This window comes from Hypanus sabinus, unplaced genomic scaffold (assembly GCF_030144855.1).
Source record: "Hypanus sabinus isolate sHypSab1 unplaced genomic scaffold, sHypSab1.hap1 scaffold_124, whole genome shotgun sequence".
Classification (NCBI taxonomy): Eukaryota; Metazoa; Chordata; class Chondrichthyes; order Myliobatiformes; family Dasyatidae; genus Hypanus; species Hypanus sabinus.
Genome location: NW_026779303.1, coordinates 642,851 through 787,029, shown reverse-complemented (window position 1 = coordinate 787,029; position 144,179 = coordinate 642,851). Strand labels below are relative to the sequence as shown.

General features: G+C 46.7%; 3 protein-coding genes across 12 annotated transcripts in view; 1 reads left to right on the top strand and 2 right to left on the bottom strand.

The window, feature by feature from the left end:
* Positions 1–37,015, bottom strand: part of LOC132386638 (zinc finger protein 208-like) — a 44,122-nt gene extending 7,107 nt beyond the window's left edge. The window contains exons 1-3 of the mRNA XM_059958933.1: positions 36,964–37,015; positions 25,996–27,537; positions 7,106–8,766 (exon numbers count right to left, since the gene is read on the bottom strand). Of these exons, the coding sequence (XP_059814916.1) occupies positions 7,106–8,766; positions 25,996–27,132 (2,798 nt within the window). The 5' untranslated portion in view covers positions 27,133–27,537; positions 36,964–37,015. The remainder of the gene's footprint in view (positions 1–7,105; positions 8,767–25,995; positions 27,538–36,963) is intronic.
* A 6,407-nt stretch (positions 37,016–43,422) lies between these two features.
* Positions 43,423–57,763, bottom strand: LOC132386650 (oocyte zinc finger protein XlCOF6-like). The gene is made up of 2 exons (XM_059958965.1): positions 57,719–57,763; positions 43,423–52,606 (listed from the first exon to the last, which is right to left on the bottom strand). Exon 2 carries the CDS (start codon positions 52,192–52,194, stop codon positions 51,301–51,303), a length of 894 nt encoding a protein of 297 aa, XP_059814948.1. The 5' UTR covers positions 52,195–52,606; positions 57,719–57,763; the 3' UTR covers positions 43,423–51,300.
* An 11,384-nt stretch (positions 57,764–69,147) lies between these two features.
* LOC132386658 (NACHT, LRR and PYD domains-containing protein 3-like) lies at positions 69,148–135,882 on the top strand. Of its 10 annotated transcripts, none has more exons than XM_059958986.1 (13): positions 69,172–69,278; positions 71,438–71,580; positions 71,731–71,899; positions 92,934–93,026; positions 99,455–99,621; positions 100,530–100,701; positions 100,800–100,865; positions 105,065–105,228; positions 106,136–106,307; positions 106,407–106,472; positions 123,522–125,259; positions 131,791–131,877; positions 134,951–135,254. In XM_059958986.1, exons 4-13 carry the CDS (start codon positions 92,966–92,968, stop codon positions 135,123–135,125), a joined length of 2,868 nt encoding a protein of 955 aa, XP_059814969.1. In that variant the 5' UTR covers positions 69,172–69,278; positions 71,438–71,580; positions 71,731–71,899; positions 92,934–92,965; the 3' UTR covers positions 135,126–135,254. The 10 variants fall into 10 exon arrangements, with proteins under 10 accessions (XP_059814967.1, XP_059814970.1, XP_059814969.1 ...); XM_059958985.1 differs by having other exon boundaries at positions 71,438–71,644; XM_059958984.1 differs by lacking the exon at positions 71,438–71,580 and having other exon boundaries at positions 69,148–69,278.
* Positions 135,883–144,179: the final 8,297 nt, after the last annotated feature.

Here is a 144,179-nt window from a genome sequence, read left to right as displayed (position 1 = left end):
TCCACCAACTGTAGTTGATTGAAAAGAGGCTTTTTTTCTCTTTGTGTTGATAGGAAAAAAGAGTAACTTAGTGAGACAATGAACGAGATGAAATGCATTTCCAAACCTCCCAAATGGTTGCTCTCCTCCCATTAACATTTGTCACTTCCGAAATACAATATTTTCTATTCGTTTAGTTGCGATAATAATTTATGTAAAGATTCAAGCTTCTTTAACTTTTTATATATTTAAACACTAAACTGGATGGATGAAGGTCGAACCATGTAACACCAGACGTGTGAGGATATTTTGAGTATCGACACTCACAGGTACACTTCAATATATTGAGAAAGGGATGGAGCAGTGGACCCAGAGTGAAGTGATAAGCAGGTGAGAGGACGTACAAAGACAGAGGGGATGAGAGGGAGTGGGACGGAGGGGTATGAGGTAAATTTGTTCACCGGAAGGGGAAATCGATATTCATGCCATCAGGGTGGGTGGGGGCACCCAGACGGAATACAAGTTGCTGATCCCGCACCGTGAGGGTAGCCTCATCTTGGCAAGGGATGGGATGACACGTCGGAACGGGAATGGGAATCGGAATTGAAATGTCTGGACACCGGGAAGTCCCGCTCGGAGTGGATGGTTCAAAGATTAATTTATTATCAAAGCAGGAATTCATAAATAACGCTGAGTTTTTTTTCCTTCTCCAGAGAACCATGAAACAAAGAAATCGTGAAAGTCGTTCAGAGAGAGAAAAAACTGAAACTCCCTCCCCACCCCCCGCATCAGAAAGGACGGCATCCCGATCATCAACCCCCAAAACCCACCCCTCCCCCCCGCACAAAAGGGAAGAAAAATATCGACACCCGTTAAAAAAAACACCCCTACCCCGCACAACTGCGGAGGAGCCGGTGTCACCAGTGTGGGGGCGGCCGCATCGGGAGCAGCGGACACAACGGGCGACCCCGGAAAATTCACAGGTGAAGTGTCGCCTCACCTGGAAGGATGTTTGGACAACGGAGAGAGTTCGGCCGTCCGGGCCTGTCACTGTGACACCCCGAACTCCACATCAAATCCGTCCAAACGAATCTGGGCGAACTTTAATGACCAATAAATATAATTCCTCTCAGCGATCAGCTGTCTGAGTGATTCCCTGACTCTGAGAGGAAGGGGTATCTATGGTCCACACTGTCAGGGTGTTGAGTTTACCAGGAGACAAAGACTGCAGGGACGAGAGGTTTTCTGTTGACTAATACACTGTGTGTGGATCCCGCTGGCAATTCTGGTGTTGTGACCCGAATCGAGACAAACACCACGCTGCCCACTCCACCAACAACACGGCACAGCCGTACACATAACAGGGGACTTTACGTCCCACAACACTGGATTCAGTGATGAAACCCCTGATTAATGTTGTCGTCTCACCGAAAAATCCATTAACCCTAACCCTGCAATATGGTGTAAAATCCCGCTCCCCATATTAACACGGGTTATACAGACCAAAGAGCAAACTGCCGGAGGAACTCAGTGGGTCGGACAGCATCTGTGGAGGGAGATGGACCGTAAACATTTCGGGCCGAGACCCTCCCTCTGGACTGAGAGTGGAGGGGAAATAGTCAGAGAAAAGAGGTGAGGGGTAGGGATGGGGCATGAGCTGGGGAGTGAGAGGTGGATTCAGGTGAGGGGGGAGGTGGAAGGTGAAAATAGTGACAGGGGTGGGAGCTCAATGGTTGGGGCAACACGGAGCTGCAGAAGATGGAAATTAATTCCATAAACAATGAGGTTAGAGAGTATTTGTTATAGAGAGTGCAATGAAGATTCACTTGACTGATCCCTGGAGAGGTGGGGTCATAACCTGAAGAAAGATCAAATGTGGTAACTCTAAATGTCATTTAGAGAATCGAGGACTGAGAAGTGAACACATTGAAATGCAGAACATCATTACCGGTTGAACCAGTGATCCCAGTCTCTGAAAAAGGGGATGGGAATCGAGCCCGTGACTCTGTGACCTGGGGGTGGAGGGAAAGGGATCGCGGTAGATATGGTGTGGAAAAGTAGACATGTATCTGGTGTAAATATGGAATAATGTGGGGAATGCGGCGGATGGGTCGGGCAGCATGTTAGGGCCGAGGAGCAGAGTCACCAGTTCAGGAGGGAGACCCTCCACCCGTCACCTGATCCCGTTTCCTGTTCACGTTTTTCTGCAGATCTGCAGTATTTGCGGGTCACTGCTCGACGTGTACGTGTAGCTTCACCTTTGTCCCTTTCAGAGAACGCAGTGAGATCCGGATCAAATAGCTCCACACAATTAAATTAGATTATTACATTTACACAATTAGAATAGCTTATTACATTTTTTTAATATTTTTGTACTATATATATATATATATACTTACTTTAAGTCACAATTGTTAAGATCCTTTGTTAATTAGGTTCTACTGCTACCGCAGAGACAACGAATTTCATGGCATATGCTGGTGCTATTAAACTTGATTCTGATATTGATATGGGAGACCCACCGCCAGTCACCTGATCCCAGTTACCGCAGATCGTAATGTGAGATTGAAGCATTTTCCATATATTTGCTTTCCACAGAAATGACAACTGGTCAGTTTCCTTCTGTGGTTCCGGAGCAGAAGCTCAGTCTGTCTAATATTTCCACACAATTAAAGTGGTGTATTTGTTTATTATCATCACGTACTGAGCTACAGTGAAAATCTTGCCTGATGTAACATCCACACAGATCGATACATTACAACAGTACATTGAGCTCATAGACAACAAAAAAATAACTGTAAAAAAGTATTATGGCTGCAGAGAAAGTGCGGTGCAGATAGACATATGGTGCAGGGTCACGTCGAGTTACATTGTGAGGCCGAGTCCATTTTATCATTCATTTGGCTTATAACTGCAGACAGGAAGCCGTTCTTCAGCCTGGTGTTACGCACTTTAAGGCTTTTGTATCTCTCAGCCAATGTGGGAGCGGGTTTGCAGCAAGAATGTCCGGGTTATGAGGTTCTTTGTGTACATGGCCTGCTTTTCCGAGGGAGGGGAAGTGTAGGGAGAGTCCATGGAGTGGAGGCTTGTTTCTCTGATGTTCTCTGCTCTCCAAAGTTCTCTGCAGTTTCTTGCAGTCATGGGCAGAGCAGAAGCCATACAAAGGCATGAAGTATCGACAAGGAGCTCAGAGACCTCGGCCTTCACCCTGCCTTGTGTAGCTGGATCCCGGACTTCCTGTCAGATCACCAGCAGGTGGTAAGAGTGGGCTCCATCTCCTCTGTCTCTCTGACCCTCAGCACACATACCCCACAGGGTTGTCACTTTGGCCCTCTCCTTTACTCTCTGTGCACCCATGACTTGTGTTGCCACCCACAGCTCCAATCTGCTAATTAAATTTGCTGAGAATACTACATTGATCGGCCTAATCTCAAATAATATCTTTCAATCGATCAAATGCCTCCTGACAAGGTTCAGTCCAAACAAACTTTTCACCCATCTTCAGGAGATTAGTCAGAGGAAGAGCGAGAGCAGCAAAGTTCTTACAGAACTTACGATAATATCCATCCATTCCCAGAAACCTTCTGAGCCTTCTTACCAATCAGAGATATGCTCTTCCCAAGTGTCACTCCCTGTGACTAAGTCATCAATATAGGCATCTGTGTGTTCTAACCCTCGAATTTCAAAATTAATCATTCTCTGGGATGTTCCTGGAGCATTTTTCTTTCCAAAAGGCAAAACATTGTATTCATACAACCGAGATGGTGTCGCAAAGGCAGAAATTTCTCTATGTCTGTCCGTCAATAGAACACACCAATACCCTGTCAACAGATCAATCTTTGTAAGAAATTAGCTATTCCAACTTTATCGATGCAATCATCTATCCTAGCGACAGGATAGGCATCTGTTTTTGTTACTTCATTTACCTTCCCATAATCTGTGCCCCTGAGACCTACTGAATCTGTTTCCACGCTTACAACAATTGCTCAGCCAATTTACATTCTCTACGTTCATGCGATATGGGTGTTGTTTAATCGGTTTGGCTTGACCAATATCTGCATCATGTAATGAGACCGTGGTTTGCTTGCGAACATCGGGAAAGAAATCTTTAAACTTCAGAATTAATTCCTTCAGCTGTTGTTGTTGCTTTGGCTGCAGATGAGCCGACTTGTTATCAATGTTTTCTGGAACAACGGAGTTCATTAGCCGAACTGGGACCACGTTTGGCTTGTAAAAAGTCTCAGACGAGTCAATTGTTTCAAGCTCAGGGTTGCCAGATTCATATGTTTTGACAACAACACACACAGATGGTGCCTGATTGTCAAAACAAGGCTTTATCATATTTATGTGTGCCAGGTGTGTTAGTTTACGTAGGTTGTGTGTTGTAATAACATAATTCACATCATTAAATTGAGAGACTATTTCATACGGTCTATTGAATTTCACCTGAAGTGGATTCGTCAACATAAGGCAAGCACCTTATCTCACACCTGGTATTTTCTTTCACAACCCTGCTTATCAAACCAACACTTCATTTTGTTTTGAGAAATCTTTAAGTTTTGTCTCGCTAGACCACAGAATTGGTGTAGTTTATTTTTGAAATTTAAAACATAGTCTAACAAGTTAACATGTAAATCCCTACCAATCCACCGCTCCTTTTACAAGGTCAAAGGTCACCTCACTCTGCGTCCAAATACGAGTTCAAATGGAGTAAAGCCCAATGATTCCTGAACCGACTCTCTTACTGCGAACAAAAGCAAATGTATTCCTTCATCCTAGTTGTTTCCATTTTCAACACAGTATGTCTTAATCATTGTTTTGGGGGTATAGTGAAATCTTTCTAAAGCCCCTTGTGATTCTGGATGGTATGTAGACGATGTAATTTGTTTTGCTCCCAGTACATAAACTACCTGCTGGAATAACCCAGATGTAAAATTACTTCCTTGATCAGACTGGATTTCTTGAGGCAAATCGAATAAAGTAAAAAAAAACTCAGTAAGAGCCTTCGCCACAGTTTTAGCTTTAATATTTCTGAGAGGCATTGCCTCTGGGAATCTGGACGCAGTACACATAATAGTTAGCAGATACTGATGGCCAGCTTTAGGCTTTGGCAATGGGCCAACATAATTCTCTATATCTTTAGAAAAGGGTTCACAGAATGCAGGTATAGGTCGGAGTGGGGCCACTGGGGTGACCTGATGAGGTTTAGCCAAAACTTGACAACTGTGACAAATCCCAGCATTAATTTCTGGTTTACCCTGGTTATCCCTGCTACTCTTTTCGAAACTCTTATTCAGGGTAACCATAACCTTATGAGTTAAAGCAAACTGATCTGCTAATCTAGCAGACTCCTGCATAGTGGCAGCATCATTTCCATCTAAATACATCTTTATGTCATCAGGGACACACTTTTTGGATTCTTCAGTTAAAACCAACTCGTTCAAGCTGTTAAAATCATTATTTATATTTTTTATATGTGCACCAGCGGGCAATACACACAAATTACTCATAAGCAAATTCCATATAAGTCTGTTTCACAGGTTTCTTCAAATTTCTAAACTTTTGCCTTTATGCTTCTGGGACCAACTCATAAGTTTTGAGCACAGCCTGCTTCACTAGGTCATAATGTGTGGTGCGTGGCCAGCTGGTTACGGTGTTGAACTAGTGATCTGAAGGTCATGTTTTCGAGCCTCAGCCGAGGCAGTGTGAGTGTTTTTGAGCAAAGCACTGAACCACACACTGCTCTTGCACGTTTATAGCCCACGTTTATCATCTGCAGCTTACTGTGAAAAAGACTAAGGAGCTGGTGGTGGACCTGAGGAGGGTTAAGGCACTGGTGACCCCTGTTTCCACCCAAGGGGTCAGTGTGGACATGGTGGAAGATTACAAATACCTGGGGATACGAATTGACAATAAACAGGACTGCTCAAAGAACACACAGGCTGTTTACAAGAAGGGTCAGAGCCGACTCTATTTCCTGAGGTGACTGAGGTCCTTTGACATCTACCAGACGATGGTGAGTATGTTCTACGAGGCTGTGGTGACCAGTGTTATCATGTTTGCTGTTGTGTGCTGGGGAAGAAGGTTGAGGGTAGCAGACACCAACAGAATCAACAAACTCATTCGTAATGCCAGTGATGTTGCGGGGGTTGAACTGCACTCTCTGACGGTGGTGTCGTAAAAGAGAATGATGTCCAAGTTGCATGCCATCTTAGACAATGACTCCAATCTGCTCCATAATATACTGGTTAGGCACAGGAGTACATTCAGCCGGAGACTCATTCCACCGAGATGTAACACTGAGCGTCACAGGAAGTCATTCCTGCCTGTGGCCATCAAACTTTTCTAACCTTCCCTCGTAGTGCCAGACATCCTGAGCCAATAGGCTGGTCCTGGAATTATTTCCACTTGCAAAGATTAACTTATTATTATTTAATTATTGATGGTTTTATATTGCTATATTTCTACACTATTCTTGGTTGGTGCGGCTGAAATGAAACTCAATTTCCCTCAGGATCAATAAAGTACGTCTGTCTGTCTGTCTGTCTGTTCTACAGGTTCCACAGTGGTAAAATGAGAGACCAGTTGCTGTAGATTTTATCAGTCATCTTTACAAATCTACATACAAATTATCACCGAAAGTGACTTGTCATGAGGGGTATCATCTTCAAATGAATGACCACGTCACACCCAGGCAAGGGTTAACACATAAGTGGACTTCACAGGATACCTCAAATCAGATACACGTCTATGGATCAAACAAGGTGACAACCACACATTCGATGTACAGTGAATGGATAATTAACCCACCCTTGTGGGCACAGGAAAGTTCTAAACAGTGACCTTTGGCCACTAGTTCCCTGGTTTCAATCCTTCCATTTTTCATCCGTCTCCATCTGAATCTGAGAGTCTGTGTCCTCGGTTAAAACAAAACAAGCTGCGAGTGATGTAAACAAGCTGCAAGTCAGACTGATTCACCTTCTAAATCTCTCTTAAAATGACAGTCCATATCAAACGAAACCTAGGGATTCATAACAATGGCCACTCCCCACTATGAACTGACTTGTGTTCCAGTAGTTGGGATAACTGAGTGAATCTCTTCCCACAGACTGAGCAGGTGAACGGCTTCTCCCCAGTGTGAACTTGCTGATGTCTCTGTAGGTTGGATGACTGAGTGAATCCCTTCCCACAGTCTGAGCAGGTGAACAGCCTCTCCCCAGTGTGAACTGACTGGTGCGCCAGTAGGTGGGATGACTGAGTGAATGCCTTCCCACATTCTGAGCAAGTGAACGGCTTCTCCCCAGTGTGAACTCGCTGATGTCTCTGAAGGGTGGAAGAGTGTGTGAATCTCTTCCCACATTCTGAGCAGGTGAACGGCTTCTCCCCAGTGTGAACTCGCTGATGACTATGTAGGTTGGATGAGTGAGCGAATCTCTTCCCACATTCTGCGCAGGTGAACGGCTTCTCCCCAGTGTGAACTAACTTGTGTTCCAGTAGGTGGGATGACTGAGTGAATCCCTTCCCACATTCTGAGCAGGTGAATGGCTTCTCCCCAGTGTGAACTCGCTGATGTCTCTGTAGGGTGGAAGAGTCAGTGAATCCCTTCCCACAGTCTGAGCAGATGAACGACTTCTCCCCGGTGTGAAATCGCTGGTGACTCTGTAGTGTGGATGACCAAGTGAATTTCTTCCCACATTCTGTGCAGGTGAACGGCTTCTCTCCAGTGTGAACTTGTTGATGACTCTGTAGGTAGGATGACCGAGTGAATCCCTTCCCACATTCTGAGCAGGTGAATGGCTTCTCCCCAGTGTGAACTCGCTGATGACTCAGTAGTGTGGATGGATCAGTGAATCTCTTCCCACAGACTGAGCAGGTGAACGGCTTCTCCCCAGTGTGAACTCGATGATGTCTCTGTAGATTGGATAATTGAGTGAATCTCTTCCCACATTCTGAGCAGGTGAACGGCTTCTCCCCAGTATGAACTCGCTGATGCTTCTGTAGGGTGGATGAATCAGTGAATCTCTTCCCACATTCTGAGCAGGTGAACGGCTTCTCCCCAGTATGAACTCGCTGATGCTTCTGTAGGGCAGATGAATCAGTGACTCTCTTCCCACATTCTGAGCAAGTGAACGGCCTCTCCCCAGTGTGAACTCGTTGATGACTCTGTAGGGTGGAAGACTGAGTGAATCTCTTACCACAGTCTGAGCAGGTGAACGGCCTCTCCCCGGTGTGAACTCGCTGGTGACTCTGTAGGTGGGATGACTGAGTGAATCTCTTCCCACACACTGAGCAGCTGAACGGCTTCTCCCCTGTGTGAACTCGCTGATGACTCTGCAGGTAAGATGACTGAATGAATCTCTTCCCACACACTGAGCAGCTGAATGGCTTCTCCCCTGTGTGAACTCGCTGATGTACCAGTAAGCTGGATGACTTAGTGAATCCTTTCCCACATTCTGAGCAGGTGAAAGGCCACTCCCCAGTGTGAACTTGCTGGTGTGCCAGTAGTTGGGATGACCGAGTGAATCCCTTCCCACACTCTGAGCAGGTGAATGGCCTCTCTCCAGTGTGAACTCGCTGATGACTCTGTAGTGTGGATGACTGAGTGAATCCCTTCCCACAGACTGAGCAGGTGAATGGCTTCTCCCCAGTGTGAACTCGTTTGTGACTGTGCAGGTGGGATGACTGAGTGAATCCCTTCCCACATTGTGAGCAGGTGAACGGCCTCAGCCCAGTGTGAACACGCTGGTGTGCCATTAGGTCAGATGACTGAGTGAATCCTTTCCCAGATATTCAGCAGATCACCAGCCTTTGCCCAGAGTGATCTGACTGGTGTGTCCACAGGTGGGAAGACTGACTGAATCCTTTCTCACACACAGTACAGGTGAATGGCCTTGCCCAGTGTGAATGTGCTGATGTACCTTCAATTGTGATGACCGAGTGAATACATTCCCACTGTCTGAGCAGGTGAACGGCCTCTCTCCTGTGTAAAATGACGGGCGTGCCAGTTGGTCAGATGACGGAGTGAATCCCTCCCCACAGTCTGAGCAGGAAGGATGATCGAGTGAATCCCTCCCCACAGTCTGAGCAGGAAGGATGGTCGATTGAATCCCTCACCCCACTTCTTAAATATCTGGACAGAGACAACAAAACTGGTGTGCCATGTTTGAGCTTCCTGGAGATAAATTCCTTCTCATTTTTAACCTGTAAAAGATTTACAAAATCCATCAATGGGTTTAGGACAACATTTCAGATGTGATTACTTGAGTTGCTAAGGTTTGATCTGGAATCACACTGATACAGTGAGGTTAAACCCAGGTTGGACAGATAAATCATCTCCTGACTGGGCACAGTCTGGAATGACCATCAATTCCCTAATGCTGTTCCTGTTTCTATAAGAATGGGGCATTTCTGCCATCTCCAATTTGTACCTTGGCTGAGTTGGACTCTCTCCATTGGTATTATTCTCTGTTCCTGGTAAGCTGCATGGGTGCCTGGCCCCACAGTAACTGAAACAGTCTCACACAAATAGTCTTTCTTGATGTGCATCTGGGATTTTTTTTTATGTATTATTAACTTTAAGTGCCACAGTTTTAACGCTATATAAAAAATTCCTGTTGAGGTGAATGGTTGGTCTCCACAGCTGTTAAAAAGACAGAGTGAATTTTTGTAATATTTCAGATTCTTGTAGAAAATTACAACACAGAAACAGGCCCTTTGGGCCATCTGGTTTGTGCTGAACTATTTAATCTGCCCACTCCCATACCCCTACCATCCAGGTACCTACATGAACCTCTGAAATGTTGAAATTGAGCTTGCATGCACTTCTTGCGCTGTCTGCTCATTCCACACCCGGAAGACTGACCGTATGAAGAAGTTTCCCCTCATGTTACCCTTAACATTTCACCTTTCATCCTGAACCCAGGGCCTCTGGTTGTAATCCCACCCCATCTCAGTGGTAAAAGCCAGCTTGCATTTACACTATCTATGCCCCTCTATCACAATCAAATCTCTCCTCAATCTGCTACATTCCAAGGAATAAAGTCCTGACCTGTTCAATCTTTCCTTATAACACAAGTCCTCCAGACATGGCAACATCCTTGTGAATTTTCTCTGAACTCTTTCAAAGTCCTTACATCTTTCCTGTAGGTTGTGAACAAAACTGCACTCAGTACTCCAAATTAGGCTTCAGCAATGTCTTCTGCAAGTCAACATAACATCCATCTTTTGTTGTCAGTATTTTTGTTCATGAAGGCCATTGGGCTAAAATCTTCCCTTCCGTCTCTATCTAACTATGATACCACTTTCAGTGAATTAAGGACTTTCTTCTTCAAGAGGTCCCTTTCTGCTATAACACTCCCCTGTGCCCGATCAGTCACTGTGAAAGACCTCCCTTGGTAGGTCAGACCAAAGTGCCACAACTCACACTGGTCTGCATTAAATTCCATTTTCCATTTCTCAAACCATTTTCCCACCTGGTCCAGATCACACTGAAAGCCCTGATAGTCCTCCTCACTGTCCACTACACCACCAGTCTTGTTGTCATCCACAAATTTGCTATCCAGATTACTGATATAGATGAAAAACAACAACAGATCCAGCACTGATCCTTTTTGCAACCACTAGTCACAGGCCTCCAGTCAGAGAGGCAACCATCTGCTACCACACTCTGGCTTCTCCCAAAGACAGTGTCTCATTCAATTTACTGTCTCATCTTGAATGCTGAGTGACTGAACCTTCTTGACCAAACTCCCATATGAGACTTTGTCAAGTGCCTTGCTAAAGTCCATGTAGACAACATCCACTTGCCTTGTCTTCATCCACTTTCCTGATATCTTCCTCGAGTAGCTCCATTAGATTGGTTAGACATGACCTATCATGCACAAAGCCATGCTGTCTATCCTTAATCAGTCCACATCTATCCAAATACTTATATATCCGGTTCCTACACATATGTCCCAATGACTTTCTCACTACTGCTGTGAAATTCACCAACATATCACTTCCTAGCTTAATTTTAGAGCTTTTCTTGAACAGTGGAACAACATTGTCTGTCCTCCAATCCTCCAGTACCTCACCTGTCACTAAGGATGATTTAAATATCTGTGCTTGGATCCCAACAATTCCTGCACTTGCCTTCCACAGGGTGCCAGGGATCTACATTTCAAGCCCTGGGAATTTATCCACACTAATTTGCCTTGAGACAGCAAATACCTCCACCTCTGTAATCTGTCCAGGGTCTCTGAAGTTGATGCTGCTTTGCCTCACCTCTATCGACTCTGTGTCCATCTCCTGAGTCAATACGGATGCAAAACTGCTATTTAAAACCTCCCCCATCTATTTTGTCTCCCGTACAGATTACCATTCTGATCGTCCAGAGTGGGCATGTTTCTGTTCTGACCTTCTCCACGTTTCTGTGACAGAGAAGCAGGCCAAACCTGACTGGAAGGGGAATCTGGTAGGAATGACGATGGAGCATCAATGGCTGGAGTTTCTGGGAGCAACTCGGGAGCTGAGTGATAGACACATCCCAAAGAAGTGGAAGCATTGGAAAGGCAGGAGGACACAACCGTGGCTGAAATGAGAAGCCAAAGCCAACATAAAAGCCAAAGAGATGGCAAACAAAAGAGCAGAAACTATTGGGAAGCTTTTAAAAACCAAGAGAAGACAACTGAAAAAATTGTCGGATGAGCTCACGGTGTGGAATTACGATATTGCAGTCATTACTGAGTCTTGGTAGCACCCAACTGTCTAAAGTATTTAGAGGAACAAAATATCCGGGGCCTCAATATTTCTTGAAAACCAAGGTTCCCTGCACCAGTTACCTTTCTACTTTTAGTTTTGCAGGCACGTACAAACTCTACACCTGCAAAATTTCACTTCTGAAGAACTCCCACTCACCAAGTGCACATTTGCCAGAAAACAGCCTGTCCCAATCCACACTTGTCAGATCCTTTCTGATGCCATCAAAATTGACCTTTCTCCAATTTAGAATCTCAACCCGTGGTCCAGACCTCTCTTTTTCCATAATTACTTGGAATCTCATGGCATTATGAGCACTATTCTGTGTCACCAGCCCTAGATCATTTCCTAACAGCCTATTGCACATTTCTACATTGGGAATTCTACATTCCGATTATGGGCACATTTGACAAACTCTACCCCAACTAACCCTTTTACGGTATAGGAGTCTCAGTCAATATATGGAAAACTAAAATCACTTAACATATCAAGCTTTGTTTCTTGGCATAGTCTGCGATCACTAGAGAAAAATTTGTCGCTCTAAATTCCTCAGACTGTTGGCTGGAGCCAAGTTCCTGTAATGGCTACAATATAATAATATATGTTCCATACACACTGGTTGTCTGGTGACAAATACACAACAGTGCTCTTTCACTTCAGAGCATTGAAAAGTTTGAAATAGGGACCTAAATCCTAAGAACTTTCTACAGGGCTACAATTGAGAGTATTGTAACTGGCTGTGTCACTGCCTGGTATGGGGACTGTACTTCCCTCAATCGCAGGACTCTGCAGAGAGTGGTGCAGACATCCCAAAGCCAGGACCAGCAAGCTCTGGGGCAGCTTCTTCCACTAAGCCATCAGACTGACTAATTCATCCTGATTCATCCTGTATCTCTATGTTATGTTGACTGCCTGTTGTACACACTATTTATTATGACTATAAATTGCACATTGCACATTTAGTCAGAGACGTAATGTAAATGTTTCTTCTCCTCATGTATATGAAGGATATAAGTAATAAAGCCAATTCAATTCAATTAACCCCCTCCATTATTTGTTCTGTCATTCTGGCTCCCTCTCTGCCTGCAACTTTAGTTTGACTCTCCCACTAGCACTTGCAAGCCTTACCACTAGGACGTTAATCCTCTTCTAGTTATGTTCCCCTAACTATCGAATCCCTATCACATCTTTGACTTAGCTCTGCCAGATAATTCCTCCTACAACAGTTTCTAAAGTGTCCCACCCGTTATTGTGGAAAAGCCAGGTGTTACAAATTTCAAAGCCTTATAAATACCGACTCCACAAACCTTGGCCCAACAATCAGCAGCCATGGGCTCCGCTAAGTCCCTGCCTAGCACTCTGAAAATTAAAATACATAATGCCCACAAAGCAAGAGAAGACAGCAAAGAGTTTTCAGTTAGCCATTTCCTTAGTTCGTAATGTACTTAAGAAATGTCAGGTAACAGGAATGGTGGAGGTCATTTTGAGGTCAGAAGACCAAGAAGTCCTTCCGAGAAAACTGCTCGTAGGATTGCTAGAAAGGAAAATCAAAACACCCGTTTGACTGCAAAAGACCTTCAGGAATATTTAGCAGACTCTGAAGTGGTGGTGCACTGTTCTACTGTGCAGCGATACCTGCACAAATATGACCTTCATGGAAGAGTCATCCGAAGAAAAATTTCCTGCATCCTCACCACAAAACTCAGCATCAGAAGTTTGCAAAGGAACATCTAAACAAGCCTTATGCATTTTGGAAACAAATCCTGTGGACTGATGAAGTTACAAAAGAACTTATTGGCCACGATGAGCAATGGTATGTTTGGAGAAAAAAAGGGTGCAGAATTTCATGAACAGAATACCTCTTCAACTGTTAAGCAAGGGGGTGGATTGATCATGCTTTGGGCTTGTGTTACAGCCAGTTGCATGGTAATATTTCACTGGTATAGGGAAATTGAATTCAATTAAATACCAGCATATTCTGGAAGCAAACATCACACCGTCTGTAAAAAAGCTGAAGATGAAAAGAGGATGGCTTCTACAACAGGATAATGATCCTAAACACACCTCAAAATCCACAATGGACTACCTCAGGAGGTTTTGCCATGGCCCTCACAGGCCCCTGACCTAAACATCATCGAAAATCTGTGGATAGACCTCAAAAGAGCAGTGCAGGCAAGACGGCCCAAGAATCTCACAGAACTAGAAGCCTTTTGCAAGGAAGAATGGGCAAAAATCCCCAAACAAGAATTGAAAGACTCTTGGCTGGCGACAGAAAGCATTTAGAAGCTGTGATTCTTGCCAACAGGGTTGTTACTAAGCACTGACTATGGAGGGTGTCCAAACTCAGGCCCTTTTCCTTTTTTATTATTTTGAAACTGTAAATGATGGATGCAAAACAGTAATCTTGCTTAAAATATTAAACAATGTGTCATCTTTAACTTTATGCCTTTTGGAAATCAGGTCATTGTTTTACTCGCTTAGCTGTTCTCAGGAACAGAAATTTTGAGCAGGGGTGCCCAGACTTTTGTATGTCACTGTGTGCAATTTTCTTGCTAAATGATGCTTTAAAAAGTCAGACTTCCAAATATCACTCCCCTTCTTCCCACTTGCAAATTCTCCAGCAAATTTTGCATCACCAAAATGCAAACAGGTACAACCAGTTTCTGTATTTTACATAAATATTTCCGCTGAACCCTCCCTCAAGTGACGGACGGTGATGAACTCGGTTATGGCAATGCCAATGAATATGAAGGGAAGGGCAGCAGTTTGACTCACTAGAGTCTGGCATATTTGTGATTTGAAGGCTACTTGTTGCCCAGGATAAAGGTGTTTGATATCATTATGTACCAAGACAGAACGGGTCAAAACATGTCCTCACGTGTAGAAAAGTCCAGAACAAGAGGAGGTAGAACAAGCAACACACACAAAATGCTGGAGGAACTCAGCAGGCCGGGCTGAATCTATGGAAAAGAGTACTAATGCTGTTCCTGCATTAAAAGAGTTCCAGCTTCTGCAGATTTTCACTTGCTGCGGTTGGAGATAGAACAAAATTGATTTTCTCAACAGCTGATAGAAAGATTTTGTTCTCTTTTTCCGAGTTCCTAATCCTTGCATTCAGATATCTGGAGCTCAGCTCCGTCTGAGAGATCTATCTGCTCCCGTTCCCTGATTAGCCGGAAGCTCCCCGGGGCCCGTGTACGGATCGTGGGGCTGAGAGAGGAGAAAAAATCTGGCCTGTGCTGAGTTTGCGGGCGACAGCCTCCGGTTCTCACAGCAATTGTCACCCAATTAGAGTCAGAAAAACCCTTACCTTTCCGATCCTCCCGACATTTTGTATACTGCGCGCATGCGTATTTATCGGAGAAGGCTGCGATCCTGACGCCTGCGCATTTGATCGGTGCTTCAAACGACAGCGAAATTTTAAACGTGGTGATTTATGGGTAAGTATGGTGCCATTAAAAGATTCTGCAGGGACCGGTTCCACGTCCATATCTCAGTTTTTTATTCTGTGTAGAAAACTCAGCAGCTTTCTTAACGCAGAAAGCGGCTCCCATAAACGATACACTCAATATCAACAGGCATTTCGTGTTCTGAAACAGATCTGAAACAAAAGAGATTCTGCATTTGCTGGAAATACAAAGATGATTACACACAAAATGCTGAAGAGGCTCTGAGGTTCAGGCAGCAACTAAGCAGAGGAGTACACAGTCTAGACATGCTGAAGGGGATCGGCTTAAATGCTGCCCATTTATTCCTCTCCACATTTGCTGCCTGATCTGCTGATAATCTGCAATGTTTTGTAGAAATTAACCATTTTGTTTTTCGATTAACCAGTTTCCAAATGTTTCTCATCTTTCCTTCATAGCCACATCCCGCTGGTCTGGTTCCTCTTCCTCCTCCTGCTCGGAACCTCCAGACCCCATCTCTTTCCAGAGCCCCAAAGCCCTGATTGGTGCTGGTAACTCTTTGTTTTCTGACTCTGCTCCACCGAAGATTCACTCGCCAGTCCGCTGTCAGGGTTTAGAGGCGCGTTGCAACAACCCAGCTGTCTGAGGCACAGTCCTTTGAAATTGGTGAAAATGACACAAAATTTGAAAAGAGCAAGGAAAAAAGGAATTTAACCACCTTAGTCCAGAGCCCTGGGGAAGGTCAAATACTCAGCGAGCTCATCCTGTTAATTAGCCTGGGGGAAATCATGCAGGAAATTCATGCAGGTGTGTAAGATGATGAGAGGCATTGATCGTGTGAAAAGTCAGAGGATTTTTCCCCAGGGCCGAGATGGCGAACACGTGGGGGGGCATAGTTTAAGGTGCTTGGAAGTAGTTCAAGGGAGGTGTCAGAGATATATATTTTTATACAGATAGTGGTGGGTGTGTGGACTGCACTGCCAGCGACGGTGGTATAGACAGGTACAATAGAGTCTTTTAAGATAATCTCAGACAGGTACATGGAGCTTAGGAAAATAGAGGGTTCTGTGGTAGGGTAATTCTAGGCATTTTCTAGAGTAGGGTACACAGTCGGAACAACATTGTGGGCCGAAGGGCCTGTAATTTGCTGCAGATTTCTCTGATTCTAAGAAATCCAAGGGAAATCACTTCTCCCACAGAGTGGTGACACCTTGCAACAGCGAGAGTGAGAGGTAAATTTGAAAATACTGATATGGAACAGAAACCTAGGCAGGGACCAGATGGATCAAGTGGACGCTCTAGTGTAAATTGTGAGTTTGGCAGTGACATTAAGTACCTGCGACATGGGATTTGATACAGAATTGATTTATCTTTCACAGATCCACAATATTAAACACCAGTCTAGTTTAAGGCTAACATCAGCAGAACCGACTCCTCCAATGCTCAGTGACCAGGGTTCAGTCCTGGGTGCGATGAGCAGCCGCAAGAACTGCAGAATCTGACAGTAACAGTCCCTTATGAACCTGCAGCTGCCTTCAGTCGCCATGATGGTTAAACATTTAACACGGAGCTGATTTGAACTTCCTCCCTGATGTGAAGTTGCTGGTGTTGCAGCAGCTGGGATGATTGAATGAAACTCTTTGCTCACTCCGGACAGAAATGTGGCCTCTATTTATTGTGAACTCACCGGAGCATCACAAGGTGGGTTAACTGAATGAGTCTCTTCACACACATGGAGCAGGTGAACGGCCGCTTCCCAGAGCGAAGCTGTTGGTGTATCTGCGATGGCCGACTGAATCCCTTCCAAAATGAGAGCCAGTACTGCTATAACGTCAGGGCGATGTATCCAATCAGACACGGGCATGGACACATGTTCGGGCTCTCCTTGCAGCAAGAGGGAGCGCTGTCTTCTCCGCCATCTCCGCCTCCACATTCAAGGATCGGCGACATTCAAGCGCTGGTGAACTGACAGATACAGCGGAACTATCGTGCTGTTGTGTTTGTGATTCCCATACACAAATCCTTTGTCTTTTCTAAACTGTTAAAAGTTTACAAACCACGTCAGTGGGTGAAGGACAACATTTCCACTCAGATTATTTAGTTTCCATGGTGCCTTCAGAGAAAAACACTGTCACATCTCAAAACAATTTGGGGGGACAAGACTTCATCTTTTAACTGGCCACAGTTCCGGAATCAACCACAACATCAAACTCTCTGCTTCCCCCTCTGTATCAAAATGGATCCTTCCTCCCCTTCATCGGTCTGTGACGTGGCTCAGTTTGTCCGTCTCCTTCGCATTCTGAGCATGCGCCACACACCCACTGAGATCACATTGTATTTACACGGCTGTGACTAGAGACTTTCTGATTATTATGTCCCTCCCGGCATTTGACGGTGGTAAACTCAGAGTCAGCAATGGTATTGAACATCGGGAGTAGGTGATTAGGCTTTTTCGTTGGAGATCGATAAACTGCCGGTAGTGTGTGTCTGGATGAGTGGGACGTTTTCAGACTGGAAAGAGGTACCGTTTGGAGTTCCCCAGAGATCAGTCCCTGACCACAGTTGTTCACAGTTTAATGTCCTGGAGAGGCAACGAGATGTGAGATGTCCCAATCTGCTGGTGAGGCAGAAAGAGTGGAGTTGGGGGAGGGGAGGCTATTCACATGCAATTTCGTAGCTTTGCAATCAGCACATAGTGCACTGTGGGGCTGCAGTGGCGGGATCCAATCTGCTAATTAAATTTGCTGACGGCACTACATTGATCGACCGAATCCGAAATAATAACGAGGCAGCCTACAGAGAAGAAGTCATCACCCGGACACAGGGGTGTCAAGAAAACAACCTCTGCCTCGTTGTGACAAAAACAAAGGAGCTGGTTGTAGATTACAGGAGGAATGCAGACAGGGAGCACATTCAACATTTCCAAGTCTGTTATTGACACAAAATGCACATTTTAATAGTGATCATGACACAATGTATTTTATATATTGTTGATGACAGAAAACATATTTATAGATTGTTACTGACAGAGCATCGTATAACTTGTGTTCCGTGTGTTATCTGAATGTACTTGCCTGTGATGCTGCTACAAGTCAGCGTCTCTCTGTACCTGTACCTTCCCCTACTTGTGCACTTTGCAATAAATTCAACAGGACCTGAGAAATCTCAGTGAGATTTGATTAGTGATGATCATCTTGGCAGCTCGGTAGGTCGAATGTATGAGACAGTACCCTGTTAAATGCAAAACCCTGAACAGTGTTGATGATCAGGGGGATCTTAGACTCCAAGTTCATTGCTCCCTGAAAGAGACTGCACAGATTGATCGGGTGGTTAAGAAGGCAAATGGCATGGTTGTCTTTATTAGTTGAAGCACTGAGTTCAAAAGTCGGGAAGTTGTGTTGCGGCTGTTATGAGCCTGCGGTCGTACTGTGACTGTTTCTTTAAGAGCGCCGGCGTGAGGAGGCGGGACTATGACGTCAGTCACAGGCTGACAGCGCTGACTGAGGACTGAACCATGAGAGAGAGAGAGAGCGATCTGCAGACAGGCAGTCGGGGGGGGGGGGGGGGAGAGAGAGAGAGAGAGAGGAAACGCTGATCGCTTCAGTTAGTCGCAGCTGAGGGTTGAAAGTCTCCTATGCCCACAAGAGTGGGTTGATCATCGCTACACGGAACCACAACGAATGTGTGTGGCTGTCACTTCCTATAATCCATAGGAGTGGGTTATGGAATATCTTGTGTTAACCCTTGCCTGGGTATGTTGTGTGGTAACCCCTGGAAGACGGTATTCCTGTGACAGGTCACTTTCGCTGATAACTCGTATGTGGACGGATTCAACGGATAAGAACATCGACGGCGGTTATTTTGAAGTAACGGCCGTTTCTCTACGTTTCACCCTGGATTACAAATATCTTTCTCCCATAACTTATTCCGTGTATTACTGAACTTTCCTACTTTACCATCTCAAGACTCTGAGCTTTGTTCCCTCAGGCTCGATAGTCTGGGAGTTATACTTGCACATATATACACATTACACTGTTAACTTTCCTTTATTTCGTTAAGTTACTATATTATCAGTCGATACTACTAAAGATAATGGTTTTAACATCAAAACCAGACTCCAGTGTGAACTCTATTGCTACTGGTTTGTTTCTAAAACGCTACAGTTTGTAACACAATTTTATAAAACTAGTTAGCCCACATCTGGAGTGTTTCATACAGTTCTGGTCGCCCCCATTCTCGGAAGGATGTTGGGGCTTTGGACAGGGCGGGGAAGAGGTTTACCAGGACCCTGCCTGGATTAGAGGGCATGAGCTATAACGAGAGGCTGGACAAACTTGTGCTGTTTTCTCCAGAGCGGCGCAGGCTGGGGTGAGACTGGATGGACGTTTATAAGATTACGAGAGGAATAGATCGAGTGGACAGACGATATATTTTTCCTGGGGGTTGAAATGTCTAATCCAGTTAAGGTGAGTGGAGATGTGAGCGGCGTTTGCGTCTTTCCACAGAGTAGTGGGTAAACGGACATCTGTCTGGGGGTGAGAGACCAAAGCGGCCATGTGATCCCGTTTCCTGTTCACGTTTCTCTGCAGATCTGCAGCATCTGCGGGTCACTGCTCTACCTATACGTGGAGCTTCATCTTTCCCCGTTCAGACAAGGCAGTGAGATCCGGATCTGTCACGTCCTCTCGTTGTGGTGGACAATATGGTTTTTTTTTCTGCAATATTTTCAGCATGTTTCATTCCACTGTTTTTACCTGCTGAAGTGCTGCCGATGTTTCTGGGTGTCTGACCCACTTAAGTGAGAATTTAGCTTTTTATAATTATCTGAGCTTCTCATAAATGTGTGCAGTTCAGTTAAGCTTCACTCCACTACTTCCAAAGCAACAACCCAGTCAGTCAAATAGTTCCACACAATTAAAATAGTTTATTACATCTTTTTTTCATTTTGTACTATCTATATAATTTAACAATGTGATAGTTATATTCTTATATTAAATCACAATTGTTAAAATCTATGCTCAAAAATTAGGTTCTACTTCTGAACGAATTTCATGACATATGCCGGTGCTATTAAACTTGATTCTGATATTGATACGGGAGACCCACCACCGGTCACCTGATCCCAGTTACCGCAGATCGTAATGAGAGATTAAAGCCTTTTCTATTTATTTGCGTTCCTCAGAAAGACAACAGTTCAGTTTCCTTCTGTGGTTCCAGAGCAAAAGCTCAGTCTGTCTAATATTTGCACACACTTAAAATGGGGAATTTGTTTATTATCATCATGTACTGAACGACAGTGAAAATCTTCCCTGACTTACCATCCACACAGATCGATACATTACAACGGTACATCGAGCTGATATACGATAAAACAATAACTGTAACAAACATTATGGCTGCAGAGAAAGTGCAGTGCAGATAGACATATGGTGCAGGGTCACGTCGAGTTACATTGTGAGGTCGAGTCCATTTTATCATTCATTTGGCTTATAACTGCAGACAGGAAGCCGTCCTTGAGCCGGGTGGTTCGCTTTAAGGCTTCCTTGAGCCGGGTGGTTCGCGCTTTAAGGCTTTTGTATCTCTTCCCCGATGGGGGAGCGGGTTTGCAGGAAGAATGTCCAGGTTATGAGGTTCTTTGTGTACATGCCCTGCTTTCCTGAGGGAGAGGAAGTGTAGGAAGAGTCCAAGGAGTGGGGGCTTGTTTCTCTGATGTTCACTGCTCTCCAAAGTTCTCTGCAGTTCCTTGCAGTCATGGGCAGAGCAGTAGCCATACAAAGGCGTGAAGTATCGACAAGAAGCTCAGAGACCTCGGCCTTCACCCTGCCTTGTGTAGCTGGATCCTGGACTTCCTGTCAGATAGCCGGCAGATGGTAAGAGTGGGCTCCATCTCCTCTGTCTCTCTGACCCTCAGCACACATAACCCACAGGGTTGTCTCTTTGGCCCTCTCCTTTACTCTCTGTGCACCCATGACTTGTGTTGCCACCCACAGCTCCAACCTGCTAATGAAATTGGCTGACAGCACTACATTGATTGGCCTAACCTCAAATAATAACTTTCAATCGATCAAATGCCTCCCGACAAGGTTCGGTCCAAACATACTTTTCACGCTTCTTCAGGAGATTGGTCAGAGAAAGAGCGATAGCAGCAAAGTTCTTACGAAAATATCCATCCATTCCCAGAAACCTTCTAAGAGCCTTCTTATCAGTCAGAATAGGAACTTGAGAAATTGCCTGGACTTTTGCCCGAACAGGAGCCAACTTGCTTTGACCAACAACATAGCCAAGACAGGTCACAGTGGCATGGCCAAATTCACTCTTAGCTAACTGTAAGGTCGTCCTGAGAAAGCCTGTCAAACGGCTTCTCTACTGCAGAGATATGCTTTTCCCAAGTGTCACTCCCTGTGGCTAAGTCATCAATATAGGCATCTGTGTGTTCTAACCCTGGAATTACAGAATCAATCATTCTCTGGAATGATCCTGGACCATTTTTCCTTCCAAAAGAGAAAACATTGTGTTCATACAACCCAGAAGGTGTCACAAATGCAGAAATTTCTCTACCTCTGTCCGTCAATGGATCACACCAATACCCTTTCAACAGATCAATCTTTGTAAGAAATTTAGCTTTTCCAGACTTATTGATGCAATCATCCTCCCTAGGGATAGGAGAGGATTCTGTTTTTGTTACTGCATTTACCTTCCCATAATCAGTGCAAAATCTAACACCACCATCAGGTTAAGGCACAATAACGCAGGGTGAGCTCCAATCTGATGCCAAAGGACTAATAATACCATTTTCATCATATATTCAATTCCTTGCTCAGCCAATTTACACTTTTCGACGTTCATGCAATATGGGTGTTGTTTAATCGGTTTGGCTTGACCAATATCTACATCATGTACTGCGACTGTGGTTTGCTTGGGAACATCGTGAAATAAATCTTTAAACATCAGGATTACTTCCTTCAGCTGTTGTTGTTGCTTTGGCTGCAGATGAGCCAACTCGTTAGCAATGTTTTCTGGAACAACCGAGTTCATTAGCCTAACTGGGACCATGTTTGGCTTGTGAAAATTCTCAGACGAGTCGATTGTTTCATTCTCAATATGTTTTGACAACAACACTCACAGACGGTGCCTGCTTGTCAAAATATGGCTTTATTATATTTATGTGTACCACCTGTGTTAGTTTACGTTGGTCGGGTGTTTTAATAGCATTATTCAGATCATTAATTTAAGAGACTATTTCAAGCACCTTATCTCCCATCTGGTATTTTCTTTCTCAAGCCCACTTATCAAACCAACACTTCATTTTGTTTTGAGAGATCTTTAAGTTTTGTCTCACTAAACTACAGACTTGGTGTAATTTATTCTTGAACTTCTAAACAGAGTCTAACAAGTTAACATGTACATCCCCATCAATCCACTGTTCCTTTAACAAGGACAAAGTTCCCCTCACTATAAATTTTTAAAAGGGTTCACCGAATGCAGTTATAGGGCAGAGTGGGGCCACTGCGGTGACCTGATTCGGTTTACCCACAACTTGACAAGTGCGACAGCTTCTGCAAAAGGTCACAACATCTTTCCTCAAATTAGGCCAGTAGAATTATTACATAACTGTTTACAGTTTTATTCACTCCAAAATGTCGACCTAATGGCATACTGTGGGCCAAAGTTAAAATTTCAGCCATATAACTTTAGGAACTACAACTTGGTGAACAATTTCCCATTCCTCACTTGCTGGTATAGCAGGTGGCCTCCACTTCCTCATTGACACTTCATCATGAGATAATACCCTACTGGCACATTCTTAATCTCATCATCTGAGAGGGCTGTTTCTTTTAAAGCTTCAATCTCAGGGTCTCGGTTCTGTTCTGCTATAAACTCCTTCCCAGACAGGGATAAATCTTTCTCATCAGACTTACGACTGAATCCTGTTGAAACAATGAAGGCAGAAATTCCCTGACAAGTCATCATAACCTGAATCCCGATTTTGGCTATCATGGGTATCAGAATCATGCTGCACAGATTCGTCTGCGTCGGCATACTTTGAGTTCCTGCGCAGGAAGGATAAATGTTAAAATCCATCTGTGGGTCGTCAGCGGTTGTCTTAGTTGTCAACAGCGCTGCAGGAACAATTTTAGGTCATTCCCTAACAGCAAACTAACATCTTCCAATGGTAAAATGGAGTATAATCCAATTTTAACAGGTCCCAAAAGCAACCCTGACAGTAAATTTACCTTGTACAATGGCACAGAAACCATGCTACCCCCAAAGCCTTTAATAAGATTTACTTCATCAGTGTTCGTCTCATCACCAAACTTTAGAATGCTGTCTAATATAAGTGACTGAGAATCCCCAGTAACTCGAAGAATTTTTGGTAGTTGGGTTGACCCTTCCTTTACTAATACAAACCCATTTGACATAAAATGATCAAAAGCCTTCTTAATTCAGTCAGAGTTCTCAGTCCATAACTGAGCCTCAACAGAATGTTCAGAACCCTGTGGGTTTATAGGTGCGTCAACAAACTGAACACCGGCATTTGGGACTGGCTTCTTTTCATTTTTCTTATTCAGGATAGAATAATTAGCCATCACATGACCAGCTTTCTTACAATAGTAACAAGCAAGACCAGAATATTTCTCTTTCAACTGCTTCCCTTCATCCTTACTCTTGTCACTCGTCCCAGCTGTAATTTCTGGTTTACCCTGGTGATCTCTGGCACTCTTTTGGAAGCTCTTATTTGGGATAATCTTAACCTTATGAGTAAAAGCAAACTCATCTGCTATTCTATCAGACTCCTGCAAAGTGGCAGTATCCTTTTCATCTAAATATGTCTTTATGTCGTCAGGAGCACACCTTTTGAATTCTTCAATTAAAACTAACTCTTTCAAGCTATTAAAATCATCATATACTTATCATCATCATCATATATGTGCACCAGCGATCAAAACACACAGACTTCTCATAAGCAAATTACATATGTCCGGTTCACAGATTTCCACAAATTTCAAAACTTTTGCCTGTATGATTCTGGGACCAACTCGTAAGCTTTGAGCACAGCCTGTTTCACTATGTTACAATCAGCTGCTTCATCAACTGTCAAAGCAGAATAGGCTTGCTAAGCCTCCCCCTTTGTAAGAGAACCAACCCTCTTTTGGCCACTTTAAATTCTAAGCAACCTTCTCAAAATGCTGGAAGTATTTATCAACCTCTTTCTGATCAAATGGAGGTACCAATTTAATTTCCTGACTAGCCTCAAACTTATCACCAGAGTCTAACGCTAGACCCCTTTGCTGAAACCACTGTATCTTTTCCAGCTCGAATAGCCTCTGTCTTTCTGCTTCCTCCTTCTGTTTTTCTGCCTCCTCTCTGATTTTCTGCCTCTCTAGCCTCAAATTGCCTCTGCCTTTCCGGAGCCTCCATCTTTAATTTTTCTAACTTGTCCTGGAGCTCAAGCTCACTAGGTTTACTTCCAGGAAACACGTCCAACTCCTCCACTTTAAACACACCCTCAAATACATAATGTTCAGCTATTACCCTCTGCATCTGTTCCCTCCTCATTGTCAATTTCAACATAGCAAGTTTTAACCTTCTAGCAAGACTCAACAACTCAATCCGTCTGCCATCCTCTAATGCCTCAGAGGTTCCCGCTTCCAAACAATAATCAGCATCCGCTGCTGATTTTCTACACACAAATATATCAAAAGGGACTTCCCCAATGAAATCGATAATTAATGACTACGCCCCCATAGCTGTTCATATCCCAGATGCAGGCCCCAATTTTGTTATGAATCGTAAAGCTTTAGAAACGAATCAGCACCAATAGACTACACCTGGAACAACACACACAAAATACTGGTGGAACACAGCAGGCCAGGCAGCATCTATAAGGAGAAGCATAGTCGACGTTTCAGGCCGAGACCCTTCATCAGGACTGCCTGAGACTGCCTGACAAAGGGTCTCGGCCTGAAACGTTGACAGTGCTTCTCCTTATAGATGCTCCCTGGCCTGCTGTGCTCCACCAGCATTTTGTGTGTGTTTGACTTCCAAGCATCTGCAGATTTCCTCGTGGAGACTACACCAGGAGTCTGTTTTTGATCTTAAAACTATCTTTATTAGAATCGACTTATAATATAGTAACTTAAGCAAGATAAACAAAAGTTAACAGTGTTCTGTGTATATATGTGTGTAAATATAAATCCAAAACTATTGAGCTTGGGGGGAACAAGGCTTGGAGTCTTGAGATGGTAAAGTATGAAAGTTCAGTTCAACCACAGAATAGGTGATGAGAGAGATATATGTAATCCAGGGTAAATGTCGAGAGAAGGCAATTATGTCGAATTCCACAGGTTCCATGGTGGTAAAACAAGAGAACAGTCATCCTTCCAAATCCACATAATAATTATCACCCAAAGTGACTTGTCACAAGGCGTATCGTCTTCAAGTGAATTACCACACCACACCCAGGCAAGGGTTAACACATCGGTGGTCTTCACATGATACCCCAAATCAGATCCACTCCTATGGATCAAACGAGGTGACAACCACACAGACGATGTATGATGAATCGATAATTAACCCATACTTGCGGGCATAGGAAAATTCCAAACAGTGACCCTTGGCACCTATTTCCCTTGTATCGATCTTTCCATTTTTCCTCCTTCATCTCCGTCTGACTCTGAGTGTCTGTGTCCTCAGTTAAAACTAAACAAGCTGTGAGTGATGTAAACAAGCTGCAAGTCAGACTGATTAAACTTCCTAATCTCTCTCTCTTAAAATGACAGTCCACAGCAAACAAAACCTAGGGATTCATAACAACTGACTGGTGTGCCAGTAGTTGGAATGACTGAGTGAATCCTATCCCACATTCTCAGCAGGTAAATGGCTCCTCTCCAGTGTGAACTCGCTGATGTCTCTGTAGTGTGGAAGAGTGAGTGAATCTCTTCCCACATTCTGAGCAGGTGAATGGCCTCTCTCCAGTGTGAACTCGCTGATGTTCCAGCAATCTGGATGAGTTATTGAATCTCTTCCCACAGACTAAGCAGATGAACGGCTTCTCCCCAGTGTGAACTCGCTGATGTACCAGTAATCTGGATGACTCAGTGAATCTCTTCCCACAGACTAAGCAGATGAACGGCTTCTCCCCAGTGTGAACTGACTGGTGTCTCTGCAGGGAGCGTGAGTGACTGAACCTCTTCCCACATTCTGAGCAGGGGAATGGCTTCTCTCCAGTGTGAACTGGCAGATGACTCTGCAGGTGGGATGACTGAGTGAATCTCTTCCCGCATTCTGAACAGGTGAACGGTTTCTGCCCAGTGTGAACTCGCTGATGTCTCAGTTGGCTGGATAAAGCACTGAATCCTTTCCCACATTCTGAGCAGGTGAATGGCTTCTCCCCAGTGTGAACTCGCTGATGTACCAGTAGGTTGGATAACTCACTGAATCCTTTACCACATTCTGAGCAGGTGAATGGCTTCTCCCCAGTGTGAACTCGCTGATGATTCTGTAGTTGGGATGACCGAGTGAATCCCTTCGCACAGACTGAGCAGGTGAATGGCTTCTCCCCAGAGTGAACTCGCTGATGTACCAGTAGGTTGGATAACTCACTGAATCCTTTCCCACATTCTGAGCAGGTGAATGGCTTCTCCCCAGTGTGAACTCGCTGATGTACCAGTAGGTTGGATGACCGAGTGAATCTCTTCCCACAGACTGAACAGGTGAACGGCCTCTCCCCAGTGTGAACTCGCTGATGTCTCCGTAGGTTGGATGCCTGAGTGAATCTCTTCCCACAGACTGAGTAGGTGAAGCGCCTCTCTCCAGTGTGAACTCGCTGGGGACTCCGTAGGTTGGATGACTGAGTGAATCTCTTCTCACATTCTGAACAGGTGAACGGCCTCTCCCCAGTGTGAACTCGCTGGGGACTCCGTAGGTTGGATGACTGAGTGAATCCCTTTCCACAGACTGAACAGGTGAATGGCTTCTCCCCAGTGTGAACTCGCTGGTGAGCCATAAGGTCAAATGACTGAGTGAATCTTTTCCCAGAAATTCAGCAGATCACCAGCCTCTACCAGGTGTGGTGTGAACTGACTGGTGTGTCCTCAGGTCCAACTGAATCCTTTCTCACACACAGAACAGATGAATGGCCTTGCCCAGTGTGAACTTGCTGATGTACCTTCAATTGTGATAATTGAGTGAATCTATTCCCACTGTCTGAGAAGGTGAACAGCCTTTCTCCTGTGTAAGATGACTGGCTTGCTATTTGGTCAAATGATCAATTGAATCCCTCTCCACAGTCTGAGCAGGAAGGATAGTCGATTGAATCCCTCGCTCCACTTCTTAAATATCCAGACAGAGACAGCAAAACTGGCGTTTTCTGTTTGAGATCCCCGGCGACAAATTCCTTCTCGTTTTTAACCTGTGAAAAGATTTACAAAATCCTTCAATGGGTTTAGGACAACATTTCCGATGAGATTACTTGAGTTGCCAAGGTTTGATCTGGTATCACACTGTTACAGTGAGGTTCTACCCAAGTTGGAGAGAGAAATCACCTCCTGACTGGGCAGAGTGCTGGTATCTGGAAGACCATCAAACTCTCCGATGCTCTTCCTGTCTCTATAAGAATGGGGCATTTCTGCCATCTCCAATCTGTGACCTGGCTCAGTTTGACTCTCTCCATTGGTATTATTCCCTGTTCCTGCTGAGCTGTATGGGTGCCTGGCCCCACAGTAACTGAAACAGTCTCACGCAAATTGTCTTTGTGGATGTGCATCTGGGAATTCTTTTATGTATTATTAACTTAAAGTGCTACAGCTTTAACACCATATAAAAAAATTCCTGCTGAGATGACTGGTTGGTCCGCACAGCTGGTAAAAGGGGTTAGAGTGAATTTTTGTAATATTTCAAGTTCTTGTAGAAAAGTACAACACAGAAACAGGTCCTTTGGGCCATCTGGTCTTGTGCTGACCTATTTAAATTGCCCCTCCCACACTCCTACAATCCAGGTACCTACACAAACTTCCTAAATGTTGAAATCGAGCTCGCGTGCACCACTTGTGCTGGCTGCTCATTCCAAACCTAGATGACCATCTGTGTGCAGAAGTTTCCCCTCATGTTCCCCTTAACATTTCACCTTTCACCCTTAACCCCTGGCCACTGGTTGAAGTCCTACCCAATCTCAGTGGAGAAAGCCAGCTTGCATTTACACTATCTATGCCCCTCTACCACAATCAAATCTCACCTCAATCTTCTACATTCCAAAGAATAAAGTCCTGACCTGTTCAATCTTTCCTTATAACCCAAGTCCTCCAAACTTGACAACAGCCTTGTGAATTTTCTCTGAAATCTTTGAATCTCTTTTAAATCTTTCCTGTCAGTAGGTGACCAAAACATCACACAATACTCCAAATTAGGCCTCTTTTACAAGTCAACATAATATCCATCTATTGTCAGGATTTGGTTCACGAAAGCCAATGGGCTAAAATCTTTCTTTCCGTCACTATCTAACTGTGATACCACTTTCAGTGAATTAAGGACTTGTATTCCCAGGTCCCTTTCTTCTACAACACTCCTCCGTGCCCGACCAGTCACTGTGAAAGACCTCCCTTGGTAGGTCAAACCAAAGTGCAACAGCTCACACTGGTCTGAATTAAATTCCATTTTCCATTTCTCAAACCATTTTCCCAGGGGGTCCAGATTGCACTGCAAGCCATGATAGTCTTCCTCGCTGTCCACTACACCACCAGTCTTGGTGGTCATAAATCTGCTAATCCAGTTAACCACACTATCATCCAGATTACTGATATAGATGACAAACCACAACAGATCTAGCACTGATCCCTGTGGCAACCACTAGTCACAGGCCTCCAGTCAGAGAGGCAACCATCTGCTACCACTCTCTGGCTTCTCCCAAAGACAGTGTCTCATCCAATTTACTATCTCATCTAGAATGCTGAGTGACTGAACCTTCTTGACCAACCTCCCATATGAGACTGTGTCAAGTGCCTTGCTAACGTCCATGTAGACAACATCCACTGCCTTGTCTTCAACCACTTTCCTGATAACTTCCTCAAGAGACTCTGTAAGACTGGTTAGACATGACCTACCATGCACAAAGCCATGCTGTCTATCCTTAATCAGTCCACATCTATCCAAATACTTATATTTCCGGTTCTTGCACATACGTTCCAGTAACTTTCCCACTATTCACTACTAGTCACCACTCCGTGGGTTTGGAGATTTCCCTTGAATTTCATAGAATCATAGAAATCTATAGCACATTACAGACCCTTTGGCCCACAGTGCTGTGCCGACTATGTAACTTACTCTAGAAACTGACTGGGGTTTCCCTAGCACATAGTACTCTATTTTTCTGAGCTCCATGTAACTATCTGAGAGAGTGTTAAAAGTCCCTGTTGTATCCGCCTCGACAACCGCTGCTGGCAGTGCATTTGACACATCCAACACTCTCTGTGTAAAAAACCTACCCCTGACATCCCCTCCGCATATATTTCCAAGCACCTTAAAACTATGCCCCATCCTGTTAGCCATCTTAACGCTGGGAAAAAATCCTCTGGCTATCCACACACTCACTGCCCCTCATCATCTTATACACCTAAAAAAGGCTCTGAACATTAGCAAGGAAATTATACATTGCTCTGAGGATTTGTTAGAAGTAAACAAAATTATGAGGGTATAGATAGGGTAAATGCAAGCAGCTTTTTCCACTGAGGTTGGGTGGGACGACAACCAGAGGTCATGGGTAAGTGGGGAAGGTGAAAATTTAACGGGAACATTTGGAAAAGTTCTTTGCTGAAATGGTCGTGAGAGTGCAGAATGAGATGTCAGCACTAGTGGAGAATATGAGCTCGATTTCACCATTAAGAGAAGTTTGACAGGTACCTGGATGGTAGGGGTACGGAGGGTGATGATCCCGGTGCAGGTAGTTGCATTAGAGAGATTAAATGTTTTTGGCATTGACTAGATGGGCCAAATAGCCTGTTTCTGTACTGAACTTCTCCATGTTTCTGTGACAGAGAAGCTGGCCAAACTTGTTTGGAAGGGAAAAGGTAGGAGTGACAATGGAGCAGCAATGGCTGGAGTTTCTGGGAGCAATTCGAGAGCTGAGTGATCGATACATCCCAAAGACGTGGAAGCATTTGAATGGCAGCAGGGCACAACGTGGGTTAAATGAGAAACCAAAACCAACATAAAATCAGAGGAGAGGGCAAACAAAAGAGCAAAAGACCATTAGGAAGCTTTTAGAATCCAAAAGAAGACAACTAAAGGAAAGTCAGATGAGTTCAGGAGTGGAATTATGAAATGGTTGTCATTAATGAGTTTTGGTTGCACCCAACAGTCCGTGGCATTTAGAGGAACGAGATATCCAGGGCCTCAATATCTCTTGAAAACCAAGATTCCCTGCACTAGTTACCATTCAACTTTTATTTTGTCAGACACATACAAACTCTACACCCTTAAAATTTCACTTCTGAAGAACTCGCACTTACCAAGTACTGCTTTGCTAAAAAACATCCTGTCCCAATCCACACTTGTCAAATCCTTGCAAATATCATAAAAATTGGCCTTTCAATTTAGAATCTCAAGAGAGGTCCAGGCCTCTGCTTTTCTGTATTTACTTGGAATCTCATGATCAGTAGATACAAAGTGTTCCCATACACTAATTTCTGTCACTAGCCCTAGATCACTTCCCAATAGCTTATTGCACACTTCTACATCGGGAATTTTATATACTGATTAAGGTAGATTTGATAAGCTCTACCCCATCTAGTCCTTTTACAGCCTAGGATTCCAGTCAATAAACGGAAAGTTAAATTCACTCACTTTATCAACCTTTGTTTCTTGGCATAGTCCGCAATCTCTCTACAGATTTGTTCCTTGAAATCCCTCAGACTGTTGGGCGCAAGCAAGTCCAAGTAATGGCTACAATATCATAATTTCATGTCCTGAGGTCTGAATGACATCTGTTTGCTGTCAAAAAAACAACCTGGCCCTCAATGTCACTGAAACAAAGGAGCTGGCTGCAGACTACAGGAGAAATGGAGACAGGCTGACCCAGGATCTGGGGTTGAGAGGGTGAACAGCTTTAAGTTCCCTGGCGCACACAACACCGAGGATCTCACCTGGTCTGTACATACTGGCTGTGTGGTGAAAAAGGCACAACAGCACCACTTTCACCGCAGGCGGTTCAGGAAGTGTGGGGCGGGGCCCCAAATACGAACAACTTTCCACAGGGGCACAATTGAGAGCATCCTGATGGGCTGCATCACTGCCTGGTATGGGTGCTGTACTTCACTCAGTTGCAGGACTCTGCAGAGAGTGGTGCGGACAGCCCAGCGCATATGTAGATGTGAACTTCTCACTATTCAGGACATTGACAAAAACAGGTGTGTAAAAAGGACCACTGTGTAAAAAGGATCATTGGGGACCAGAGTCACCCCAACCACAAACTGTTCCAGCTGCTACCATCTGGGAAACGGTACCACAGCCTGAAAGCCCGGATCAACAGGCCCAGGGACAGCTTCTTCCACCAGGCCCTCTGATTGATTAATTCATGCTGATACAATTGTACATTTATTTATCCTGACTGTCCTGTTGTACATACTATTTATTATAAACTATTATAAATTTCACATTGCACATTTAGACAGAGACGTAACATAAAGATTTCTACAACTCATGTATGAAGAATGTAAGTAATAAAGTCAATTCGATTCAATTCAACCTCTCCACTATCTGTTCTGTCATTCTGGCTCCAATCCTCCCTGCAACTTTAGTTTAACCACCCACCCCACAGGGGAGCAGCAGCAAGCCTTGCCACTAGGATACTCATCCCTTTCTAGTTCTGTTCCACTAACTAACAAATTCCCTATCACCCCTTTGACTTTCCTCTGCCAGGTAATTCCCCCCAACAGTTTCTAAAGTGTCCACCTGTTGTTGTGTGGGATAGCAACAAGAGTACTCGGCGATGGCTATTTAACCTCATTCCCCTTCCTGACTCTCACCCAGTTTCCTGTGTCCTGCACCTTGGGTGCAACTCACCTCTCTGCACATCATACCTATCACACCCTCTGACGCTTGGATGATGCGGAATTCATCCAGTTCCAGCTCTAACTCCTTAAAGTGCAGCTGGATATACACCTTCTACGTGAGGGCGTCAGGGACACTGGAGGTCTCCCCGCCTTCCCACCAATATCCCCTCTAATTTGTAATGACCAGTGTGTGCAAAAACCTTGTACTGTACAATTTTTACCCAGTGACAACAACATGTGCAAACTGAATTTTATATAGAGAGGTATTCATTTCAACAGCGAGCAAGTCACTGTCAGTAAGAACTTTAATCTCCTCTGGTTGAGTCTTGATTGAGTTCATCTGCACTCTCACACAACCTATGTAACAGGTTAATGAAGGATTTACTCGCCACAGCTTTTGCAAACCACCTATTTGTGATTTTCTTGCTAAATGATGCTTTCAATTTCAGATTTCCAAATATCACTCCACTTCTTCCCACTTGAAAATTCTCCAGCAACTCTTGCATCACCACAATACACAAAGTATTGTACATAAGTATTTCCCCTGAAGTCTCACCCAGGTGACTGAAAGTGGTGAACTCAGTGATGGTAAGGCCAAGGAATACTGCCTTTAAGGGTGGTAGTCTGTCTCCCTGGAGTCTGGCACATTTGTGATGTGAAAGCTACTTGTTGGCCAGGGCAAAGGTGTTTGATATCATTATGTAGCCAGACAGAATTGGTGGAAGCATGTTCTCACTGGTAGAAAAATGCAGACCGAGAGGAGGTAGAACAAGCAACACACACAAAATGCTGGAGGAACTCAGCAGGCCAGGCAGTATCTATGGAAAAGAGTACTAATGCTGAATTCCTCCAGCAATTTGTGTGTGTAGCTCGGATTTCCAGCACCTGCAGATTTTCTCTTTGTGATTGGAGGTAGAACACAGATGATTTTCTCATCTGGTGATGTAAAAGATGTTAGAGCCATAGAATAGAACACTACAGCACAGTACAGGCCCTTCAGCCCTCTATGTTGTGCCAACCCATATAAACCTTAAAAAAAAGAACTAAACCCACACTACCCCGTAACCCTCCATTTTTCTTTCATCCATGTGCCTGTTCAAGAGGATGTTAAATACCCCTAATGTTTTAGCCTCCACCACCATCCCTGGCAAGTCATTCCAGTCACTCACAACCCTCTATGAAAAAAAACTTACCCCTGATGTCTCCCCTAAACTTCCCTCCCTTAATTTTATACATATGCCCTCTGGTGTTTGCTGTCGGTGCCCTGGGAAACGGGTACTGACTATCCACCCTGTCTATGCCTCTCATAATCTTTTAGCCCTCTATCAAGTTCTAGACCAGGCATGGGCAAACTATGGCCCGCGGGCCATATGCGGCCCGTTAAGCTTTTTAATCCGGCCCGCAGAACTTGATGAAATTATATTACTAAACCTTGTTAACGTCTTTTCCCCGCAATTCTGGCGTTTTCCCAATAGATGACGCACTCTACATACATTGACCTTTGTTGAGGTGCAGCGTATTACTCCACATTTGCGCTTTACTCTTTGTTCGGCTCGACCTATTTGTGTGAACAGGCGTTCAGCGTCATGAACATCAACAAAGCCAGCCACAGATCCAAGTTAACTGACCAACCCCTCAGATCCATCCTGAGAATCGCCACAACAAAACTAAATCCAGACTTTGATGCGCTAACTAAAAAGGGAGACCAACAACACTGTTCCCACTGAAATTAAAAATAAGTTTCTTCGTTGTGTTATGTAAAAAATGCATTTGAAAATATTTGTTTCAATAAGCCTTACATGTTACATGTCATTTCTGTTAAGTGATGGACACGAGTAGTACGCAGGTGCACGTACGTTCTCAAAATAAAAAATGCGCTCCAGATCAAATAACGCGCTCCGCATACTGGTGCGCTGTCATTGTTCTGTCTTTGTGCTGGTCGTTGTTGAGTTTTGGCACAGTGGACAATTGAATAAGAAGGAGCAGGACAAGTAGACCTGCATCTCCTACCGGTTTTGAAATAAAGACAGTCAGGAGGAGAGTGATGATGATAATACCTTGAAGGATAACAGAATTTTCAGTGCTTTAAAATAATAACTGTTACTATTAAAAAAAGCTGTATTTTATTCATTTAATTTTCAGTGTTTTAAAAGTCATTTCAATAAATAGCTAAATACCATGGGACTTCAAAGACAGATATTTTGTTGTAATGCATTTGTTCATTTTCAATTGAAATTAAAGCACATGTTTTCTACATATCCCATGATATTTTATTTTCTCTTATGAGGTGTATTACCAAAACACTCCGTCCATCTGCTCCTGGTCTGGCCCCCCTGTCAAATTTTAGAACCCTTTGTGGCCCACAAGTCAAAAAGTTTGCCCACCCTTGTTCTAGACCTTTCATATTATTTCACATTTCATAAAGATTGAAACAGAATAGGCTGAAACACACTGTTCAAAAGTGCTGGTGTTCAATCCACTTGGTGCATTGACTCATTACATTTTTTGGGTTTATGTTTGTCAGAAACACATCCAACAGATTTCCCATCAGAAGTGCAGGAAAATTCTGGACCTGATTTCAAATGAGCCACTGAGCACTCTGAAAAAAAGGTGCGGCAGAGGCCGATTTCTCCCTTGTGCTTTTATTTTCAGTGTGAACTATGTAACATTGATGGTGATTAATGATCATTACTTTCAGGCGACAGCCCTCCAAACATGTGACGAACCACAGTAAAACTTAGTGAACCTGCCATGGTTGGGTCTTGGGTGTCGGACTAGCAGATTTTCTGTATTATTTGATGTTCTCTTATTAATACATCATACCTCACTTCCAAATCACTGTTTTTAGACATCACATTATAGAATGATATGTTCCACATAACCTGCAAGTTTAAAAGAAGCTCAGAAAATAAGGTCAAAGTAAGTTTCAAAGGCATCTGGGAAACAGAAACATGCAAGTTTAAAGGGAGCAGAGATACCTGACTGACCTGCATGAGGTGTTGAGCTACCTAAAATGCATTCTTGAACGTATAATGTAGATTTAAAGCAATTATTGGATTTAAATTATTTTATTAAATTAACATTATCTTGGATCTCTTAATCGTAATTCATAAGTTTAATGTAGGATCAACCTTTCTGCATTTGGATAACTACAATTTTTGTTCTTTTCTTTCGAAAAATGCAGTCACATGATAACACTATTCAAACTTCAGACCAAAAGTCTTTTTTTTCCCCACTTCTATTTTTTCCCAGGAAAAAAATACTATAAACTTTTTGCTATTTAAAATTGGTAACATTTGTCAATTCATGCTGTTGTTTAAAATTAAATTGCTTAACTCCCTGAAGCAAACTTGTAAATTCACTAGCTAATAAAGAATTGAACAAAGAGGATTGTATATTTTACGCACAAAGCAGCATAATGTCAATGCTCCTACATCATAAATTGGGAGACGAATGTACACATCCCAACCTTATTAGGTATTTGTACTCAATTTTTCCCACAGATGGTGAACTGCTAAACTTGGCTGGTTCATCAGGCACAGCATGGAGTAGATCTGAAGGGAGCTGGAGTGGTTTGTGTATTTGCGGCAGTGCTGGGAGGAAAAATCAGCATGAATGATGAATGTCTTTAATGTCCCTTCCTATAAAATGCTCGACAGATGGTTCACACTTATTTGACCTTGAGCTTTTTTTTAAAACCATATTACACTTTAGTCAGGATTACTTAGAATTTCAACATCTCTCTTCCAGTGAAAATAATAAGTGGGAAGGGGTATAATTTAAAGATCCTATATATTGTTTAATCCACCCCGTTCTAATGAAATGTTTATTCAGTTATTTATGCTATTGACAAGGCTCTGAATAAAGCAAATGAGGACCAATAGGTGTGATCCATTCTTACAACCAGTTCGATGGCATAATTTTAAACTCACTTCCCCAAGTTTTCACATTTAGGAGCAGAATCACAAGAAGAGCTGGCAAATGACCAGGGAAAGCTTCACACAGAATCACAGAATAATTATTATAAAATATTGTTGGCATGAAAGGAGATCATCAACCAGAACTATCCTTTCAACTCCAATCCTTTTCTCTTGCCCTGCATCACTGCAAAAATTCACTCTCATTTCCTTTCCAATTCTATTTGAAAGTACTGTCTTAGTCTTCGACAGTACTGTCCTGTGGATATCCAGTAACTGTGCTCTGGAAGTCCAATCCAAAGTAGAATCTTTGCTAATCTACAATACTAGCACTGTACCTCACCATACTTTATCCCTATTTTCTAATCACAGGAAAGACTAAGTACTAATTTAAAACAAAGGCTAAGATTTAAACTTTCATCTTATGGTGATGATCATCTAATGTTATACTGCTATATATAAATAAAAGGGGTGATAGATAAGTTTGTGGCCGAAGGTAGAAGTAGACAACTTTAGAAAATCCAGCACATCTATTTTTCAACATAGTCCACTCCTACATTTACACACTTAGTCCAGCGGTCGTGTAACATACGAATCTTGGACCTCCAGAGAGTGTCCACAGACGGGTTTTGTTCCCTTTCTCCGAGTTCCTAATCCTTGCATTTAGATAGCTGGAGCTCAGCTCTGTCTGAGAGATCCATCGGTTCCCATTCCCTCATCAGCCGGGAGCTCCCCGGGGTCCGTGTACGGATCGTGGGGCTGAGAGAGAGGGAAGAGGGCAGGACTGTCCCGGGGTTGCTGGTCACGGTCTCCGAAATTCAGAGGAATTATCCCGAAGTCGGTGTTTAAGATAAAAACACGGAGAATCGCTCTTACCTGCAACCGACATTTTCAAGGCCTCGTGTGCTGCGCGCATGCGTGATACTCGGGGACGTCATCAGCCTGACGCTTGCGCAGTTCATCAGTGCTTCAGCGCCTGATAAGATTTATTCGCGCAGGGCCTTTTGGGTAATACCGGTGCCATTAAACAGTTCTTGAAGTACCGGTTCAATGTCCATATCTCATTTTTTTTCCGGGATATAGAAAAAGTCTGCAGCTTTTTTAACGCAGGAAGCGGCTCACATGAACAATATACTCAATATCAACGTGTATTTAATGCCAAAGTAAAATGTGGATATAAAACACAAGAGATTCTGCAGTGGCTGGACACACACAAAATGCTGGAGGAGCTCTGCAGTTCAGGTAGCAACTAAGCAGCGGAGTCCACAGTCTAGGCATGCTGAAGAGGCTCGGTCTAAAAGTTGTTTATTTATTCCTTTCCACAATTGCTGCCTGATCTTTTGATTCCCACTAGTATTTTGCAGAAACTAACCATCTTTTTTTTCGGTCAACCAGTTTCCAAATTTTTCTGATCTTCCCTTTGTAGCCATATCCTGCTGGTCTGATTCCTCCTCCTCCTCGTAAACTCCAGACCCCATCTCTGTCTGGAGCCCCAAAGCCTGACTCAGGCTGGCAACTCTTTGGTTTCTGACTCTGCTCCATCGAAGATTCACTCGCTAGTCTGCTGTCAGACTTTAGAGGTGCATTGTGTTACGAGACCGCAGATTCGTTTACTGTGAGTGTCGCTTTAAGTGCCTGAGTGAGGCGGGTCTGTGACGTCACACAGGCGCTGCAGCAGAGACAGAGAGACAGAGGGGGGAGGAGAGGGAGGGGAGAGAGAGAGATAGAGGGAGAGGAAGAGTGAGAGAGACTTCAGCTTGTCACTGCTATGCCCAAAAGATTGGGTTGATCATCGGCACGCAGTGCACAACGGATGTGTGACTGTCACTTCGTATCATCCATATGTGTGGATTTCCCTTACCCGGAATCGGGGTGTTTTGTGGTAACCACCCGAAGACGATATTCTTGTGACTGTCACCTGGTGATATTTCTAAGTGGATTTCGGAACTAATCGACGGATAAGATCTTCGGCGACTGTTATTCGTTCACCCAGCGTGGAATGTGTGTGGAATTCTTCGTAGTTGCCTTCTCTCTACATCTTCGTGTGGATTTACAAATCTCTCCTCTCACTCACTTGTTCCGTAGATTACTGAACTTTCCCACTTTACCATCTTAAGACTTTAAGCATTGTTTCCCAAGTTTGATAGTTTGGAATACGTACAACACCGTTAATTGCTGTTTATTTCGTTCAATCTTTTAGATTTGGAGTAGATACTAATGAAGAGAGTGGTTTTAACATCAAAACCTGACTCCGTTAGTGATCTATTGCTGCTGGTACGTAAAAATTGCAACAACCCAGCTGTCTGAGGCACAGTCCTTTAAAATAGGTGAAAATGACACAAAACATTGAAAAGAGCGGAGAAGGAGTTTAACCAACTTCGTCCGGAGCCCTGAACAACGTCACAACCACAGTGAGCTCATCGTCTTGTTCAGCCCGGAGAAAATCATGCAGGAAATTCATGCAGGTGTCTAAGATGATGAGAGGCATTGGTCGTGTGGATAGCCAGAGGCTTTTTCCCAGGGCAGAAACGGCTAACACGAGGGGGAATAGGTTTAAGCTGCTTGGAAGTAGGTACAGAGGAGATGTCAGAGTTAAGGTTTTAAAGCAAAGAGTGGTGTTTGTGTGGAATGCATTGCCAGCGATGGTGGCAGAAGCGAATACAATAGAGTATTTTAAGAGTCTCTTAGATAGGTACACGGAGCTTAGGAAAATAGGTGGCTATGCGGTAGGGTAATTTTAAAGCAGTTTCTAGTGTAAGTTACATGGTCGGCGCAACATTGTGGGCCAAAGCGTCTGTAATGTGTTGTAGATTTCTATGATTCTCTGAAATTCAAGAGAAATCTCCTATTCCACGGAGCGGTGACTAGTTGTAACCTGTCATCACAGGGAGAGTGAGAGGGGGAACGGCAGGGGTAGATTTTAATATACTGATATGGAACAGAAACATGGGCAGGGACCAGATGGACAGAGTGGCCACTTTAGTGTACATTGTGAGTGTGTTAGAGACGATAAGAACCTGAGACACGGGATTTGATACAGAACTGATTTATCTTTCACAGATCCACAATATTAAACACCAGACTAGTTTAAGTCTAACATCAGCAGAACGGACTCCTCCAATGCTCCGAGACCAGGGTTCAGACCTGGGTTGGATGAGCAGCCGCAAGAACTGCAGAATCTGACAGTAACAGTCCCTCATGAACCTGCAGCTGCCTTCAGTCACCGTGATGGTGAAACATTTAACACGGAGCTGATTTGAACTTCCTCCCTGATGTGAAGTTGCTGGTGTTGCAGCAGCTGGGATGATTGAGTAAAACTCTTTGCTCACTCCGGACAGAAATTTGGCCTCTATTTATTGTGAACTCACCGGAGCATCACAAGGTGGGTTAACTGAATGAGTTTCTTCGCACACACGGAGCAGGTGAACGGCCGCTTCCCAGTGCGAAGCTGTTGGTGAATCTGCAATGGCCGACTGAATCCCTTCCAAAATAAGAGCCAGTGAATGATATCTCACTGCTCTGAACGTCATGGCGATGTATCCAATCAGATCACGGACATCGACACGTGCCCGGGCTCTCCTTATCGCGAGTGGGGCGCTGTCTTCTCCAGCATCTCCGCCTCCACATTCAAGGATCGGCGGCATTCAAGCGCTGGTGAACTGACAGATACAGCGGAACTAACGAGCTGTTGTGTTTGTGAGTCCCAGCATGAAAGTCGTTCAGAGAGAAAAATCAAACTCCCACCCCAACCCCAGCTTAAAAAAAGAACGGCATCCCGATCATCAATCTACAAACCCCACCCCTCTGGACAAAAGGGAACAATAACATCGAGCCCCCCCCCCCCCCAAAGGAAACAACCCTACCCCGCACAACAGCGGAGGAGCCGGTGTCACCAGGGTAGCTGAAATCTGGAACTCACTGCCCGAGGTGGAGGTGGAGGCAGGTCCCTTCACAACATTTACGAAGAGGATGAACATTGAAACTGCCGAGATACAGTCGGCTGTGAACCAAGTGCTGATGAATGGGACCCGTGTGGACAGTGAGTGGATGGTCAGAACAGGTATGGCCGGCCAAAGGCCTGTTCCCGTGTTTTGTGATCCACCACTCCGGACATGCTAAATTAACGATGGTGGCACCGCAAGGCATTGATTTCAAAACTCCACACCCCTCTCCAAACTGAAATAAACCAGACTGCACCCCTTTCTCACCTCTGGGAATATCTGTTTCTGTCAAAGTAGCATAGAGATTGGTCACTTCTGCTAAACAACTGGCAACTGATGAAGTTCCTGTGTCTTCTTGCATTAATGTTGCTTCCTTACAGCAAAACTAACCCTCTCAGTGTGTCAAATCAGACCCCAAACACTGTGCTTTCATCCCTGCACGTTATAACTGGAACCATCTCACTGAGGTCTGATGGAGACATAGGATCACATCTCCTCTGCTTCTGACATTTCAAATACCCTCAGAATAGTTTTCTGATTCAGTCTGAAGGTTATGGTACATTCAGCTCGTCATCAGACCTGAAAAATCATGTCTTCCCGCAGCTGGTTCCACCTGTTGGTGTGTCCTCTTTCGTCCACCTCCAGGGAAGCTGCATCTCCACACAGACTCCTCACTTGAGAATACACACAGTGTTTTCTGTTGACTAATATGTGTGTGGACCCCGCTGGCAATTCTGGTGTTGTGACCCGAATCGAGACAAACACCACGCTGCCCACTCCACCAACAACACGGCACAGCCGGACACATAACAGGGGACTTTACATCCCACAACACTGGATTCAGCGATGAAACCCGTCATTAATGTTGTTGTCCCACTGAAAAGTCCATTAAGGTGCTTTTAAATGCCAGCGCTCGCCCACAGGTGACGTCAGACACAGTTCCCACGCGCCTGACGTCACACATGGGCTCCCCACACCGGGATCTGCCCTCACGTGCGCGGTGTCTTACGTCACCCACGCGCTGCTGTGCTCGAGCTTTATCGGTTTAACGGCTGGGCTAACAATCACGTGACCAGCCCCTCCCCCACCGCTGTCAACAGAGGATTCAGGAGCTGCGCTATCCCATTGGTGCTAAGCGATGTCAATCACTGTTTACAACCAGTCGCGAAGGCGGACGCCGAGTGGGCGTTACCCCGCTGAGTCCGTCACCCGCTCGAGCGCCGACCGCCTCCTCAGAGCGGAGAAAACCTCAAAGTAAATGTCCGCTTTCTGATTTATTTCCATTTCCCTCCGAGGGAAGTTGGGGCGTTTGTGAAGCGTCTCCTGCGGCCGGAGTCTGATGTATCGCTGAGAGGTAGGAGGAGACCGCTCGGCCCGTCGGTTCGATGCCGGTTCCCCGGGGAGGGAGGGATTTTATTGAAAGGATGAAGATGGTGAGAGAGGGGGCGGACAGGATGTTTGTCCCGGTGGGGACAGGAGGGGCTCATCTGGGGAAATGTCTGAGCCCACGGTGGTGTCGAGCAGAGGGATTCACCACATAGGGGGCAAACACCGGCAGACTGTTGCCCTGCAAGCGGGGCCAATGGTCCGGGCAAAGTGACAATTATTTGTGCTTTGTTGAGATTGTACCTGGAATATGGTGTAAAATCCCGCTCCCCAAACTAACACGGGTTATACAGACCGAAGAACAAACTGCCGGAGGAACTCAGTGGGTCGGGCAGCATCTGTGGAGGGAAATGGACCGTCAACATTTCGGGCCGAGACCCTCCCTCTGGACTGAGAGTGGACGGGAAATAGTCAGAGAAAAGAGGTGGGGATGGGGATGGGGCAAGAGCTGGGGAGTGAGAGGTGGATCCAGGTGAGGGGGGAGGTGGGAAGGTGGAAATAGTGACAGGGGTGGGAGGTGAGTGGTCGGGGCAACATGGGTCTGCAGAAGATGGAAATTAATTCTATAGAGGATTAACAAAGAGGTTAGAGAGTATTTATTATAGAGAGTGCAATGAAGATTCACCAGACTGATCCCTGGGGTGGTGGGGTCATCATATGAAGAAAAATGAAATGTAATAACCCTTTCAATTGGAGAATCGAGGACTGAGAGGTGAACACTGAAATGCACAACATCATTACCAGTTGAACCAGGGATCCCAGTCTCTGAAACAGGGGTGGACTACCCGGGACTGAGATGAGGGGAAATGTCTCCACTCCGAGGATGGTGAATGTCTGTAAATCCCCACCACAGAGGGCGGTGAAGACTCAGTGATCGTCCCCATGTAAAACAGAGGCCGGCAGTTGTGTGGAGACCGAAGGGGTGGAGGAAATGAGGATTGGGCAGGAACGTGTGGCTGAGATGGAAGAGCAGCCGCCACCTTGCTGATGGTTAGAGGGGCTGAATGGCCTCTTCCTGCTGTTTCTCACTTGATGTTTCAGAGTTCCTGTCCAGCAAGGCTCTGGAGGAATGTAAATAGAAATTAGAGTTTATAAACATAGAACTGATTTAAATGAAACGTGAACATTTCCTGTTTGGGTCTGAATTATGTTTTGGACCTGGATGGGAATTGAGCCGGTGACTCTGTGACCTGGAGGTGGAGGGAAAAGGATCGGGGAAGATATGGTGTGGAAAAATAATCATGTATCTGGGATAAATATGGAATAATGTGGGGAATGCGGCGGATGGGTCGGACAGCGTGTGAGGGGCGAGGAGCAGAGTCACCGGTTCAGGAGGGAGACCCTCCACCCGTCACCTGATCCCGTTTCCTGTTCATGTTTTTCTGCAGATCTGCAGCATCTGCGGGTCACTGTTCTATGTGTACGTGTAGCTTCACCTTTCCCCGTTCAGACAAGGCAGTGAGATCCGGATCTGTCACGTCCTCTCGTTGTGGGTGGACTATGTTTATTTCTCTGCAATACTTTCTGTTGTTTCATTCCACTGTTTTGTGGTGCTGAAGTGCAGCCAATGTTTCTGGGTGTCTGACCCGTTTATGTGAGAATTTCGCCATTTGTATTTATCTGCGCTTCTCATAAATGTGTAAAGTTTAGTTCAGCTTCACTTCAGAATTTCCAAAGCAACACCCAGTCAGTCAAATTGCTCCACACAATTAAAATAGCTTATTGCATTTTTTCCATTTTTGTACTATATATATGTATATTCATATTTTAAATCACATTTGTTAAAATCTATTGTTCTGAATTATTTTCTACTGCTGCCGCAGGGACAACGAATTTCATGACACATGTCGGTGCTATTAAACCGGATTCTGATGGGAGACCCACCACCCTGATCCCAGGTACCACAGATCGTGATGTGAGATTGAAGCATTTTCCATATATTTGCATTCCTCAGAAATGACAACAGTTCAGTTTCCTTCTGAGCTTCCAGAGCAGAAGCTCAGTCTGTTTAATATTTCCACACAATTAAAATGGGAAATTTGTTTATTATCATCATGTACTGAGCTACAGTGAAAATCTTGCCTGACGTACCATCCACACAGATGGATACATTCCAACAGTACATTGAGCTGATATACAACAAAATAATCACTGTAACAAAGCATTATGGCTGCAGAGAAAGTGCAGTGCAGATAGACAAATGGTGCAGGGTCACGTCCAGTTACATTGTGAGGTTGAGTCCATTTTATCATTCATTTGGCTTATAGCTGTAGACAGGAAGCTATACTTCAGCCTGGTGTTACGCACTTTAAGGGTTTTGTATCTCTTCCCCGATGGGGGAGCGGGCTTGCAGCAAGAATGTCCAGGTTATGAGGTTATTTGAGTACATGGCCTGCTTTTCCGAGGGAGTGGAAATGTAGGAAGAGTCCATGGAGTGGAGGCTTGTTTCTCTGATGTTCTCTGCTCTCCAAAGTTCTCTGCCGTTCCTTGCAGTCATGGGCAGAGCAGTAGCCATACGAAGGCGCGAAGTATCGACAAGGAGCTCAGAGACCTTCACCCTGCCTTGTGTAGCTGGATCCTGGACTTCCTGTCAGATCGCCGGCAGGTAGTAAGAGTGGGCTCCATCTCCTTTGTCTCTCTGACCCTCAGCACACATACCCCACAGGGTTGTCACTTTGGACCCCTCCTTTACTCTTTGTGCACCCATGACTTGTGTTGCCACCCACAGCTCCAATCTGCTAATTCAATTTTGCTGACAACAGTACATTGATTGGCCTCATCTCAAATACTGATAACAATCAATCAAATGCCTTCTGACAAGGGTCGGTCCAAACAAACTTTTCACGCTTCTTCAGGAGATTGGTCAGAGGAAGAGCAATCGCAGCAGAGTTCTTACGATAATATCTATCCATTCCCAGAAACCTTCTAAGAGCCTTCTCAGCAGTCAGAATAGGAACTGGAGAAATTGTCTGGACTTTTGCCCGAACAGGAGCCAACTTGCTTTGACCGACAACAAAGCCAAGATAGGTCATACTGGCACGGCCAAATTCACTCTTAGCTCAATTAACTGTAAGGTTGTCCTAGGAAAGCCTGTCAAACAGCTTTTCTACTGCAGAGATATGCTCTTCCCAAGTGCCACTCCCTGTAACTAAGTCATCAATATAGGTATCTGTGTGTTCTCACCCTCGAATTACAAAATCAATCATTCTCTGGGATGTTCCTGGAGCATTTTTCCGTCCAAAAGGCAAAACATTGTATTCATACAACCCAGATGGTGTCACAAACACAGAAATTTCTCTACCTCTGTCCATCAATGGAACACACCAATACCCTTTCAACAGATCAATCATTGTAAGTAATTAGCTTTTCCAGCCTTATCGATGCAATCATCCACTCTAGGGATAGGATAGGCATCTGTTTTTGTTACTGTATTTACCTTTCTATAATCAGTGCAAAATCTAACACTACCATCAGGTATGGGCACAATAATGCAGGGTGACTCCAATCTCATTTTGAAGGCCTAATAATACCATTCTCCAGCATATACTCAATTCCCTGGTCAGCCAATTTACACTTTTCTACGTTCATGCAATTTGGGTGTTGTTCAATCAGTTTAGCTTGACCAACATCTACGTCATGTACTACGACCGTGGTTTGCTTGGGAACAAAGGGAAATAAATCTTTAAACTTCAGAAATAATTCCTTCAGCTGTTAACCATATAAACCATATAACAATCACAGCACGGAAACAGGCCATCTTGGCCCTCCTAGTCCGTGCCGAACCCTTAATCTCACCTAGTCTCACCTACCCGCACTCAGCCCATAACCCTCCACTCCTTTCCTGTCCATATACCTATCCAATTTTACCTTAAATGACACAACTGAACTGGCCTCTACTACTCCTACAGGAAGCTCATTCCACACAGCTATCACTCTTTGAGTAAAGAAATACCCCCTGGTGTTTCCCTTAAACTTCTGCCCCCTAACTCTCAAATCATGTCCTCTAGTTTGAATCTCCCCTACTCTCAATGGAAACAGCCTGTTCACGTCAACTCTATCTATCCCTCTCAAAATTTTAAATACCTCGATCAAATCCCCCCTCAACCTTCTACGCTCCAATGAATAGAGACCTAACTTGTTCAACCTTTCTCTGTAACTTAATTGCTGAAACCCAGGTAACATCCTAGTAAATCGTCTCTGCACTCTCTCTAATTTATTGATATCTTTCCTATAATTCGGTGACCAGAACTGTACACAATATTCCAAATTTGGCCTTAACAATGCCTTGTACAATTTTAACATTACATCCCAACTTCTGTACTCAATGCTTTGATTTATAAAGGCCCGCGTTCCAAAAGCCCTCTTCACCACCCTATCTACATGAGACTCCACTTTCAGGGAACTATGCACAGTTATTCCTAGATCTCCCTGTTCCTCTGCATTCCTCAATGTCCTACCATTTACTCTGTATGTTCTATTTGGATTATTCCTGCCAAAATGTAGAATCTCTCACTTCTCAGCATTAAACTCCATCTGCCAACGTTCAGCCCATTCTTCTAACTGGCATAAATCTCCCTGCAAACTTTGAAAATCCACCTCATTATCCACAACACCTCCTACCTTAGTATCATCGGCATACTTACTAATCCAATTTACCACCCCATCATCCAGATCATTTATGTATATCACAAACAACATTGGGCCCAAAACAGATCCCTGAGGCACCCCGCTAGTCACCGGCCTCCATCCCGATAAACAATTATCCACCACTACTCTCTGGCATCTCCCATCTAGCCACTGTTGAATCCATTTTATTACTCCAGCATTAATACCTAACGACTGAACATTCTTAACTAACCTTCCATGTGGAACTTTGTCAAAGGCTTTGCTGAAGTCCATATAGACTACATCCACTGCCTTACCCTCGTAACTTCTTCAAAAAATTCAATAAGGTTTGTCAAACATGACCTTCCACGCACAAATCCATGCTGGCTACTTCTAATCAGATCCCGTCTATCCAGATAATTATAAATACTATCTCTAAGAATACTTTCCATTAATTTACCTACCACTGATGTCAAACTGACAGGTCTATAATTGCTAGGCTTCCTTCTAGAACCCTTTTTAAACAATGGAACCACATGAGCAATACGCCAATCCTCCGGCACAATCCCCGTTTCTAATGACATATTAAAGATCTCCGTCAGAGCTCCTGCTATTTCTACACAAACTTCCCTCTAGGTCCTGGGGAATATCCTGTCAGGACCCGGAGATCTATCCACTTTTAAATTTCTTAAAAGCGCCGGTACCTCCACCTCTTTAATTGTCATAGGTTCCATAACTTCCTTACTTGTTTCCCACACCTTAGACAATTCAATATCGTTCTCCTTAGTGAATACCGAAGAGAAGAAATCATTCAAAATCTCTCCCATCTCCTTCGGTTCCACACATAGCTGACCACTCTGATTCTCTAAGGGGTCAATTTTATCCCTCACTATCCTCTTGCTTTTAATATAACTGTAGAAACCTTTCAGATTTACTTTCACCTTATTTGCCAAACCAACCTCGTATCTTCTTTTAGCTTTTCTAATCTCTTTCTTAAGATTCCTTTTACATTCTTTATATTCCTCGAGCAATTCCTTTACTCCATGCTGCCTATATCTATTGTAGACATCCTTCTTTTTCTGAACCAAATTTCTAATATCCCTTGAAAACCATGGTGCTCTCAAACCTTTAACCTTTCCTTTCACCCTAACAGGAACATAAAGATTCTGTACCCTCATAATTTCACCCTTAAATGACCTCCATTTCTCTATTACAACCTTCCCATAAAACAACTTGACCCAATCCACTCTCTCTAAATCCCTTCACATCCCCTCAAAGTTAGGCTTTCTCCAATCAAAAATCTCAACTCTAGGTCCAGTTCTGTCCTTCTCCATAATTATATTGAAGCTAATGCTATTGTGATCAATGGACCCGAAGTGCTCCCCAACACATACATCTGTCAGCTGACCTATCGCATTCCCTAACAGGAGATCCAACACTGCCCCATCTCTAGTCGGTACTTCTATGTATTGTTGCAAAAAACTATCCTGCACACATTTCACAAACTCTAAACCATCCAGCCCTTTTACAGAATGAGCTTCCCAGTCTACGTGTGGAAAATTAAAATCTTCCACAATCACCACCTTGTGTTTACTACAAATATCTGCTATCTCCTTACACATTTGCTCTTCCAACTCACGCGCCCCATTAGGTGGCCTATAATACACTCCTATCAGTGTTACTGCACCTTTCCCATTCTTCAATTCCACCCAAATGGCCTCCCTAGAAGAGCTCTCTAATCTATCCTTCCAAAGCACCACCATAAGATTTTCTCGGACAAGCAAGTTGTTGTTGCTTTGGCTGCAGATGAGACAACCTGTTAGCAATGTTTTCTGGAACAACCGAGTTCATTAGCCTAACTGGGACCATGTTTGGCTTGTAAAAAGTCTCAGACAAGTCAATTGTTTCATTCTCAGGGTTGCCAGTTTCATTTGTTTTGACAACAACACACACAGATGGTACCTACTTGTTCAAAAAAGGTTTTATCATATTTATGTGTACCACCTGTGTTAGTTCACCGTCAGTTGGGTGTTTTAATAACATAATTCACATCATTAATTTGGGAGACTATTTCATATGGTCTATTGAATTTCGCCTGAAGTGGATTCGTCAACATAAGGCAAGTACCTTATCTCCCACCTGGTATTTTCTTTCGCGAGCCCTGTTATCAAACCAACACTTCATTTTGTTTTGAGAAATCTTTAAGTTTTGTCTCACTGGATTTCAGGTTTGGTGTAGTTTATTTTTGAACTTCAAAATATAGTCTAACAGTTAACATCAATCCACTGTTTCTTTTAACAAGGTCAAAGGTCACTCTGCGACCAAATACAAGTTCAAATGGAGTAAAGCCCTGTGATTCCTGTACTGATTCTCTTTCTGTGGACAAAAGCAAATGTATTCTTTCATCCCAGTCTTTTCCATTTTCAACACAATATGTCTTAATCATTGTTTTGAGGGTAGAATGAAATCTTTCTAAAGCCCCTTGTGATTCTGTATGGTATGCAGGTGATGCAATTTGTTTTGCTCCCAGTTCTACCTGCTGGAATAATCCAAATGTAAAATTACATCCTTGATCAGACTGGATTTCTTTAGGCAAATCGAATAATGTGAAAATCTTGGTGAGAGCCTTCGCCACAGTTTTAGCTTTAATATGTATGAGAGGTATTGCCTCTGGGAATCTGGATGTGGTACACAAAATAGTTAGCAGATACTGATGGCCAGCTTTGGTCTTTGGCAATGGGCCAACACAATCCACTATAACTTTGGAAAAAGGGTTCACTGAATGCAGGTACAGGCCACTGGGGTGAGCTCATTAGGTTTACCCACAACTTGACAAGTACCTTTTGGAAACTCTTATTCAGGGTAAACATAACTTTATGAGTTAAAGCAAACTGATCTGCTAATCCAGCAGATTCCTCCATAGTGGCAGCATCATTTCCATCTAAATACATCTTTCTGTCATCAGGGACACACCTGCTGAATTCTTCAATTAAAACCAACTCTTTCAAGCTGTTAAAATCATCATTTACATGTTCAGATGTGCACCAGCGGTCAAAACACACAAATTTCTCATAAGCAAATTCCGTATGTCTGGTTCATAGATTTCTTCAAATTTCTAAACTTTTGCCTGTCTGCTTCTGGGACCAACTCGTAAGCTTTGAGCACAGCCTGTTTCACTAGGTCATAATATGTGGTGTGTGACCATGTGGTTAAGGTGTTGAACTAGCGATCTGAAAGTCATGAGTTCGAGCCTCAGCCGAGGCAGCGTGTGTGTCCTTGAGCAAAGCACTGAACCACACACAGCTCCTGCACATTTATAGCCCAGTGGCGATGATTGGGGAAGCATAAATAAATAAATAATAAGCTGCTTCAGCGCTGTCAAAGCAGAATAGGCTTGCTCAGCCTTCCCCTTAATTACACTTAGTAAGAGTATTTTCTTACTGCTTTTCTATCTCTCCAGCCTGAAATTGCCTCTGCCTCCATCTTTAATTTTTCTCACTTGTACTGGAGCTCAAGCTCACTAGGTTTACGTTCAGGAAACACCTCCAACTCCTCCACTTTAAACACCCCCTCAGATACATAATGTTCAGCTATTATCCTCTGCATCTGTGCCCTCCTCATTGTCAATTTCACCTTAGCAAATATTAACACTTTAGCAATACTCAATAACTCAATCCTTCTGGTGTCTTCTAATGCCTGAGAGGTTCACACTTCCAGATATCTATCAACATCCATTGCTGCAGATTTTCCACACACAAATAAATCAAAAGGGATTTATCCAATGAAATCGATATTAAATCAATCCTTAAATTTGTTCATATCCCAGACGCAGGCCCCATTTTGTTACAAACCATAACGCTTTAAAAAAGAACCAGCAGCAACAGACTACTCCCAGTGGCCATACATTTTATTTCCACATCCCATTCCCATTCTGATATGTCTATCCATGGCCTCCTCTACTGTCAAAATTAATCCAAACACAGGTTGGAGGAACAACACCTTATATACCGGCTGGGTAGCCTCCAACCTGATGGGATGAACATTGACTTCTCTAACTTCCGTTAATGCCCCTCTTCCACTTCTTACCCCATCACTGACATATTTAATTGTTTGCCTGTTTTCCATGTCTCTCTGGTGCTTCCCCCGCACCTTACTTTCTCCTGAGGCCTCCTGTCCAATGATTCTTTCCCATCTCCAGCTCTGTATCACGTTCGCCAATCACCTTTCCAGTTCTTAGCTTCATCCCACCAACTCCTGTCTCCTATCATTTCGCATTTCACCCTCCCCCCACTACTTTCAAATCTCTTTGTATCTTTCCTTTCAGTTAATCCTGACGAAGGGTCTCAGCCTGAAACATCGACATTTCTTCTCCTTATAGATACTGCTTCGCTTGCTGGGTTCCACCAGCATTTTGTGTGTGTTGTTTGAATTTCCAGCATCTACAGATTTCCTCATGAGTGTTATGTGTATAAATCTGTAGAAATAAAACTCCCAAACTATTGAGCTCGGGGGAAACAAGGCTTGGAGTCTTGAGATGGTAAAGTATGAAAGTTCAGTTCAACTACAGAATAAGTGATGAGAGAGAGATATTTGTAATCCAGGGTAAATGTTGAGAGAAGGCCATTATGTCATATTCCACAGGTTCCATGGTGGTAAAACGAGACCAACAGTCGCTGTAGATTTTATCTGTCATCCTTCCAAACCCACATACTAATTATCACCCGAAGTGACTTGTCATAAGGGGTATCATCTTCAAGTGAACTACCACACCACAGCCAGGCAAGGGTTAACACATAAGTGGTCTCCACAGGATACCCCAAATCAGATCCTCTGCTATGGATCAAATGAGGTGACAACCACACATTCGATGTATGGTGAATCGATAATTTGTCCACCCTTGTGGGCGAAGGAAGGTTCCAAACAGTGACCCTTGGCCACTAGTTCCCTGGTTTCAATTCTTCCATTTTTCCTCCTTTGTCTCTATCTGTCTCTGAGTGTCTGTGTCCTCGGTTAAAACTAAACAAGCTGCACGCGATGTAAACAAGCTGCAAGTCAGACACATTTGCCTTCTTAATCTCTCTCTCTCTCTCTCTCTCTCTCCACAGCAAACAAAACCTAGAGATTCATAACAATGGCCACTCCCCATTGTGAACTGATGGTGTGCCAGTAGGTGGGATGACTGAGTGAATCCTTTCCCACATTCTCAGCAGGTGAATGGCCTTTCTCTAGTGTGAACTCGTTGATGTCTCTGTAGGGTGAATGTCTGAGTGAATCCCTTCCCTCAGACTGAGCAGGTGAACGGCTTCTCCCCAGTGTGAACTTGCTGATGTACCAGCAGGGTAGATGACTGAGTGAATCCCTTTCCACAAATTGAGCAGGTGAATGGCTTCGCCTCGGAGTGAACTCGCTGGTGACTCCGTAGGTGGGATGACTGAGTGAATCCCTTCCCACATTCGGAGCAGCTGAACGGCCTCTCCCCAGTGTGAACTCGCTGATGAATCAGAAGGGTGGAAGAGTCAGAGAATCCCTTCCCACAGACTGAGCAGGTGAACGGCTTCTCCCCAGTGTGAACTCGCTGGTGTTTCAGTAGGGTAGCTAACTGAGTGAATCCCTTCTCACAGACTGAACAGGTGAACGGCTTCTCCCCAGTGTGAACTCGCTGATGTATCAGTAGGGCAGATGACTGTGTAAATCCTTTCCCACACTCTGAGCAGGTGAACGGCTTCTCCCCAGTGTGAACTCGCTGGTGACTCTGTAGGGTAGCTAACTGAGTGAATCCCTTCTCACAGACTGAGCAGGTGAACAGCTTCTCCCCAGTGTGAACTCGCTGGTGTCTCTGTAGGGTAGCTAACTGAGTGAATCCCTTCTCACAGACTGAGCAGGTGAACGGCTTCTCCCCAGTGTGAACTCGCTGATGACTCTGTAGGTGGGATGACTGAGTAAATCTCTTCCCACATTCTGAACAGGTGAATGGCTTCTCCGCCGGGCGAACTCGCTGGTGTCTCTGTAGGGTAGCTAACTGAGTGAATCCTTTCCCACAGACTGAGCAGGTGAACGGCTTCTCTCCAGTGTGAACTCGCTGATGTACCAGTAGGGTAGATGACTGTGTAAATCCTTTCCCGCACTCTGAGCAGGTGAATGGCTTCTCCCCAGTGTGAACTCGCTGGTGAGCCATCAGGTCAGATGACTGAGTGAATCCTTTTCCCAGAAATTCAGCAGTTGACCAGCCTCTGCCCGGTGTGGTGTGAACTGATTGGTGTGTCCACAGGTGGGAAGACCGACTGAATCCCTTCTCACACACAGAATAGGTGAATGGCCTTGTCCAGTGTGAACTTGCTGATGTACCTTCAGTTGCGATGACCGGGTGAATCCATTCCCACTGTCTGAGCGGGTGAAAGGCCTTTCTCCTGTGTAAATTACAGGCGTGCCAGTTGGTCAAATGACCGAGAGGATCCCTCCCCACAGTCTGAGCAGGAAGGGTGGTCAATTGGATCCCTTGCTCCACTTCTTAAATACCTAGGCAGAGACAACAAAACTGTTGTGCCGTGTTTGAGCTTCCTGAAGACGAATTCCTTCTCATTTTTAACCTGTAAAAAGATTTACAAACTCCATCAATGGGTGTAGGACAACATTTCTGATGAGATTACTTGAGTTGCCAAGGCTTGATCTGGTATCACACTGTTACAGTGAGGTTCTACCCAAGCTGGACAGAGAAATCATCTCCTGACTGGGCAGAGTGCTGGTATCTGGAATGACCATCAATTCTCTGATGCTCTTCCTGTCTCTATCAGAATGGGGCATTTCTGCCGTCTCCAATCTGTGCCCTGGCTCAGTTTGACTATCTCCGTTGGTATTATTCCCTGTTCCCACTGAGCTGCATGGGTTCCTGGCCCCTCAGTAACTGAAACACTCGCACGCAAATAGTTTTTCTTGACTTGCAGCTGGGATCTTCTTTTATGTATTATTAACTTAAAGTGTCACAGTTTTAATGCCACATAAAAATTCCTGCTGAAATGACTGATTGGTTCACACAGCTGTCAAAAGGGGTTAGAGTGAATTTTTGTATTATTTCAGGTTCTTGTCACAATCATCGAAAATTTCAACATGGAAACAGGCCCTTTGGGCCATCTGGTTTGTGCTGAACTATTTAAACAGCCCACTCCCACACCTCTACCATCCAGGTACCAACACAAACCTCTTAAATGTTGAAGTCGAGCTCGCATGCACCACTTGTGCTGGCTGCTCATTCCACAGCCGGATGACCGTCTGTGTGAAGAAGTTTCCCCTCATGTTCCCCTTAACATTTCACCTTTCACCCTGAACCCCTGGCCTCTGGTTGTAGTCCCACCCAATCTCAGTGGAGAAAGCCAGCTTGCATTTACACTATCTGTGCCCCTCTACCACAATCAAATCTCCCCTCAATCATCTGCATTCCAAGGAATAAAGTCCGGATTTGTTCAATATTTTCTTTAACCCAAATCCTCCAGACATGGCAACATCCTTGTGAATTTTCTCTGAAATCTCTGAACTTCTTTTACAACTTTCCTGTAGGTAGGTGACCAAAACTGTACACAATACTCCAAATTAGGCCTCACCAATGTCTTCTAGAAGTCAACCGAACATCCATCTATTGTTATCAGTACTTTGGTTCATGAAGGGCAATGGGCTGAAATCATTCTTTCCATCCCTATCTACCTGTGATACCACTTTCAGTGAATTAAGGACTTGTATTCCCAGGTTCCTTTCTTCTACAACACTCCTCCGTGCCCGACCATTCACTCTGAAAGATCTCCCTTGGTAGTGCAACAACTCACACTGGACTGCATGAAATTCCATTTTCCATTTCTAAAACCATTTTCCCACCTGGTCCAGATCGCACTGCAAGCCATGATAGTCTTCTTGCACTCCGCTGAACCCCCAGTCTTGTTGTCATCCACAAATTTGCTGATTCAGTTAACCACACTATCATCCAGATTACTGATATAGATGACAAACAACAACAGTTCCAGCACTGATCCCTGTGGTAACCACTAGCCACAGGCCTCCAGTCAGAGAGGCAACCATCTGCTACCACACTCTGGCTTCTCCCAAAGACAGTGTCTCATCCAATTTACTGTCTCATCGAGAATGCTGAGTGACTGAACCTTCTTGACCAACCTCCCATATGAGACATTGTCAAGTGCCTTGCTGAAGTCCATGTAGACAACATCCACTGCCTTGCCTTCATCCACTTCCCTGATAACGTCCTCGAGAGACTCTATAAGATTGGCGAGAGCCATGCTGTCTATCCTTTATCAGTCCACACCTATCCAAATACTTACAGTATATACCTGGTTCCTGCACACACATTCCAATAACTTTCCCAGTTCTGATGTCAAGCCCACCAACGTATAATTTCCTAGTTTATTTTTACAGCCTTTCTTGAACATCAGAACAACATTGTCTGTCCTCTAATCCTCCAGTACCTCACCTGTCACTGAGGATGATTTAAATATCTGTGCTAAGGCCCCGATAACTTCTGCACTTGTCTTCCGCAGGGTCCTAGTGAACAACTTGTCAGGCCCTGGGGATTGATCCACACTAATTTGCCTCAAGACAGCAAACCCCTCCACCTCTGTAATCTGTACAGGGTCCATGAAGTTGATGCGGCTTTGCCTCACTTCTATAGACTCGGTGTCCATCTCTTGAGTAAATACGGATGCAAAAAAAATCTCCCCAAGTCTATGTTATCCCTTCATATGGATTACCATTCTGATCTTCCAGAGAATTATTTTTTTCCCTTGCAATCTTTTTGCTCTTAACATATCTGCAGAATCCCTGAGGATTCTCCTTCACCTTGTCTGCTGGGGAAACCTCATGCCTTTATTTCTTCCATAAGTGTTCACTTGAATTTCCTGTATTTCATAAGTACCCCATTTGTTCCTATCTGCCTGTACCTGGTATGCACCTCCTTTTTATTGATCTGGGAGAGGAAAGCCAAAGGGGTGATAGATCTGCATGGTGGGAGGTGGGGGTAAAGAGGGTTAAACTAAAGTTGCAGGGGGAATGGGAGTCTGAATAACAGAACAGATAGTGGTGGGGTTGTGGAGACAGATGTTGTTCAGGCCTCAGACAAAGTCAGGAATGAAAAAGTTGAGCATGGTGCAGTGAATATGCTGAGCCCTGTATATTTCAATACAAGGAGCAGCGTCGGAAAGGTGGATGTGTTCAGGACATGGATCAACACCTGGAATCAACACTAGGATCTGGCAACTGTGGACTGGGACAGGCTGCTTTATGGCAAAGGTGTGCTTGCTAAATGGGAGGCCTTCAGAGCGAAAATTTGAAAGTACAAAGCGGGTATGTCAGAATAAAAGGTAAAGATTGAAACTGTAGGGAAACTCGGATTGCAAGAGATATTCAGACCCTGGTAAAGCGCAAAATGGAATTGCATAACAGGGATAGGCAGTCAGTTTCTTATGGAGTATAAGAAATGCAAGAGGACACATAAGAAATAAATCCGGATGGCTAAAAGATGGCATGAGGTTGCCGTCACAGAAAAGGTGAAGGATAATCCTCAGGGATTCTAGAGATAGATTAAGAGCAAAAGGATTGCAAGGCACAAAGTTGGTCCTCTGGAAGACCGGAATGGCAATCCACGTGTGGAAACAAAGCAGATGGGGGAGATCTTAAATATTTTTCAAACTCAATTTACTCAGGAGATGGACAAAGGGTCTATGGGAGTGTGGAAAAGTGGCATTAACCATTTCAACCCTGGGGGAAAAAACACTCCTCTGGCCACTCACACGCTCAATACCCCTCATCATTTTATACACCAAAAAATGTCTCTAAATATAAACAAGGAAATTATACATTGCACAATCTACTTTCCACGATTCAGTACATTTACATGGCCAGGTGTGTAAAAAGGGCCCAACGAATATCAGGGAGCAACAGGCCCAATTCACCCCAACCACAAACTGCTCCTGCTGCTACCATCCAAGAAACGGTACCACAGCCAAAGGAGCAACAGTCCCCGGGACATCATCTTCCACCAGGCCATCAGACTGATTAATTCACACTGATACATTTGCATTTTAATGTTATATTGACTGTCCAATGCACAATCTAGCTATTATAAATTACTATAAATTACACATTGCACATTTAGATGGAGATATAAGGTAAATATTTCTACTCCTCATGTTTATGAGGTATGTATCTAATAAAGTCAATTCAATTCACCCTCTCCACTATCTGTTCTGTCATTCTGGCTCCCATTCCCCCTACAACTTATTTTAACCACATCACCCCCTCCCCTGCTCACTACCACTAGCAAGCCTTACCACTAGGATATTCGTCCCCTCTTGTTCTGTTCCTATAACTAACGAATCCCCTATCAGCCTTTTGACTTTCCTCTGCCAGGTAATTCCCCCCAACAGCTTCTAAAGTGGTCCACCTGTTGTTGTGGGGGATGGCTACTGCAGTACTCTGCGATGGCTATTTAACCTCATTCCCCTTCCTGACTCTCACCGAGTTTCCTGTGTCCTGCACCTTGGGTATAACTCACCTCTCTTCGTGTCATATCTATCACCTCCTCCAACTGCTGGATGACCTGGAATTCACCCATTTCAAGTTGCAGCTCATTGAAGTGCTGGGTTACAAGCTGCACATCTTGTAGGTGAGGGCATCAGGGACACTGGAGGTCTCCCCTCCTTCCCTCCACTACCCCTCTAATTTGTAATAATCTCCCCTCTCATTTGTAATAACCAGTGTGCAGATATATCTTGCACTGTGCATTTTTTACCCAGTGACAAGATGTGCACAGTGAATTTTATATAGAGAGGTATTCATGTTCACAGCTGGCAAATCACTGTCAATAGGAACTTTGATCTCCTCTGGGTTTGATTGAGATCATCTGCACTCTCACACAACCGATATAGCAGGCCTGTAACAGGAAATGGAGGATTTTCTCACCAAAGCTTTTGCACATTGTCCATATGCGATTTCCTTGCTAAATTACGCTTTAAAAAGTCAGATTTCCAAATATCACTCCACTTCTTCCCATTTGCAAATACTCCAGTAACTTTTCAATCACCAAAATGCAAACAGGCATTACTAGTTTCTGTATTCGACATAAATATTCCCCCTGAATCCGCCCCCAATGACTGACGGTGGTGAACTCAGTGAATGAAATCCCAATGAATATGAAGGGAAGGGCAGTAGTCTGTCTCACTGGAGTCTGGCACATTTGTGATGTGAAAGCTACTTGTTGCCCAGGGCAAAGGTGTTTGATATCATTACGTACCCAGAGAGAATGGGACAAAACATGTTCTCACCGGTAGAATAGTCCAGAGCAAGAGGAGGTAGAGGAAGCAACACATACAAAATACTGGAGGAGTTCAGCAGGCCAAGTAGCATCTGCGGAAAAGTGTCCTAATGCCGATTTTCTCAACTGGTGACGTAAAAGATTTTGTTCCCTTTCTCCCAGTTCCTAATCCTTGCATTTAGATAGCTGGAGCTCAGCTCTGTCTGAGAGATCCATCGGTTCCCATTCCCTCATCAGCCGGAAGCTCCCCGGGGTCCGTGTACGGATCGTGGGGCTGAGAGAGAGGGAAGAGAGCAGGACTGTCCCGGGGTTGCTGGTCACGGTGTCCGAAATTCAGAGGAATTATCCCGAAATCGGTGTTTAAGATAAAAACACGGAGAATCACTCTTACCTGGAACCGACATTTTCAAAGGCTTCGGTGTACTGCGCGCATGCGTGAAACTCAGGGACGGCCTCAGCCTGACGCCTGCGCAGTTCATCGGCGCTTCAGCGCCGCCGAAATTCTTAACGCATGGCCCTATGGGTAATCACGGTGCCATTAAACATTTCTGCAAGCACCAGTTCAATGTCCATATCTCATTTTTTTTTATGGGTATAGAAAAAATCTGCAGCTGTTTTAACGCAGAAAGCGGCTCCCATAAGCAATATACTCAATATCAACGTATATCTAATGCCAAAGTAAAATGCAGATATAAAACACAGGAGATTCTGCAGTTGCTGGAAATACAGAGACGCACACACACAAAACAATTTAGAGAGCAACTAAGCAGCGGAGTACACAGGCCAGGGATGCGGAAGGGGCTCTGCCTAAAAGTTTTCTATTTATTCCTCTCCAAAATTTCTGCCTGATCTGTTGATTTCCACCTGTGTTTTGCAGAAATTAACCACCTTTTTTTTCGACCAACCAGTTTCCAAATACTTCTAATCTTTCACTTTTAACCACATCCTGCTGGTCTTATTCGTCCTCCTCCTCTGGACCCCATTTCTCTCTGGAGCCCCTGAATCAAGCTGGCAACTCTTTTGTTTCTGACTCTGCACCATCGAAGATTCACTCGCTAGTCTGCTGTCAAACTTCAGAGGTGCATTGTGTTACGAGACCGTTTACTGTGAGTGTCACTTTAAGTGCCTGAGTGAGGCGGGGCTGTGACGTCAGACACAAGCTGCGGCAGCCTGAGGGAGCGGGAGAGGGAGAGGGAGAGGGAGACAAGCTGTTGGAACTTCAGCGTGTGACTGCTATAGGCTGCAACTCTTCCATGCCCAAAAGGTACGGTTGATCTGATCATCGGCACGCAGTGCACAATGGATGTGTGACTGTCACTTCGTATCATCAATATGTGTGGATTTGCTGGAGTATCCTGTGGTATCATTTTAGTTGTCCCTTACCCGGAATCGGGGTGTTCTGTGGTAACCACTTGAAGACGATATTCCTGTGACTGTCACCTGGTGATATTTCTAATTTTCGGCGACTGTGATTTCGTTTACCCAGCGTGGAATGTGTGTGGAATTCTTCGTAATGGCCTTCTCTCTACATGTTCGTGTGGATTTACAAATCTCTCCTCTCACTCGCTTATTCCGTGGATTACTGAACTTTTCAACTTTACCATCTGAAGACTTTAAGCATTGTTTCTCAAGCTTGATAGTTTGGGAGCTATATATCCGCATTACACTGTTAACTTCTGTTTATTTCCTTTAATCTTTCATATTTGGAGTAGATACTGTTAGGTACCCCGTGACGGGTCAAAGAACCAGCAGAAATAGAAAACACCGTGGAGTCTGGTATTGCTGTAAACTAATGCTGTTTATTAGTAACTACGCGATACAGCAATATAAATGCAGATATATCAACCAGGTTAGCAATGATTATATGTGTGTGTGTGTGTGTGTGTGTGTGTGTGTGTGTGTGTGTGTGTGTGTGCGTGTGCGTGTGTGTGAGTGTGTGTGTGTGTGTGTGTGTGTGTGTGTGTGTGTGAGTGTGTGTGTGTGTGTGTGTGTGTGTGTGTGTGTGTGTGAGAGAGAGAGTGTGTGTGAGTGTGTGTGTGTGTGTGTGTGAGTGTGTGTGTGTGTGTGTGTGTGAGTGTGTGTGTGTGTGTGTGTGAGAGAGAGTGTGTGTGAGTGTGTGTGTGTGTGTGTGTGTGTGTGTGTGTGTGTGTGTGTGTGTGTGTGTGTGTGTGTGTGTGGAAATAGGAAAGCCAAGCTTCTTCACGCCTCGGGGTGAATGGAGACCGTCTGACGGTGATGAGTGAAGTTCGGTTCAGTTCGTGGGATTGAGTCGGGTAGTGATGGAGAGAGAGAGAAGGAGAGGTTTGTGTCTTCAGGTAAGCTGACGCCGTCGATAGTCCCGTCGTCCTCCGAAATCCTTTGGATGTCACCGACTGTGACACTACAAACGGGACCGTTCTTCAGTGGTGGAGTTATTAACCCAGGCGAGGGATGGACACACGAATAACTCCCCACTGGTCACAGCCTTTTCACACTGCGAGAGCCACTGATCGATGCTCCTGATCGATCCTCCAAAGCCCACCTTTTTCTGTGGACACAACAAAGCTCATTCAGTGTCCAAAACCATGTGTCTGGAGGTCTGTCAGCGGACCTCCTACTTATCTCACCGTGCTGAGCCCCAGCTGTCCATCAAACAGTTCCTCCCTTCTCTCTCTGGAAGAACACAGAAGCTGACAGTGTCCTTGTAAAAGTGTAAAAAAGCTTGCAGATAAACCATAATTCATTCTCTCTCTCTCTCTCTCTCTCTCTCTCTCTCTCTCTCTCTCTCTCTCTCTCTCCAATGATTACAATACAACAACCATAACTACATCAGCACTCATGAACAGAACTGAACTATATACTTTTCTATGACAATTCATTTACCCCTAGACATCGATAGAGCTTCTTTATTATTGCTTGTTATTATTCCTACACTTTTAGGTTTATTACTGCTAACTTGTTTTATATGTATATTCGCATTATTGATATGGTTTTGCTTATTTTTATTAATAAACACCTTTAGTTTGGTACCACCAGACTCCAACAGATTCTTCTTTCTCTGCTGTTTAAATACCCAGTTACGGGGTACGTAACAAATCTCCTATCTCATAGAGTGGTGACCAGTTGCAACCTGTCATGTCAGGGAGAGCAAGAGGGGAACGGCAGGGATATATTTTCATATACCGATATGGAACAGAAACATGGGCAGGGACAAGATGGGCCGAGTGGCCTCTCCAGTGAGACACGGGATTTGATACAAACTGATTTATCTTTCACAGATCCACAATATTAAACACCAGTCTAGTTTAAGGCTAACATCAGCAGAACAGACTCCTCCAATGCTCAGTGACCAGGGTTCAGTCCTGGGTGCGATGAGCAGCCGCAAAAACTGCAGAATCTGACAGTGACAGTCCCTCATGAACCTGCAGCTGCCTTCATTCACCGTGATGGTTAAACATTTAACACGGAGCTGATTTGAACTTCCTCCCTGATGTGAAGTTGCTGGTGTTGCAGCATCTGGGATGATTGAGTAAAACTCTTTGCTCACTCCGGACAGAAATGTGGCCTCTATTTATTGTGAACTCACCGGAGCATCACAAGGTGGAATGAGTCTCTTCGCACACACGGAGCAGGTGAACGGCCACTTCCCAGTGCAAAGCTGTAGATCTCGGTCTTCGGTCTTGACCCGAAACGTTGACTGCTCATTTACACGGATGCTGCCCGACCTGCTGAGTTCCTCCAGCGTCTTGTACGTGTTGCTTTCCCCACAGCATCTGCAGTGTACTTTGTGTCCAAGCGCTGGTGAACTGACAGACAGAGCGGAACTAACGTGCTGTTGTGTTCGAGATTCCCATACACAAATCCTTTTAATTTTCTACACTGTTAAAAGTTTACAAAGCACGTCAGTGGGTGAAGGACAACATTTCAACTGAAATAATTTTAGTCTCCATGGTGCCTTCTGATTAAAACACTGTCACATCTCAAAACAATTTAGAGGAACAAGACTTCATCTTCTAACTGGCCACAGTTCCGGAATCAGGGTCAACATCAAACTCTCTGCTTCCCTCTCTGTGTCAAAATGGATCATTCCTCCCCTTCATCAGTCTGTGACTTGCCTCAGTTTGTCTGTCTCCTTCGCATTCTGAGCATACGCCACACACCTACTGAGATCACATTTTATTCACACGGCTGTGACTAGAGACTTTCTGATTATTATGTCCCTCCCGGCATTTGACGGTGGTGAACTCAGAGTCAGCAATGGTATTGAACATCGGGAGTAGGTGATTAGGCTTTTTCGTTGGAGATGATAAACTGCCGGTAGTGTGTGTCTGGATGAGTGGGTCGTTTTCAGACTGGAAGGAGGTAGCGTTTGGAGTAGCACAGAGATCAGTCCCTGACCACAGTTGTTCACAGTTTAATGTCCCGGCGGAGGCAGCGAGATGTGAGATGTCCCAGTCTGCTGGTGAGGCAGAAAGAGTGGAGTTGGGGGAGGGGAGGCTATTCACATGCAATCTCGTAGCTTTGCAATCAGTACATAGTGCACTGTGGGGCTGCAGTGGCGGGATCCAATCTGCTAATTAGATTTGCTGAAGGCACTACATTGATTGGCCGAATCCCAAATAACAACGAGACAACTTACGAAGAAGAAGTCATCACTCCGGCACGGTGGTGTCAAGAAAACAACCTCTCCCTCATTGTGACAAAAACACAGGAGCTGGTTGTGGATTACAGGAGGAATGGAGACAGGGAGCACATTCAACATTTCCAAGTCTGTTATTGACACAAAATGCACATTTTAATATTGATCATGACACAATGTATTTTATACATTGTTAATGACATAAAACATATTTATAGATTGTTACTGACAGAGAATCGTATAACTTGTGTTCCGTGTGTTATCTGAATGTACTTGCCTGTGATGCTGCCACAAGACAGTGTTTCTCTGTACCTGTACCTTCCCGTATTTGTGCTCTTGGTAATAAATTAAACAGGACCTGAGAAATCTCAGTGAGATTTGATTAGTGATGATCATCTTGGCAGCTCGGTAGGTCGAATGTATGCGACAGTACACTGTTAAATGCAAATCCCTGAACAGTGTTGATGATCAGTGGGATCTTAGACTCCAAGTTCATCGCTCCCTGAAAGAGACTGCACAGATTGATCGGGTGGATAAGAAGGCAAATGGCATGGTTGTCTTTATTAGTTGAAGCACTGAGTTCAAAAGTCGGGAAGTTGTGTTGCAGCTGTTATGAGCCTGCGGTCGTACTGTGACTGTTTCTTTAAGAGCGCCGGCGTGAGGAGGCGGGACTATGACGTCAGTCACAGGCTGACAGCGCTGACTGTGGACTGAACCATAAGAGAGAGAGAGAAAGAGAGAGAGAGAGAGAGAGAGAGAGAGAGAGAGATCTGCAGACAGGCAGTCGGCCAGTCTAAAGAGTGAGAGAGAGACTGGAAAAGCTGATCGCTTCAGTTAGTCGCAGCTGAGGCTTGGAACTCTCCTATGGCACAAGAGTGGGTTGATCATCGGTACACGGAACCACAACGAATGTGTGTGGCTGTCACTTCGTATAATCCATAGGAGTGGTTTTTGGAATGTCTTGTGTTAATCCTTGCCTGGGTATGTTGTGTGGTAACCCCGGGAAGACGGTATTCCTGTGACAGGTCATTTTCGTTAATCGTATGTGGACGGATTCAGCGGATAAGATCTTCGTCAACGGTATTTTGAAGTAACGGCCTTTTCACCCTGTAAGACTCTAAGCTTTGTTCCCTCAGGCTCGATAGTCTGGGAATTATATTTACACATATATTCACATAACACTGCTAACTTTCCTTTATTTCGTTAAGTTACTATATTATAAATAGATACTAATAAAGAGAGTGGTTTTAACATCAAAACCAGACTCCAGTGTGAACTCTATTGCTGCTGGTTCGGTTCTAAAACGTTACAGCTCGTAACACAGTTTTATAAAACTCGATTAGACCACATCTGGAGTGTTTCATACAGTTCTGGTCGCCCCCATTCTCGGAAGGATGTCGGGGCTTTGGAGAGGGCGCAGAAGAGGTTTACCAGGACACTGCCTGGATTAGAGGGCATGAGCGAGAACGAGAGGCTGGACAAACTTGTGTTGTTTTCTCCAGAGCGGCGCAGGCTGGGGTGAGAGTGGATGGACATTTACAAGATTACGAGAGGAATAGATCGAGTGGACAGACGACATATTTTTCCTTGGGGTTGAAATGTCTAATACATTTAAGGTGAGAGGAGATCTGAGCGGCAAGTTTGCCTCTTTCCACAGAGTATTGGGCAGCCGGAGTGTCTGCTTGCGGTGGGAGACCAAAGCGGTCACGTGATCCCGTTTCCTGTTCACGTTTCTCTGCAGATCTGCAGCATCTGCGGGTCACTGCTCTACGTGACGTGCAGCTTCATGTTTCCCCGTTCAGTCACGGCAGTGAGATCCGGATCTGTCACGTCCTCTCGTTGTGGTGGACAATATGCTTTTTTCTGCAATATTTTCAGCATGTTTCATTCCACTGTTTTTACCTGCTGAAGTACAGCCGATGTTTCTGGGTGTCTGACCCACTTATGTGAGAATTTAGCCTTTTCTATTTCTCTGAGCTTCTCATAAATGTGTACAGTTCAGTTAAGCTTCACTCCACTACTTCCAAAGCAACAACCCGGTCAGTCAAAAAGTTCCACACAATTAAAATAGTTTATTACATCGTTTTTTTTTTCATTTTGTACTATTTATATAATTTAACTATGTAATATTTATATTCTTATATTAAATCATAATTGTTAAAATCTATAGTTATGAATTAGGTTCTATTGCTGCCGCAGAGACAACGAATTTCATGACAAATGCCGGTGCTATTAAACCTGATTCTGATATTGATCTGGGAGACCCACCACCGGTCACCTGATCCCAGTTACCGCAGATCGTAATGAGAGATTGAATCCTTTTCCATTTATTTCCTTTCCACAGAAATGACAACAGTTCAGTTTCCTTCTGTGGTTCCAGAGCAGAAGCTCAGTCTGTCTAATATTTCCACACAATTAAAATGGGGAATTCGTTTATTATCATCACGTACTGAGCTACAGTGAAAATCTTGCCTGACGGACCATCCACACAGATCGATACATTACAACAGTTCACTGAGTTGATATACGACAGAACAATAACTGTAACAAAGCATTATGGCTGCAGAGAAAGTGCAGTGCAGACAGACATATGGTGCCGGGTCACGTCGAGTTACATTGTGAGGCCGAGTCCATTTTATCATTCATTTGGCTTTTAAACACAGACAGGAAGCCGCCATCGAGCTTGTCATTCCTAATAACTGCAGGTCTTCTTTTTTTCTCACTTTCTCGTGGCACTAGACAGGGATGTCCATTAACCCCTTTATTATTTAATCTTGTATTGGAGCCTCTAGCTATAACACTACGTGAAGCTAAAAGTATTCTTGGTATCTCTATGAATGGAACCATACATAAGATTTCTCTTTATGTAGATGATCTTTTGGTTTTTATTTCAAATTTTGAGGAATCAATTCCTAATCTGTTGGAAACACTTAAAGATTTCGCTAAATTTTCTGGATTTAAACTTAACTTGAATAAAAGAGTATTTTTCCATTAAATGTCCCTGTTAGTGTATATAATGATATTCCTTTTAGAACTGTTAATACATTTAGATATTTAGGTATTATAGTTACTAAAAAATATAAAGATCTCTATAAAGCGAATATAGTTCCTTTAATGGACTTCATGAAACAATTTTCTAGATGGAATCCACTTACTTTTTCTTTAATAGGTCGTATTCATGCTGTGAAAATGATTTTACCTAGATTTTTATATATTTTTCAAAATATACCTATCTTTTTAGCTAAAAAAATTTCGATCAAATTGAAAACCATATCAGCAAGTTTGCTGACGATACTAAACTGGGTGGCAGTGTGACATGCGAAGAGGACGTTAGGAGAATACAGGGAGACTTGGATAGGCTGAGTGAGTGGGCAGATACTTGGCAGATGTCATTCAATGTGAATAAATGTGAAGTTATCCACTTTGGAAGCTGGAACAAGAGGGCAGAGTATTGTCTGAACGGTGTCAAGTTAGGTAAGGGAGAAATGCAAAGAGACCTAGGAGTCCTAGTTCACCAGTCAATGAAGGTGAATGAGCAAGTGCAACAGGCAGTGAAGAGGGCAAATGGAATGTTGGCCTTTGTTACAAGGGGAATTGAATACAAGAGCAAGGATGTTCTTTTGCATTTATACAGGGCCCTGGTGAGACCACACCTGGAATATTGTGTACAGTTTTGGTCTCCAGGTTTAAGGAAGGACATTCTGGCAATTGAGGAAGTGCAGCGTAGATTCACTAGGTTGATTCCTGGGATGGCAGGGCTGTCTTACGCAGAGAGATTGGAGAGATTGGGCTTGTACACGCTGGAATTGAGGAGATTGAGAGGGGATCTGATTGAAACGTTTAAGATAATTAAAGGATTTGATAGGATTGAGGCAGGAAATATGTTCCAGATGTTGGGAGAGTCCAGTACCAGAGGGCATGGATTGAGACTAAGAGGTCAGTTATTTAAAACAGAGTTGAGGAAGAGCTTCTTCTCCCAGAGAGTTGTGGAGGTGTGGAATGCACTGCCTCGGAAGACGGTGGAGGCCAATTCTCTGGATGCTTTCAAGAAGGAGCTGGATAGATATCTGATGGATAGGGGAATCAAGGGATATGGGGACAAGGCAGGGACTGGGTATTGATAGTGAATGATCAGCCATGATCTCAGAATGGCGGTGCAGACTCGAGGGGCCGAATGGTTTACTTCTGCATCTATTGTCTATTGTCTATTGTCTATCAACCGTCATTTCATATTTATAAAATAATGGAAGGAAGCCATATAGCATAATTCAAATTATGATATTTGGCAAAAGAACCCCATCTTCTCTCAAATTCGAATCGAGGATCAAAGGTTCTACTTCTATTTTTTCCACACTAAGACATAACATTCCTTGAGAAAACGATTCAATTAATGTAGGGGAAGAAATATCTTTCCATTTTAATAAAGTAGCCCTTCTTGTCAGTAGTGTAACAAATGCAATTACATGTTGATCTGAAGATGAAATACCCTGAATATGATGTGGAACTATTCCAAATAGAACAGTCAATCTATTAGGTTGTAAATTTATTTTCTGAGCTGTAGAACTTGTAGAAAATAAAGATTTCCAGAACTATTTTAATGAAGAACATGACCAGAACATATGTGACAAAGTAGCTACTTCAGTTCTACATCTATCTCAGCAATTGTCTATACTAGGAAATATTTTAGATAGTCTCTCCTTTGTTAAATAATAACGATGACTAGTTTTACATTGACTTAAACAATGGTTGGCACATATAAAAGAAGAATTTACGTTTTTCAAAACTCGAAGCCAATCTTCATTAACAAAGGTCATAATAAGTTCTCTCTCCCAATCTTGTTTAATCTTTAATGATAGGTTCTCGTTTTGTAACAAAAATAAATTATAAATTCTGCCAATGGAACCTTTCACGAAGGGATTCACTTTCAAAATTGTATCCAACAAATCAGATTCTTGTAAACATGGAATCTTAGGTAAATATTGTTGTAAAAAAGTCTAAACTGAACATATTGCAAAAAAATGTGTATGAGCGAGAGAAAATTTGTTAATGAACTCTTCAAAGATCATAATGGACCATCACAAAATAAATGGGTAAAAGAATGGATCCCTTTATTTTTCCATAGGAGAAAAATGGGGTCAGTTGTTGAAGGTATAAATGAGAAGTTTCGATGTAAAAAACTAGTCATCTTAAGTTGTTTAAATTTCTTAATGAAACGAAACTGAACCCAAATCCGTAGGGATTGTTTAATAACCGGGTAAAGATTTAAATTTGGAATTTTAGAGAGATGTAAAAGTAATGGAGCTCCTAATATTGAAGTTAAATGAAATTATTTAACTGCTTTTAATTCCAAATCAACCCATAACGGATTTTGGTTCTTATCAAGCCAATATAACCAAAAACAGAATTGTCTAATGTTCACAGCCCAATAATACTCTTAAATTAGGAAGTGCAAGTCCACCATCTTTTTCAGATTTTTGTAAATTATACTTATTAATTCATGGCCTCTTATTGTTCCAAATAAAGGAAGAAATAAGTGAGTCAATTTGATCGAAATTTTTTTAGTTAAAAAGATAGGTATATTTTGAAAAATATATAAAAACTTGTATGTGGACGGATTAGCACACAACAAATAGAGAGATATTTGTAATCCAGAATGAAACGTATAGAAAAGACCGTTACATCAAAATAACCGTCGACGATGTTCTTATTCGTTGAATCCGTCCACATACCAGTTTACAGCGAAAGTGACCTGTCACGGAATACCGTCTTCCAGGGGTTACCACACAACATACCCAGGCAAGGGTTAACACAAGATATTCCAAACGCCACTCCTATGGATTATACGAAGTGACAGCCACACACATTCGTTGTGTTTCCGTATACCGATGATCAACCCACTCTTGCGGGCACAGGAGAGTTCCAAGCCTCAGCTGCGACTAACTGAAGCGATCAGCTTTTCCAGTCTCTCTCTTTCTCTTATGGTTCAGTCCACTAGACTTCCTGACTGGGAGACCTAAGTCAATCCGGATCGGGATCAGCATCTCCAACACCATCACACTGAGCACGGGGGCTCCCCAGGGTTGCGTGCTCAGTCCACTGCTGCTCACTCTGCTGACCCACGACTGTGCTGCAACTCACAGCTCGAACCACATCATCAAGTTCGCCAATGACACAACCGTGGTGTGTCTCATCAGCAAGAACGACGAGTCAGCTTACAGAGAGGAGGTGCAGTGGCTAACGGACTGGTGCAGAGCCAACAACCCGTCTCTGAATTTGAACAAAACAAAAGAGATGGTTGATGACTTCAGGAAGACACGGAGCGACCACTCCCCGCTGAACATCGACGGCTCCTCGCTGGAGATCTTTAAGAGCACCAGATTTCTTGGTGTTCACCTGGCGGAGAATCTCACCTGGTCCCTCAACAGCAGCTCCATAGCAAAGAAAGCCCAGCAGCGTCTTTACTTTCTGCAAAGGCCGTGGAAAGTCCATCCCCCCCCCCCCAATCCTCATCATATTCTATAGTGGTTGTATTGAGAGCATCCTGAGCAGCTGCATCACTGCCTGGTTCGGAAATTGCAACATCTCGGATAGCAAGACCCTGCAACAGATAGTGAGGTCAGCTGAGATGATCATCGGGGCCTCTCTTCCCGCCATCACGGACATTTACCCAACACGCGGCATCCGCAAAGCAAACAGCATCATGAAGGACCCCACGCACCCCACATACAATCACTTCTCCCTCCTTCCCTCTGGGAAAAGGCACTGAAGCATTCGGGCTCTCACAACCAGACTATGTAACTGTTTCCCGCAAGCTATCGGACTCCTCAATATCCAGAGCCTGGACAGTCACCTTACTGCCCTATTGTCTTGTTTATTATTTATTGAAATGCCTGCACTGTTTTGTGCACTTTATGCAGTCCTGGGGAGGTCTGTGGTCTGGTGTAGTTTTTTTTTTCTTTTCTGTGTTATTTTTTATGTGGTTCAGTCCAGTTTTTGTACTCTGTCATGTAACACCATGGTCCTGGAAAAAAAAACACGTTGCCTCATTTTTACTGTGTAGTGTACCAGCAGTTATGGTCGAAATGACAATAAGAGTGACTTGACTTGAATCGGCAGCATCTGCGGATTTGTCTCCGAGGCCCCGCCCACGCTCTGATGACGCAAAAAGCACACTGCGCATGCTCACATCCCCGGGCTGGGCAGTGATTTTTTTTCTTTGTGTTGAAGCGGGTCTGGAGCGGTGGGTTGTCCACGGGATCCGGATCGGGAGAGGGCGAGCCGCGGGGGCCGGTCGGATCATTCTCTGCGGAGCGGGACCGACAAGATCCATGCGGTGAGTATTGAGTTCGGTCCCGACCGATGCTGGGCAGTGAGTCCCAGTAACTTCCCCGAACTCGCGGTCTCACCCCGCTTCCTGAACAAAACCTGCCGGGGTCTGTCCGGGTTGTGAGACCTTCACCTCGAACCTGGGGATATTTTCTACGATGTGTTGATAAAAGTTGGTTCAGGGAGAAGGGTAAATGCCAAAGTTCCTGTTGCTCTATCTTTGTCATTTTAGTACATAGTAGTATGTACTGTTAATGCTGTATCTGTGTATTGCCGGAGGGCCATCAGTGATCGTCCTTGATCCCTGCTCCCACCCGATCCATCTGCTTAATCCCTGCACATCTGGTTCAACCTCTGTCCAGCCTGCAACCCACCACCTCGATGATAAATATCGACAATCTCTCTTCTACCGTTGCCGTCATTGTGAAGTCTTTTCCCTCACGGAGTTATTTCTGAAATCAGTGTTTGTTACCTGGAACTGCCAGAGGATTTATTTAATGCAGAATGAGGAAGGATAAAGACAGTCATCACAATTTTAGTTTCAAAGTTACCAAATGGCCGCTGTGTTAATCTATGTCAGACGGTGACTCTCAGTATTTAAAGTTGAGTCTTATTTCCTATTTTGGTCATGTTTGGAGAGGCAATTCCTCTGTTGCCAGGAACAGCCACAGGATCTGCAGGGAGTGGTGCACAGTTTTATCGCTCTCCGGTCATTTCCTCTCATTGAGAGTTAGTGGCCTCGGGAGCAGATGTAACAGACTGATAGTGGGTGCGGAGGATGTTGTGAGCGTTCACTGTGTCGACTGTATTAACCCTGTGTTAGAATGAAGAGAAAACTAATGAATGTGGGACTTACCTTTGTGCAACTTTGTTCAGGCCGTCACAAACATCTTGTGATCAGTCAATAGTTGTGCATCATTTAAAGTAAAAAGAGAAAACGCTGGAACCGTTCAGCAGATCGGGCAGCATCAGTTCTGATAGTGAGTCTTCCACAGTTTCTCTTTCCACACATCCAATCTGATGTACCGAGTTTCCAGCATTTAATTTCAATTTGAAATGAAAAGCCTGTTATTCCTGTTAGCCCACAGGAAATGCGACGGCCAATTGTACTGGGCAAGATCTCATTTAACAATCGGATAATGATAAAATGCTTTCAGTTTATCTGCTGGAGACAATGTGAAACGTATTCCTGCCTGCTGGTGACCCACGCCCAGGTTTTCCAGCCCGATATCTGGCCCAGTCAGAGGATTATCAGCTTCCCATTCTGACACAGGTTGATGCAGGAGTGTTAGTTTTTGAACTCTGAATGGCCGACACACTGCAGCATTGTACCGGCCGCAAGGGAGTCCTGGGAAATTGGTGCTTGGACTGTAAACCTGGGGTGTAGACTCCGAGTATATGGAACTGTCAGTTTTTGGGATTTGACCAGGTCATTACTTCTGTAGCTGGGGCTGAATGTTCCTCCTCCCTCAATGAATCAGAAGTCTCGGGTTGCTGGACATTGGTTGTGGGGGAATCCCTGATGTGGGGACGATGTGTGAGGATTCTGGGGTCGGTAAGTGACACGTTCAGCTGTGTGACCCGATCACAGATTGTGACCCTGGTGAAATGGATCTGGGGATCAAGCTGCTCGGGCTCATGAGGTGTTGAGAGAGTGTTTCTGGTCTGGTCTCAGTTGTTTCTTTCTGGGGTTCCTTTGGAGGCAGTCACTGCTAATCTGAGTTCCTATACCATCCCTCACAGGGAAAGGAGGCCATTAAATGTTTGCAGCAGTAGAATTGGACCCAGCGGTTCAGTGTTCAAAGTGTATTTGGAAATTTCCCCTCACTGTCATCTGTCTGTTAGTCAATGGTCATGGACCTGTGTTCAACGGAGTTACGAGGGACAGTGGGGGTGGGGTGATGCTTGTTTAAGGAAACCTACAGAATGCTGAAACGCCTGGATACAGTGGACATGGAGATGATGTTTCCATTAGACGGTGAGTCTGGGATCTGAGAACACAGTCCCAGAATAAAGATGCTTCCCTTTAAAATTGAGATGAGGAGAATATCAAGTAAAGGGTGACTGATCTGTGGAAGTTGTTGCCACAGACGGTGGATGAAGCTGTTGTTGGGGTATATTTATGGCAAAGGTTAATATATTTGTGTTTGTTCCTTGTATCTTCAGGGTTACAGGAGGAAGGCAGGATTTTGGTGTTGGAATGAAATCAGCCATGGTTGAATGATGAGGCAGACCAGATGGATCAAATCACATAATTCTGTTCCTGACTGAATGATGGCTCCTTCTTATCCCATATTGTTTTGTGACGTGTGAGGAACAATTACAGATTTGTTCACTCAGATCATTATATTTGTCTTCAATGTTTAAATTTCAGTGAGTTTTATTTTTCGGAACATTGAGCAGTAATGTTTTGTTCTCCTTTGTGTTGTTAACATGCTTTATTATTTTTCATGTTAAAGCTAGATCTGCAGTGAGAGATTTATTGGAAGAAAAGCCCACAACTGGAAGCAAACCACAACTGAAGACGAGGGAACAGCAACAAGTGAACCAGCCCGAGGACTGAGAGCACCGACTGGAGAGAACCCATCTGACTCAGGGTTTCCATTGATTCAGTCAGGAGAAAGTTTGGTGAGTCTCATTTACTCAAACACTGGTCCTTTAGATATTATATACCTGTACAAAGAAAGGTAGGAAATGGTTGGGGTGATACTGAATGTGCCCAGAGGTACCAGTTATGCCTCTATCAGACCCAGTTATGATCAGTCCAGGTCTGGTGATGTGCTGTCAGTATCCAAGCTCTTTAAAGTCACTCACATTCCCTCAGTGTTTGCTCATTTCAAGGTCTTGCATCTTGTGAAGTAGCTTTTGGACACTTCTGAGTGGGGAGACTGAAACAAAGTGGAGAGTTTACACTTAATATCTTTCAAAAAGTAATTCTTTAAACTTACCTGCTGCAAACTTGCTTGGCCTTTTCTCCTTGGGGTGATGGAGAACGAGAGGTGACCTGATAGAAGTGTATAAAATGATGAGGGGTTCTGATCATGTGGATAGCCAGAGGCTTTCTTCCCAGGGCTGACATGAGGGGGCATAGTCTTAAGATGCTTGGCAGAAGGTAGGGGGGGGGGATGTCAGGGGAGTTTTTCCACACAGAGTGGTGGGTCTGGAAGGCATTGCTGGCAACGGTGGTGGAGCAGGATACAATAGGGTATTTTAAGAGACTCTTAGACAGGTACATTGAGCTCAGAAAAATAGTGTTATGCAGTTGGGTAATTCTAGACAGTTTCTAGAGCAGGTTACAAGGTTGGCAGAACATTGTGGGCCGAAGGGCCTGTATGTACAGTAGACTTCTATAGAACTGTACACAATACTCCAAATTTGGCCTTACCAATGCCTTGTACAATTTTAACATTACATCCCAACTCCTATACTTAATGCTCTGATTTGTAAAGGCCAGCATACCAAAAGCTTTCTTCATCACCCTATCCACATGAGGTTCCACCTTTAGGGATCTATGCACCATTATTCCTAGATTACTCTGTTCTACTACATTCTTCAATGCCCTACCATTTACCATGTATGTCCTATTTAGATTATTCCTCCCAAAGTGTAGCACCTCACACTTATCAGCATTAAACTCCATCTGCCATCGTTCAGCCCACTCTTCTAACTGGCCTAAGTCACTCTGCAAGCTTTGAAAACCTACTTCAGTATCCAAAACACCACCAACCATAGTATCATCTGCATACTAACTAATCCAATTTACCATCCCATCATCCAGATCATTAATGTATATGACAAACAACATTGGACCCAATACAGATTCCTACGGCACAACACTAGTCACTGGCCTTCAACCTGACAAACTGTTATCCACCACTACACTCTAGCATCTCCCATCTAGCCACTGTTGAATCCATTTTACTACTTCAATATTAATACCTAACGATTGAACCTTCCTAACCAACCTTCCGTATGGAACCTTGTCAAACCCTTGTCAAACAAGTTTCAACCTCTAGAACATCTGGACAGCGAAGATGCATACATCAGGATGCTGTTCAGTGCAGCTCAGCATTCAATAAGTCATCCTGGAATCAGTAAGTTGCAAGAACCTGGTGTCAGTACATCCTTCTGCAATTGGATCCTCGATTTCTTCAGTTGCAGACGCCAGTCAGTACAGATTTGCAAACAAATTGCCAGATTAGCCATCAGTACGTGTATACCGTAGGGTTTATGTTTATTCCCTCTGATTTTTTTTGTGCTTCTGACTTTGAGGCTATGCACAGCTCCAATGTCACATTTAATTTTGCTGAAAACATCACTGCCATTGGATGAATCAAAGGTGGTCACAAATCAGCATAGAGGAGGGAGACTGAAAATCTGTCGGAGTAGTGCCAACTACTCACTCAATGTCAGCGAGACCATGGAGCTGATTATTGACTTCAGGAAGATGAACCCATGGATCCCAGAACCAGTCCTCATTGGAGGATCACAGGTGCAGAGGGTCATCACATGCTGTTACCATTTCAGAGGATTTGTCCCAGGTCCAGTATGTGAGTGCAATTATGAAGAAATCATGATAGCGCTTCTACTTCCTTAGAATTTTGCGAAGAATCGGCATCTAAAACTTCAACAAACTTCTTCAGAGGTTTTCTGAAGAGCGGATTCATTGGTAGCATTAGGATATGAAAATCCAAATGACTTTGAATGTAAAATCACACAAAAGGATAGGAGACACGGATAATTCCCTCAGGGTAATGCTGTTCAAACCATTGAGCTCATCTACACGGAGTGCTGTCACAGGTGTTAGGAGAGACGCAGGCTTGTACTGTGAGTGTTGAAGCCACACACACACACACACACACACACACACACACACACACACACACACACACACACACACACACATATAAATAACATTGTTAACTTTTGTTTATCTTGTTTAAGTTGCTATATTATAAGTGGATATTAACTAAGATAATGGTTTTAACATTAAAACCCGACTCAGTGTATATGCGGCTAATTCCCTCATGGTAATGCCGTTCACACCGTTGAGCACATCTACACGGAGCGGTGTCACAGGTGTTAGGAGAGTCGCAGGCTTGTATGGTGAGTGTTGAAGCCACACACACACACACACACACACACATAAATAACATTGTTAACTTTTGTTTATCTTGTTTAAGTTGCTATATTATAAGTAGATACTAACTAAGGTAATGGTGTTAACATTAAAACCCGACTCAGTGTATAATCTATTGATGCTGGTACGTTACGAAATCGTAACAAAATTGGGGGCTTGTCCGCGACGTGAAAAAATTTGGAACTTATTGATTTGTTGATGGGCTGCTTCCGTTTGGATCGACTTGTGTGGTGAAACCAGCAGCAATGAATATTGGGGAATTTCGTTGTGTCGTTGAGGTAGATAGTCGGATTTATTTATTACGCAATCTGAACTGCACTTGCTCTATAAATACAACACAACATTGTTTTAGTTTTTCCTGACGCAGCACCTTGATATACCTATGTATTGAATTGCCTGCACCGAATGGCACGCAAGAAAAGCATTTCACTGTGTCTAGATTGACGTCGCAGTAGAAGGTTATCAGTTCTGGAATGAAACTGATAATGAAACTGATCAATTTGTCAAATGGATATTGAAGGGCAGACAAAGATCAATATTAAGGTTTGGGCTGATTACCATATATGGATGAGTAGGGCTGATATATTCACAATGAGTGTCGGGGGTCTCGAGAGAGTTGATGTAGAGGAAGACAAGGTGATGGAATTTCAAACGCCAGTGAATGTATACAAGCAGTTTGATAACGTGGTGTTTAATACGTTCTGAATACCTCCCTTCACTGACGGGAAAGGTCATGATGCAATTATATATAGCATTGGCCTGATTAGAGTATCTTGCTGGTCCTGCTTCCCATAAGAAATGTATGTAATCTCAGTGGAGCCTATACCCAGGGGTTTTCACCAGTCTGTTGCCGAACTTGCGGCTTTTCAGGTTATCTGCGGATAATCTGCCATAGCCTCCTTCAAGTGGAGGAGTGGGAGTTATTTCATTCAAACGTTATTAGGGACATACATGTTTTGGGTAGTGGGAACCTATTCTCCATATCATATGCATCTGTAGCGAAGTGCAAAGGCAAAGTTTGAGTGGAAATTCAGTTTTAGTGTAAGTTAGTGTAAGGTGGTGACTTTCCTCATTTCAGTTTGAAGTAACGGATCTCTGTCAAACTGTAAATCTGCGGCCGTGCCAGATATTGTGAAATCGTATGAACAGATGTCACAAGATTGACAATAAGAAACGGTTTTGGACGTGGAAATGCCTCTTTTCTCAGTTTCACTGAAGAATGGGAAGGGAGGGGGGTGAACATCAGAGGAAGACGATGGGAAGGTGAGAGACGGAAATGGGAGTCGGGCTGGTAAAGGAAAATGGTGGAGGGGTATAATTATCGGAAGTTCTAGAAGGCTCTCTCACTATATCTTCAAACCTGCCCTTCCCTCTGGTGACTCTTCTCCTTCCCTTTCATCCAAGGCCTTCTGTCAGAATCCTATCAGATTCTCCCTTCTCCAGTCCTTTAGCCAACCGACCTCCAGCTCCTTGCTTCACTACCCCCCCCCCTCCACCCCCGAAACATCGCCTATACTCAGGCAGTAGTGATAGGAGACTCTATAGTCAGGGGGTCAAACAGGTAATTCTGTGGACACAGGAAAGAAACTCGGATGGTAGTTTGCCTCCCAGGTGCCGGGGTCTGGGATGTTTCAGATCGCGTCCAAGATATCCTGCAGTGGGAGGGAGAACAGCCAGAGGTCATGGTACATATTGGCACCAATGACATAGGTGGGAAAAGGAAAGATGTCCTGAGAAAAGACTATAGGGAGTTTGGAAGCATATTGAGAAGAAGGACCCCAAAAGGTAGCAATCTCGGTATTACTGCCTGTGCTACGCGACATTGAGAATATGAATAGAATGAGGTGAAGGATAAATGAGGCCCTGAAGCAGGAGGCAGGGATTCAGATTTCTGGATCATTCGGACCTCTATTGGGGCAGGTGTGACCTGTAGAAAAAGGATGGGCGGCACTTGAATCCCAGGGGGACCAATATCCTGGCGGGGAGGTTTGCAAAGGCTGATGGGGAGAGTGTAAACTAGAATTGCTGGGGGTGGGAACGGAACTGAAGAGACTGGGGAAGAGGAGGTTGGCTCACAAATAGACAAAACTTGTAGATAGTGCGAGAGGCAGCTGATAGAGAAGTGAGGTGCTCAGACGGACGCTTTGAGATGTGTCCATTTAACTGCAAGGAGTGTTGTGAACAAAGCGGATGAGCTTAGAGCGTGCATCAGTACTTGGAGATATGATGTGATGGCCATTACAGAGACTTGGTTGGCTCAGACACAGGAACGGTTACTTCAAGTGCCGGGTCTTAGATATTTCAGAAAGGACAAGGAGGGAGGCAAAACAGGTGGGGACATGGCACTGTTGCTCAGAGATAGTGTCACGGCTGCAGAAAAAGTGGAGGCCATGGAGGTGGTGTCTACAGAGTCTCTGCGGATGGAAGTTAGGAACAGCAAGGGGACAATAACTTTACTGGGTGTTTTTATAGTCCGCCCAATAGTAACAGGTATATGGAGGAGCAGATAGGGAAACAGATCTTGGAAAGGTGTAATGATAACAGAAATACGAGGAAATCCGCAAATGCTGGAAATTTAAGCAGGAGAAGGGGGTCATCGTTGGGGGTGGGAGCAGCCTCCAACGACTCCACACAAGCTTCGATTGTGACTCTCGTCTCCCCTTCCACCACCAGCACTCTACAATCCACTGCCCCTCAGATCCCACCGTTAACCGCTGGAAACTCGGAGCCTCCATCTTTCTCTCAGCCCAACCCTCCCCTCTCCAATGACTCAATCAGCCTCCCTCCCCCTCCCTCCTCTGATCCCGGCTCTCATCCGTGCCGGGTCTTTGCCATCCCCTCTGACATTCCACTCTTTGAGGCAGAACGAGCCGTCCTCAGTAAGGGCCTCGCCTTTGTCCCCCTTCGCCCACACCTCAGCGAGTTCCGCCTACGCCATGACGCTGAACTCTTCTTCCGCCGGCTCTGTCTCCGAGCTCACATTTTGGCAAGGTCTCTCCCATCCCCACCGATGACCCTTTCTCCCGTCTTCAACCCCCCTCCTCTTCATAGACACCCCACTCTGGTCTTCTGCCTGATCTGGATCTCTTTATTGCTAACTGGCGACGGAACGTCAACCGTCTCGACTTCACCACTTCACACCTTGTTCCAATTTCAACCTCACTCATTCCGAACAAACTGCTCTCCACTCCCTCCTCACCAATCCCAACCTCACTATAAAACCCGCTGACAAGGGGGGCACTGTTGTAGTCTGGCGTACTGACCTCTACCTGGCCGAGGCACAGCGGCAACTCGCTGATACGTCCTCTTATTTACCCCTCGATCATGACCCCACTAAGGAGCACCAGGCCACTGTCTCCCACACCATTACCAACCTTATCAGCTCTAGGGATCTCCCATCTACTGCCACCAACGTTATACGCCCCGCACTTCCCGTTTCTACCTCCTACCCAAGATCCACAAACCTGTCTATCCAGGTAGTCTCAGTGTCTTAGCTTGCTCCTACCCCACCGAACTCATTTCTGCATACCTTGACACTGTCCTATCCCCCCTTGTTCAATCCCTTCCCACCTATGGTCGTGACACTTCTCATGCTTTGTATTTTTTCAATGATTTTAAGTTCCCTCGCCCCCACTGCCTTATTTCCACCATGGGCGTCCAGTCCCTATATACCTCCATCCCTCACCCGGACAGTCTCGAAGCTCTTCGCTTCTTTTTGGATTCCAGACCTAACCAATTCCCCTCTACCACCACTCTCCTCTGCCCAGCGGAATTAGTCCTAACTCTCAATCATTTATCCTTTGGCTCCTCCCACTTCATCCAAACCAAGGGTGTAGCCAGGGCACCCGTATGGGTCCCAGTTATGCCAGCCTTTTTGTTGGCTTTGTGGAACAGTCCATGTTCCAAGTCTATACGGTTATCCGTCCCCCTCTTTTCCTTTGCTACATCGACGACTGCATTGGCGCTGCCTCCTGCACGCATGCTGAGCTCGTTGACTTCACTAACTTTGCCTCCAACTTTCACCCTGCCCTCAAATTTACCTGGTCCATTTCCGACACCTCCCTCCCCTTTCTTGATCTTTCTGTCTCCATCTCTGGAGACGGCTTATCTACTGATATCTACTATAAGCCTACAGACTCTCAGAGCTACCTGGACTATTCTTCTTCCCACCTTGTCTCTTGCAAAAATGCTATCCCCTTCTCGCAATTCCTCTGTTTCCGCCGCATCTGCTCTCAGGATGAGGCTTTTCATTCCAGGACGAAGGAGACGTCTTCCGTTTATAAGCAAAGGGGATTCCCTTCTTCCACCATCAACTCTGCTCTCAAACGCATCTCTCCCATTTCCCGCACATCTGCCCCCACCCCATCCACCCGCCACTCCACTCGGGATAGGAATCCCCTTCTCCTCACCTACGACCCCACCAGCCTCCAGGTCCAACATAATTTTCCATAACTTCCGCCACCTCCAGCAGGATCCCACTACCAAGCACCTGTTTCCCTAGACCCCTCTTTCTGCTTTCCGCAGGGATCGCTCCCTATGCGACTCCCTTGTCCACTCGTCCCCACCATCTCTTCCCACCGATCTCCCTCCTGGCACTTATCCTTGTAAGCGGAACAAGTGCTAAACCTGCCCTTACACCCTCCCTCACCACCATTCAGGGCCCCAGACAGTCATTCCAGGTGAGGCGACACTTCACCTGTGAGTCGGCTGGTGTGGTATATTGCGTCCGGTGCTCCCGGTGTGGCCTTTTAGATATTGGTGAGAACCGCCGCAGACTGGTCGACTGTTTCGCTGAACACCTACGCTCAGTCCGCCAGAAAAAGCAGGACCTCCCAGTGTCCACACATTTTAATTCCACGTCCCATTCCCAGTCTGATATGTCTATCCATGGGCCCCTCTACTGTCAAAATGAATCCAAACTCAGTTTGGAGGAACAACACCTTATATACCGGCTGGGTAGCCTCCAACCTGATGGCATGAGCATTGACTTCTCTAACTTCCGTTAATGCCCCCCCCCTCCCCTTCTTACCCCATCCCTGACATATTCAGTTGTTTGCCTGTTCTCCATCTCCCTCTGGTGTTCCCCCTGCTCCTTTCTTTCTCCCTCGGCCTCCCAAAACCATGATCCTTTCCATTCTCCAGCTCGGTATCACTTTCAACATTCACCTTTCCAGATCTTAGTTTCATCCCAACCCCTCCGGTCTTCTCCTATCATTTCGCTGTTCCCCCTCCCCTCACTACTTTTAAATCTTCTACTATCTTTCCTTTCACTTAGTCCTGACGAAGGGTCTCGGCCCAGAACGTCGACAATGCTTTTCCTTATAGATGTTGCCTGGCCTGCTGTGTTCCTGCATTTTGGGTGTGCTGTTTGAATTTCCAGCATCTGCAAATTTCCTCGTGTTTCCACAACATAAAAGACAGGACACCAACAGGATCCGGGACAGCTTCTTCCAGCAGGCTATGAGAATGATTAATTCATGCTGACAAAATCGTATTTTATGTTCTATTGTTGAACATACTATTTATTATAAATTACTATAAATTGCACATGCATATTTAGACGGAAACTTAAAGATTTTTACTCATGTATATGAAGGATGTAAGTGTACCTATCTTGGTCAACCATTTTCCAGCCTGTATTCCACCATATCAAAGATATATACACCATCTCGGTTAACATCTGTCCAGCCTGTATCCCATCAACGATTATATATCAACAATCTCTCTTCTACCGTTGTCTTATTTTTGCCTCACAGAGTTGATACTGAAATCGGTGTTTGTACCTGGAACTACCAGAGGGTTTATTGAATACAGCACGTAGTAAGTTAAAGACAGCCATTGCGATTTCATCTTCAAAGTTAAAATGTCTGCTGTATCAATCTTTGTCGGAAGGAGGGTTGAAAGCAGAGAATACAGATTGATAATGGGGTGGGATGGATGTTGTGAGCATTGACTGAATTATCCCTGTATTGAATTGAAGAGAAAACTAATGAACATTGGTATTACATTTGTGCTAATTTGTTCTGACCGTCACAAATATCGTGTAATCAGTTAATAGTTGTGCATCATTTAAAGTAAAAAGAGAAAATGGTGGAAACATTCAACAGATCGGGCAGCGTCTTGGACAGTCCCGGTTCAGATACTGGGTCTTCCACAGTTTCTCTTTCCACTGATCCAATCTGATGTACCGAGCCTGCTGTTACCCCGCGCCCAGGTTTTCTAGCCCGATCTCTGGCTCAGTCAGAGGATCATCAGGTTCCCGTCCTGACACAGGTTGATGTCGGAGTGTTGCTGTTTGAACTCTGAATGGCCGAGACACTGCAGCACATTACTGGCGACAAGGACTCCTGGGCGAGTTGCTGAGTGAGCTGTTACCTGGGAAACACTGGGCCTATATAGCTGTCAGTATCTCTGACCCAGTCAGGTTCCCGTTCTGCCACAGGTTGATGTCGGAGTGTTGCTGTTTGAACTCTGAATGGCCGAGACACTGCAGCACATTACTGGCGACAAGGACTCCTGGGCGAGTTGCTGAGTGAGCTGTTACCTGGGAAACACTGGGCCTATGTAGCTATCAGTATCTCTGACCCAGTCAGGTTCCCGTTCTGCCACAGGTTGATGTCGGAGTGTTGCTGTTTGAACTCTGAATGGCCGGGACACTGCAGCACATTACTGGCGACAAGGACTCCTGGGCGAGTTGCGGATTGAGCTGTTACCTGGGAAACACTGGGCATTTAGACCTATCAGTATCTGGGATTTGGCCCAGGTCAGTACTTCCACAGATGGGGGCTGGATGTTCCTCCTTTCAGAGTGTATCAAAAGCCTCGGGGTGCTGGGCATTGGCTATGGGGAAATTTCTGATTACACCACGCAGTGTGAGATGCGGGGACGATGTGTGAGGATTCGGGGGTCGGTGAGTGGCAGATTCAGCTGTGTGACCCTGTGAGGTTAGGTCCTGAGATATCACAGTTTTAGATCCAAGTACAATGGCCCCGGGGTTCAAGCTGCCCGGGTTTATGAGGTGTTGAGCCAGTATTTCTGTTCTGGGCTCAGATGTTTGTTTCGGGAGTTTCTTTGGAAGAAATGACTGCCATACCGAGGAGAGGATGAGTTAGCACCCCGTCCCTCACAGTGAGAGGCTGTGAGTAAATGGGCTGTACCGTGTTTGCAACAGTAGAAATAGACCCGTGAGTTTGGTGTTCGCCCCTCATTGCCTCCTGTCTGTCAATCGTTGGAAATGAAGCAGATGTGTTCAGTACAACTGTGGCTCTCGTGGTTCACAAGAGTAATCGCAGGAACGAGAGGGTTTCTGTACGGGGGGGGGGAGTGATTGACAAGTCTGTGGCCTGAGGTGGGAGATGAGTTAGATCAAAGAGTTGATCTGAACGTGCATGTAACGAGAGCTGAATAACTCGTCTCCTACCTTTGGCCATGAACCTATCAATCACTCTTACTGTCGGCCAACTCTGGAGGTCCAAGATGTCGAATTCTGCAAAGAAGGGATGCGTTTGCTCCACGACCGCTGGACTAAGCGTGTAAATGTAGGAGGGGACTATGTTGAAAAATAAATGTGCTGGGTTTTCAAAAATTGACTCCATCTACCTTGGGTCACGAACGTATCAATCACCGCTCGTATGGCAAGCATTTGATGACTCTTGGCCTGTACTCTATTGAGTTCAGAAGTATAGAGGGGGACGGAGTCTTATTTAAACCCACAGAATGCTGAACAGCCTGGAGACAGTGGACAGGTGGAGGATGTTTCCATCAGACGGAGAGTCTGGGGTCTGAGAGGACAGCCTCGGAATAAACAAGCTTCCCTTCAAAACTGAGAGAAACTTCTTCAGCCAAAGAGTAATCGATCTGTGGAGTTTGTTGCAACAGATGGTGAATGGGGCTGTCACTGGGTATATTCACGGCAGAGGTTAATATATTATTTATCGCTAACTATTGTCATGTTTTGTTAGCCAGAACTATCAGAGTATTATTGTAAACAGCACGTTAAAAGGCGACTTTACAATTTTAGATTCTTCGGTTCAAAATGGCTGCAGTGTTAAACTTTATCATAATTAAACTCACGATGCTGAGTTTGTTATTTCCCTTTTCGGTTATTTTTGGTGAGCCACTTCCTCTGTTTCCAGCGTAACGGCCCACTAGAGCTGCAAGAAGAGTTGCACATTTTTTTATCACTCTGTGTTCACCGCCTCTCAGTGCAGAGACAGTGGCCTCAGGAGCAAATGCAACAGTATGATAGTGGGAGGAAAGGATACTGTGAGCATTGGCTGTATGGAATAAACTGAGAACATAGAAGTAGAGAAACTTAGAGAACCCACAGCATAATACACTGGCCCTTCGCCCAACAGTGCTCTCCCAAACATGAACCTACTTTAGAAATTTCCTAGGGTTACCCATCAGCCCTCTTCTTTTTATCTCCATGTACTTATCCAAAAGTCTCTTAAAAGGCCCTGTTGTATCCGCCTCCACCACCGTCACCGGCAACCCATTCCACGCACTCACCACTCTGAGTTAAAAACTTACCCCTGACATTGCCTCTGTACCTTCTCCCAAGCATCTTAAAACTGTGCCCTCTCGTGTAAACCATTTCAGCCCTGAGAAAAAGCCTCTGACTATCCACACGATCTATGCCAGTCATCATTCTATTAGGTCTCCAAGAAGAAAAGGCCGAGTTCACTCACCCTATTCCCATAAGACATGCTCCACAATCCAGAGAAATCCTTGTAAATATCCTCTGCACCCTTTCTATGGCTTCCACATCCTTCCCGTAGTGAGGCGACCAGAACTGCACTCCAAGCACAGAACTCCAAGTGGGGTCTGACCAGGGTCCTATATAACAGTAGGATTACCTCTTGGCACTTGAACTCGATCACAAGGTTGATAAAGGCCAATGCACCGTATGCCTTCTGAACCACACAGTCAGGCTGCGCAGCATTTTTGAGTGTCCTATGGACTCAGACCCCAAGATCCCTCTGATTCTCCTCACTGCTAAGAGTCTTATCATTCATACTATATTCTGCCATCATATTTACCTTCTAAAGTGAACCACCTCACACTTATCTGGGTCGAACTCCCATCTTCCACTTCTCAGCCCAGTTTCGCTTCCAATCGGGGTCTCGCTATAACCTCGACAGGCCTCCAAACGATCCATAATACCCCTAACCTTTGTGTCATCAGTAAATGTACTAACCTATCCCTCCACTTCCTCATCCAGGTCCTTTATAAAACTTACGAAGAGAAGTGGTGCCAGAACGTATCCCTGAGGAACAGCACTAGTCAGCGACGTCCATCTACAAACAATTTTGCGTTCTGTGAGCAAGACATTTCTGAATCCACAAAGCAATGTCCGCTTGGATCCCATGCCTCCTTAATTTTTCAATAAGCCTTGCATGGGTTCCTCATCAAGTGCCTTGCTGAAATCCGTATACACTACATCTACTGCTCTACCTCTGTAAATGTGTTTAGTCACATCCTCAGAAAATTCAATCAGGCCGGTAAGGCACAACCTGCCTTTGACAAAGCCAAGCTGTCTATTCGTAATAATTCCTTGCCTCTCCAAATGTTCATAAATTCATGAAAAAGAGCATGTGAAGTTGAATTCCTTATTTCCTATTTTCAGTTAGTTCTGCTGAGCCAGTTCCTCCATCACCAGGGTGACAGCCCACCAAAGCTATGGAGTGTTGAACATATTTATCGCTCTCTGGTCACCGCCCGTCACTGACCTCAGGAACCGGTGTGGGTGCCCGGATGCCTTGAGCATTCACTGTATGGAATATATAACGTTTCTGTTGCAGTAAATGGATAACTAATGAATGTAGGGATTGCATTCATGCAAATCTGTTTAGGATGTCACAAACAGGGTTCAACAGGGATCACTCTCTCCACAATTCCCTTGTTCATTCATCTCCCCTCACTAATCTTCTTCCAGATACTTATCCCTGCATAAGCCTAAGTGCTACAACTGCCGTACCCCTCCTCCCTCACCTCCATTCAGAGACACAAAGCAGTCCTTCCGGGTGAGGCAACACTTCATCTCGAATCTATTGCTGGGGACATTTATTGTGTCCCGTGCTCCCGATGCGGCCTCCTTTACATTGGTGAGACCCACCATCAATTGGGAGACCGTTTCGTCGAACATCTCTGTATGATCTGCCACAAGGGGGACTTTGAGTGGCCGGACATTTTAATTCTGATTCCCATTCCGACGTTTCGATCAACGGCCTCCTCTTGTGTCAAGATGAAACCGCCCTTAGGGTGGAGGAGCAACACCTTAGTGATCGTCTTCACATAAAACAAACACAAAGGCCGGCAGATGTGTGGAGACGGAAGGGATCGAGGGAATGTGGATCGGACAGAAACATGTGGCTGAGATGGGAGAGCAGCCGCCATCTTGTTGTTGGTTTGAGGGGCTGAATGGCCTCTTCCTGCTGTTTTTCACTTGGTGTTTCAGTGTTCCTGTCCAGTGACGCTCCGGAAGAATGTGAATAGAAAAAAGTGTTTATAAACATAGAACTGATTTCAAATAGCCTGCACAATTCCTTTTCAGGTGGGAATTGTAACGGCCCACTATAGCTGCAAGAAGAGTTGCACATTTTTCATCGCGCTGTGGTCACCGCCTCTCAGCGTAGAGTCAGTGGCCTCGGGAGCAAATGTAACAGAATGATAGTGGGAGGAAGGGATGCTGTGAGTATTGGCTGTGTGGGATGTACTACACCAGGGTAGGAATGAATTCAGAACTAACATATTAGTTGGGGTGTGATGTTATTTACAGTTTAGGGAGGCAATCAGTTTACTATCTGTGCATTAAAATGAAGAGGGAGAAAATACCCCAGTTGCAGGAAATTTAAAGTGAAGCGCAGAAAATACTGGAAACGCTCAGCAGATCGGCCACATCTTGGACAGTCTCAGTTCTGGAACTGGGTCTTCCACCATTTCTCCTTTCAGAGATGTAGTCTGATGTACTGAGTTCCCATCATTTTCTACTTTATAACTTTACATTTTGTTCCTGCTACAAGATCCCACACAGCGATGACACAGAGATCAAATGTGCTCGGTTTATCTGCTGGGTTCCGGCTGAAGTGTATCCGCATCCTCTATACAGACCGGGGAACCAGCCTGAGCCCCAGCCCCGGCAGAGGGTCATTAGGTTCCAATTTCATCGTACTTTGTCAATCGGAAATGGCAGGAACACCACGGTAAATCACCGGCACCAAAGCATCTTTGTATGGGTGATGATATTGAGCCGGTGACTCTGAGGATATGGAACTGGCAGTATACGGTCTTCAGTCCAGGTTGGTAATTCTGCAGCTGGGATCGGAATTTTCTGAGTCTGTAGTGAAGCTGAAATCCCGGGCGGTTGGACGTTGGTTATGGGGAAGTCAGCATCTACACTGCCCAATAGGAGATCATATCTGGCAAGTATTTTGGAGGTTATTTAAGAGTTAACTAGGGAATTGGGTGAAGTTGGGTGAAGTTGGTCAGTGATGTTGCATCTGAACTTTGGTTCGGTCACGTGGGAGTCACGGGGAGCTGGTGAGGTGGATTCTCACCGGGCTCGATGACAAGAAGCAGAGGGAGATGATTGAAGATGAATTTAGCGAATGGAGGCCTGTGACAAGTGGGGCGTGCGTGTCAGTGTCGAGACCTCGTTAATGTGTTATTCGTGCCATTGATTTGTATATGAATATATATATATGGCACGATATCAAGTTTGATACTAAATTCGGGAGTCTAGTTGATATTGCAACAGGTTACAATAAATTTCAAAGATTGAGACTAAGAGGTCAGTTATTTAAAACAGAGTTGAGGAAGAGCTTCTTCTCCCAGAGAGTTGTGGAGGTGTGGAATGCACTGCCTCGGAAGACGGTGGAGGCCAATTCTCTGGATGCTTTCAAGAAGGAGCTAGATAGATATCTGATGGATAGGGATATGGGGACAAGGCAGGGACTGGGTATTGATAGTGACTGATCAGCCATGATCTCAGAATGGCGGTGCAGACTCGAGGGGCCGAATGGTCTACTTCTGAACCTATTGTCTATTGTCTATTGTCTATTATCTTGGTTAGTTATGGAGATGGTCTGAGAAATGGCGAATGGTTTTCAACTCGAACAAGAGAGGGTTGGAGCATTTGGACAGTCAGTCCAGGGTGGGGCTGGTATAGTGAATGGGAGGGCACGGAGTTTTGTGGAACAGATTGAGTAACAAAAAAAAATCATTAATATGCAACACAGACTACAGTGCAGATAGAGAACAATACCTGACTCCTACACAGAACTCAGCTCTGATACAGGATCCTCCACCTGAAATAATTCCATCATTTTTGTTTTATTATGTTAAAGATGTTTTGTCAACTTGCTGTTTTGTATGTATGGCGTGTCTATATTGTGTTTAACAAAGGTGCGATGTTACAAGCTGCTAATAGCCGGGTAAATACTCAAGTACACGTACAAACAGGCCGGATGAACTCAGCGGGTCGGGTAGCGTCCGTTGAAAGGAACAGTCAACGTTTCGGGCCGAGAGCCCTCGTCAGGACAGGGACAGGGGCACCATAAAGAAGGTGGGGGGAGGGTGAGAAGGAGAAGGCTGATAGGTGCCAGGTGAAAAACCAATCAGAGGAAAGATCAAGGGGTGGGGGAGGGGAAGCAGGGAGCGGATAGGCAGGAAAGGTGAAGAAGGAATGTAAGGGGAAAGCACTATGGGTAGTAAAAGGCAGGATCATGAGAGAGGTATATGAGGTGTATGGGATCCTGTTGAAGGTGGCGGAAGTCGCGGAGGATAATATGCTGGATCCGGAGGCTGACGGGGTGGTAGGTGAGGACAAGGGAAACACGGTCCCTGTTGTGGCGACGAGAAGATGGGGTGAGGGCCGAAGTGCGGGAAATGGAGGACATGCGTGTGAGGGAATCACCCCACCACTAAGGACATTTTTCCCTCTCTACCCTTCTCTGCTTTTCCCAGGGATCATTCCCTCCGTGACTGCCTTGTCCATACGTCCCTCCCCACAGATCTCTCACCGGGTACTAATCCCTGCAAGCGTAAGTGCTACACCTGTCCCTACACCTCCTCTCTTACCACCATTCTGGGCCCCAAGCAGTCCTTTCAGGTGAGGCAACACTTCACATGTGTGTCTGTTGGGGTAATCTATTGCGGCCTCCTCTACATCAGCGAGACCCGACGCAGATTGGGGGACCGCTTCGTCAAGCACCTCAGCTCGTTCCGCCACAACAGACAGGATCTCCCGGTTGCCACCCACTTCTTCACATTCCCATTCGGATATGTCCATACATGGCCTCCTCTACTGCCATGATGAGGCCAAACTCGGGTTGGAGGAGCAACACCTCAGCCCCTTGTTATGAACATCGGATTCACCTCTCTCATGATTCTGCCTCCTTCTACTACCTATAGCAGTAGTAAAGGGTACCCACACCATTTACATTCCTTCTTCACATCCTGCCTATCCCCTCCCCAGGCCCTTGATCTTTCCTCTGATTGTTTTTTCACTTGCACCTTCAAACTCACCCCCAGCTTCATTATAGGACCCCTGCCCCCTCCTTCCTCAGTCCTGACGAAGGGTCTCGGGCCGAAACGTTGACTGCTCATTTCAACGGATGCTGCTTGACCTGCTGAGTACATCCAGCCTGTTCATACGTGTTGATTTGACCACAGCATCTGCAGTGTATTTGTCTTTAAATACTCAATAACATGTTGACCGGAGTTTAGGAGATAATAATGATCTTAAAATCCTTCCGGAGAAAATGTAGTGTTTCTGGACAAGATGTCACAATGTTATGTGTGACATTGCATTCTTCAGGATGTCAGAGTGATTCTATATAGACTCAAATCATATATTGCCATAGATGTCCATGCAAGGGGATATCAAAATGAAAGAAAGGGTGAGAATCAGGTGTGACTGAGAAACCTGTATAATCCAGTGACGAAAGAAATATAAGTCTCATCGTCAGCAGAAATGTTTCAGCCCACACTGCTGTCACACTTGTCCATTACTCACCACAGCGCCACCAGTGGTAGGAGGACCAAAGCAGTGGGAGCTGTCTGCTCAACCTGGCTTGCCATTCCGGAGACTCATCACTCCCGGTCCAGGACACAAGATTGGTTCCTAAAAGGGAATTGCCTGCAATACAGCGAGTAGATACCCTGGAGAATCCTGGCCCAGTGTACAATGCATGGAGAGATCGGAAATGGACATTGTGTGACTGTGGGTGGATGGGTGCAGGTGGATCCGGCCATGACAAAGCTTCAGTGGATCGGCCCAAGATGTTTGGAAGTGTTTGTCTCCGTTTAGAAACAAAACCGAGTTTTTCAATTAATGTTTGACCCTCCTGTCATTTTTATTAGTTACCGAGCAGCACAAACTGATCACACCTCTCACCAAAATGGGTCAAGGTACAAGCAGTGGAGGAGCTCCAGTGGCGTCAACATCGGGAAAGGACACGGATCTGTTGGCGTATTATTTTAATTTATAAACACACTGGTGATTCTATGTCTGGGTTTAATTCAACATTGGCAATTCACAAAATATTTGGGAAAACACAATCACACGTGGAAGGAGTACAGTTGCCGTCTGCTCCTGCTCTTCGGACAGATTTTGATGCATATTAAAATAGCGAGTTACTCCGGAAGACAAGACATTCTCCGGATGATGACAGTTTTGGGCAACACAAAGACACAAAATATTGGCTGATCTCAGCAGGTCAGGCAGCATCCATGGAGAGGAATAAACGTATGATGTTTTGGATCAGACCACGGGGAACAGAAAGTAATGTAACAATATCTAGAGTTTCTGTTGCCTCATTTCCAGTCCGATGAAGGGCCTTGGCCCGAAACGTTGATTGTTTATTCTCCTCCATAGACGCTGCCTGACCTGCTGAGTACCTCCAGCATTTTGTCAGATATTCCAGAGATTTGCATCAGAAGGGGATTACCAGGCAGGCAGACAGTAGCGCAGAGCAAAGCGGTGGTGATGGTCAGCAGAAGGAGAGTGATGGCGATGGTTACTATATTCCCAGGAATTGCCAGAGTCTTTTGCAAACAGAGAGGTATAATCCCGGGGACTAGAAAGAACAGCCTTCAACAGACGGTTGAACTTTACCGGCTAAGGTAACAATTCCCTGAATCACCCACCCCACCCCACAGTCTGCAGAGGAGTTATACTCTTCCCATTGGTGCGAAGCGATGTCAGTCACTGGTTACACCCAATAACAGAGATGGACCATCCAAGAGGGCATTACCCTCGCTGAGGACATCTCATACTCCCGCCACGAACAAATTTGTAAAAGCGAACAAATCCCAAAGTAAATGCCCCACTTTTTGAATTATTTTAATATCCCTCTGAGGGAAGCTGGGGGTTTTTAAGAAGCTTCTCCTTCGGTCGGTGTCTGATGTATCGTTGAGAGGTATGAGGAGACCACTCGGCCCACTGGATTGCTGCCATCTCCCTGGAGACGGAGGGAACCCAGCAGGAGGAGGAGGGAGGATAAATATGGTGTGGGGGGTTGAGTAGGATGGAGTCTGAGAGGTTGTTTGCCCCGGTGGGGGATCAAGGAGCAGAATGGTGGAAGGAACCCATTGACAGTGGGAAAAAGAAATGAGGGGCTCGACTATGGAAACGTCTGAGCCCACAGAGGTGGCGAGCAGAGATATTCACCTCTTCGGTGGGCAAACAGTGGGAGACGGTATGCTCATATTGTTAGTGACACAGAATTGTATAATTTGTGTTCCGTGCGTTATCTGAATGTACTTGCCTGTGATGCTGCCACAAGTCAGTGTTTCTCTGTACCTGTATCTTCCCGTACTTGTGCACTTGGCAATAAATTCAACAGGACCTGAGAAATCTCAGTGAGATTTGATTAGTAATGATCATCTTGGCAGCTCGGTCGTTAAAACGTAAAGAAGATAGAACATAGAAATCTAAAGCTCGTTACAGGCCTTTCATCCCGCAATACTGTGTCAATCGTGTAACCTACTCTAGAGATTGACTACAATTTCCTTGCAGCATAGACCTTTATTTTTATAAGCACCGTGTACCTGTCTAAGAGTCTTTTATAAGACCGAATCTGATCCACCACTACCACCGTCACTGCCAGTGCATTCCACACACCCATCCCTCTCTGTGTGAAAAACTTACCCCATGACATCCCCCTTGTACCTACTTCCAAACAGCTTAATATTATGCTCCTCTTGTTAGCCATTTCAACCCTGGAGGAAAAAGCCTCTGGCTAACGACACAAGCAAAGCCTCTCATCTTAAACACCTCTGTCAGGTCACCTCTCATCCTCCATCGCTTCAAGGAGAAAAGGCCAAGTTTCCTCAACCTATTCTCATCAGGCATGCTCCCCAATCCAGGCAACATCCTTGTCAATCTCCTTTGCACTGTCTCGATAGCATCCATATTGTTTCCTGTAGTGTGGTGACCAGAATTGAGCACAGTACTCCCAAACAGAGTCTGATCAAGGTCTTAGAACAGATCCCAGTGGAGCACTGTTAGTCACAATCATCCATGGAGAATACGAACCATCTACAACCAACCTTCACCTTCTGTGGGCAAGCCAATTCCGGATTCACAAAGCAATGTCTCCTTGGATCCCGTACCTCGTTATTTTCTGAATGAGCTTTCCCTGGGGAACCTTTGCTACCCTCTTACTGAAATCCATATACAGTGTTTCCACTGCTCTACCTTCATCAATGCGTTTTGTTACATCCTCAAAGAATTCAATCAGGTTCATAAGCATGACCTGCCCTTGCAAAGCCATGCTGACTATCCCTAATCAGACCATGTCTCTCTAAATGTTCATAAACCCTGCCTCTCCGGATCTTGTCCAATACTTGTCCACAACTGAAGTAAGACTAACTGGTCTGTAATTTCCTGAATTATCTCTACTCCATTTCTTGAACAAGAGAGCATCATTTGCAACCTTCCAATCCTCCGGTACTTCTCCCCACCTAATTGTTGATGCAACGATCATCGTCAGAGGCTTAGCAATCTCCTCCCTCGATTCCTACAGTAGCATGGAGTATATCTCGTTCAGTCCCGGTGACTTACCTAACTGAATACCTCGCAAAAGATGCTCTTTCTCATAGTTCATACACTCATGTGTTTCAGTCCGCTGTAAGTCATCCCCACAATTGCCAAAGTCCTTTTCACTGGTGAAAACTGAAGCAAAATACTCAGTATCTCAGAATATTTCAATGATCGGCAGGTTGAGACACATTTTTTGAGAACGTAGCGGTGAAATTTAACCAAGCTAATTTGCCATTGCTAGCGACCCCCCGTGGATTTGTTGTACTTGCATGATGCTCCCTCAACTCCAATAATGATTGTTACAAATGTTGGTGATATGTATTCCATCCTTTATTAGCAATCAGTAAACATACAATCTTGAAGTGATGAAACTGATCTGTACCCAAACATAAATTCATCGTATTTGAGTTAATAGTAACAAAATACATGACATCGGTCAGTCCCCACCTGTGTACTGCATGGAAAAAGCAAACTATGTAACTGATTCCCTTTGCATTTATCACACCCCCACTGATGCGACTTGTTACCATAAAAAAAGCATCATAAATACACAACGCAGAATACAATGCAGATAGAGAACAGATACATGGCTCCTGCACACAGGCTCAGCTCTGATACAGGGTCCTCCACTTGAAATATTAACATACTCTCGTCTTGTTGAACAATTCCATCATTCTGTTTTAATTATATTGACAATTTTTTTCCGAACTGACTGTTTTGGATGTATGGTGTGTCAACATTGTGTTTAACAAGGTGTCATATAACTAACTATCTGATAATAGCCAGGTGATATGCTCAAAGAAATCTTAACCAAGTTTTGGTGCTAATAATAGTTTTAAAGTCCTGCCGGAAAAACTATAGAGGTTCAGGACAGGATGTCATGGTGCTATGTGTGAGATTGCATTGTTCAGGTTGTCAGAGTGTTTCTGTATAGACACAAATCATATATTGCCATTGGTGTCAATGCCAGACGATATTAACCTGAAAGGAGACGGTGGGAATCAGTTGTGACTGAGAAATCTGTATAATCCAGTGACGAGAGGAATAGAAGTCTCATCATCAGCAGAAATGTTTCAGCCCACACTGCTGGAACACTTGTCCATTACTCACCACAGCGCCACCAGTGGTAGGAGGACCAAAGCAGTGGGCGCTGTCTGCTCAGCCTGGCTTGCCATTCCGGAAACTCATCACTCCCGGTCCAGGACACAAGATTGGTTCCTAAAAGGGAATTGCCTGCAATACAGCGAGTAGATACCCTGGAGAATCCTGGTCCAGTGTACAATGCATGGAGAGATCGGAAATGGACATTGTGTGACTGTGGGTGGACAGGTGCAGGTGGATCCGGCCATGGCGCGTGTTCAGTGGATCGACCCAAGATGTTTGGAAGTGTTCACCTCAGTTTAAAAACAAAACACTGTTCTGCTTTAAACCCCAATTAATGTTTGACCCTCCTGTTATTTTTTTTTTTGTTACAGAGCAGCAAAAACTGAAAACTCCTGTCCACAGAATGGATCAAGGTTCGAGCAGTGGAGGAGTTCCAGTGGCGTCAACATCAGGAAAGGACACGGGTATGTTGGCGAAGTATTTTAATTTATAAATACTGTGCGGATTCTCCGTCTGGGTTTAATTAAATAATGGCAATTCTCAAAATATTTGTGAAAACTGAGCAGAGAGATCAGAGAGAGAGTTGACATCTCTGGGGGAAACTCAGTCACACGTGGAAGGAGGACAGTTACCGTCTGCTCCTGCTCCTCTAACAGATTGTGATGCACATTAAAATAGCGAGTTACACCAGAAGACAAGACATTCTGCAGATGCTGAAAGTTTTGGGCAACAAAAAGACACACAAAATATTGGCAGAATTCAGCAGGTCATCCATGGACAGGAATAAACAGTCAACATTTCAGATCAGGACCACAGGGAACAGAAAGTAATGTAAAAATATCTAGAATTTCTGTCTCCTCATTTCCAGTCCGATGAAGGGCCTTGGCCTGAAACATTGATTGTTATTCTCCTCCAGAGATGTTGCCTGACATGTTGAGTACCTCCAGTATTTTGTGAGAATTCCCAGAGATTTGCTGAGGAAGGGGTTGACCAGGCAGGCAGACAGTAACACAGAGCCAAGCGGTGGTGATGTGCAGTACCAGGAGAGTGATGGTGATGGGTTACTATATTCTCAGCAATAAGCAGAGTCCTTTCAAAACAGGGAGGTATATTCCTGGGGACACGAAAGAGCATACTTCAACAGATGGAACTATACCACCTCCTACACCCCCGTCAACCCCTACCCTCCGGCCCAAACCCGTTCTCCCACATATATTTTTCGGTCTGTTTTGTTTTTTTTTTAAATTTTTATTGAGTTTTCAAATGATTACAGAAAGAAAAAAAAAAATCTACCCTTCCCCCCTCCCCTAACATCCCTATAGAAGAAAATAAAAAGAAAAAGAGGAAAAAAGAAAGAAAGAAAGAATGCCTGTATATCGGAAGATCCCCACATGCTCCATGGAATTCATAATAACTTAGTATATATATATATATATTTATTTCTTTCCCCAAATAACCAATTATTTTATCTTCGGAGCACCTATATATTTAATCCTGTCTTTTGTAAACAAGTGCGCCAAATTTTCAAAAATGTTTCATATTTATCTCTTAAATTATAAGTAATTTTTTTCAAGTGGAATACAGCTGGAAATTTCATTCTTCCAACGATTTATACTTAAGTATGAATCTGATCTCCAAGTAACTACAATAGACTTTTTGGCTACTGCCAGTGCAATTTTTATGAATTCTTTCTGATATTTATTCAATTTGGGTTTCGGTTTTATCCCTTCAGTATCGCCGAATAAAAATAATATCGGGTTATGTGGAAGTTGTGTTCCAATAATTTGTTCTCTTAAATTTGTCCAAAAAGGTTGAATTTTAGAACAAGACTAAGTAGAATGTAAAAAAGTACCAATTTCTTGGTTACATCGGAAACACTGATCAGATAAATTTGGTTTTAATTTATTTATTTTTTGTGTTGTAATATATAATTGATGTAAAAATTATATTGCACTAATCTTAACCAGACATTTATTGTATTTGTCATACTATCAAGACATAGTCTTGACCAATTTGTTTCTTCATTTTTAATATTCAAGTCAATTTCCCATTTTTGTCTTGACTTATGGATTCCTTGTTTAATTGCCTGTTTTTGAATCAAACTATACATGCAAGAAATAATTTTTTTAGTTTTTCCTTTTTGAATTAAAGTTTCTATTTCATTAGATTTTGGCAATAACATTGTTTGACCCAATTTTGCTCTTAAATAACCCCTTAATTGGAACTAGCAAAAAAGTGTTGATTGATATTTTATATTTATTCTTTAATTGATCAAATGACGTTAATATACCTCCTTCAAAACAATCTTCTATATATCTAACCCCTTTCTGAAACCAATTATATAAAAGTTGATTATCCATTGTAAAAGGAATAAGTCTATTTTGAATTAAAGATCTCTTTGCTAATAAAGATTTCTTTATCTCATCATCAACATTTATCTTATTCCAGAAATCAATCAAAAGTTTTAATACAGGAGATTCTTTCTTTTCCCGTATCCATTTAGATTCCCATTTATATATAAAATCTTCTGGTGTATTTTCTCCTATTTTATCTGGTTCTATTCTAATCCATGCCTGTCTATCTTTCTCAAAAAAAGATGCAATAAATCTAAGTTGATTTGCTTTATAATAATTCTAAAAATCTGGAAGTTGTAACCCTCCTAGATCAAATTTCCACGTCAATTTTTCCAACGATATTCTTGACATCGTACCTTTCCAAAGGAACTTCCTCACATATTTATTTAACTCTTGAAAAAAACTTCTGGGGTAGTTGTATTGGTAGTGATTGGAATGAGCATTGTAATCTAGTGAATAGATTCATTTTTATGGTATTTACTGTACCTACTAATGTTATTGGTAATATCATCCATTTATCAATATCTTCTTGAATTTTTTTCAATAATGGTAAATAATTTAATTTATATAAGTTCTTTATATCATTATCAACTCTTATACCTAAATATTTTATACCGTTTATCGGCCAACTAAATTGAGTTATTAATCGACATTGACTATAATCTCCTTTAGTAAGAGGTAAAATTTCACTTTTATCCCAATTTAGTTTGTAGCCTGATATTTTCCCATACTCTTCTAATCTAGAGGATAATTGATGCAACGAGTACAATGGGTTTGTTAAATAAAACAGAAAATCATCAGCAAATAAGTTAATCTTGTATTCCTCCTGGTTAACTCTGAAACCCTTCTGGGTCCATTCTAATTAATTCTGCTAATGGTTCTATCACCAACACAAATAAAGCAGGTGATAATGGACAACCTTGCCTAGTTGACCTTGTTAACTGAAATGGTGTTGAAATTTGACCATTTGTCACTACTTTAGATTTGGGATTAGTATTTAAGGTTTTAATCCATTTTATAAAGGATACTCCTAATCCATATCTTTCCAATACCTTAAATAAAAAATCCCATTCCAATCTATCAAATGCTTTTTCTGCATCTAAAGCAACTGCCACACTCATTTCCTCCCTCTTTTGAGCCAAATGAATTATACTAAATAACTGAGTTACGTTATCTGCTGATTGTCTATTTTAAATAAATCCTGTTTGATCCATGTGTATTAATTTTGGTAAGTATTTAGATAATCTGTTAGATAAGATTTTTGCTATTATTTTATAGTCAGTGTTTAACAAAGAAATAGGTCTATATGATGTTGGCTTTAAAAGATCTCTATCTTTTTTTGGCAATACTATTAAAATAGCTGTCGAAAAAGATTCTGGAAGTTTACACATTCTTTCCGCTTGGTGTATTAACTCCATAAAAGGAGGAATTAATAAATCTTTAAACTTTTTATAAAATTCAGGTGGAAAACCATCTTCTCCTGGGGATTTATTACTTTGAAATGATCATAGAGCTTCTTCGACCTCTTTTAATGTAAAAGGCATATCTAATCCCTTCTGTTCTTACAAATTCAATTTTGGAAGAGTTATTGAAAGTTTCATTAATTTCCAAAGGTTTATAAGTAATTTTATTTACTCTTGTTCGAATTGCATTTATCGTTTTAGAAGTCTGGTCTGTTTTTAACTGCCAAGCAAGAACCTTATGTGATCTTTCACCTAGTTCATAATATCTCTGTTTACTTCTCATAATTGCTTTTTCTGTTCGATATATCTGAAGCGTATTATATTGTAACTTCTTATTAACAAGTTGTCTCCGTTTTTCTGTCATATATCTTTGAGATTCTTTTGCTAATTTTGTAATCTCTTTTTCCAATTGATCTATTTCTATCATATATTCCTTCTTAATTTTATTAGTATCTTATTATCTGACCTCTCAAATATGCCTTCATTGCTTCCCACAATATAAATTTATCAACTGAATGTGAATTTGTATCTAAAAAAGACTGAATCTGCTTTTTCATAAAATCACAAAAGTCTTGATGTTTTAGTAATATAGAATTAAATCTCCATCTATAAATTGATTCCTCTTTATCTATCATTATCATTGTCATTATCAATAATCTGACAATATTCTTGCTTTATATTTCATATTTTTCACTGTCTTGAATATTCGTTAATAGGATGTCTATTTGAATAAAATGAATCTCTTACTTTTGTGTTAATTCTTCTCCATATATCAATCTTTCATCAATGATAAAGTTAATTTTGCTACTTTTGATTTTGTGACAACCTTTGTTGATCTATCTAAAACTGGATCTAGACAAAAGTTAAAATCTCCACCTATTAATATTTTGTCATGTGTGTTAACCAAATTCAAACAGACGTCGTATAAATTTTACATCATTTTCATGTGGTGCATAAATATTGATAAGAGTCCATAGTTCTGAAAAAAATTGACAATGTATAATTAAATATCTCCCCGCTGGATCAATTAATACATTTTGTATTTTTATTAACCAAAATTGCAACTCTTCTCCCCTATGAGTTAAATGAAGCTGCAATAACATTTTCAACCCAATCTCTTTTTTAATTTCTGATGTTCTTTCTCTATTAAGTGTGTTTCTTGTAAAAAAGGTATATCTATTTTCATTTTTTTAATGTGTGTTAAGATTCTTTTTCTTTTCACCGGTCCATTAAGCCCATTAACATTAAAACTTTGAAAATTTAGTAACTTAGTCATTATTTTTAATTGGGTTACTCCAATCTATAATAATACCTAATCTTTCAACTTTCGTGAAACCTTGGGGAATCTTTTTAAACATTCTCCATGTTGCTATGTGTGTCCCCACCGATCATCCAGGCAAAAAAAGATAGAAGAAAAATAGATTATAAAGAAAAAAACAAAATACCCCCCTACTAATGTTGTGGATAAAAAAGAACACATTACCTCCCTCTGTTGTATGGGTCATGGCAATCGCCATGATTACACACGTGAATCCCGTAGCAATCGATCCAAAGCTCCTCCAGCTCCCCCGCGACATTGAAAAGTATATATATGAGAAGAAAAAAAAAGAAAAAATGCAACTCGCAATTAATATTTCTCAAATTTTGCCTTTCGCCCCCTGTATCATCCTTAAATGTCCATCAATTCCATTCACTGTCTCTGTCTCCATCTTTAATCCATTACGCTTGGAAATCTCTATGTGTAGTTAGCGAATAACGAGGAGTTTTCGTGCGAATTCCTCCGCTTCTCGATAATTGGTAAAAAAAATCTTCTTCCATCCTCCAAAAAAATTATCAGTGTTGCAGGGTGACGCATTATGAATTTATAACCCTTTTCCCGAAAAGCTTTTTTCACTGGGTTAAATTCCTTCTTTCTCTTCAAAAGGTTATCACTTATTTCAGGATAGAAAAGAACTGCTTTCACTTCTATCACCAATGTCCCTTTACTCTTTCTGGCACATTGGGCAGCCATCTTCAGGATCTTTTCTTTATCTTGATATCTTAAGCATTTTATCAAAATTGATTGTGGATTTTGATCAGTTTGATGTCTTGATCTTAAGGCTCCATGAACCCTTTCAATTTCAATTAGAGTTTCTTCTTCAATTTCCAAGTTTTCAGGAATCCATTTTTCAAAAAAATTATTGGATCTTCTCCTTCTATATCTTCTTTAAGTCTAACAATCTTAATATTGTTTCGTCTGCTAAATTTTTCTAGCTTATCCACTTTTTTCAACAATTGTTTTCTTTCTAATGTCCAGGCAGAGATATTATCTTCCATTTTATTCATTCTTTCAACCATGTCTTCCGTTGTGGCTTCCAAGTCTATAATTCTCTTTCCATTTTTTCCTGTCTTTTTATCATTTTATCAAACATAATCTCCATATTTATCTTTTTTTTATTTCTTTTAATGCGTTTAATTTTTTTCTAATTTACGCATTATTTGCATCAAAGTTTTTTCTATATTTCCAGAAAAACTTTTACCTCCATCTTCGTCTGATTTATCCAGAGAATCTGAATCAGCCGCAGATTCACTTTCACTTCCGGTTTCAATCGTATCTGGGATTTGTAGTTCTGGTTGTTCGCGATTGCGCATGCTCCTTCCTTCGCGTTTGCGCAGTTCTTGTTGGTCTTTTTCTTTGAAATGGTCAATGTTGCCGCAGTTTCCTGTTCTGTATCACCGCAGGTAAAATGTACCTGAGCCGCGGTTCTCTGGCAGCAGCGGGCCTTGATTCTGTTCCAACTTGTGTTGTCTTCACGCTAGTAGTTTTCTTCATCTTCTGTTTGTGAGACACAGTTGAAACAATCCGGAGTAGTTTATAAGTAACTTTTAGAAAGTATTTACTAACTTTTCTTCACGTAAACATTAATTTACTGATTCTTTACGGGAGAGCTGGTTTCCCGCGTCTTGATACTACGTCATCACGTGTCCCGCCTCCCCCGGACTGTGTTTTGTTGTGATCTTCAGGTTCCAGAGAGAAAGTTACCACCCAGTATGGTGTTGAAATTTCTTTAATGCTCCTAATTATTTTCCCCACAGGTCCGGGCTCAGTGATCACCAAGCTCCTGGCAAGTTGTAACGATTCCCAGCTGCTGCAGTTGACGGATATCTACCGGGTCAGGCTGGAGCAGGCGATGGAAGGAGGGGTGTCCGGAGTGAGCCTGGCGTTAATGGCCAAGAATCAGTTCAGTGTACAGGAACATCGGGTGAGTGGGAGAGAGAATGAGTTTGAATTTTTGCAAATCACAGGACTGATGGGTGCCGGAAATCTGACTCATCAGATATTATATTAGATAAAGGAACAACTGGGAAATAAATACTGTACATACAATCCCAGACATGTGAATCTGAACCAGTGATAGAAAGGGGTGAAAAGACCCCGCGGACTGGTGGGTGGCTGCTCAATGTTCAGAGTGAGTTGAGTTGTGTGGGCTTACAGTATTAAATTGAAATATTACAGGAAGTTTTGGTTTGGGAAGAACGTGCAGCGTGATGGCAGGATGACAGTGAGAACTGGGACATCATCTGTGGGTGTCACAAGAGCTTGAATATGTTCTGTTCTGGGTGGAGATGATAGTGTTACAATCTGTAACTGCAAACGGTGTGGATCGGGGAATACGGCCATGTTGTAATGTGTAATCACTGAATAAACCTCCACTGGAAAAGGCAAAGGAAAGGCATCAGGTGTCAGCCGGTAATCCGCTGTCATGTTGGATACTGGCGGACTGAGGAGATGAATCACATCATATTTTCTGAAACTTCTCTGCAACTCGCTCTGTTATTAAAGCCCTCCTGTTTTCTTTCTTCGTCTGTGATCGTTATTTTCTGATTTCTGTTTTACACGGTCAAATCCGGTGAGGAATTATTTCTGGATTTGGAGCCACGTCAATGAAGCGGTGACAGACCAGCCAGGACCTCATTGACTGGTGGACCAGGTTCACGGTGAATGTCCCTCCGTGTGCTCTGCACTCGGAATGTACAGTCCATGTCCAGACAGGATCAGCACCCGTCCGGGTGACTGCTCAGTGTGATCCCGTTACAGAGCACATCATTTACTTCTCATTCTCTGTGTGAATCTGTCAGTCCCCAATATGTTCACTGTTACTCTTCACAGAAAATCTCTGATCTCGCTGATAAGGGAGAGCGGGCGGACAGTTCTAAACTCCTCCTGAGCCTGGTGATGGAGAAAGGCTCCCGCGCCCAGAGGGTGATGTGGGAAACCTTTGTGAAAATGCGGATTGGTGTCCCAGAGTTGGACAAAATACTGAAGGAAATACAGGAATATGGTGAGATAGTATCAGAGATTAATTCAAATTCAGATTGAATTTGGTACATGTTACAATTTGACAAAAATTATTTCCTCAATTTGTTTAAATTCAAACAGGTTGTGATTCTTCCCATCGACCAATTTCCGCTCAACTTTTACTAAAGATTCTCAGTGAGCTGAAAGGTAAGTGAACGTGCATTGAACATTGAAGAGTATAACACAGGAACAGGCCATTAGGCAAATAATATTGTGCCGAAACAGCTGAGAAATAAATCAAACACAGCCAAACTCTAATCTCTCCTTCCTTCACCGTGTCCATCTGCCTCCATCTTCCTTACATCAATGTGCCTGTCCAAACGTCTCTTAGAAGTCTCTAACAATTTGTCTCTACCACCTTACCAGGCAGTGTGTTCCAGGCATCCACGACTCTCTGATTTAAAAAAAAAAGTACCGCTCACATCCCCCTTAATACAACCCCCGCTCACCTTCACTGCACGCCCTCTAGTAACAGATATTTCAAACCCAGGAGACTGATTCTCTCTGCCCACTCTATCTAAGTCTCATAATTTCGGATAGTTCTCAGAGCTCCCTCAATGTCTGATGATCCAGAGAAAACATTCCAATTTCATCCAGCCTCTCATGATAGCACATGCCCTCTGAACCGGCAGCATCCTGGTAAACCTCTTCTGCCCCCTCTCTAAAGCCTCAACATCCCTCCGGTGGTGGGGCAATTGGAACGGTACGCAATGGCCCAGATGAGGCTGAAGCAAATTTCATTAAGTTGAAACTTGACCTCTGTTTCCACCAACAGTTGTAATTTGCGTCGGGCGGTTCAGTTGTTGAGCCAACAGGATCTGACCAGGTAAATGTTGGCACTGTGACAGAGAACACAGTGAGATACAGGGAAACGTGTTTGCTAGAGGGAGAGTTTTCAAAGGACATTTTGAGGAAAGAGGCAGAGAGCTGGCGAGTTTGGGGAAGGTGGTCACACCGCTCTGGGGCCTGCAACTACAGATCCCCACCAGAGTCTGAGTGGAGAAGGGGTGATCTGGAGATGGGGTGAAAAAAAATATATTTCTTCACACCAATAAGTCAAAATCTTCTCTTGCCAGGCACTGCCCCCTCCTGAACAGACTCATCCTGAAGCATTTTCTAAACTCCCCCAGTTCCCGCAGATTATCTTTTCTTAGATTTGGGCGTCCACTGAAGTTCCAGTCACAGAATAGTAATAATAGCATCACTTTAATTAGAAAAGCAGGGAACATCCCAACTGGTCTGTTCAACCACAGAGCAGCAGATGAACCCACTGTGTTCACATCTGCACTCCCTAGTGCAAACACTGCTGCAGTGTTAGAGAGGGTGAGACTGGGGGACATATTCCTCAGCTCAGTCCACAGAAGCTGAAATTCCTGTCTGCCGGTGTTGTGTGATGGACACTGTGGATTGGTGAGACATGGGAATTAGGACAGGGAAACCGAGGGTTCTAGGATCGCGGCAAGGAAGGTGCAGAGGACTGGAAATATCTATAGATAATATTGCAATTAGTTAGATTGTGACCGTCTGGATGGGAAGCTCACCACATCCATAAGCCCATCATGTCCGTGAAAATGGAGCCCGGGCCAGTGCAAGGGCTCGAGATTGTAAGTCATCATCATCACAGACTGAGTTGGATTACTCAACTGCATATTTACAGAGGAGAGAGCGTAGGAAAGACAAACAATCACAAAACTTATTAATATTGCATCAGACCATGTCTTATCTGATTATTCGAAGCTCTCAACAGAAATATAAGGAATCTCGGCCAGAACCTTGGTTTAGGGTCTCTGATTTACAGGAACAAATCCCAAAGATGATAATTTAAACTCGGGACCAGAGATAATAGACAATAGACAATAGACAACAGGTGCAGAAGTAGACCATTCGGCCCCTCGAGTCTGCACCGCCATTCTGTGATCATTACCCAGTCCCTGCCTTGTCCCCATATCCCTTGATTCCCCTATCCATCAGGTATCTATCTAGCTGCTTCTTGAAAGCATCCAGAGAATTGGTCTCCACCGTCTTCCGAGGCAGTGCATTCCACACCTCCACAACTCGCTGGGAGAAGAAGCTCTTCCTCAACTCTGTTTTAAATAACTGACCTGTTATTCTCAATCCATGCCCTCTGGTACTGGACTCTCCCAACATCTGGAACATATTTCCTGCCTCAATCCTATCAAATCCTTTAATTATCTTTAACGTTTCAATCAGATCCCCTCTCAATCTCCTCAATTCCAGTGTGTACAAGCCCAATCTCTCCAATCTCTCTGCGCAAGACAGCCCTGCCATCCCAGGAATCAACCTAGTGAATCTAGGCTGCACTTCCTCAATTGCCAGGATGTCCTTCCTTAAACCTGGAGACCAAAACTGTACACAATATTCCAGGTGTGGTCTCACCAGGGCCCTGTACAAAAGCAAAAGGACATACTTGCTCTTGTACTCAATTCCCCTTGTAATAAAGGCCAATATTCCATTTGCCCTCTTCACTGCCTGTTGCACTTGCTCATTCACCTTCATTGGCTGATGAACTAGGACTCCTAGGTCTCTTTGCATTTCTCCCTTACCTAACTCTACACCGTTCACACAATACTCTGCCCTTTTGTTCCTGCTTCCAAAGTGGATAACTTCACATTTATTCACATTGAATGACATCTGCCAAGTATCTGCCCACTCACCCAGCCTATCCAAGTCTCCCTGTATTCTCCTAACGTCCTCTTCGCATGTCACACTGCCACCCAGTTTAGTATCGTCAGCAAACTTGCTGATATAGTTTTCAATGCCCTCATCTAAATCGTTGACATAAATCGTAAAGACCTGTGGTCCCAATACAGAGCCCTGTGTACCCCACTAGTCACCTCCAGCCAGTCCGAGAAACACCCATTCACTGCTACCCTTTGCTTTCTATCTGCCAACCAGTTTTCTATCCATGTTGAAACCCTGCCCCCAATGCCATGAGCTCTGATTTTACTCACCAATCTCCTACGTGGCACCTTATCGAATGCCTTCTGAAAATCTAGGTACACAACATCCACTGGCTTACCCTCGTCTAACATCCTTGTTACACCCTCAAAAAACTCCAACAGATTAGTCAAGCATGATTTGCCCTTGGTAATCCAATCAGGAAATTTACAGACTACTCATGCCTCTGTCACTTCTGTCAATGCTGTTCCAGTCCACATCTGCTCAATGAAACCCCACACTTTCCCAGCAACATGGATTTGGTAAATCACTACAAACTTGTTCATCACTATTCCTCATGTTGTTTGCCAAGGGAACAGACACAGCAGTGAAATTCTCACACCCTTTTCTGAATATGAAGCAGAAACACTCCCCGATTATTGAAGAACATCATTTCTACCACTATCACAATCTCTAAAGTAAATATGTCCACAATCAATGTTTTCCTACGCTCCCTATCACAACCGAGTACATTGAATGGAGACCCCACACTCACCTCACAGGGTCCTGACACCCTGTGAGACCCCACACACCCCTGACAGGGTCCAGACACACTGTGAGACCCCGCACACACCTGACAGTGTCCTGACACACTGTGAGACTCCACACACCCCTGACAGGGTCCTGACACACTGTGAGACCCCGCACACCCCTGACAGGGTCCTGACTCACTTTGAGACCCCACACTCACCTGACAGGGTCCTGACACCCTGTGAGACCCCACACACCCCTGACAGGGTCCTGACACATTGTGAGACCCCGCACACCCCTGACAGGGTCCTGACACACTGTGAGACCCCACACACCCCTGACAGTGCCCTGACACACTGTGTAACCCCCCACACACCTGACAGGGTCCTGACACACTGTGAGATGAGAAAATCTGTAGAATCGGGAATTCTAAACACCACACACAAAATGCTTGAGGAACTCAGCGACCAGACATCAGCTATGGGAAAGAGTAAAGAGTCGACGTTTTGCGAAGGATCTCGGCCCGTAACATCGACTGTATACACATTTCCATGGTTGCTGCGTGAACTGTTGAATTCTTACAGCAGCTTGTGTATGTCTCTACTCACGTTTGGATTTATAACATCCAATGTATCAAATATTTATTTACACCCCTAACTCCACGTGACACCACTTTCAATCACTTAAAATCCATGGGGTCATATCCATGTTCCTCAGTTCACTACTCACTGCCCTGTCTTTCGCTGTGAAATTCCTTCTCTGATCTGTCCTTCCAAATTGTAACACTTCTGTGTGTCTATTTCTGATTCTGTTTGGCGATGTGCTGCACAGAATCCCCGTCTTTAGGCTCCAGAGATAAATTTGTGGTCCATTAGGTGTTCGATAATGTCTTTAATTTTCCCCATTTTCCTTCACAGATCTGAGAGTGATCACCGAGCTCCTGGCAAGCTGGGACGATTCCCAGCTGCTGCAGTTGACGGACTTCTACCGGGACAGGCTGGAGCAGGCGATGGAAGGAGGGGTGCACGGAGTGAGCCTGGCGTTAACGGCCGAGAATCAGTTCAGCGGAGAGGAACATCGGGTGAGTGGGAGAGAGAATGGGTTTGAATTTTCACACATCACAGGACTGACTGATGGGTGTCATAACTCTCACTCATCGGATCATAAAGCTTAAAACAAATCAGAAATAAAGAAATTCTTAAAAATGTGAATCTCAAGCGATGATTGAAAAAGTTTGTAAATACCCCTGCTGGTGGCTCAATGTTCAGAGCGAGGGGAGTAGGCAACAGTTCTATGATGTTACAATTAACGAGCTTAAATGGAAATACTGCAGGAATCTTTATTTCGGGGAGACTGTACCATGTGACGGCAGGATTCAGTGAGAACCGGGGCATTACGACTGGATGCCACAGGAGCTCGAGTGTGTTCTGTTCTGGGTGGAGATCATTCTGTTACAATCTGTAATTGCAAACAGTGTGAATCGGGGAATACTGCCATGTTGTAATGTGTAATCACCGAACAAACCTCCACTGGAAAAGGCAAAGGAAAGGCATCAGGTGTCAGCTGGTAATCCGCTGTCATGTTGGACACTGGCGGAATGAGGAGATGAATCACATCATCTTTTCTGCAACTTCCCAGGGACTGTTCACGCTGATACAAAAACCCTCCTGACTTCTTTCTTCATCTGTGATCGGTATTTTCTGATTTTGTTTTACACGGTCAAATCCGGTGAGGAAATATTTATGGATTTGGAGCCACGTCAATGAAGCGGGTACAGACCAGCCAGGATCTCATTGACTGGTGGACCAGGTTCACGGTGAATTTCCCTCCGTGTGCTCTGCACGCAGAATGTACAGTCCATGTCCAGACAGGATCAGCACCCGTCCGGGTGACTGCTCAGTGTGATCCCATTACAGAGCGCATCATTTACTTCTCATTCTCTGTGTGAATCTGTCAGTCCCCAATATGTTCACCGTTACTCTTCACAGAAAATCTCTGATCTCGCTGATAAGGGAGAGCGGGCGGACAGTTCTAAACTCCTCCTGAGCCTGGTGATGGAGAAAGGCTCCCGCGCCCGGAGGGTGATGTGGGAAACCTTTGTGAAAATGCGGATTGGTGTCCCAAAGTTGGACAAAATACTGAAGGAAATACAGATATATGGTGAGATAATATCAGAGATTAATTTAAATTTGTATTGAATACAGCACACTTTAAAATGTTACAAAAATGATTTCCCTCAATTTGTTGATATTTAAACAGGTTGTGATCCTTCCCATCGACCAATTTCCGCTCAACTTTTACTAAAGTTTCTCAGTGAGCTGAAAGGTAAGTGAACGTGCATTGAACATTGAAGAGTATAACGCAGGAACAGGCCATTAGGCAAATAATATTGTGCCGAAACAGCCAAGAAATAAATCAAACAAACCTGAAGACTAATCTCTCCTTCCTTCACTGTGTCCACATGCTTCCATCTTCCTTACACCCATGTGACTGTCCAAAAGTCCTTTAAAAGCTTCTAATAATTTGCCTCGACCACCTTACCAGGCAGTGTGTTCCAGGCAGCCACGATTGTCTAATTTAAAAAATAAGCTGACCTTCACATCCCCCTTCATTCTACACCCTCTCACCTTCAATATATTCCCTCTGGTAATGGACATTTCAACCGCGGGAAACGGATTCTCTCTGTCCACTCTATCCAAGCCTCTCGTAATCTTGTGAACCTGTGTCAGAGCTCCTCCCAGCCTCCGATGAACCAGAGCAAACAAGCTAATTTCATCCAGCCTCTCATGATAGCATTAGCCCTCTAAACCAGGCAGGATCCCGGTAAATCTCTTCTGCTCCCTCTCTAAAGCCTCAACATCCCTCCGGTAGTGGGGTGATCGGAACGGTACGCAACGACCCAGATGAGGCTGAAGCAAATTTCATTAAGTTGAAACTTGACCTCTGTTTCCACCAACGGTTGTAATTTGCGTCGGGCGGTTCAGTTGTTGAGCCAACAGGATCTGACCAGGTAAATGTTGACACTGTGACAGAGAACACAGTGAGACACAGGGAAACGTGTTTGCTAGAGGGAGAGTTTTCAAAGGACATTTTGAGGAAAGAGGCAGAGAGCTGGCGAGTTTGAGGAAAGTGGTCACACCGCTCTGGGGCCTGCAACTACAGATCCCCACCGGAGTCTGAGTGGAGAAGGGGCGATCTGGAGAATGGAAAAATAATCTTATATTTCTTCACACCAATAAGTCAAAACCTTCTCTTGCCAGGCACTGCCCCTCCCTGAACAGCCTCATCCTTAACCATTTTCTAAACTCCCCCAGTTCCCGCAGATTATCTTTTCTCAGAGCTGGGCGTCCACTGAAGTTCCAGTCACAGAATAGTAATAATAGCATCTCTTTAATCAGAAAAGCAGGTAACATCCCAACTGGTCTGTTCAACCACAAAGCAGCTCTTACCAGAAATACAAGGAATCTTGGCCAGAACCCTGGTTCAGTCTCTATCATTTACAATAACAAATCCCAAAGATGATCATTTAAATATGGGAGCAGAGATAGACGAATCAGGAAGTTTACAAACTACTCACGTTTCTGGGACCTCTGTAAATATTGCTCCAGACCACACCAGGTCAATGAAACCCCTCAGTGCCCCTGAACACGGGTTTAGTAAATCGCTACAAGCTTGATCATCATTGTCCTTCATCCTGTTTGCAGAGGGAACAGACAAGACAGAGAAATTCCCAAACCCATTTCTGAATATGAAACTGATACACTCCCTGATTATTGAAGAACATCATTTCTGCCACTGTCACATTCTCGAAAGTGAATATCCAGGATCAGTGTTTTCCTACACTCCCTATCACAGCCCAACACATTGAATAGTCACCCCCCACACTCCTGACAGGGTCCTGTCGCACAGTGAGACCCCAGACACCCCTGGCAGTGTGCTGACACACCATGAGACCACACACAACTCTGAGAGGCTCCTGAAACACTTTGAAACACCACACACACCTGACAGGGTCCTGACACACAGTGAGACACCACACACCCCTGACAGGGTCCTGACACACTGTGAGACACCACACACCCCTGACAGGGTCCTGGCACACTGTGAGACCCCACACACCCCTGACAGGGTCCTGACACACTTAGAAATGCCACACACCCGTGGCAGGTTTACGATACACTGTAAGACGCCACAGTCCCCTAACAGGGTCCTGACACACAGTGAGACGCCACACACCCCTGACAGGGTCCTGACACACTGTGAGACCCCACACATCCCTGTCCAGGTCCCAACACACTGTGAGACAACACATAACTCTGAAGGGTCCGGATACACTGTGAGACCCCACTCACCCCTGACAGGGTCTGACACACTGTGAGACCCCACACACCCCTGACAGGGTCCTGACACACTGTGAGACCCCACACACCCCTGACAGGGTCCTGACACACAGTGAGACACCACACACCCCTGACAGGGTCCTGACACACTGTGAGACACCACACACCCCTGACAGGGTCCTGACACACAGTGAGACCCCACACACCCCTGACAGGGTCCTGACACACTGTGAGACACCACACACCCCTGACAGGGTCCTGACACACAGTGAGACACCACACACCCCTGACAGGGTCCTGACACACAGTGAGACACCACACACCCCTGACAGGGTCCTAAAGCACTGTGAGACCCCACACAACCCTGACAGGGTCCTGACACACTTAGAAATGCCACACACCCGTGGCAGGTTTACGATACACTGTAAGACGCCACAGTCCCCTAACAGGGTCCTGACACACAGTGAGACGCCACACACCCCTGACAGGGTCCTGACACACTGTGAGACCCCACACATCCCTGTCCAGGTCCCAACACACTGTGAGACAACACATAACTCTGAAGGGTCCGGATACACTGTGAGACCCCACTCACCCCTGACAGGGTCTGACACACTGTGAGACCCCACACACCCCTGACAGGGTCCTGACACACTGTGAGACCCCACACATCCCTGTCCAGGTCCCGACACACTTTGAGACCCCACACACCCCTGACAGGATCTGACACACTGTGAGAGCCCACACACCCCTGACAGGGTCCTGACACACTGTGAGACCCCACACATCCCTGTCCAGGTCCCGACACACTGTGAGACAGCACATAACTCTGAAGGGTCCGGATAAACTGTGAAACCCAACTCACACCTCCAAAGATACAGTTACATTGTGAGATCCCACACCCCTGACAGGGTCCTGACACACTTTGAGACCCCACACACCCCTGACAGGGTCCCGACACACTGTGACACCCCACACACCCCTGTCCAGGTCCCGACACACTGTGAGACACCACATAACACTGAAGGGTCCTGACACACTGTGAGATCCCACACACGCCTGACAGGGTCTGACACACTGTGACACCCCACACACCCCTGTCCAGGTCCCGACACACTTTGAGACCCCACACACCCCTGACAGGGTCCCGACACACTGTGAGACACCACACACCTCTGTCCAGGTCCCGACACACTGAGAGACACCACATAACACTGAAGGGTCCTGATACACTGTGAGACCAACACACACACACCTGACAGAATACAGTCACATTCTGAGACCCCACATACCTGACAGTGTCCTGACACACTGTGGGACTCCACCCATCTCTAACACGGTCCTGACTCACTGTGAGACCCCACACACCCCTGACAGGGTCCGGACACACTGTGAGACCCCACACAACCCGACAGGGTCCTGACACTGTGAGACCCAACACACCCCTGACAGGGCCCTGACATACTGTGAGACCCCACACATCCATGACAGGGTCCTGACACACTATGAGACCCCACTCACCCCTGACAGGGTCCTGACACACGGTGAGACCCCACACACCCCGGACAGGGTCTGACACACTGTGGGACCCCACACACCACTGACAGGGTCCGGACACACTGTGAGACCCCACACATCACTGACAGGGTCCTGACACACTGTGAGACCCACACACCCCTGACAGGGTCCTGACACACTGTGAGACCCCACACACACCTGACAGGGTCCTGACACACTGTGAGACCCCACACACCACTGACAGGGTCCTGACACACTGTGAGACCCACACACCCCTGACAGGGTCCTGACACACTGTGAGACCCCACACACACCTGACAGGGTCCTGACACACTGTGAGACCCCACACACCCCTGACAGGGCCCTGACACACTGTGAGACTCCACACACCCCTGACAGGATCCAGACACACAGTGAGACCCCACACACCCCTGACAGGGTCCTGACACACTGTGGGACACCACACAACCCGATAGGGTCCTGACACACTGTGAGACCCCACACATACCTGACAGGGTCCTGACACACTGTGAGACCCCACACACCACTGACAGGGTCCTGACACACTGTGAGACCCACACACCCCTGACAGGGTCCTGACACACTGTGAGACCCCACACACACCTGACAGGGTCCTGACACACTGTGAGACTCCACACACCCTTGTCAGGAGCCTGACACACTGTGAGACCCCACATACCCCTGACAGGGTCCTGGCACACTGTGAGACCCCACACACCCCTGACAGGGCCCTGACACACTGTGAGACTCCACACACCCCTGACAGGATCCAGACACACAGTGAGACCCCACACACCCCTGACAGGGTCCTGACACACTGTGGGACACCACAAAACCCGACAGGGTCCTGACACACTGTGAGACCCCACACATACCTGACAGGGTCCTGACACACTGTGAGACCCCACACATCCATGACAGGGTCCTGACACACTATGAGACCCCACTCACCCCTGACAGGGTCCTGACACACTATGAGTCCCCACACACCCCTGAGAGGATCCTGACACACTGTGAGACCCCACTCACCCCTGACAGGGTCTGACACACTGTGACACCCCACACACCGCTGTCCAGGTCCCGACACACTGTGAGACACCACATAACACTGAAGGGTCCTGATACACTGTGAGACCAACACACACACACCTGACAGAATACAGTCACATTCTGAGACCCCACATACCTGACAGGGCCCTGACACACTGTGGGACTCCACCCATCTCTAACACGGTCCTGACTCACTGTGAGAGCCCACACACCCCTGTCAGGGTCCTGTCACATTGTGCAACCACACACACCTGACAGGGTCCTGACACACCAAGAGACACCACAGCCTCCTAAGACGATCCTCAGAAACAGTCAGACCACCCACACACCCCTGACAGGGACCTGAGATACTGTGGGACCCCACACACCCCTGACAGGGTCCTGACACACTGTGAGACCCCACACATCCATGGCAGGGTCCTGACACACTGTGAGACCCCACACACCCCTGACAGGGCCCTGACACACTGTGAGACCCCACACAACCCTGACAGGGCCCTGACACACTGTGAGACCCCACACACCCCTGACAGGGTCCTGACACAGTGTGAGACCCCACACACCCCTGACAGGGCCCTGACACACTGTGAGACCCCACACACCCCTGACAGGGTCCTGACACACTGTGAGACCCCACACACCCCTGACAGGGCCCTGACACACTGTGAGACCCCACACACCTCTGACAGGGCCCTGACACACTGTGAGACCCCACACACCCCTGACAGGGCCCTGACACACTGTGAGACACCACACACCCCTGACAGGGTCCTGACACACTGTGAGACCCCACACACCCCTGACAGGGCCCTGACACACTGTGAGACCCCACACACCCCTGACAGGGTCCTGACACAGTGTGAGACCCCACACACCCCTGACAGGGCCCTGACACACTGTGAGACCCCACACACCCCTGACAGGGTCCTGACACACTGTGAGACCCCACACACCCCTGACAGGGTCCTGAGACATTGTGAGACCCCACACAGCCCTGACAGGGTCCTGACACACTGTGAGACTCCACACACCCCTGACAGGGACCTGAGATACTGTGGGACACCACACACCCCTGACAGGGCCCTGACACACTGTGAGACCCCACACACCCCTGACAGGGTCCTGACACACTGTGAGACTCCACACACCCCTGACAGGATCCAGACACACAGTGAGACCCCACACACCCCTGACAGGTTCCTGACACACTGTGGGACACCACACAACCCGACAGGGTCCTGACACACTGTGAGACCCCACACACCCCTGACAGGGTCCTGACACACTGTGAGACCGCACACATCCATGACAGGGTCCTGACACACTGTGAGACCCCACACACCCCTGACAGGATCCTGACACACTGTGAGACCCCACTCACCCATGACAGGGTCTGACACACTGTGAGACACCACACACCCCTGACAGGGTCCTGACACACTGTGAGACACCACACACCCCTGACAGGGTCCTGACACACTGTGAGACCCCACACACCCCTGACAGGATCCTGACACACTGTGAGACCCCACTCACCCATGACAGGGTCTGACACACTGTGAGACCCCACACACCCCTGACAGGGTCTGACACACTGTGACACCCCACACACCCCTGACAGGGTCCTGTCACATTGTGCAACCACACACCCCTGACATGGTCTAGACAGACTGTCAGACGCCACACACCCCTGACAGGGCCCTGACACACTGTGAGACCTCACACACTCCTGACAGGGTCCTGACACACTGTGAGACTCCACACACCCCTGACAGGGTCCTGAGATACTGTGAGACCTCACACACCCCTGACAGGGTCCTGACACACTGTGAGACCCCACACACCCCTGACAGGGTCCTGACACACTGTGAGACCTCACACACCCCTGACAGGGTCCTGACACACTGTGAGACCCCACACACCCCTGACAGGGTCCTGACACACTGTGAGAGCCCACACACCCCTGTCAGGGTCCTGTCACATTGTGCAACCACACACCCCTGACATGGTCTAGACAGACTGTCAGACGCCACACACCCCTGACAGGGCCCTGACACACTGTGAGACCTCACACACTCCTGACAGGGTCCTGACACACTGTGAGACTCCACACACCCCTGACAGGGTCCTGAGATACTGTGAGACCTCACACACCCCTGACAGGGTCCTGACACACTGTGAGACCCCACACACCCCTGACAGGGTCCTGACACACTGTGAGACCTCACACACCCCTGACAGGGTCCTGACACACTGTGAGACCCCACACACCCCTGACAGGGTCCTGACACACTGTGAGAGCCCACACACCCCTGTCAGGGTCCTGTCACATTGTGCAACCACACACACCTGACAGGGTCCTGACACACCAAGAGACACCACAGCCTCCTAAGACGATCCTCAGAAACAGTCAGACCTCCCACACACCCCGGACAGGGTCCTGACACACTGTGAGACCCCACAAATCCATGGCAGGGTCCTGACACACTGTGAGACCCCACACACCCCTGACAGGGACCTGAGATACTGTGGGACACCACACAACCCGACAGGGTCCTGACACACTGTGAGACCCCACACTCCCCTGACAGGGACCTGAGATACTGTGGGACACCACACACCCCTGACAGGGTCCTGACACACTATGAGACCCCACACACCCCTGACAGGATCCTGACACACTGTGAGACCCCACTCACCCCTGACAGGGTCTGACACACTGTGACACCCCACACACCCTTGTCCAGGTCCCGACACACTGTGAGACACCACATAACACTGAAGGGTCCTGATACACTGTGAGACCAACACACGCACACCTGACAGAATACAGTCACATTCTGAGACCCTACATACCTGACAGGGTCCTGACACACTGTGGGACCCCACCCATCTCTAACACGGTCCTGACTCACTGTGAGAGCCCACACACCCCTATCAGGGTCCTGTCACATTGTGCAACCACACACACCTGACAGGGTCTAGACACACTGTCAGACGCCACACACCCCTGACAGGGACCTGACACACTGTGAGACCCCACACACCCCTGACAGGGTCCTGACACACTGTGAGACCCCACACACCCCTGACAGGGTCCTGACACACTGTCAGACGCCACACAACCCGACAAGGTCCTGAGATACTGTGGGACACCACACATCCCTGACAGGGTCCTGACATACTGTGAGACCCCACACACCATTGACAGGGTCCTGACACACTGTGAGACCCCACACAATCCTGACAGGGACCTGAGATACTGTGGGACACCACACAACCCGACAGGGTCCTGACACACTGTGAGACCCCACACACCCCTGACAGGGTCCTGACACACTGTGATGCCCCACAAACTCCTTTTAGGTTCCTGACACACTGTGAGACTCCACACACCCATGTCAGGAGCCTGACACACTGTGAGATCCCACATGTCTCTGACAGGGTCCTGACACACTGTGATGCCCCACAAACTCATTTTAGGCTCGTGACACACACTGAGAAGCCACACACACCTGCCAGGGTCTGGATGCACTGTGAAATTTCACACACACCTGGCGGTGTCCTGACACACTGTGAGACCCCACACACCCCTGACAGGGTCTGGACACACTGTAAGACCCCACACAATCCTGACAGTGTCCTGACACACTGTGAGACCTCACACATCCCTGACAGTGTCCTGACACACTGTGAGACCTCACACACCCCTGACAGGGTCTGGACACACGGTAAGACCCCACACAATCCTGACAGTGTCCTGACACACTGTGAGGCAGCAGATAATTCTGAAGGGTCCTTATACACTGTGAGACCCCAGACACATTTGACAGGATACAGTCACATTCTGAGACCCCACACACCTGACAGCGTCCTGACTCAGTGCGAGACCCCACACACCCCTCACAGGGCCCTGACACACTGTGATGCCCCACAAACTTATTTTAGGGTCCTGACACACAGAGAGAAGACACATATGCCTACCAGGGTCCGGACGCACTGTGAGATCCCAAACACCACTGACAGGGTCCTGACACACTGTGAGACCCCACACACCCCTGACAGGGTCCTGACACACTGTGAGACCCCACACACCCGTGACAGGGTCCTGACACACTGTGAGACCCCACACACCACTGACAGGGTCCTGACACACTGTGAGACCCCACACATCCCTGACACGTTCCTGACACACTGTGAGACCCCACACATCCCTGACACGGTCCTGACACACTGTGAGACCCCACACACCCGTGACAGGGTCCTGACACACTGTGAGACCCCACACACCCTTGTCAGGAGCCTGACACACTGTGCGATCCCACACGTCTCTGACAGGGTCATGACACACTGTGAGACCCCACACACCCCTGACAGGGTCCTGACACACTGTGAGACTCCACACACCCCTGACAGTGTCCTGACATACTGTGAGACCCCACACACCCCTGACAGGGTCCTGACACACTGTGAGACTCCACACACCCCTGACAGGGTCCTGACATACTGTGAGACCTCACACACCCCTGACAGGCTCCTGACACACTGTGAGACCCCACACACCCCTGACAGGGTCCTGACACACTGTGAGACCTCACACACCCCTGACAGGGTCCTGACACACTGTGAGACCCCACACTCCCCTGACAGGGACCTGAGATACTGTGGGACCCCACACACCACTGACAGGGTCCTGACACACTGTGAGACCCCACACACCCCTGACAGGGCCCTGACACACTGTGAGACCCAACACACCCCTGACAGGGACCTGACACACTATGAGACCCCACACACCCCTGACAGGATCCTGACACACTGTGAGACCCCACTCACCCCTGACAGGGTCTGACACACTGTGACACCCCACACACCCCTGACAGGGTCCTGACACACAGTGAGACCCCACACCCCCCTGACAGGGACCTGAGATACTGTGGGACACCACACAACCCGACAGGGTCCTGACACACTGTGAGACCCCACACTCCCCTGACAGGGACCTGACACACTGTGACACCCCACACACCCCTGTCCAGGTCCCAACACACTGTGAGACACCACATAACACTGAAGGGTCCTGATACACTGTGAGACCAACACACACACACACCTGACAGAATACAGTCACATTCTGAGACCCCACATACCTGACAGGGTCCTGGCACACTGTGGGACTCCACCCATCTCTAACACGGTCCTGACTCACTGTGAGAGCCCACACACCCCTGTCAGGGTCCTGTCACATTGTGCAACCACTCACACCTGACAGGGTCCTGACACACTGTCAGACGACACAACCCCTGACAGGGCCCTGACACACTGTGAGACACCACACACCCCTGACAGGGACCTGAGATACTGTGGGACACCACACACCCCTGACAGGGTCCTGACACACAGTGAGACCCCACACACCCCTGACAGGGTCCTGACACACTGTGAGATCCCACACAATCCTGACAGGGACCTGAGATACTGTGGGACACCACACAACCCGACAGGGTCCTGACACACTGTGAGACCCCACACACCCTTGACAGGGTCCTGAGACATTGTGAGACCCCACACACCCCTGACAGGGTCCTGACACACTGTGAGACTCCACACACCCCTGACAGGATCCAGACACACAGTGAGACCCCACACACCCCTGACAGGGTCCTGACACACTGTGAGACGCCACACACCCCTGACAGGGTCCTGACACACTGTGGGACAGCAGATAATTCTGAAGGGTCCTGATACACTGTGAGACCCCAGACACACCTGACAGGATACAGTCACATTCTGAGACCCACACACCCCTAGCAGGATCCTGACACTCTCTGAGACCCCACACACCCCTAGCAGGGTCCTGACACACTGTGAGATTCCACACACCCATGTCAGGAGCCTGACACACTGTGAGATCCCACACGTCTCTGACAGGGTCCTGACACTCTGTGATGCCCCACAAACTCATTTTAGGTTCCTGACACACACTGAGAAGCAACACACACCTGCCAGGGTCTGAACGCACTGTGAAATCCCACACACTCCTGGAAGTGTCCTGACACACTGTGAGACCCCACACACCACTGACAGGGTCCTGACACATTGTGAGACCCACACACTCCTGACAGGGTCCTGACACACTGTGAGACCCCACACACTCCTGACAGGGTCCTGACACACTGAGTGACCCCACACACCACTGACAGGGTCCTGACACACAGTGAGACCCCACACACCCCTGACGGGGTGCTGACACACTGTGAGACCCCACACACCCTTGACAGGGTCCTGACACACTGTGAGACCCCACACACCACTGACAGGGTCCTGACACACTGTGAGACCCCACACACCCCTGACAGTGCCCTGACTCACTGTGAGACCCCACACACCCCTGACATTGTCCTGACGCACTGTGAGACCCCACACATGCCTGACGGGATCCTGACACACGGTGAGACCCCACACACCCCTGACAGGGTCCTGACGCACTGTGAGACCCCACACACCCCTGACAGGGTCCTGACACACTGTGAGAACTCACACATCCCTGACATGGTCCTGACACACTGTGAGACCCCACACATCCCTGTCCAGGTCCCGACACACTGTGAGACAGCACATAACTCTGAAGGGTCCGGATGCACTGTGAATCCCAACTCACACCTCCAAGGATACAGTTACATTGTGAGATCCCACACCCCTGACAGGGTCCTGACACACTTTGAGACCCCACACACCCCTGTCCAGGTCCCGACACACTGTGAGATACCACATAACACTGAAGGGTCCTGACACACTGTGAGATCCCACACACGCCTGACAGAGTCTGACACACTGTGACACCCCACACACCCCTGTCCAGGTCCCGACACACTTTGAGACCCCACACACCCCTGACAGGGTCCCGACACACTGTGACACCCCACACACCCCTGTCCAGGTCCCGACACACTGTGAGACACCACACACCCCTGTCCAGGTCCCGAAACACTGTGAGACACCACATAACACTGAAGGGTCCTGGTACACTGTGAGACAAACACACACACACACCTGACAGAATACAGTCACATTCTGAGACCCCACATACCTGACAGGGTCCAGACACACTGTGGGTCTCCACCCATCTCTAACACGGTCCTGACTCACTGTGAGAGCCCACACACCCCTGTCAGGGTCCTGTCACATTGTGCAACCACACACACCTGACAGGGTCTAGACACACTGTCAGACGCCATACACCACTGACAGGGCCCTGACACACTGTGAGACACCACACACCCCTGACAGGGTCCGGACACACTGTGAGACCCCACACAACCCGACAGGGTCCTGACACACTGTGAGACCCCACACACCCCTGACAGGGTCCTGACACACTGTGAGACCCCACACACCCCTGACAGGGTCCTGGCACACTGTGAGACCCCACACACCCCTGACAGGGCCCTGACACACTGTGAGACTCCACACACCCCTGACAGGATCCTGACACACTGTGAGACCCCACACACCCCTGACAGGGCCCTGACACACTGTGAGACCCCACACTCCCCTGACAGGGACCTGAGATACTGTGGGACACCACACATCCCTGACAGGGTCCTGACATACTGTGAGACCCCACACACCATTGACAGGGTCCTGACACACTGTGAGACCCCACACAATCCTGACAGGGACCTGAGATACTGTGGGACACCACACAACCCGACAGGGTCCTGACACACTGTGAGACCCCACACTCCCCTGACAGGGACCTGAGATACTGTGGGACACCACACACCCCTGACAGGGTCCTGACACACTGTGAGACCAACACACACACACCTGACAGAATACAGTCACATTCTGAGACCCCACATACCTGACAGGGTCCTGACACACTGTGGGACTCCACCCATCTCTAACACGGTCCTGACTCACTGTGAGAGCCCACACACCCCTGTCAGGGTCCTGTCACATTGTGCAACCACACACACCTGACAGGGTCTAGACACACTGTCAGACCCCACACACCCCTGACAGGGTCCTGACTTACTGTGAGACCCCACACACCACTGACAGGGTCCTGACACACTGTGAGACCCCACACAATCCTGACAGGGTCCTGACTTACTGTGAGACCCCACACACCACTGACAGGGTCCTGACACACTGTGAGACCCCACACAATCCTGACAGGGACCTGACACACTGTGAGACCCCACACACCCCTGACAGGGACCTGAGATACTGTGGGACACCACACAACCCGACAGGGTCCTGACACACTGTGAGACCCCACACACCCCTGACAGGGACCTGAGATACTGTGGGACACCACACACCCCTGACAGGGTCCTGACTCTCTGTGAGACCCCACACTCCCCTGACAGGGACCTGAGATACTGTGGGACACCACACACCCCTGACAGGGTCCTGACACACTGTGAGACCCCACACACCCCTGACAGGGACCTGACACACAGTGAGATCCCACACACCCCTGACAGGGTCCTGACACACTGTGAGACCCCACACATCCCTGACAGGGACCTGAGATACTGTGGGACACCACACACCCCTGACAGGGTCCTGACACACTGTGAGACCCCACACACCCCTGACAGGGACCTGACACACAGTGAGATCCCACACACCCCTGACAGGGTCCTGACACACTGTGAGACCCCACACATCCCTGACAGGGTCATGACACACTGTGAGACCCCACACACCCCTGACAGGGTCCCGACCGACTGTGAGACCCCACACACCCATAACAGGGTCCTGACACACTGTGATGCCCCACACACCCATGTCAGGAGCCTGACACACTGTGAGATCCCACATGTCTCTGACTGGGTCCTGACACACTGTGATGCCCCACAAACTTCTTTTAGGCTCGTGACACACACTGAGAAGCCACACACACCTGCCAGGGTTTGGATACACTGTGAAATTTCACACACACCTGGCAGTGTCCTGACACACTGTGAGACCCCACACACCCCTGACAGTGTCCTGAGACACTGTGAGACCCCACACACCCCTGACAGGGTCTGACACACTGTGACACCCCACACACCCTTGTCCAGGTCCCGACACACTGTGAGACCTCACACATCCCTGACAGTGTCCTGACACACTGTGAGACTCCACACACCCCTGACAGTGTCCCGACACACTGTGAGACCTCACACATCCCTGACAGTGTCCTGACACACTGTGAGACCTCACACATCCCTGACAGTGTCCTGACACACTGTAAGACCCCACACAATCCTGACAGTGTCATGATACACTGTGAGGCAGCAGATAATTCTGAAGGGTCCTTATACACTGTGAGACCCCAGACACATTTGACAGGATACAGTCACATTCTGAGACCCCACACACCTGACAGCGTCCTGACTCAGTGCGAGACCCCACACACCCCTCACAGGGGCCTGACACACTGTGATGCCCCACAAACTTATTTTAGGTTCCTGACACACAGAGAGAAGACACATACGCCTAGCAGGGTCCGGACGCACTGTGAGATCCCAAACACCACTGACAGGGTCCTGACACACTGTGAGACCCTACACACCCCTGACAGGGTCCTGACACACTGTGAGACCCCACACACCCCTGACAGGGACCTGACACACTGTGAGACCCCGCACACACCTGACAGGGCCCTGACACACTGTGAGACCCCACACACCCCTGACAGGGTCCTGACACACTGTGAGACCCCACACACCCGTGACAGGGTCCTGACACATTGTGAGACCCCACACACCCCTGACAGGGTCCTGACACACTGTGAGACCCCACACATCCCTGACACGGTCCTGACACACTGTGAGACCCCACACATCCCTGACACGGTCCTGACACACTGTGAGACCCCACACACCCGTGACAGGGTCCTGACACATTGTGAGACCCCACACACCCGTGACAGGGTCCTGACACACTGTGAGACCCCACACACCCTTGTCAGGAGCCTGACACACTGTGCGATCCCACACGTCTCTGACAGGGTCATGACACACTGTGAGACCCCACACACCCCTGACAGGGTCCTGACACACTGTGAGACCCCACACACCCCTGAGAGGGTCCTGACACACTGTGAGACCTCACACATCCCTGACACACTGTGAGACTCCACACACCCTTGTCAGGAGCCTGACACACTGTGAGATCCCACACGTCTCTGACAGGGTCCTGACACACAGTGAGAAGCCACACACGCCTGCCATGGTCCTGGCACACTGTGAGACCCCACACACCCCTGACAGGGTCCTGACACACTGTGAGACCCCATACACACCTGACAGGGTCCTGACACACTGTGAGACCCCACACACCCCTGACAGGGTCCTGACACACTGCGATGCCCCACAAACTCATTTTAGGTTCCTGACACACTGTGAGACTCCACACACCCTTGTCAGGAGCCTGACACACTGTGAGATCCCACACGTCTCTGACAGGGTCCTGACACACTGTGATGCCCCACACACCACTGACAGGGTCCTGACACACTGTGAGACTCCACACACCCTGACAGGGGCCTGACACATTGTGAGACCCCACACACCCCTGACAGGATCCTGACACACTGTGAGACTCCACACACCACTGACAGGGTCCTGACACATTGTGAGACCCCACACACCACTGACAGGGTCCTGGCACACTGTGAGACCCCACATACCCCTGACAGGGACCTGAGATACTGTGGGACACCACACACCCCTGACTGGGTCCTGGCACACTGTGAGACCCCACACACTCCTGACAGGGTCCTGGCACACTGTGAGACCCCACACACCCCTGACAGGGTCCTGACACACTGTGAGACCCCACACACCCCTGACAGTGTCCTGGCACACTGTGAGACCCCATACGCACCTGACAGGATCCTGACACACTGTGAGACCCCATATACCCCTGACAGGATCCTGACACACTGTGAGACCCCACGCACCCCTGACAGGGTCTTGGCACACTGTCAGACGCGACACTCTCCTGACAGGTTCGTGATACACCATGAGATGCCACACACGCCAGATAGGGTCCCGATACTCTGGAATTTAGAAGGATGCGAGGGGATCTGATTGAAATATATAAGATTTTTAAGCGATTGTACACACTAGAGGCAGGAAACATGGTCCTGATGTTGGGGGAGTCCAGAACAAGATACACAGCTAACAATAAGGGGTAGGCCATTTAGAACGGAATTCAGGAAAAACTTTTCACCCAGAGAGTTGTGGATCTATGGAGTGCTCTGCTTCAGAAGGCAGTGGAGACCAATTCTCTGGATGCTTTCAAGAAAGAGTTAGATAGAGTTGTTAAAGATTGCGGAGTCAAGGGATATGGGGAGAAGGCAGGAACGGGGTACTGATTGCGGCTGATCAGCCATGATCACATTGAATGGCGGTGCTGGCTCAAAAGGCTGAATTGCCTGCACCTGCACCTATTGTCTATTATCAATTGACAAACCCTGAGACCCCACACTCCTGGCAGGATCCTGACACACTGTGAGACACCACACATGCCTGACAGGGTCCTGAAACACTGAGACCCCTCACACCCCTAAACAGGTTAACACACTACGAGACTCCACATATTTCTGACAGGGTCCTGACACACTGTGAAACACCACACATGCCGGTTAGGGCGCTGACAACCTTTACGACCCCACAAGCCCTTGACAGTGTCCTGATACACTGTGGGACTCCATATGCCCCTGACAGGATACTGACACACTGTGAGACCCCACACATCTGACAGGGTCCTGACACACTGTGAGACCCCACACACCTGACAGGGTCCTGACACACTGTGAGACCCCACACACCTGACATGTTCCTGACACACTGTGCTCTTCCCATACATCCCTGGCAGAGGCCGGACACAGTGCATAACCCCACATACCCCGACAGGTTTCGAACACACTTTGAGATCCCACGCACCCCCCCCCACCCACCCACAGTTCATGTTCTGATCAGCAAATCTGCTGCTTTGTATTTTGATTCAGTGATGGTGGGAGGGGAGGGTGAGCTGTGATTCCCCCACCTGTTCCTTTGACAGAATGCCCACCACCTTCTTCTCTATCTCCATACGCCACATCAACACAAGGGATTAAAAGATACTTCCTTAGGAGCAATGATATCTGTGGCAGTAGTGAGATGTTGTCCAGTACGGAACAGTTGGGGGTCAGTAAACTACCAGGGAAATACTCACCTTCACAGCACAGTTAATGTGAAAATGTGATGATCTGGTGTTTATCTGGAACAGGCCTCTCCGTCCAGTCAGCGGTCTGTTAATCAAATTTACTTTACTGTACGAACAACCATTGATGAATCCATCAATGCAACAGCTCTGAGCTAACTCTGGTGTGCTTAAATACTGAGTTCTGAGCTGAGGCATCTAACAGTTTGTCCACTGTCTGTTCCCATGGAAGATGTTCAACAGAAACACAAGGAGACTCTGCGGGCAAAAACTGAAACACTGAGAGTGAACACGATCCTGATGAGGGAGAAGGTGAAGGTTTTCCAGCTGGTTGATCGATACGCTGAGCTCACGGTCATTTCTACTGTTCGAGATCGGAGACTTGTGGAACATGAGCTGCTGGCAAGAGGCAGAGACCACGAGGAGTGGAGAGAAAAACATCTCTGCGGAGAGCTGGAGAAACTCCAGATGGATCAGTTGTTCCAGAGCAGGTTTTCCCAAACTAACTCCAAATCTGGGAGTTCGGCAGCAGTGGCCGGAGTCCCGGGGATCGGGAAAACAACAATGGTACAAAAGATTGTTTACGACTGGGCCACGGGGAAAATATACCAACAGTTCCAGTTTGTCTTCAGTTTCAAATTCCGCGATTTAAACTCCATTAACTGTAGAATAAACCTGAAGGAACTGATTCTGGATCAGTATCCTTACTTTGGGAATATCCTGAGAGAGGTCTGGAAGAACCCAGAGGGATCGCTGTTTATATTTGATGGTTTGGATGAATTCAATGACCAAATTAATTTTTCTGACCGTCGGAGAGACACGGAAACTCGGTCCACATGCACAGATCCAGATTTCAAGTGCAAGGTGTCTGACATTGTGTACAGTTTAATCCAGGGCAAGCTGCTCCCAGGGTGTTCAGTGCTGGTGACCACCCGTCCCACTGCGTTACATTTATTGGAAAAGGCTGAGATCGGTACCGAAGCTGAAATCCTGGGATTTTCAGGTGAGGAACGGAAGGAATATTTCATCAGACATTTTGAAGATCAGACGGTGGCGGAAGCTGTTTTCAAACACGTGAAGGAGAACGAGATCCTGTACACCATGAGCTACAACCCCTCCTACTGCTGGATCCTCGCCCTGGCACTGGGCCCCTTCTTCACACAAAGAGTCAGGGACCCGCAGCGAGTTCCCAAGACCATCACCCACCTGTACTCCTACTATATTTACAACATCCTGAAAAACCACGGCCGTGAGATTGAGAACCCCCGTGATGTGTTACTCAGGGTTGGTCAGATGGCCTTCAGAGGAGTGTCCGAGAGGAAGATTGTGTTTACAGATGGAGATTTGATCAACTACAAACTGCAGCCTTCCCAGTTCCTGTCCGGGTTCCTGATGGAGCTTTTGGAGAGAGAGGATTCTGCCCGGAGCGTGGTGTACACATTCCCACACCTCACCATCCAAGAGTTTGTAGCTGCAGTCGCACAATTCCTGATCCCAGATGGCAGAGATATTACGAAACTCCTCACTGAAGCCCACTGTGTGAAGGATGGGCGGTTTGAGGTATTTCTCCGTTTTGTTGCTGGTCTCTCCAACCCAATGGCAGCTCGGGGCCTGGAGGAGTTCCTGGGTCCATTTCCTCATGAAACAACCTGCCGGGTGATTGACTGGGTGAAGGAGGAGGTTAAACGCCAGAGTGGAAACACAGGGAGTGAAGCTGGTAAAAGGAGCCTCCTGAACACATTGCACTACCTGTTTGAGTCTCAGAATCGTGGACTGGCTCAGGCCGCTCTGGGATCTGTGGAAACACTTTCATTCAGTGGAATGACACTGACCCCAATTGACTGCGCGGTCCTGTCTCATGTCATCGGACTCTGTGATACAATAAAACACCTCGACCTGGAGAACTGCCACATTCAGTATGAGGGAATACAGCGGCTGGGACCCGGGCTGCACAAGTGCCAGGAGTTGAGGTAACTTGATTTATCTCTCACTCTGATCTGTGAAACTGTTCCATTGTGTTGTTTCAATGGAAAGGAATTTTGGTAAATTTGTAGTAAATTAGATTGTGAAGAATTGTGACAAATGCCCATGGGATCGGTCAGTAATTCCCCAAGGACGGGAGGGTTCTGTGGATCCTTGTGAAGGGATGGAGACTTCATCAGATCAGTGAACAACGACCATTGGTTTAATGGTAGTAAATCACAGGAATGGCCGTGTTTCTCGCTGTCTGTGACACGTCCATTAACAATGTTCCTTCTCACTGTGACTGACACCCAGACCGACACTGACTGCAACAGGTGGGTCAGAGATTCACACCCCCTTCGCGGTGAGGGACAAGAGACCGTCAGCAGACTGTCCCAGTGAGAAGGAAAGAAATACCATTGTGAGATTGTCCTCCCACTGCCCTTCCCCGTGTGTGACTTTGCTCACTTCCAGATACGCAAAGAGCGAGGGCGCATCTCCTCTGGGCCTCTGTTCAGACCCAACACACACGTACAAAAAATGTCTGCGTCCTCTCGTCTTGTAGGATTATCGTTTACCCTTGGAATCCTCCTGTGGGACTTCTCATCCCAATCTCCCTTCCATTCTTTGGAATCTCGCCCCCATCCCCATTCCTCCCGTGGACTCTCTATTACTCTTTCCTCATCCTCCTGTGGGATGTCTTGTCCACACACCTCACCACCCTTCCTGTGAGATCTCTCTTCCCTATCCCCCTTCCTTTTGTGGGATCTCTCCTCCCCATCCCTCTTCCTCCTGTGGGATCTCTCTTCCCCATCCCCCTTGCTCCTGTGAGATCTCTCTTCCCCGTCCCCCTTCCTTTTGTGGGATCTCTCCTCCCCATCCCCCTTCCTCCTGTGGGATCTCTCTTCCCTATCCCTTCCTGCTGTTGGAACTCTCTTCCCCATACCCTTTCCTCTTGTGGGATCTCTCTCCCCCATCGACTTCTTCCTGTCGGATCTCTCTTTGGCATGCCCCATTGTCCTGTGGAATTTCTCTTCCCCGACCCCCTTCCTCCTGTGAGATTTCTCTTCCCAATCCCACATCCTCCTGTGGGAACTCTGTTCCACATCCCTCTTCCTCCTGGCCGATCTCTTAACCCCTTCCCCCTTCATCCTGTTTATTTTCTGTCTATATCCCCCTTCCTCCTGTGGGATCTCTCTTCCCCATGCCTCTTCCTCCTGTGGGATCTCTCTTCCCCATCCCCTTCCTCCTGTGGGATCTCTCTTCCACACTCCCATGCCAGCTGTGGGATCTCCCTTCCCCATCCCCTTCCTCCTGTGGGATCTCTCTTCCCCATCCCCCTTCCTCCTGTGGGATCTCTCTTCCCCATCCCCTTCCTCCTGTGGGATCTCTCTTCCCCATCCCCTTCCTCCTGTGGGATCTCGCTTCCCCATCCCCCTTCCTCCTGTGGGATCTCTCTTCCCCATCCCCCTTCCTCCTGTGGGATCTCGCTTCCCCATCCCCCGACCTCCTGTGGGATCTCTTCCCCATCCCCCTTCCTCCTGTGGGATCTCTCCTCCCCATCCCCCTTCCTCCTGTGGGATCTCTCTTCCCTGTCCCCCTTCCTCCTGTGGGATCTCTCTTCCCCGTCCCCCTTCCTCCTGTGGGATCTCTCCTCCCCGTCCCCCTTCCTCCTGTGGGATCTCTCTTCCCCATCCCCCTTCCTCCTGTGGGATCTCTCTTCCCAATCCCCCTTCCTCCTGTGGGATCTCTCTTCCCCATCCCCCTTCCTCCTGTGGGATCTCTCTTCCCCATCCCCCTTCCTCCTGTGGGATCTCGCTTCCCCATCCCCCGACCTCCTGTGGGATCTCTTCCCCATCCCCCTTCCTCCTGTGGGATCTCTCCTCCCCATCCCCCTTCCTCCTGTGGGATCTCTCTTCCCCATCCCCCTTCCTCCTGTGGGATCTCTCTTCCCCGTCCCCCTTCCTCCTGTGGGATCTCTCCTCCCCGTCCCCCTTCCTCCTGTGGGATCTCTCTTCCCCATCCCCCTTCCTCCTGTGGGATCTCTCTTCCCCGTCCCCCTTCCTCCTGTGGGATCTCTCTTCCCCGTCCCCCTTCCTCCTGTGGGCTCTCTCTTCCCCATCCCCCTTCCTCCTGTGGGATCTCGCTTCCCCATCCCCCTTCCTCCTGTGGGATCTCGCTTCCCCATCCCCATTCCCCTTTTGCTTGTGAGAACTCTCCTCCCCATAGAATCATAAAATCATAGAACACTACAGCACAGAAAACAAGCCATTCAGTCCTTCAAGTCTGTACCAAAACCTTATTCCGCTAGTCCCATTGACCTGCACCCAGTCCATAACCCTCCAGTCCTCTCCCATCCATGTATCTATCCAATTTGTTCATAAAGCTTAAGAGTGAGTCCATATTTTCCTCATCAGATGGCAGCTCGTTCCACACTCTCACCACCCTCTGAGTGAAGAAGTTCCTCCTAATGCTCCCCCTAAACCTTTCCCCTTTCACGCTGAAGCCATGTCTTCTCATATTTATCTCTCCTAATCTATGTGGAAAGAGCCTATTCGCATTTACCCCGTCTATACCCTCATAATATTGTAAACCTCTATCAAATCTCCCCTCATTCTTCTGCACTTCAAGGAATAAAGTCCTAACCTGTTCAATCTTTCCCTGTAACTCAACTCCTGAAGACCTGGCAACATCCTAGTAAATCTCTGCACTTTTTCAAACTTACTGATATCCTTCCTATAGTTAGGTGATCAGAACTGCACACAATACTCCAAATTTGGCCTCACCAATGTCTTATACAACCTCACCATAATATTCCAACTCCTATACTCAGTACTTTGATTTATGAATGCCAGGATGCCAAAAGCCTTCTTTACAACCCTGTCTACCTGTGAAGCCACTTTCAGGGAATTATGTATCGGAACCCCCGGATCCCTCTGTTCCTCCGCACTCTTCAGTGCCCTACCATTTATCGTGTATGTCGTACCTTGATTTGTCCTTCCAAAATGGAACACCTCACACTTGTCTGCATTAAATTCCATCTGCCATTTTCTGGCCCATTCTTCCAGTTGGTCCAGATCCCTCTGCAAGCTTTGAAAGCCTTCCTCGCTGTCCACAACACCTCTACCTTAGTGTCATCCACAAACCTGCTGATCCAATTTATCACATCATCATCTAGATCATTGATACAGACAACAAACAACAATGGTCCCAGCACAGATCCCTGGGGCACACCACTAGTCACAGGCCTCCAGTCTGAGAAGCAATCATCCACTACCACTCTCTGTCTTCTCCCACACAGCCAATTCGAATCCAGTTTACAACCTCTCCATGGATACCTAGTGTCTGAACCTTCTGAACTAACCTTTTATGTGGGACTTTGTCAACGGCCTTACAAAAGTCCATGTAGACAACATCCACAACCTTTCCTTCATATGCATTCTTGGTAACCTCCTCGAAAAACACTACAGGATTCATTAAACATGGTCTACCACACACAAAGCCATGCTGACTATCTTTAATCAGCCCTTGGCTGTCCAAATCCTTGTATATCCGATCTCTCAGAACACCTTCCAATAATTTACCTGCTACTGATGTCAGGCTCACTGGCCTGTAATTACCTGGTGTACTTTTGGAGCCTTTTTCAAACAACGGAACAACATGAACTACCCTCCAATCCTCCGGCACCGCACCGCTGGCTGAGGATATTTTAAATATTTCTGCCAGAGCCCCTGCAATTTCTACAATAGTCTCTCTCAAGGTCCGAGAAAATATCATGTCAGGCCCGGGGGATTTATCTACCTTTATTCACTGTAAGGCAGCAAGCAGCTTCTCCTCTTTAATCTCTATATGTTCCATGACACTACTGTTTGTTTCCCTTAATTCCATATCCGCTATGCCAGTTTCCTGAGTAAACACTGACGCAAAAAAACTGTTTAAGATCTCCCCCATCTTGTGAGGCTCCACACAGAGACGACCACTCTGATCTTCTAGGGGACCAATTTTGTCCTTTACTATCCTTTTACTCTTAATATACTTGTAGAAACCCTTCGGGTTTACCTTCACATTATCTGCCAAAGCAACCTCATGTCTTCTTTTTGCCTTCCTGATTTCCTTCTTTAGTATTTGCTTACATTTTCTATACTCTTCAAGTACCTCATTTGTTCCTTGTTTCCTATAGCTGCTAAACACCTACTTAAGCAGATCGCCAATATCCCTTGAAAACCAAGGTTCCCTCTGCCTGTTAACTTTGCCTTTAATCCTGGCAGGAACATGCAAACTCTGCACTCTCAAAATTTCACCCTTGAAGGCATTCCACTTACTGAACACATCCTTGCCAGAAAACAACATCCCAATCCACTCTTCCCAGATCCTCTCTCATTTCCACAAAATTGGCCCTTCTCCAATTCAGAACCTTAACTGGCGGACCAGTCCTATCCTTATCCATAATTATCATAAAACTAATGACATTATGGTCACTGGACCCAAAATGTTCACCGACACATACTTCTGTCACCTGACCTGTCTGGTTACTTAATAGGAGATCAGGTACTGCACCCTCTCTCGTTGATACCTCAATATATTGATTTAGAAAACTTTCCTGACACATTTGACAAACTCCACGCCATCTAACCCTTTCTCAGAGTGGGAGTCCCCGTCAATATGTGGAAAGTTAAAATCCCCTACAATTACGACTTTCTGTTTCTTACATTGGTGAGCTACCTCTCTACAGATTTGCTCCTCGAATTCTCTCTGACTACTGGGCGGTCTATAATACAACCCTATTAGTGTGCTCACATCTTTCCCGTTCCTCAGCTCCACCCATATGGCCTCTGTAGACGAACCCTCCGGGCTCTCCGGTCTACACACAGCTGTGATATTCTCCCTGACTGGTAATGCCACTCCGCCCCCTTTCATCCCTACCCCCTATCACATCTGAAACAATGGAAACACGGAACATGAAGCTGCCAGTCCTGCCCCTCCTGCAAACCAAGTCTTACTAATAGCAATAATGTCGATATCATCGTGCCAATCCACGATCTAAACTCATCTGCCTTACCTGCAATACTCCTTGCATTGAAATAGATGCACCTGAGAACATTTCTATCACATACAAACCATTGATATCAGTCTATACAAGCAGTCCTCGCATGACCCTTATCCTCCACCACCTCACTATCTGCTCTAACACTCTGGTTCCCCTCCCCCTGCAACCTTGTTTAAAACCCCCGGAGCAGAACTTGCTAACCTACCGACAAGGATGTTAGTCCCCTCCAGTTCAGGTGCAAACTGTCCAATTCGACTGGTCCCACCTCCCCTGGAAGAAAGCCCAATTGTCCAGAAACATGAACCGGTCCCTCATGCATCATCCCCTCAGCCACGTATTTAGCTGCATTATCTTCCTATTTCTAGCCTCACCAGCACGTGGCACAGGTAGCAATCCTCCTGTGAGATCTCGCTTTCCCATCCCCCTTTCATCCTCTGGGCTCTCTGTTCCCACTCCCCCTTCCTTCCAACTATTGGATCTCTCCTCAGCATCCCCCTTCCTCCAATGGGATCTCCCCTACTCATCCCCCAACCTCCTGTTTGATCTCACTTCCCCACCCACTTCCTCCTGTCTCATCTCTCTTCCCCATGCCCCATCATCCTATTTGATCTCTCTTCCCCATTCCCCTTCCTTCTGTGGGATTTCTCTCCCCCATCCACTTTCACCCTGTGGGATCTCTCATCCCCATCCCCCTTCCTCTGGTGGTATCTCTCTCTCCCATCCCCCTTCCTGCTGTGGGATCTCTCTTCCCCATCCCCTTCCTCCTGTGGGATCTCTCTTCCCTATCCCCCTTCCTCCTGTGGGATCTCTCTCTCCCATCCCCCTTCCTGCTGTGGGATCTCTCTTCCCCATCTCCCTTCCTCCTGTGGGATCTCTCTTCCCCATCTCACTTCCTCCTGTGGGATCTCTCTTCCCTATCCCACTTCCTCCTGTGGGATCTCTCTTCCCAATCCCCCTTCCTCCTGTGGGATCTCTCTTCCCCATCCCCCTTCCTCCTGTGGGATCTCTCTTCCCCATCCCCCTTCCTCCTGTGGGATCTCTCTTCCCCATCCCCCTTCCTGCTGTGGGATCTCTCTTCCCCATCCCCCTTCCTCCTGTGGGATCTCTCTTCCCCATCCCCCTTCCTCCTGTGGGATCTCTCTTCCCCAACCCCCTACCTCCTGTGGGATCTCTCTTCCCCATCCCTTTAGCTTGGGTGGGTCTATTTCGCTGTGTCCCATTGACATTTCTGCATTTCGGTCAGAAACACTTTTCTCTCCATCAGGGAATGGGACAGTATATGTGGGGTTTAGAGGGTCACACCGACAGACGAAATTACCGACATTCGGTAAGTACCCTGGAGCTGGGCAGTGAGGGACATTGACAGTGATGGGAACTCCGATCAGTGATTCACTGGACAGTTTAATGTTTCCTGAAATATCCGAGTGACAGAAATTCCCCCAGACCCACGGTTTGAATCACTTTGTTTATCAAACTGTCTGTTTGCGTTTAGACTTGGGCGGAATGACCTGGGAGATTCAGGAGTGAAACTGGTGTCTGCGGCTCTGAGGAATCCGGAGTGTAAAATACAGAGACTGCGGTAAGTACCAGACTGTGGGAGATTGTGATTACAGTCACTGGGTGTCTGACAATGAGAATGAATGTGATCAGTAGACACATAGAAAACATACAGGACAATACAGGCCCTTCGGCCCACAAAGCTGTGCTGAACATGTTTCTACCTTAGAATTACCTCGGTTTTACCCATAGTGCTCTATATTTCTAAGCTCCATGTAACCATCCTGTAGTTTAAAGTTTTCGCCTCCAGCAGCCCATTCTTAAAACTATGCCCTCTCGTGCTAGCCATTTCAGCCCTGGGGAAAAGACCGACTATCTTCCTCCTGTGGGATCTCCTCCCCGTTCCCCTTCCTCCTGTGGGTTCTCTCCTCCCTGTCCCCCTTCCTACTGTGGGACCTCTCCTCCCCGTCCCCCTTCCTCCTGTGGGGTCTCCTCCCCCCGGTCCCCCTTCCTGCTGTGGGATCTCTCTTCCCCATCCCCTTCCTCCTGTGGGATCTCTCTTCCCCATCCCCCTTCCTCCAGTGGGGTCTCTCCTCCCCGTCCCCCTTCCTCCTGAGGGATCTCTCCTCCCCGTCCCCCTTCCTCCTGTGGGGTCTCTCCTCCCCGACCCCCTTCCTCCTGTAGGATCTCCCCTCCCCCGTCCCCCTTCCTCCTGTGGGATCTCCCCTCCCCGTCACCCGCCTGTGGGATCTCCCCTCCCCGTCACCCTCCTGTGGGATCTCCCCTCCCCGTCACCCTTCCTCCTGTGGGATCTCCCCTCCCCGTCCCCCTTCCTCCTGTGAGGTGTCTCATCCCCGTCCCCCTTCCTCCTGTGGGATCTCTCCTCCCCGTCCCCCTTCCTCCTGTGGGATCTCCCCTCCCCGTCCCCCTTCCTCCTGTGGGATCCCCTCCCCGTTCCCCTTCCTCCTGTGGGATCTCTCCTCCCCGTCCCCCTTCCTGCTGTGGGATCTCTCCTCCCCGTCCCCCTTCCTCCTGTGGGATCTCTCCCCCCCGTCCCCCTTCCTCCTGTGGGATCTCTCTTCCCCGTCCCCCTTCCTCCTGTGGGATCTCTCCCCCCCGTCCCCCTTCCTCCGGTGGGATCTCTCTTCCCCATCCCCCTTCCTCCTGTGGGATCTCTCTTCCCCATCCCCTTCCTGCTGTGGGATCTCTCTTCCCCATCCCCCTTCCTCCAAGATGCTATGGTAAAAGAGATAGAATTGCGATCACTATCTCCAAAATGCTGTCCCACTGAGAGATCTGACACCTGACCAGGTTTGTTTCCCAAAACCAGATCAAGTACAGCCTCTCCTCTTGTAGGCTTATGTAGATATTGCTTCAAGAAACCTTCCTGAACACACTTCACAAACTCCACCCCATCGACACCCCTCACTCTAGGGAGATGCTAATCAATAGTTGGGAAATTAAAATCTTCCACTTCAACAACCCTGTTATTGTTACTCCTTTCCAGAATCGGTCTCCCTATCTGCTCCTCGATGTTCCTGTTACTGTTGGGTGGTCTATACAATACACCCAGTAGAGTTATTGACCCCCTCCTGTTCCTAACTTCCACCCACAGAGACTCACTCAGACACAGTCAATCATTTATTTTATTCATCATACTCCTTGCATTAAAATAGACACATCTCAAACCATCGGACTGAGTGTCTCCCTTCTCTATCACCTGCGTATCCTCCCTTTCACACTGTCTCCAAATTCTCTCTATTTGTGAGCCGACCTTCCTCTCCTCCGTCACATCAATTTGGTTCCCTCCTCCCAGCAATTCTAGTTTATACTCTCCCCAGCAGCCTTAGCAAACCTTGCTGTCCGTATATTAATATACGGGATTCAAGTGCAACCCGTCATTTTTGTGCAGGTCACACCTGCTCCAAAAGAGGTCCCAATGATCCAGAAATCTGAATCCCTGCCTCCTGCTCCAATCCCTCGGCCACGCGTTTATCCTCCACTTCATCCTAATCTTATTCTCACTGTCACGTGGGACAGACAGTAATTCCGAGATCACTACCTTTGAGGTCCTGCTTCTCAAATTACTTCCGAACACCCTGTAGTCTGTTTTCAGGACCTCTTCCCTTTTCCTACCAATGTCACTGGTACCAATATGTACCACGACCTCCAGTTGTTCTCCCTCCCACTGCAGGATATCTTGGACGTGATCAGGAACATCCTGGCCCTGGAAACTGGGAGGCAAACTACCATCCGAGTTTCTTTACTGCGTCCACAGAATCGTCTGTCTGACCCCCTAACTATAGTCCCCTATCTCTGCTGCCATCCTCTTCCTTTCCCCACCCTCCTGAGCCACAGGGCCAGACTGTGCCAGAGGTGCAGCTGTTGTTGCTCCCTCTCCAGCAGTACTCGAACCGGAGTACTTATTGTCAAGGGGAACAGCCACTGGGGTATTCACTAGTACCTGCTTCTTGCCCTTCCCTCTCCTGACTGTGACCCAGTTCCTCGGTCTCCCGTGGCCCCGGTGTGACCACCTGTCTGTAACTCCTCTCTATCACCTCCTCGCTCTCCCTGACCAGACGAAGGTCATCGAGCTGCATCTCCAGTTCCCTAACTCGGTCCCTGAGGAGCTGCAGCTCGACACACCGGGTGCAGATGTTGCCGTCCGGGAGGCTGGGAGTCTCCAGGATCTCCCACATCTGACACCGAGCACAGAAACCCAGCCTCACACACATACTCTCTGTCTGTATTGTAAACAGATAACCTACCTCGCCTCGACCCTTTATCGCCGAAGCCCCGTTGAGCCAAAGCCTTCCTACTCTGTCTCCCGCTCCTCTGACGCTCGCTCTGTAAATCTGTCTTCCTTTTAAACTCTTCTCGCTGTTCTCACTGGCCGACCTGCCCAGTCGTGCTGAAGGAAATATCAGTAATTGTGTTACTGATAAACACTGGGGATTTGTACCGTCTCCTGTCTCTTTGTGTCCTTCACCCTCACTCTCTCTCATCTCCAGGCTGTGGGAGATTGTGTTTACAGTCACTGGGTGTCTGACACTGAACATTAATGTGATCAGTAATTGTGTTACTGATAAACACTGGGGATTTGTACCGTCTCCTGTCTCTCTGTGTCCTTCACCCTCACTCTCTCTCATCTCCAGGCTCGGGAATGTCGGTCTCACAGATTCTGGTGCCGAGGATCTCGTCTCCGCTCTCAGTACAAACCCATCACTGACAGAGCTGGACCTGAGTGGTAATAAACTGGGAGATTCAGGAGTGAAACTGGTGTCTGCGGCTCTGAGGAACCCGGAGTGTAAAATACAGGAACTGTGGTAAGTACCAGACTGTGGGAGATTGTGTTTACAGTCACTGGGTGTCTGACACTGAACATTAATGTGATCAGTAATTGTGTTACTGATAAACACTGGGGATTTGTACCGTCTCCTGTCTCTCTGTGTCCTTCACCCTCACTCTCTCTCATCTCCAGACTGTGGGATGTCGGTCTCACAGATTCTGGTGCCGAGGATCTCGTCTCCGCTCTCAGTACAAAACCATCACTGACGGGGCTGAACCTGAGTGAAAACTCTCTGACAGACGGATCTGTCCCCGCTCTCCGCTGCCTCATACTGACCCTCCCGAGTCTGCAGTGGATCCTGTGAGTGTTTGTGTTAATGTTCAATGTGATAAAATATCAGCGGATCCGCGGGTTTTCTGGTGATATTTGTCTGTGAGTGTTGTTGAAACATTAACCCCGGTCCCCTGTTACTGACACTGTTGTGTGATCTGTTTATTTCATCTTTATTCTCCCATCTGTTTCAGGCTGTGGGGGAATCGGTTCAGTGAGACCGGGGGGAAGGAACTGAGATCTCTACAGGAACCCAGACCCGGACTGATGGTGGATCTGTGAACATCTGAATGTGGGGAATCGGTTCAGTGAGACCGGGATGAAGGAACTGAGATCTCTACAGGAACCCAGACCCGGACTGATGGTGGATCTGTGAACATCTGAATGTGGGGAATCGGTTCAGTGAGACCGGGATGAAGGAACTGAGATCTCTACAGGAACCCAGACCCGGACTGATGGTGGATCTGTGAACATCTGAATGTGGGGAATCGGTTCAGTGAGACCGGGGAGAAGGAACTGAGATCTCTACAGGAACCCAGACCGGACTGAGAGTGGATCTGAACATCTGAATGTGGTGAATCGGTTCAGTGAGACCGGGATGAAGGAACTGAGATCTCTGCGGGGAGTCAGACCCGGACTGAGAGTGGATCTGTGAACATCTGAATGTGGGGAATCGGTTCAGTGACACCGGGATGAAGGAACTGAGATCTCTACAGGAACCCAGACCCGGACTGATGGTGGATCTGTGAACATCTGAATGTGGGGAATCGGTTCAGTGAGACCGGGATGAAGGAACTGAGATCTCTACAGGAACCCAGACCCGGACTGATGGTGGATCTGTGAACATCTGAATGTGGAGAATCGGTTCAGTGAGACCGGGATGAAGGAACTGAGATCTCTACAGGAACCCAGACCCGGACTGATGGTGGATCTGTGAACATCTGAATGTGGAGAATCGGTTCAGTGAGACCGGGATGAAGGAACTGAGATCTCTACAGGAACCCAGACCCGGACTGATGGTGGATCTGTGAACATCTGAATGTGGTGAATCGGTTCAGTGGGACCGGGATGAAGGAACTGAGATCTCTACAGGAACCCAGACCCGGACTGACAGTGGATCTGTGAACATCTGAATGTGGTGAATCGGTTCAGTGAGACCGGGATGAAGGAACTGAGATCTCTACAGGAACCCAGACCCGGACTGATGGTGGATCTGTGAACATCTGAATGTGGTGAATCGGTTCAGTGAGACCGGGATGAAGGAACTGAGATCTCTACGGGAACCCAGACCCGGACTGAGAGTGGATCTGAACATCTGAATGTGGGGAATCGGTTCAGTGAGACCGGGATGAAGGAACTGAGATCTCTACAGGAACCCAGACCCGGACTGATGGTGGATCTGTGAACATCTGAATGTGGTGAATCGGTTCAGTGAGACCGGGATGAAGGAACTGAGATCTCTACAGGAACCCAGACCCGGACTGATGGTGGATCTGAACATCTGAATGTGGGGAATCGGTTCAGTGAGACCGGGATGAAGGAACTGGGATCTCTACAGGAACCCAGACCCGGACTGACAGTGGATCTGTGGACTTTTGGCCTTTAACCTTTATCTTACCTGGAACCCAGACCCGGACTGATGGTGGATCTGAATGTGTGAACATCCCCGCCCGCGGGATGGGGACATTTGGCCGACTCCCCGCCCTCCCCTTTAACTCCCGCCCTTACCTTTAACGGCCGCGCGCCTGGTTCAACTTTCAACGGTTTTAACGGACCCGGCTCGGGCCTCGCGCTGTGTGCGTCGCTCGCAGCGGTCCCGCAGTGACGTGTTTCCGCCTGTTGTCCGGCGGGACAGCTTCCGCCGGAAGTGCGTGTTGGAGACACCGACGTGACTCCCCGGGGAATTACCCGGACAGGAAGAGCCCTGGGGTCCGGGGCTCAGTCTGGGACACCGGTGTCCCGGGGTGGGGGGGATGATCCCGGGAGAGAATCCTTTTGCCCCCTTTGCTGAGGACGGTGTATTCGGCAGCCTGGCCGATATAATGATGTTAAATGGACAAATCCCTCGGCAGTGACCCTGGATCTGCAGCGATCCCGGACACGGCCCTGAAGTGTGATTTTATAATCATCGGTTCCCCGATGCAGAGTGACGGTGAGAAACGGGACTGATTATTCAACCGGTCACTCCTTGTCGCCGGTCAGTTAATTGTGTGTGACTGTGAGTGAGTCGGGAGCAGCTGATTTATTCCCGCACGTCAGCAGCTCACACATTGTTTCATTTACATTTGTCATGATGAAATAAATAAACCTGTAACTTCCTGTCCTGGTGCCGGACTCGAGTTTTATTTGAGGTTTCTGCTGCCCCCCGCACCCTGTGCACTGCAACAGTGGGTCGGAGCTCCTCACACTGACACAGTAGCGTCAGCTCCAGGCTGAGAGAGCTCGGACTGGCAGAGTCCGGGTAGAGCATTCCACAAATCCACCACACTCTGGGTGAAAAAGTTTGTCCGCATCTCTGTTCTAAATGGCCTACCCCTTATTCTTAAACTGTGGCCTCTAGTTCTGGACTCACCCATCAGCGGGAACATGCTTCCTGCCTCCAGTGTGTCCAATCCCTTAATAATCTTATCTGTTTCAATCAGATCCCCTCTTATTCTTCTAAATTCCAGAGTATACATGCCCAGTCACTCCAATCTTTCAACATATGACAGTTTCACCATTCCGGGAATTAACCTTGTGAACATACGCTCAATAGCAAGAATGTCCTTCCTCAAATTTGGAGACCAAAACTGCACACAATATTCCTGGTGGGGTCTCACCAGGGCCCTGTACAGCTGCAGAAGGACCTCTTTACTCCTATACTCAATTCCTCTTGTTATAAAAGCGAGCATGCCATTAGCATTCTTTACTGCCTGCTGTACCTGCATGCTCGCTTTCACGGACTGATGTACAAGAACACCTAGATCTCTTTGTACTTCCCCTTTTCCTAACTTGACTCCATTTAGATAGTAATCTGCCTTCCTGTTCTTGCCACCAAATTGAATAACCTCACATTTATCCATATTAAACTGCATCAGCCATACATTTGCCCACTCACCCAACCTGCATTCTCATAACATCCTGCTGACATTTCACACTGCCACCCAGCTTTGTGTCATCAGCAAATTTGCTAATGTTACTTTTAATCCCTTCATCTAAATCATTAAAGTATATTGTAAACCACTGAGGCCCCGAGTACGAGACGGATAGGGGATGGAATACCGACATTACACACGGAGTGAAGCTCCCTCCACCGCATGCCATTATACACTCTCAGGGTCAGACACAGAATGAAGCTTCCTCCACACCATCACATCACACACTCCCGGGGTCAGACACAGTGAATCTCCCTCAAAACCATCCCATCACACACACCCGGGGTCAGACACAGAGTGAATCGCCCTCCACACCGTCCCAGCACACACTCCCGGGTTCAGACACGGATTGAATCTCCCTCCACACTGTCACATCACACACACCCGGGTCAGACGCAGGGTGGATTTCCTTCCACACCGTCCCATCACACACTCCTGTGGTCACACACACAGTGAATCTACCTCCACACCGTCCCATCACACACTTGTGGGGTCATACACAGAGTGGATCTCCCTCCATACCGTCCCATCAAACACACTCCTGGTCTCAGGCACAGAGTGAATCTCCCTCCACACCCTCCCAACACACACTTGCAATGCAAAACACACAGTGAAGCTCCGTCTGCACCATTCCATCACTCAATTAATCCCACCCTGCAAAATCTCATTTCAGGGAAGCAGGCACCATCAATTTGCGGGAGACTCCCGGAACTCCCGGGAGAGGTGGGATGTATGCAATAGAGTAGCTCCTTAGCGGCCAGCCAGCTAGTTTAAATAGCGTTAGCTGTGCTATTGAATGAATGACAACTGTTACACTCATCAGTGATTTAATCCACCATGAGCAACAGAAAAGTCTGTTGCAAACAGTGCATCGAGCAACACTGTCATTATTTTTGACCCCTATTTTTGACCCGGAACTTCCGGGAGAGGTGGGATGTCCGACGCTTCACTTGAAATGGCCGCTGGGGAGGGAGTGGGACTCTGAGTTACAATGGCCACTGTGACACACAGAATATATGGCGAAGGAATATTCGGTGCCCATGGATACAATCCCGGGATCGAGTGTGTTATTGATTGTAATAACAGTATTTTAATTTGTGTTTTATATTGTCTTGGGCGTTGTACATATGTTTTAAGTCCAATAATTTTGTCGTTGAATAATCTAATGTATATATCTGAGATATTCACACATACACATATGCATGAGGGTTTTGGGGAGGAGGGGTGAGGGGTTTGGGTGGAAGAGGAGTGACGGGACGAGGAGTGGACTGATGAAACCGTGAGCGTGGCGAAGACACTGACTGAAAAGGGGACGGAAAGGGAAGGGGCAGAAGTTCCTGTCACAAACTGGAGGCCGACATGGAGAAGATAGAGACGGGGTGAGGAGGAGTGAAACGACAGGAAGGGAGCGGGACTGATGGGACGGGGAGGGAGAGGATGTAATGGGACGGGAGGGAGTGGCCTGATTGGACAGTGTGGGTGAGTGACGTTTTCAATAGTGGAGGATCAATGGGTGGTGACCATTTCCTTCACAAATAAGACGAACTGCAAGAAAGGGGGCGTGTTCGGAGACAAGGGGGCGCGGGGGAGTGGTCTGATTGGACAGGGTGGGGAGTGACGTTTTCAATAGTGGAGGATCAATGGGTGGTGACCATTGCCTTCACAAATAAGACGAACTGCAAGAAAGGGGGCGTGTTCGGAGACAAGGGGGAGCGGGGAGGGGGGTCGGGGACGCGGCCAGGGCTGATGAGACGGAGAGTTGAGTGTCCAAACAGAGGGAGAGGGGAGCGACTCATTCAACGACGGAGGGAAGGGAGTGGATGAGGGAGCAGAATTTCCCATCAGAAAATGTTCACCACTCAGGATGTGGTGGATGACGGGAGAAAGGGCAAGGGGCCAGAGAGGGTAAAGGGTGTCAGGAGTGACGGGGTGAGTAGGGGAGTGTCTCACTGGGTAACAGAGAGAGAGAAAGAGGGCGATGAGGAGAGGTGAAGACTGGCATCGCAAAATGGCAGCACCAACCAGCGTACGATGCAGAGCATCGAGATGGCGGGGGGAGGAGAGCGAGGGGAGGGAGGGAAGGGTTTTACGAGTGATGGGATGGGAAGGAGGGTGACAAGATGGTGAATGTGAGGAAGTGGGAGGGAGGGTCTGACACTGTCACACAATGGCTGTCGGCAGAAGGTTAAATGGAGAGTCAGGAGATCGGGCACCGAGGGGAAGGAGAGGAGGGATGAGGAGTTGAGATTGAATAAACAGGGAGGGAAGTGAGTGGAAGGTGAGGAAAAGGGTTTGCCCCATTCTATGATGCGGGGAGAGCGGTTGTCAATGGTAACCATCACAAAATGGCCGCCAGCCAGGGTGGGATGGGCGGTGATAGAGGGGACAGAGAACGGAGTGTTTCAGGGGAGACGGGAGCCGAGGGTGGGACAGGGCGGCTCGTAACAGGGGAGCAAGAACTGGGGGGTTCCCACGGGGGGAGGAATGTGACTCCGGGAAGAGGCCAGCACCGTTACCCTCCTCTCCCCTCCTCAGTCTTGAAAGTCCTACTTTGACTTTTCTTTCGGGCTGAGCCTCAGATCGCTCGGCCCGAATCGTTCAGTCTGTCCGGTGGAGTAGGGAGACGTGTCGTCACTGGAGCCCGTCAAAGGCAGGAGCGAGCGCCGGCTTGCCGGAGAAGACGGAGGCGAGGTCTGGCGGTGCGGGATGGTTGGCGTGGATCACCACCATTTTCTGCAGGGTGGGGGAGAGGGAGGGGTCAGATTGAGGAGGGGAGGGGAGAAAGAAGGTGAGGAGAGATGAGACCCACTCCCTCAGCCTCTCTCAGTCCACTCTGTCCCCTCTGCTCTCTCCATCTCTTCCCCAGCTCTCTCTCCCCACCTATCCTCCTCTCTCTACAGCTCTCCCCACCCTATCCTCCCCTCCCCATCCTATCTTCCTCTCTCCTCCCCTCTCCCCACCCTATCCTCTCTCCACCCCCTCCACCCTATCCTCCTCTCTCCACCCTATCCTCCTCTCCCCACCCCATCCTCTCTCCACCCTATCCTCCTCTCTCCTCCCCACCCTATCCTCATCTCTCCACCCCTCTCCCCACCCTATCCTCTCCCCACCCTATACTCCTCTCTCCTCCCCTCTTCCCACCCTATCCTCCTCTCTCCACCCCTCTCCCCACCCTATACTCCTCTCTCCACCCCTCTTCCCACCCTATCCTCCTCTCCCCACCCTACCCTCCTCTCTCCACCCCTATTCCCACCCTATCCTCCTCTCTCCACCCCCTCCCCACCCTATCCTCCTCTCCCCACCCTACCCTCCTCTCTCCACCCCTCTTCCCACCCTATCCTCCTCTCCCCACCCTACCCTCCTCTCTCCACCCCTATTCCCACCCTACCCTCCTCTCTCCACCCCTCTTCCCACCCTATCCTCCTCTCCCCACCCTACCCTCCTCTCTCCACCCCTATTCCCACCCTATCCTCCTCTCTCCACCCCCTCCCCACCCTATCCTCCTCTCCCCACCCCTCTTCCCACCCTATCCTCCTCTCTCCACCTCTCCCCACCCTATCCTCTCTCCACCCCTATTCCCACCCTATCCTCCTCTCCCCACCCCACTCTATCCTCTCTCCACCCCTCTCCCCACCCTATCCTCTCTCCACCCCTCTCCCCACACTATCCTCTCCACCCCCTCCCCACCCTCTCCTCCTCTCTCCACCCCTCTCTCCACCCTATCCTCTCTCCACCCCTCTCCCCATGCTACCCTCCTCTCTCCACCACTCCCCACCCTATCCTCCTCTCTCCCCACCCTATCCTCCTCTCTCCACCCCTCTCTCCATCCTATCCTCCTCTCTCCACCCCTCTCCGCACCCTATCCTCCTCTCTCCACCCCTCTCCGCACCCTTCCACCCCCTCCCACCCTATCCTCTATTCACTCTATCCTCCTCTCTCCACCCCTTCCCCACCCTATCCTCCTCTCTCCTCCCCTCTCCACACTATCCTCCTCTCTCCACCCCTCTCCTCACCCTATCCTCCTCTCTCCACCCCTCTCCGCACCCTATCTCCACCCCCTCACACCCTATCCTCAATCCACCCTATCCTCCACCCCTCTCCGCACCCTATCTCCACCCCCTCCCACCCTATCCTTAATCCACCCTATCCTCCTCTCTCCACCCCTCTTCCCACCCTATCCTCCTCTCTCCACCTCTCCCCACCCTATCCTCTCTCCACCCCTCTTCCCACCCTATCCTCCTCTCCCCACCCTACCCTCCACCCCTCTCCCCACCCTATCCTCCTCTCTCCACCCCTCTCCCCACCCTATCCTCCACCTCTCTCCCCCTATCCTCTCTCCACCCCTCCCCACCCTATCCTCCTCTCCCCACCCCTCTCCGCACCCTCTTATTCCTTTTCTGCCTCCATCTCTCTCTACCCCTCCCGCTCTCTTGCTCCCTCCACACGGTGTTCACCTCCCCCACCTCTTGTTCCCATGCCCCATTCCTCGCCGCCCACACACACAACCCCCGTGCACAGGAAGATCACACTCACCACCGGAGGCTGTGTGGCGCAGCACTCGAGGTCCCTGCAGTTGGCGATGGCCGTGAGGACGGACATCACCAGCGAGACCAGGCAGTTGACCAGCAAGATCACCGTGATCCCGCTGACAAACCTCTGCGAGATTCGGTGTTTGGCGGACGGAGCATGGGAGGGGGGGAGAGAGCCAGACGGAAAGAGAGGAGTGGAGAGGGGGAGAGAGAGAGAAAAATGGGGTGAGAGGTGAGAGACAGAGAGAGACAGGGAGGAAGCGGCATGGGTGGAGATGGCCGGGGAAGAGAGAGGGGAGAGTGAGAGTGGGTATTGGGGTAGGCGGAGGTGGGGAGAACCAGACCGGGAGGAAGAGCGGGGGGCAATGGGTGAGGAAGAGTGAAGGTGGGTGGGAGAGAGATGGGGGTAGGGAAGGGGGAGAAAGAAGAGAGGTGGCAAAGGACAGTTGATAGAGGGAGAGGAATGAGAATCAGATGGGGGAGAGTGATGAGAGAGGTCGGACAGGGAGGGGAGAGAAAGGTGGAAAACAGAGGAGGGGGGCAGAGGCACAGAGGGTGAGACATGGACAGGGTGAGAGACGGAGAGGTGAGAGAGAGAGGGGCGAAAGAGAAGGATGTGCCTGGGTGGAGATGGCCGGGGAAGAGAGAGGCGTGAGTGAGAGTGGGTATTGGGGTAGGCGGAGGTGGGGAGACCCAGACCAGGAGTAATAGAAGAGGGGCAATGGGTGAGGGAAAGAGGGGGTGGGTGGGAGAGAGATGGGGGTAGGGAAGGGGGATAAATTAGAGAGGTGGCAGTTGATAGAGGGAGAGACATGAGAGTCAAATGGGGAGAGAGATGAGAGAGGTCGGACAGGGAGGGGAGAGAAAGGTGGAAAAGAGGGGGGGCAGAGACACAGAGGGTGAGACATGGACAGGGTGAGAGACGGAGAGGGGTGAAAGAGGCAGAACTATAGCCTTCGATTGAAGGAACGCGCCATGTTTTGGTTGTTAACCATATAACCATTACAGCACGGAAACAGGCCATCTCGGCCCTTCTAGTCCATGCCGAACGCTTACTCTCACCTCCTCCCACCGACCCGCACTCAGCCCACAACCCTCCATT

Excerpts from the sequence above, each read along its gene's own strand:
- LOC132386650 (XM_059958965.1), bottom strand. The coding sequence starts at position 52,194 with ATGGCTCACCAGCGAGTTCACACTGGGGAGAAGCCATTCACCTGCTCA.
- LOC132386658 (XM_059958982.1), top strand. The coding sequence starts at position 92,897 with ATGTTTGACCCTCCTGTTATTTTTTTTTTTGTTACAGAGCAGCAAAAA. Across the intron at positions 93,027-99,454 it reads AACATCAGGAAAGGACACGG|GTCCGGGCTCAGTGATCACC; the intron begins GTATGTTGGCGA and ends TTTTCCCCACAG. Across the intron at positions 105,229-106,135 it reads TCAGCGGAGAGGAACATCGG|AAAATCTCTGATCTCGCTGA; the intron begins GTGAGTGGGAGA and ends TACTCTTCACAG.